At 37.7% G+C, this 102,112-nt stretch overlaps 5 protein-coding genes across 14 annotated transcripts; 1 reads left to right on the top strand and 4 right to left on the bottom strand.

The window, feature by feature from the left end:
- Positions 1-4,174: 4,174 nt before the first annotated feature.
- PBLD (phenazine biosynthesis like protein domain containing) lies at positions 4,175-25,974 on the bottom strand. 2 transcript variants are annotated; one of them, XM_032191198.1, is made up of 9 exons: positions 25,674-25,974; positions 23,661-23,760; positions 22,277-22,375; positions 21,622-21,731; positions 21,441-21,470; positions 20,860-20,948; positions 19,477-19,655; positions 17,636-17,698; positions 4,175-4,238 (listed from the first exon to the last, which is right to left on the bottom strand). In XM_032191198.1, the coding sequence occupies exons 1-9, from the start codon at positions 25,755-25,757 to the stop codon at positions 4,234-4,236; spliced, it is 759 nt and encodes a 252-aa protein (XP_032047089.1). In that variant the 5' UTR covers positions 25,758-25,974; the 3' UTR covers positions 4,175-4,233. The 2 variants fall into 2 exon arrangements, with proteins under 2 accessions (XP_032047089.1, XP_032047088.1); XM_032191197.1 differs by lacking the exon at positions 4,175-4,238 and adding an exon at positions 12,159-12,801.
- Positions 25,975-26,347: 373 nt separating this feature from the next.
- Positions 26,348-33,777, top strand: HNRNPH3 (heterogeneous nuclear ribonucleoprotein H3). Of its 5 annotated transcripts, none has more exons than XM_032191193.1 (10): positions 26,348-26,507; positions 27,602-27,737; positions 28,264-28,402; positions 28,960-29,102; positions 29,589-29,675; positions 29,991-30,109; positions 31,415-31,550; positions 31,831-31,911; positions 31,995-32,081; positions 32,422-33,777. In XM_032191193.1, exons 2-10 carry the CDS (start codon positions 27,620-27,622, stop codon positions 32,496-32,498), a joined length of 987 nt encoding a protein of 328 aa, XP_032047084.1. In that variant the 5' UTR covers positions 26,348-26,507; positions 27,602-27,619; the 3' UTR covers positions 32,499-33,777. The 5 variants fall into 5 exon arrangements, with proteins under 5 accessions (XP_032047084.1, XP_032047086.1, XP_032047082.1 ...); XM_032191195.1 differs by having other exon boundaries at positions 26,349-26,507; positions 28,960-29,147; positions 32,387-32,453; XM_032191191.1 differs by having other exon boundaries at positions 26,350-26,507; positions 28,960-29,147.
- A 768-nt stretch (positions 33,778-34,545) lies between these two features.
- Positions 34,546-60,156, bottom strand: RUFY2 (RUN and FYVE domain containing 2). 4 transcript variants are annotated; one of them, XM_032190984.1, is made up of 18 exons: positions 60,104-60,156; positions 57,588-57,761; positions 57,028-57,145; positions 55,386-55,487; positions 54,064-54,187; positions 51,799-51,860; positions 51,157-51,222; positions 50,558-50,624; positions 49,251-49,352; positions 48,464-48,580; positions 47,661-47,828; positions 46,099-46,196; positions 42,052-42,171; positions 40,132-40,261; positions 39,413-39,507; positions 37,912-37,960; positions 36,915-36,992; positions 34,546-36,161 (listed from the first exon to the last, which is right to left on the bottom strand). In XM_032190984.1, exons 1-18 carry the CDS (start codon positions 60,105-60,107, stop codon positions 36,018-36,020), a joined length of 1,818 nt encoding a protein of 605 aa, XP_032046875.1. In that variant the 5' UTR covers positions 60,108-60,156; the 3' UTR covers positions 34,546-36,017. The 4 variants fall into 4 exon arrangements, with proteins under 4 accessions (XP_032046875.1, XP_032046874.1, XP_032046876.1 ...); XM_032190983.1 differs by having other exon boundaries at positions 50,558-50,627; XM_032190985.1 differs by lacking the exon at positions 60,104-60,156 and adding an exon at positions 58,892-58,965 and having other exon boundaries at positions 50,558-50,627.
- Positions 60,157-61,139: 983 nt separating this feature from the next.
- DNA2 (DNA replication helicase/nuclease 2) lies at positions 61,140-80,157 on the bottom strand. The gene is made up of 21 exons (XM_032191115.1): positions 80,147-80,157; positions 79,449-79,628; positions 78,331-78,514; positions 77,007-77,152; positions 75,432-75,557; positions 74,365-74,584; positions 73,739-73,856; positions 73,265-73,430; positions 71,802-71,996; positions 70,739-70,969; positions 70,148-70,264; positions 69,942-70,051; positions 68,526-68,635; positions 67,299-67,523; positions 65,924-66,117; positions 65,732-65,821; positions 65,447-65,639; positions 63,954-64,043; positions 63,180-63,362; positions 62,893-63,039; positions 61,140-62,274 (listed from the first exon to the last, which is right to left on the bottom strand). Exons 1-21 carry the CDS (start codon positions 80,155-80,157, stop codon positions 62,218-62,220), a joined length of 3,093 nt encoding a protein of 1,030 aa, XP_032047006.1. The 3' UTR covers positions 61,140-62,217.
- A 2,145-nt stretch (positions 80,158-82,302) lies between these two features.
- SLC25A16 (solute carrier family 25 member 16) lies at positions 82,303-98,830 on the bottom strand. 2 transcript variants are annotated; one of them, XM_032190761.1, is made up of 9 exons: positions 98,718-98,830; positions 98,295-98,387; positions 95,855-95,988; positions 94,033-94,096; positions 88,165-88,286; positions 87,582-87,648; positions 86,651-86,813; positions 85,716-85,784; positions 82,303-83,916 (listed from the first exon to the last, which is right to left on the bottom strand). In XM_032190761.1, the coding sequence occupies exons 1-9, from the start codon at positions 98,815-98,817 to the stop codon at positions 83,760-83,762; spliced, it is 969 nt and encodes a 322-aa protein (XP_032046652.1). In that variant the 5' UTR covers positions 98,818-98,830; the 3' UTR covers positions 82,303-83,759. The 2 variants fall into 2 exon arrangements, with proteins under 2 accessions (XP_032046652.1, XP_032046653.1); XM_032190762.1 differs by lacking the exon at positions 98,718-98,830 and adding an exon at positions 98,498-98,594.
- Between the last annotated feature and the right edge of the window lie 3,282 nt (positions 98,831-102,112).

A 102,112-nucleotide genomic window follows, 5' to 3' on the forward strand; every position in this document is an offset into this window, starting at 1 on the left:
CATCGTCCCATTTTAGCAGAGGGTGTGATTTGATGTTACATCTTGCATGCTGAAACTTTAGGCTTTTACTAAAACAGGTACTCTTACTCCTTTCCTATCCCTAGTGTCTTGCTTACTCCCAAACACTGGCAGGGTAAGCTGTCGTGCAGCTGTAGGGTGAGTAAGTTCCCCAAGCCTACTCTGTGGAAAACATACTCTTTCTTACATTGCAGTACAGCTCTCTACCATGAACGTTTGCTGAATTAATTTAAATGAAAATCACACAATCATTTGATTCAGTGCAAAGGAAGTGGCAGTACCACATGGCTGCATGGAAGCAGAGACAGAGCAGAAACTGTAGACGCAGACTTTACAGAAGTATGCTACACTACAGCTTCACTACACTAGGTGCAACATATATCATGGTAAGAGATAAAATAATCGTGTATGCCCTTTTATTCCACTAATATAAACCAAGAGGTCAACTTACAATGTCAGTGAAAACTGCTACACTTCAGTCAACCTCTTCAACCAATTCAGCCTGAGGCAGATGTCCAAAGATGAAAATTTCTGACTGACTGGTTTAATGAAATTATGAAAAATCAACGGAATCTTCTAAACAGCAAGCAAGGATGATCAAGAGAAGAGTGCTCCAGGTGATCAAAGGTATGGAATGGATTTCATAGAAGGAACAACTCAATGAGAATGGACTCCTTAGACTGGAAAAGAGACTGCAAAGGGGAGATCTGATAGATGTTGACAAAACTAAGAGCTGTATTGACCGGGCGCTTAAGAATCAGCTCTCCACTCCTTCCTCTAACAGAGAGCTGAAGTGCATCAAATGATGTTAATTATAGTGAGGTTCAAAACAAAGGCAAGAAGATACCTTTCCACACAGTAAGTAGTAATTTGTCAATCTCTCTGCAACATAACTGCAGCTACTGCGAGTTTACATAAATTTAGTTAGAGACTGAAGAAATGAGAGCCATCTCAGTGAACCAGGCAGTGCGGAGTACAGTCAGGCTCAACAGCTGAGCTGATCTAACAGCTTGAGACTGTCGAACAGGAAGTTGTGGTTATACTCTCCTTCTGTACATTCTGATGCTTCCATGACTACACAGTAAGCCATTTCTCTCTCATACCCATCAGAAATATATCTGAAGGATTGATTTTCTACTGGGTTAGTAAGTTGAATCAGCTCACCATGTAGTCAGTCAAGTAGGTCTTGGTGTGTTTGTGGGACCACCTGACTGGGAACAGTAGAAGGGCAGGCAGGATCTTCCTTTTAGGACCACAGAAAAGCTATTAGATTTGTTCATCTGAATCATGTAATGGTACTCATATGCATAATGCAATAAGCTGCTATATTATCCTGGAATTCCTACATTACCTATTTCCTATGCCATAAAAAATACATTGATCTTATCGCAAATAATCACTGTTAAAAAGAAAGAAAAAAAAAGTTTTAGTTCTTTTTTTTTTTTTTCTAATTAGACAAAGAATACCAAGATCATTAACAAATTAGCCCTTAAAATGGATTTTTAATTTGAATTCAGAACAGGACAAAAGCTGTAAGAATTCCTAAACAAAAAAAATGAGCAGGTAACTAACTATGCTGACATACAGTTCAGAATTTCATTCTGGAATGAAATGACTTCCCCAGAAGTACCTATACCTTTTTTTCAGCATATTATATTTATCAACATTCGTCCTAAATAATATGTTTACACATGTACCTAAAATGCTAAATACTATAATTTCCAATTCCAATATGCCTATATCCAACTGACTTGCTATTCAATAACAATGCATTTTACTTGGACTTTGCTGAGAGCAGTGATTTCTAGCTTTCACAAGTCCATAGGCAACAACACTAACTATATGTTGCAGACAATGCAGTAGCAGGTTCTTACAGCTGTGTGGCATTAGGGCTTTCTCAAGCTAGCTACTGAAAATGATTAATTATCAATGCGTGAAAAGACAACTTGTTTTTTTCTCATATACCTTTTTCTCTTAACATGTTGGGATTATCTTCCTGCTATACAGGAGAAAACTTAAGCTGCTCAAACACTACTATAGACTCTGCATTGGCAATTAACTTATTTTATCACAGCCATGGAAGAGACAGCTGTTGCACTAGTGGAGTTTTCTGTTTACTGTTGAGGGAAGAAAGAGGAATAGAAAAAGGAAGTTATAAAAGGTGCTTCATGGTATTAAAACACAGCAATGTAAGAATGTGCTTCCATGCGAGTTTTCCAGATACATCAGCAGAAAAACTCCTATTTAAAAACAAATGAACTAACTGCATGCACATACTGATTTTGGTCAGGCAAATAGCTTGACATAATTCAAAGGCAGAACCAAAAAACCACTTCCAGCGTTTTAGATATTTTGTTAAATCTTTTCTATGTAATTTATAAGTGTAACAAAGTAGCAGTCTCTAAGAGTAGAAGCACCATTTCTCTCTCTGGACACCAACAGCTAGTCCACTTGACTTCTCATAAGTTCTTTTTTTCTCATACAGCAGCCCTCCATGGGACAGGACCAATAATGTTCTCTACATCCTGCTTATTATTCTGTCTGGCAAAGTGATGGAGCATTCATTTTGTCTGTATTTTTTCCCTGCAGTGAAAAGTCATTGTCTATAGTCTATTCTTTTCTGTATCAAGAAGCATCAGATCAGAAGTTGACATCTCCCCTGCACCTATAACCACGGAACACTAATGAGACCTGTAAGTGGGTGTTACAGCATCATCAAACTATTTATGAAATGCTATTAGTGCATCATTTCTATACCATAAAAGCTTTACAATCTGCAACTCGCTTCACTCAAAAAGAATTAATGTGCAGGAAAAGTATGAAAATAAGCATTTAATTTTTTGACAATATAAATACTACTTGACAAGGCATTTTAAAAACTAGAAAACATGGAGAATTGTCCCTGCTCTGAGAAGCAGAACAGTGCACCAGCACGAAGGTCTATGAGGGGTAAAATATGAAGTCTTGCGTCATGAACCTGTGAAGACTTGAGTATGTTTAAAGCTTTGAGTAATCCCACTGAATTCAATGGCAGTCAATTTATATTATTTAAGATAAACACCAGCATTTGGAATTTCAGGGAAAGAGAAAAAGCAGAGAGACAATGGAGAAAAATAAGAGCCATAAGGTGAGATAGAAGGAGAGATATAGGCAGGAACAGAATGTGAGAATAAAAGATGATGAAGATTAAGGGAAGGATTCAGGTGGGCTGAGCTGCATCAATTTACAGTGGCTGGGATCTACAGTTTATAGTGTAAGGAATGTTCTTATTTTTTCCTTTTCAAAACCTTTGACTTACCGTAATATGAAGAAGAGAATGTAATGCACTTTGGAAATGAATTGCAGTTATACATTGGGTACCTAGCCAAGTCGGAAGAAGACACTCAAAACTCTTCATCTTCAGAAACATAATTAATGCTGCGACTAATGTTGTCTGCCCAAAATATGTATAAATTGTACCATTCAGCCTACTGACTGGAATAAAAATATATAAAGCAACAGTGGAGACGGTGATGACAAAAGATTGTGCAAGCTTTTCATAATTTTTTATTATTTTTTTTTCAGTTCAGGAGGAGCTATTTTCTTGTGCAAACAGGCATAAAATTACTACCCACTGTCCTGCTTCTCATTGATTTCTACTTGGCACAGTTTGCCAGATGCTGTTTGGTCTAAGTGTTGCCTTGACCTCCACTGGTGATGCTGGCCCCTTTTGGCTTTGTTGCACTGTATTTTCCCAGCAGGGAGGTCCCACCCCTCTAATAGTTCAGTTGCAACTTTTGCTAAAGGCTTATAGGTTACCCATATGTTGTACCGGAGGGGCCAGTCTGACTGGAATTAACTCAGAAGTGGCGTCCAGCATTGTGGCTGGAGCTGGCCCAGGGGAGATTATAAATGCCCCAAAACTAATTAAATATCTTGTCTCCTGCTGGTAAACAAAAGAGAATGAGGGCAAAAATATGAAATGCCTGATTTAACTTGGATCTGTAAGTAGCTTGACAACACCAACCCTGAAGTCAGTGGTGCATGATTTAAAAGCCCCTAATGGGTCAAAGCTGTTAAATAAATTAGACTTTTGTCTATTACCCTTCATATACTTAAAAAACTGCTATGTAAATGTACTTACCATCAGCTTTCAGAGTATTTCACAACAGCATTTCTGGGGTAAGAGCCATATAGTCCATGTATTTATGTGGAATTATTCTTAACTTTCAACTTTTACCCTGAAAAAAGTTTAAAAAATAAATATTGCCATTCAAAGATATACATATAAATAAGAAGCTATAGTATTTTCAATAACATTTTCAAGGACCTAAATCGTCAAATGCTGCTTTATAAAAAGGAAATAGAAGAATTCACTCATCTAAGAGAATATTTGTAAAAATCATTAGCTAAGTGACATTTTCAATGAGTCAAAAGTATTTAAAAAATTAACTAAATTATTGGAACAATGGATCAAGTGCTTTTGATATATATAATTTCAGATGTAATGTATTCAGTTTTCTAAATTAAAAATCCTCTCTCATGGCATCGTTGCGTGTCTATAAGGCTATACTATATTTTAAAATACTCTACTGCAAATTGTGCTTTTCTTTTACTAATATGTAATAGTTATCATCTAAATACTCCACAATATGTTTTAGAACGTTAAATATTGTCCTTCAAAAAGCCTGTTAGTAAAGAAGATGAGAATTCTCATTAGATGTTCCATATACTAATTTTACATATATGCTTAACCTTACATGTTTATGTAATACTACTGTAGTTAACGGGACCAGATGAATGTGCCAAGTTAAAAATAGCTGTAAGTCTTGGTCATCTAGGACCTCAGTTCATAATGATTTTAGTGTGAACCAGACAGTGACTGATTTAATGAAAGAATAGCATTCATCTTTTTTGGGAGGACATGTGTTAAGTCTTTCTGTTTTCCATACGCATATTTTTACTTATTTTAAACAAATTTAAAAATATATTATAAAAAGATTATCTTTCCTTGCTGATATCTGAAACTTTCTGAGAGATGGCAAGGATCAAAAACAGAGGTAAAAGAAAAGGAAACATTAAAACAGATTGTTGCATACATATATATACACATACTTTTATATATTCACACAAGCATATATACACATATCTCCTTCATTTTTGATAGTACCTTACCATTACGTTTTGACTTTATAATTAAACTGTTATGCAAATTAAGTAATCCACACTCAATTTAAGTAAAATTTACACTATTAACTATAAGGCCTGATGTTGCACTTAATGCCTTCCAACTTAACTAGGAACTTTGGTAGCTATGTTGTTTTGCATCCTGCCCTAGACAGACGAGCACACAGCATACACACATATAACACATCTGCTCTTTTGTCCAAATGGACAGCAGGACGCCACAGAGGTTTTTCCATCAAAAGAAATGCAATCCTGAAAGATTAAGACGTTCTATTTAGGCACATGTGATGTTTCAGATTTTCAAATCTCCCAAGTGTCACATTTCCAAACTCTAATGAATTAGATGTGACAGATATATTCTAAAAGCTAGTACTAGAGCTGGTTGTGAATAAAGGAACACTTAATGTAGTGATTGGTCATATATAATGCTGGATTTAGAATGCACAAAGGACAACGTTTCCCATGAGGTACAAGAGAACAAAAATTGATAAAACCAAATAGAATAAAAGCAAAAAAATCACTTCATCCAATGTATATAGAAAAAGGATTGAGTATTCAGTATCAAAAAGCTTGTTATATGTTTTATTGTTCTCCCATGAAGCTAGTTGTTTCTCTTCGTTCCTTATTTAGAGATACCAAGAATCTCAAATGACAGCATTGTATCAGATTTTACTGGAATTTTCTCTTGAATGATCCAAATCTGAGGTTCAGAAAGTTTCCTCAGCCTTTGTTAATATTGTGGTAGACATTTCAATTAATTAATTAATTAATTGGCCACTCCTGTTAAACAGATGTGCTTTTAAATGTAGAAAATAAATTACAATCTTGTTTATTTAATTGCACGTGTTATCACCTACTCACAGACTTTAATTCCTAATGCAAAAAAATGTAGTAAGGCAGCTATGTTTTTCTATTGCAATTGGTCTTCTTCATATAGTTTTTGAGTCATATACAGAATCAAAAAGGTAAGTATTACATTGTTTTTCCTTATAGCTCACAAAAGATCTGAGCACGGTAACCAGACTGACTGAAAAATATGCATCGAATAGAAGTCCTACTAGTTAAAAAAATTAGTGAGGCTTTTAGAATCAAACACCAGGAGAATTTTCAGCCCAAGTTCTATAACATCAAAAAGTTGGGAATGTAAACTTTACAGCAATAACTACTTAATCTAACAGACAAACCAACATGATCCAATACCTGGAGCGCAAAGGTCAAGAACCATGAACTGGAAACATGAAACATATTTTCAAAAGAAAACATAAACATTTCCTAGACGTTTTACTAAGAAATAGAATAGATTCTTCATACCCTTACACTTTTATATTAAACGTGGATATCATTCTACTATACCTACCACACAAAACTTTAGTGCATTGATTGGTTTGTGGAATATTACTGTCTATGATATGAATTCAGGTCAACAGATTAGATAATGGTCTTAAACCTATGCATCTATGAAATGCATTTACCAAAATTACCTAATAAACCAAGACAGCAATCTGAAGAGTCTGAAACTACAAAGAATTCTGGCAAACCATATGCAGATTAAATTCCCTTACTCTCTGTATCTTTATCTATAGGGAAAACATATACTGAATGCTAATCAGTCATTCATAGAATAAAGAAGGTGTAAAATTCAAATTGATCAATGAAAAGCAACAAACCCAAATATTATACTGATATCACTGAAGCTCAAAACATATCACTGCAACCATCAGTTGGTGTCTTTCTGAGTTTTCCATTGGATGGGTGACAAAATAGAAACACAAGCAGGTATCTATTTTTATCAGAATGATTATTTTATTTTCCAGAAAGGATTTTAATGAATTTTTCTTTAAAGAAAAAGGATGAATTAATTAGATTAGACTCAATATACTGTACATGGCTTCTGCATAGGTGCATGCTGGATGACATGAGAAAGTTTGTCTCAGTTAAGGAAAGACTGGTATAATCAGTGTCAGGTCTCGATACAAGGAACAAGATGCCTGAAAACAGTTGAGAAAAGAAAACGAATATAGAGACTTCATGAACTCTCTTTTACTTTTTCTCAGCTGGCAGAAGATAAAGTCATTTTGAACCATTTTACAGGTCAAGATTTTGTCTTCTTTTTCTCTACCTCATAATCCTAGGGCATAGCACAATTTAACCCACACACCTAGTTATCAGGGAAATGTAGCAAATGTTACACCTCCTGAAGTACATTTGTAATTCTTTCTGGAACTGCCTGACTGTACTGCATTTCAGTCAGTGCTAGTGCTTGATAAGACAATTAAATCCTTTGTTAAGAACTTCTGAAATGAAACAAAAGCACCAACTAATTGGTATTCTGACTGGGACTAATTCAAAGGTGTCTTCTAGTACCTTGGGATATGGTGTGCTCTACTTTGGAGAGAATCAATCAGCCAGAGATTGATGAAGGGGTGTTGAGGTCAGGTTTGCAAACACAGAGCCATCTGCAGAGTCTCCTGGGTTGGTACCTGCAGCAGAGTAATTTACAGGAGCAGGTGTTTCCTTTTAATCTACGTTTTGTGTTTTTTTTTCTGCTGAAATTGTAACTTTATTGAGAAAATGCATGCAGTTGGTTATTAAGAGAGTACTTTGTCTATTGATGTTATTAACTGCTGAAAGGTCTCTGAAAGTTGTAGTTAGCATACTCCTTAAGAACACGGAAAGAATGGAAGCTGAGATATTGAATACCTGTATCAATCAATCATTTCTTCAGAAAGTTACTACACATAACCATAATGAAGCCCAAAAGGCTGGTTTTAAAACAGAATGGTTTTGTTCAGAAATTTGTCATTTCTTTCTGAATACGGCTGACTGAAAATATCATAAAGATTATAACATATTTCTATTTATAGCCATAAATATGGAGAAAGGAGCCCTTCTGAAACAAAATAAAAATTCAAGAATTCCAGATGGAATTTCCCATCTGAATTGAGCTTGGATGGATTGGCATTCAAAAACTTTGGTCTGGATCCAAAAAACAATTTGCAAAACATCAGCAAAGAACACATTTGGATTCAAATTCACGTTCTTGGCTTTCTCGTACCTCAGACACTGATCCAGCTCTGCTATAATCTACTTAACCCCTTCTCTAGCCTAGTATCTCTCAACCTACATTTCCAGAGCACCCAAACTGTTAGAGCATCACTAAGTTCACCTAGTGACAAAACTGAAGATATGCCCATTAAGTTTTAACTCTGCTCACACATTAGTCTCTATGTAGGCAATACGCATTTTTTGCCACCTCACAAACCCACTCACTCCGTACCCTACAAATTTCTTTTTCTTCACGATTTTTGAAGTGTTCTTGAGAATTTGCTTGGGTTTGCTTAATGTATTTTACCCACCCTTTAATTTTTAATAGGACCAAAATAACGTATGGGATAGTGGTTTCTTGGTTTAAAGGTGCCACAAAGAAGTCATAGAACAGAGGAAAGTGAATAAATTTTTTGCTTATATGGCATTATAACCAGGTACTGTCCTCTTTTGGCCATACGTACGGCAAAACCACAGCAGTCAAACTGAATCTCTCACTAAAGAAACCAACAAAGTTGGAAATGTTTATAATTCAATGTTTTAGTATTCTGCTTACTAAGTCTAAACTAAACATTTTATGTTAAAACTGACCTCTAGTCAAATTTTCTTACACATTTATATTATCTGTTATAATGACATTTTCTGTTGTATCATTTCTCCCATTATTTTGTAACTTTTTACTTATGGCTTGCAATAAGTTTTAGGAAAGAAAAGTTGGAGAGTGACTCAGGAACTGACAACATTCCTTGTTCTGTCTTTTTGTATAGGACTAGTAATAATTTTAAAGACAGATCTACTCTTCTGCAAGAATAAATAAAAATTCCAGACATCAGACTCAATCTGCTTCTTTTGGGGATTTCTCAGTTTTTAATTAAACTAATTTAATTTTTACTTGATCTGGCATCACCCTTAATTTTATTTTTCATTTTTTCTCCCAGGGAGTTTCCCTCCATTTCTGGCATGTTTCCCTGTCACTCTGATGAATATAGAGACAAAGAAATCTTTCACGTCCCAGAAATAACTGCCTCTTCTGTTGCTAATTTTCCTTCCTATCCCTTATGGAAAACATGGCTCCTGTCTGTGACCTCTTGCTGTGTATATATTTGTGAAATATTTATTTCAAATTTTTGAAAAATTTTCCAATTTTGGAAGCTTTTCGATATATGCAGTCTATTTTCATCTAGGTGACACCGAAGAAATGCAAAATATTCTCAGGAATCCTTTAAGCAAATCCATTAGATGGTTTACTATAAACAAAAATGCCTTTCCATTTCCCTTTCTTCCTTTTTACATATACATTCAGCTCTATAGCAACAGACTTAATTATTTCTTTTGCTCAATTTTTATTTTTGTAACTTATTTTGCTTCCTTCCTCTAGGGTATGTAGTTTTTTCTTGGCTCCTACATGAGCTTTGTCGCTGCAAAGGCAGGCACCAAAGAAGTGCAGAAGTGCACTAAAATTTTCATGTCTTGGCTGCTGGATACAGCCAGATGTTTACAAAAAACTCGCAGTGACTTGTAATAGTTTTCTGTCAGACACTCTCATGGTAAATAATACTTAAGCACATAGGAATTTCCAGAATTGTATCTTCCCTTTGAAGCATTTGTGCTTGCTTCAATGCATCCCTATGCTACAGTCTTACTTAAGAAAGCAGCAGTTCTGTAAATTTGGGTAGCAGAAACACTAAACAAAGAGACATTGCATTTTTCCAGCCTCCCATTTAGCACCTTCACTTAACTTTTGACTCAACATTTTAATTTAATCAAAATTACACTAAGCTTACACTGAAGCTAAATATTTTCCTGGAAAAACATTACATTCCTAAATTTTATAATGATAACAGCAATAATATTATAAAACTTGCATTAAAAAAGGGGAGTCCATGATGATGACATCTGCATGAAATTTTGTAGCCCTGAAACGTTGTTTTTAGAATTACAAATACATGAAACTTGTGCTGCTTAAGCTGAAGATCAATTTTCTTCACAGAAACCTACACTTATGTACTATTTCCTTTCTGCTTTTTCCATGCTTAATTTGGCCCTTGGTAATTAACTTAAACATCATTGTATTTCTCACTTTTTGATGTTAAATTCATGCAATTTTGAGTCACAGTTCTCATTTCAAGTGTAATGGACGTTTGATGTGGTGCCACAGTAACTTAGCAACTATCAAGTAGCATTCAGGACTTTGTTCAAAGTTAGTTATGTTTCATTAACTGTCTACAGCTAGCAGAACTACCAGGGAAAACCTTTGAATGAAAATGGGAGAGAAGGGCACACAACCCATTTTTCGCATTAGGAAAGACAGACAAAATTTGCTACTGATTTCCAACTGATTTCCTTTACTGTTCACTGAAAACATGCAATGTATTAAAATAAGTCTTAGTGAGTAATTAGGATCACCAGGTCAACTACACAATATTAACATACAGTTGCTACTCGGAAAATCAATGCTCTTTTTTCTTGCCACTCTCAGCAGCCTTGCTTATTTTGCATATGGTTGCATGTTTAATTAGTGATCCTTCTGTAAGTGTCTGCAATTAGCACAATGATGATTAATAAAATAAGTCCTTTAAAGCTCCATTTAGGCAGCAGAACTGCACAATCAGGTATAATTAATTCATCATTAATAAATCATGGCTGATTAACTAATCTGTTGATTACAAGCACATTACTGCACAGTATCCCACCTGAGCTCTGGTGATTTTTCTACTCTTACCACAAAGAAAGACTAAGTAGCAGCAAAGTATAAAAAGAAAAAAAAAAAAAAGCACCAAGCCACAAGTATATTGGTTTGGTCAGGAAATTTAGATAGCAGATATATCTAAAATTTACACGCCTTGGTTCTTTATTAGTCCCCCTGGGTAATAAATAAGTAAAATTAATATTTATTAAATGCGGACATGTGAACAGTAATTGCTTCTTTAGTTCATTTATATTCTTAAAGTGCTGGGGTGTTTTTAAAGCACCTCAGATTATGACATTCACTCTTTGCATAAGCCAGCAGGAAAACAAGTTTCCAGTATTGCTCCTCAAATGAATCCAAGTCACTAGCTGGAAAGTGATCATTTTTCTTTACAAGAAAGCAAGGTCAAGGTGACAGCAAAACATTGCTGTTGAACCGCCGTCATTCCTGTGTCTTGCACATGATGATTCCATGTTTGTAAATCAAATGTCACATCCCTGATCTTCAGGCAAGACTGAATACAGAAGAACATGCATTTCAACTTGGAAATCTGCTTGCCGTCTTGCTCTCAATCTTCGTGGTACATTTAAATCACATTTTCAATATGTAGCTGATTAGCTATAAGAAGTAGAAACTTTTATTTTAAATGAATCCTAGGATTCTCACACTGTTACTTGTCTTCAGCTGCTTGGGCTTAAGTAAAATGCAAATTATGAGTTGTGATAAAATTCAAGATAGCTGGAAAGATGGTAATTTGGCACAACTACGTTCCTTATGATTTATAAATGACTGGATATAATATCCAGCTGTTTCCACAGGTATGACAAGGCCTTTGAATTTAAAATATGTTATCCTGAAAGATCACAAAGAAGAACTAATTCAGTTTAGGATAAAAGTGATTTGGAATGGAAAACAGATTTTAGCTAGAGTAACTAAAACAGTTACTTATTATATCCCTAATAAATCCTGAGAAAAATGAGAACACAAATGGAAAAAGTGACATCTGAAGCAGTATGCTCTATGAAGAACATTACAGAAGAAACTTTTAATTTAGGAGCAAGTATTCAGTCTTTGAAAAGTAAATATTACATTAACCAATAAAGTTTTCTTTAAAATTTCAGCTACTTTTAAGTGTATCACTATGTCAATCTCTTAAATCTTTCTGTTAAAACTTTGAACTATTGGCTAAGCAGCAGTACTATTAGCCACTGCAACAGCATTTGTCTTTGGAAGATACTGTTCATAAAAGAGAACCATAAAGCATATTTTTAGACCTTTTATATTTGCTTCATATTTTAATTCAAGTAAATTAACAAGCATGAGGAACATCTCAAGATGTGGCAGAGAGGATTTTTTTCTTGGAAGGATGACAGTCAGATTTTAAGGAGAATAACTGAATACAGAAAAAAGTTTCATTGTTTTATCCATCAAGTAAGTTTACAAATCAATCCAGGAGACAGAAATGACTTTTAAAACATGGAATTCGGAAACGAATGAAACAATCATTTTAGAGCAGAAAAATGAGTGAGCTGACCTTGGACAGTTTCTGAGATTAGTGCACATATGAAGTCATCAGAAGAAAATGAAGAAAACAATACCAGGGATCTTGAAGATTAGAAGTGAACATTTTCAAGCACCTTTTAAAAGCGGACAGTAAGTAATCAAAGATTTTTGATGACCGTGGTGATTCAGTGTCTAGAACTAAGATATAATCAACACAATAGGAATAATATGAAGGTGTGAGAGATGAAACTGTTAGTATCAGTTTCTTCATAAAGTCAAGTTTCCTTTCAACACAATAGCAAATTGGCCCGCAATTTCAACTCTTCCATCATTACGCAGTGAAATCTTCAAATCTCCTCCACGGCGAGAACATTGAAAAGCTAAATGGAAACAAGAATTCAGAGTTAAAATTCTAGTATATAATATAAATTATTATTTTTTTAAATGCATGAAAATTCAGGCAATGATGCCTCTGTCTCCAGAAAGCAAGCAGCATCAAGTCAGTCACTGTCCCGGAGACAACCTGGATGAATTGTCTTTATGGATGAAGATTAGCTGAGGGTCTATCTCAGACAAGAACTTGACACATACAGAATGTGACAGAAGTACTACATAGTACTAAGCAAGGAAGGATGGTTTGCTGTGGTGTAGCCAACTAAGTTTCTTCTGCATGTTTAGGTATGTCTTGAATGCAGCCATTCATAGGATAGACAGTTTCCATAAGCAAGAAGGAAGAACACTTATCTGTGCAAGAATAGAGAACCACTTTTCTAGTACTGAACTACAATTAGATACAAGGTTCAAAACATGTTTTGGGTTAAAGGGTAAATAAAAATGAAGTAACTAGTGGGAAAAGTCTATGAAGAAACATAGATGCTGCTTCAGCTGTCACAAACTGAGAACAAATTGTTACATGGACAGGAACAGATACTGATTTATATAAGCCTGAAAATATCACTTAATACAGCCAGATAAAATTTACAGAGAATAGCTTTCCACCTGTGAATAATCACAAAGCTCCATTTTTGCTGAAGCTGTTTAAGCCATATTCAGGTGGGAAGATAACGCTTAGCTAGCATGTTGAGTCTGTAGTCTTGTTTCAGTAGTCCAATTTTAGCTGCATAATTACTTGATCAGCAAATGCTCTCGTTAAGAAGTCATCTTGCAAAGGTTAGAGTTTCATATCATTTTGTTTTTGTAAAAGGCTGTAAATGGATGAGACAAGCCACTGATGTTCACAGTCTCTCTACTCAATGAAATTCCAACTACAAAGGTTGCTCAAAGCAAACAACCTTTTCCTCACAATTCCCCAGTTTGTAATTGGGTAGAGACTGCATTCAGTTCCTGGCAGAGTGCAGGATCTCCAACAGACGACACATACACCGTATGCTTTAAGATGGTTTCTCAGCCACAGCTGACAAGAACGCTCTTACTTATAGCAGGATATCAGATTCCCAAGGCTCCAAAACCAGTAAGAACAGGAGCTCTATAATAATTGCGACTGATACTTTCTGGTCTTCTTTATTTATAGAACTACTGGCTATCATTTTTAACTTATCAGAGCAATACCTATTTATGGACTAATGACTTCAATTAGAATATTCCATACCATGATAAATTTGATAAACTGTTATTGCCAAGTGTGGATACACAGCTAAACCTTCCCCACCTCCTTGTGATAGCAGATTTAAAGAAAAGAGCTAAATTATTTCATATCTTCAGCGGTTGCCTGATTTTTGTTTTTCCTTCTTTAAATGTGGAACTAGTTCTGTCTGTTTCATGGCAAGATTACTGAGGCTATTTTAATACAGGTCCATTTTATTTTACTTTCAAAGAAACCTCCAAAATACAAGGAAAAAAAGACAAAGATTTTATGCAAGCCTGTATGTAAATGGTACTTGATCTTTTCTTTCTCTCACACAGAAACAATGATATTTCACACTGTGTCTGAAAGGAAACAGACCTGCATGGAATATTTCATTAACTAGATGATTTTATGTAATAGCATTGTCTTCAAAGAGATTCAAGCATCTCTGATGTACACACTCGCTTTCTGGAACATGCAGTTGTTGCACATCCCTCCCATATGTGGATTTACCAGGGATTTCTCATACCACACACACTATTCCTAGTATAAATACAAATATGTACATTCTGATCTGTAGAAATAATATATCACAGCCGAATTCAGTGCCTTAAATTCTTTTATGATTCACCTGAGAGAGGGGAAAATTTCACGAGTATGTACAAAGACTGAACTTCAGCATGCTGATCTGCACCACTGTCTTCAGAAGGAGGCCAGTGACTTTGTGCCAATATTAACCTATTGTTTTGAGGGACTTCTTAGAGTAGGTGCATCTAAATGACCAATGGTTACAAAATTTGAGGACTAATAGAGTTTCTTTATGATGTCCTGATAATGACATCGAATCAGCAACAAGTGCCATTCTTGAAAATATATTTGTTTTTAGAAATCACCAGTATTTTGGCCAAAATTCTGACCCTTACAAAAGGACTGTTGAAAAAGCATTTGTTCCTAGGCCTTTTCTAGGTATCACTTAAATGAAGTTAAGATCTCTAAGACTTTCTCTAAAAAAAGAAGGTAGACAAATCTACCGACTGATGGAGGAAAACACTTTGGCAGAAATGTTACGCTTCTGTATAAATCTAATGTAGCCCTAGGGAAAGAGAACACCTACTAAAACTAAAAGCAGTGAATTCTATCAGTCTGTATGCTGAGATTAACTGGGAAAGATGAAAGCTGTGATTTTAAGTGTGCAGAACTCTTCACTTCATGAGACTTAAAATCAGCAGAAAAATAAACACATATTTATTCTACCTTATGAGGCAACTTATTCAAAAATTGTGAGGAGACTAAAAAGCTAAAAGACAGGACCTTATGTTGAAAGAAATTCTGGCAAATATTTCTAAAGGATGATGTTACAACTGAAGTAAGGTCCTTTGCCTCCCACCCCATTCCCCCAGAAATCTCACAACTAAAACTTCTAAACCTGTTCTGTATTAGAAAGGAATCTCAGAAGTTAGAGGCAACAACAGGAACCACACAATAAAATAATTTAGTTAGTCAAATGTAGAGGTACAGAAAAGACTCCTCTAGCTTTACCAAACACAAAAAAACTGCCCTGGATCAGGCCCCTCATCTTTAAAATAATTTGGAAATTCCTGTAATTTGTTTGGATATATCATATTGCTCATGTAGGTTTATAAATATCATAAAGCTACATGAAAGACTGGATACAGTGACAGCTGCTAAATACTGTAAATATTGTATTCATTAGCAATTAAAATCTAACACCTGACATGATAGGTTATTTTTATTTAAAATAGATACATATTTCAGGGACTCTACAAATGAAAAAACGTAAGGACTGATAGTGAATTCTCATTTAACACAGCTTAAACACAAGAATATTTACATACCTCCAGGAAAAATCATTAAAGCATTTTACCTTGTAAAAAGAATTGAAAATTCTCTTTGTATTTGATAGGAGTTGTCAGTGTTTGACAGTTTGGTCTAATAAAAATAGAAGAGAACCTAGACACAGGATATTATGTCTGATACTTCAGCGGAGATGTAGCTGACCTCCTCCTAGAGGTCCCAGAACTCAGAGAGAGCTGACAATACATGTAATGTTCTTCGTTTTTATACCATTTCATATCTAATCTATTTTGGAACTAACAGATCTTTCATTTGGAAGAAAGCCAGAATTCTTGCAATAAAAGATATCAGGTATTACAAAAGCTGTTGTGAAAGTTTCTAAAGAGTCAAAATATGCTTTTATTTATAAATTTTTGGTGATAAGTTATCTTTTACAAATAATCAAATTACAAATGGAATTTGTACTTGCTTGCTATCAGTAACATTTTGAATATATATTTGTGTCTATCAGTAATCAACCACAAATACATTTGCTACTTTACTAGTGATGTTTTGAGTAACGTGTAAGGTTATTAAAGTGTATTTGCTGCAATATTATTTACTGCTGCTACTGATTACTGCCACTACTGATTTTATTTTTATTTTATATATATAACATACACACACGTACTTTCTTTTGTGGTAATAATTTGAAAAAGCTCAATATATACTTGCTTTATTATTCATAAAAAGACTTTCCAGTGGCAATTTATTTTCACCTGTACTAAAGTATTTTTCATATACGCATGAAATATGAAAAAATCTACCCTATGGGAAGATGGGACTTGTTTCTTCCCCAGTAAAAATACTAGGGGAGTAGATTATAGTATAAATTGCCTTTGCTGCTTGACATAGTTTCTCTAAAAGAGGAAACAGCATGGCATATATGAAACAAATGAAAACATAGAAGTAGATAGTACCATATAAAAATACAGACAGAATTTGTGTCTGATTGTTTAGAGAAACACTGCTGACAGGTGTGAAGGAAGACTTTCAGCACCTGACATTAAAGCCTGAAATCATCAAATCTTATGAGTAACAGCCAGTCCATAAAGATGCAATATCAAAGACAGTTGTTCTTCTTCAGAAAATATTTTTTCCTCAACTTTTGGTAACTATCACAAATCTGTATGATGTAAATGCAAACATGACCTTGGAACAGACTAATAAACGTTTCCTTCAATCCATGATGGAAAAGGTCTCAGTTACCATGGATTATCATGCCAAGCTATGGAGGGCTAACAGATCCTTTAAAGAGATTATCGTTCAAAAAAAGTCCACTCTGAGATTCATATGGCTAAATATAGGAAGGCTTATATTTAAGGTGGCTGTTTGGAAAAGCATTTACAAGCAAGGGTCCAAACTCTGATTAGACTAAGTTGTTGCCAAGTGCACAAAAAAACAGTATTTCTAAAAGTCATCACCACCCACTGAGAGAGACAGAGGACTACGAGGATATCATCTAAAGCTTACCAAGCTTCAGCCATGTTGAAAGGTCATGACAGCTAAAATACAAAAACTGAGATCAAAAACTAATGAGAGTTAGGATCCAGAACTGACACTTCAGATTCTATGCAAACATGATGTGTCACGCTGGTAGGCAGGAAACAACAATTTTTTAAAGATTATCTCACACAAAATTATTATACATTCTACTCATGATGGGAAAATGGATAGGGAGTTATTACTATATTTTGGGGTTATAATTTTATTTATTTTAAAGTTGGTAGCTTTTAAATAAATGGACAGCTTTCCAAGAAAACAGTCCCTCTTACCAAGCATTTCTGTCTTCCCCAGCTGCTCTGACCAGTAGCTGCTTAAAACAGCATGGGCAGATCCTGAAAAGAAATTAGAACACAAAGTACAGAATTACATTAGAATCACTATTTTATAGAGCAATCACATTCAAAATGTAAATACCATATAAAAATCAAGTGGCACCTGTGTGCACTTAAGAGTAAAAATGCCTAGGAGTGTGCAGAGCAGACAGAACCTAAAGCTTTGGCATTTCATTTATTTATGATCAAGCAGTATTACTTCCTCATCCTCTGACTTCAATGGAAATTTTGCCTAAGGGCTTCAAAATGAGGCTTGATTGGTAGGAACAACAGACACTACAGATTAAAATACTTGAGCCAAAATACTGACTTTCGGTAAACAAGTGAAGTTTCCTAACAATGGAATCCCAAAATATTAAGCTTAATAATACTATTCATCTAAACATAATGTTGTTCAATTAAACACCAACAGCTACCCATAAGGAAAAGAAAAAAAAATAAATAAAATCTTGGATTTTTTTATTTTTTAAGAATAGGTGGACAGAAGTCAATGTGCAAAAAAGAAAGAATTCCCTCTCTTAACAGTTTTCACAAGCAAACCTCTGGGTTTGTTTTTTTTTCAGTCTTGAACACTAAGTATCAGGATGTAACTCACGGTGGTCTTTTAAGATCTCACTACAGCCTCTGATAGACCAACTTATTGTTTCCTGAGTGGCAGATGGCTTAAAAATGTAGAATGACTTATTGGATTTTTAGCTGGACATGCTGCTTCAGTATACATTAGCAGCTAGGGGCAAAGACACTCTGCTGGAAACCCAGCTGTGAACTAGCTATAATTATCAGGGCTCTGGAACACCAGGACATGTAACAATTAAGAAATTCTCACAGAAGAAAGATAATACAAAGTCATAACACTTACAAGAACAATTCAGCAGTATAATGAAGAGATTTGTTGCTATAAAAGAAAGGGCGATTGCAGATGCAAGACAAGCAACTGTGAGCTACAAGCCTAGAAAATCTCGGAGATTCAGGGAACATGTAGCTTTTCCTACATATGAATAACAATCTTCTCACAAAACTAAAGAAACAAGTTCTGGGATCAGATACATCCACCACTCTGTCCCCTGGTTTAACAGGAAAGCAGGATTGCAAGTTTAATAACTGAAACATGGCCTGTATTTACTTGCAAACCTTTCTGCTAGAAAAGCAGAATGACTACCGTTATTCCAATAAAGACCTTCTTCTATTTAGCAAAACACTTAATGAGTATTTTTGACTAAGTTCTCATCAGACTAGCAATTAACCTGTGATTAAGGGGTACCTAAGCAAATAATATTACTTCGATCATTCTGCAGCAAATATTATCACATCTATGGAACAGAACATCAAAGGAAGACTTCAAACTAGTGTCTCTGCCTCTAAAAATATACCTAGCTAAGTTCTTATTACTTGCAGCACTGAAAACACCCACAATAAAATATTCTTAAACCAAGAAGCGATTTCAGGTGAAGCACAAAATAAATAAACAACACTGAAAGAAGTGGATATGAACTTCTGCAGTACTTGCTCGATACCAAAGCATTCTCTTGCTTTTCTGTAACTGTCATACTTCAGGGAAAAGATCTGGAAAAAAAAGAGGCAGGAACATCTGACCTGGCTTCCTGACAGCAGGAAGCTGATTTTTTCTGAATGAGTTTGGCATCAGTCAAAGTTTTCCTGCTGTCCATAGAAAGCAGTAATTTATAAGAAAGACTCTAAAGTACTAATTAATGAAGTTTAATAAGAACATTTTAACTGAATTGAAACAAGAGTAATTCATCTATCATGCAAATACATACCTGTAACAGGGTCTTCCAGAACTCCATACCAAGGTGCAAAATATCTGGAGTAAAAATCATGGCCTTTATCTTTTCCACTGGAGTTTCCCTTAAGAGTGAGTATGAGTCCTTTCACCTTTCCAGTCTTTTCAGCTGATAGAAATTGTTGTGCGTTCACTTGCAGTTTTTCTAACACAGACCTTGAATTTAATTATAGAGTATTTTAAAACTTCACTTCACATGAGTTCAAGTATTGAAAAACATCAGAAAGCTACAAAACTGTCTTCTCTACAATCTCTAAACAGCCACAACAAAGTGTTGGGGCAAAGGATTCCTAGCATTGTTCTCCCAATGTCTTTTGACATAAGACTACCCTGAATATACTACACTCCTAGTAAGCAGAGAAAAAAGGCCAAGCAATGTATTTCTTATTTCTGAAAACAGAAATAAAATGCCCAGAAAAAAAAGCTCTAGAAGTGTACATTTTCATTTCTGTTTTTCCATCACTGGACAAAATATTTCATCACTACAGAATGCAAAGTGTAAGCACTCCACCTGCTTCCAGAAAAAGGAAACACCTGATACTATTCAGATCTTCAGAGAATTGTAAAGCACTCTATAACAGTCTCAATTCTCTCAGTCTCTGTGAAGCTGCAGATACCTCCCTAAAAACTCAAGTATTGAAAGAGTAAAAATACTGAGTATTCAGCTGATTATTTTTTTTAATCTCCCCATTATCTCACTCCATAAACAGTAGTTTGGCCAAATTTCAAGTAACAGTTGCAATTTGACCTGATTAAAGAATTTAGGCTTGGACAATATATATGTACATGTATGTATACGTATGTATGTATATATATACACACACACAAAACATACTCAACAAGGAAATTCAGGTCTCTGAGATTAACAAATGCTTTGAAATCAATTGAATTGGAATTTCCTCTGTAAAGCTACTTATGATGCTGTAAAGAATGTGTAAGCAGATTACAGTCAATTGGGCATGTGAATCCACCGCATTCTGTCGATGTGTCTTGCCTCACCATGCAGACCTCTATAGCTCTACAATTAATAGTTCTTCAGCTGAGAAGCTAGACTCCCAATTTCTTGCTAGGTTCCTGGACCAATTTGACTCAGAGGGATGGGGAAAAAAACAATGTTATTAAAAGTGCTTCCTACATTTCCCTTTCTTGAAGATAGGTTTCAGATTGATCTTGTTTAGCTTTGCTGGTTCTGTAAGCTCACACGGGAAGATTATAGAATTATTTAACATGAGAGTTTAAATAAGAGTTTTTAATCTCCACCTGTTTCTAAAAAAATGTAAGTGAGCCTAGCCTATATGGAATAGTGGTTAAATGAAAGGAATCAGTTTCTGCATGCTTGATTCAAAAAAGTATCACAGACCTTTCATAAGTATCACTGAGGCGGACCAGGAGTTTCTTTGTGTCAGGAGAATAACGGAGATCTTGAACGATCATGTCACCAACAGCTGCCTGGTAAAAAAGAGTTAAAGGATCAAAGAAAAACAGAGTCATCTGAATATAAAATATCTCCTTAAAATATTCCTCAAACTAATTCTCTGCTAGAATAGGGCTCATACAAGGTCTTTGACGCAGTCCATGAGAACACACATGCAAGAAAATTAAATTCACTAAGTGCATGAATGGATATGGGCAGGTGCCAAGAGCTCCATGTTTGTCAACTTGGAAAGAAATCCAGAAGCTAAGAACAGGGCAAGGACACCAGAGTACCCTCACACACGTTCACTGAAATACATGCCAAGCACCGGCAGTGGAAGACAGAAAGGTTAACTGCAGCATTTTGGAGAATTCCATTTCTTGAACTGCAGAACTTAAGAGTTTTCAGGTTTTATGAATCTCTATGAAGTACCTCAAGCAACATGATGTTGTCACCATTCAGCCATTTTAATATATAAAAATAAGTATAACTAATTTCAATGTATTTCTAAGAGTATTTCTACTTACCTTTATTAACCCTCCTACTTCTTCAAGTGCCTAAAGGAAAAAAAAAAAAAAAAAACTGTAAAAGATAGAACATGTATGCTGTACAGCTATCCGACTACAGATAGGTAGATATATATACACCCATGCAAACACAAACACAGGCTTTCCTTGAAAGCCTTTTATAAATGAAGTTTTGACTCACCTGTGGGTAGGTTGAATAAAGCGGTAAGTCCAGGACAATATGATCTTTCTCTCGTCTCGTTTTTAGTTCCCCACTCAGAGTGACAAAAGTAAGAACTGAATTTGTGTTTTCTAGGGAGACATAATATTGCAACATTGTCAAGCATAAGAATTTAAATCTAAATTATTATAGCTTTTAGCCTAATACATTCAAAAACATTAGTTATACAGCTAAAAACCTAATACCTACAGTAAACCTGTATTCCAGGACAAAATTCCCAGCTAACTTAGTAAATAAGCTGCCAAGACTAATGAATATAGCAACTGCCAGTAAGTCTTTCCTGTATGTACCTAGAAAAAATGGGAATTTCCTTTTATCAGAAATGGAGATATTCCCTATTCATCGAACTCTACAGTACCTCTCTGAAATGGCATTTGCATATTTAGCACTAGTCTTTAACAGGAGTGATGGCAGGACATCAGAATCCTAAGTGCAGACATCAGACTACAACCTTACAATTACAGAGCAGTTTATAAAATACTGAAGGTACCTCCACATTTGTTCTCTAAATGTTCTGAAGATTTAACCACTTTCATTGTAGAAAATAATAGAGATTTTCTTAATTAGAAACAAATTTTAATGAAAAATTATAGTAACAAATAGCTTATAAACATACTTTGTATGTGAAACAAAACAGCAGCTGAGGCAAGTGTAGCATGACCACACAGAGGAACTTCATTGGCTGGAGTGAACCATCTGAGTCCAAAACAGGAACCTTAAAAGTAAAGTTTGTTATTTAGTGGAAGAGGATTTTTTCCTCTTCAATTTATTTCAAAAACTTTATATACAGTAAGGACATTTAAGTTATCATGCATGCTGTAATCAGTCTCGGTCTCAAACACCCTTTTAGGAATCTATTTTGTACTGATTTTTGGAATAGCCATCGCTTTTGAGCCAGGACTACAACTTGAGTCTACAGAGGAAAGCTACTTTGTTATAAGGACAAAGAATTTGCAGAGTAGAGAAGCTCCTTGCTTACAAGTGTAAAGCAAGATTTTTCCCCATGAGTAAAACACAATGCACCAGTAAAGAGTTTTGCTGGTATAATGGAATTTATACCTCAGCTAGAGCAGTTATGAATTATTTTGTTTAAACTACCAGTTAACAGTGGTAAAAAACTAATGTGTTCTAAACATTTATTTCACTTAAAATTTTATTTCAATTGGTTGATAAAAAAAATCAAAAAAATCAAAGATAACTAGATGCTAACTCAGTACCTTAATCTGAAATCTATCTTCAGGATAACACAGCTGCAAAGTGAGTAGAATCAGCAAACTGAGAACTAATCCACAAAGCAATTCTGATTGGGCTCCGTGCTTGATATTTTCTGCCTTTTTCAGCATCTACCCATTTCCTCACCCCACACATATACAAGCGCTACCAAATAAGAAGAGTGAATTCTGTCCACTCAAACTGATCAAATACGCAGCCTGAAGTGTTTGTTTGTGCAATTCCAGATTCCTTGTTTTTGCTGGAAACCTGTTTTTTTCCGGTACTGGCTCCACAGACAGTTTCTAAGACTTTGTGCAAACTCAAAGAACAGCTTACAGTTACCCTGGTGATGATTTCCTAAACAGCCAAGCCAGATTCTGCACACTCTGCAGTCCTGTGCATACAGAATAAGCCCTGTCTCTCTTCTCCTGGCTGTATAATAGAATTATCTCAAGAGATAATTAGTAGAAATAGAAGTATTAATTGAAGGATCTTTGCATAGCACTTTCAGGAGATTTTCTGGATACAACTTGCTTACTTAGTGAAAGATACTAATACAAATGTTCTAATTTATGAGCATTTGCATATTATAAAATTAATTTGATATATAAAACGAGTACTTTAAAGAATCCACATGCAAAAAGCTTATTACTATTACTGTAAGATGCAACTCAACTCCAAGATTTTGCTTTTGCTGTCCTACAAACTAGCTTATTCCTTATAAATGAACCCACAGTATCTTCTTATTCTTTTGAAAGCAGTATTGGTGCTCAAACAGAACCACTCACTTTTGGTAAAGTCATCTGCAGGGTGCAGTTTTCTGATGAAGGCAGTTTCAGAAAGATTCATTTCTGTTGCGATTTTTTGGTGCAAACCTTCATCCAAGTCCTAACAATGAAGTGACAAATCCATTTAAAAGCAGGCCACAAAAAACAAAATCAAACACTGTCAAATAAATGCAGTCACCCTATTTTTTATTGTAATAAAGCAGATTCATTTTTAGTTCAATTTTTTGCATTTCCAGTATGTATTCCATAAGTTCACAAATCCTTGAACTACATGAAGAACAAAGTTACAAAAATACTAAACTCAGCCATTTAATGAGTACATCTTTTTTCTTAATTATGATGAAAGTCACACTGAAGTAATTATGAACAATCAAAAACTAACTAAAACCTCTTTCTGTAACTCTGAAAAATCAATGTCAGCAAAGGGTATGTAGTAATGGCTAGGGCAATGGCCAAGGCAGCTTATCAGCACTTACTGCTGTACCCTCAATATTACTCTTTGAACATGCTAAGTCAGTAGAAGTTGAGAGGAGATAAACTGAAAAAACAAAAATGCTGGGCTCGCTACATTCCGCTCTAACTGCCTGCAGATTTCAACCAGTGAACATTGATACTGGGACACATGAGTTGTAGTGACAGTATGAAATTTCGCTTAACCCTTGTTCCATTGTTCCTTCCCCACAATTATGCAGACTGGCCAGGTAGAAGCATCTGGTCTTCAAAGTACAATGATGTACTAAATGGACCTGAACAAGTCCCAACTGTGGCAGGTTGAACTTTGCCCTGCTAACTTAACTCATTTCCCTCAATAATTTTAATCCTTTAAACCAATAATCCCACTTTATAGATATGAAACAACTACCAATGGGCAGAATAGACCTGTCCTTGCAGAATTAATTCTATACAATGAAACAACATCCTAACCTTTTACAGTATCAAGTGTCTCCTTTATTCCAGGAAAATAATTCTTGCTGTTAATTACTCCAAAGATACCAAACCAAAACACTGACCAAAACATTTTTATTAATATTAAAATTCTATTGAAATACTGCCATCCTGTGGCACTTCTGAAACACAGCAAGTTTGCTTTGCCATTCTTGCTTTACTGGCAACAGTTTTTGTAAAGCACCTGCTGAGCCTTTGAAGGGAACAGAAACACTGCTGTTACCTGCACCATATGTTTTTGGAGCTTAGAATAAGACTATTAATTAGCATGTCAGCTTTAATATGACAGGGAAGCCTCTAGCCCTGTGTACTGTAAAAAAAAAGTCAAAACTTCAACATGCCAAAGGCAACATGCAAATTGCCCACTTAATACATTGATGTAATAAAGTAAAATTAATATAAAAATGCAATTAGAAGCTTATAACTTTGAGTTAAGTTAGTTCTGAGAGGGAGCAGTTGGATTTCAGAGGGCTACAATGCTTCTGAAGTGAGATACTCCCTATCACAACTTTAGCTGAGCTGGTTAAGTATACTATATGGTACAAGATCTAGACAGGATTGCAAAGATTTAGGCAGGATTCATGTGGTGAATGACTATATTTTTATACTTAAATTTTGAACAAGTGATACCACGCAAAAATACAAGGTGTGTAAATTTCTACTCTTATTTAGTAACTAGGTTGTGGTAGAACTTGTCAACAGCACATCAACTTGAACCATTTGTTCAGAACATCTTTGTGAAGAGAACGACTGCTGTTGAATGCCGCAGAACTACCAGGCTGCTCTGAAGTGCTGCAAGCTGTTTGCTTAGACCTGCCAAAAGCTGAGCCCAGCACGTTCAGTGACCCAGATCCAGTCCTACACATTCCCCTCACACACACTTTTCTTCCACAGGAAAAGCAAAGAAACGAATAATAAAACTTCAATCAAAAAGAAAATTATTGAGTATTGATTCTGTTATTTGGTACTGAGCACTCAAGTTAGAAGTGGTAAAAACCACTGCAGCCCCTCATACACTTTTTTTTTTTTTTTAACTTACATTAACTTTTTTTTTTTTTTTTAACTTACATTTTCGAGCAGACAAACTGCCGCAGGGTTTCCACAAAACGGCCGGTTTGTAAAAGCGTCAACCGTAAAAATAGGAATCTGCATTGCTGCTTGCGCCTATTTAGCTTTACGCTGATTTCTTCAGGGTGCTTTCTAACCCGTTCTACCCCCTAAAGGGAGCCCAACTCTGAAGTTAATGTTTCCCTACCGACAGGAGGAGCCAACAGGGTGCTGCTCGTCTCTTCCGAGCACATAGAGGGCGCCCAACGGCGGCTTAGATTCATGACGGCAGATTTTAACCTCTGTGTGGCGTCCTGCCTCCCTAACCCACGGCGGGAGGGACACACGCCCGAGAACCCGACCGGCCACGGCCGCCTGAGAGAGGCGATACCCGCGCTGAGGCGACGGCAGCGCTGAGGCGATGCCCGCGCAACCGTTAGCGGCGACCGTTAGGGGGCGACCGTTAGGGGCGCACGCGCCCCTCTCAGAGCGACTTCTTGGCGCCAAGCCGCCGCCGAGCCCGCCCGGCGCAGCGCGCATGCGCCCCGGCTCCCCTCAGCCACCCTCGGGAGAGGAGCGAGCGGGCGCTCCCCTCCCCTCCCTGCCGCGCCGCGCATGCGCAGTTGCCGCTGCTCGCCGCCGGCCGCGCATGCCCGCGTGCCGCCCGGGCGGGGCTGAGGGGAGCGCGGCGCCGCTGTCGCGATAGTTGCGCGCTCGGGGGCCGCCATCGCGCCTCGGCTGCTCGCGTCGCTGCGGAGCCCGGCGGCCGGTCGGGAGCGCGGAGGAGCTTCCTGCGCGGCGGGACGGAGCTGCCGCTGCCGGGGGCGCGCGTGAGGGCTGTGCGAGCGGCTGCCGGTGAGCGGCGGGGCGGCGGGAGGGCGGCGGGAGGGCAGCGCTCGCCTCAGCGGAGCCCGCCGGGGCCGCACGGGGAGGAGGCGGCGGCGGCGGCGCCCCCGGGGTCGGCCGGGCCCCCCCCGGCCCTCGCCGCGGCCGGGAAGGGGCTGAGGGAGGCGGGGGGGGAGGGGGCGGCGCCTCGCTCCCGGCGCGGCCGCCATTTTGCGGAGCTGAGGCGGAGGGCGGCAGCGGGCCTGCGGAGGGCGGGCGGCGGCTCCCCGGGGCTCGGCGGCGGCTGAGGGGAGCCTGAGGCGGCTCCGCCGGGGCTGAGAGAGAGGTGCCGGGGGGACGGCGAGGGGAAAGGGGGAGGCGAGGGGGGAAGGGGCGGCCGTGAGGGGGCCCCGGGGAGGCGCGTTAAATGGCGCCGGGCGGGGAGCGGGCGCTGCGGGGGGAGGCCGGCGGCGGGACGGGGCCGTGAGGAGCCCGCGGGAGGCGGCGCGGGGGGCTCCGGGCCCCTCTTTCCTTAAGCAAGGGGCGGCCCGCAGGCACCTGCTGCCGGGGGGGGGGCTCGGCCGCCTCCCCCTGCCCCTCAAGGTGATCCCGCGGCGCCGCCCCGGGCTGCTTGAATTGGGAATAAAGCCCTGCCCGTGTGGACGGGGAGGGGAGGGGGGGTGAAGCGCACACAAAAAGCGGCCGGGAGCGTGGCCCGTGGCGCTCGGTTCGCAGACAAAGGGGAGGGAAGGGGAGCGTTGTGGTGTGGTTCCACGCCGCAGCCGTTGCGTGGTTCCTGCCCCGCCGAGTGTCACGCGTTAAAAAACAAAAGCCGCCAGGATGAGCGCGGAGAGCGCGCTGAGGAAAGAACGAGCGCTGCCGCGCACCGCACTACCTACGTGCGGTTTTCCCTCTCGGACTCAGGGATGGTTTTAGATGCGTATGTGTCTAAGATGGGACAAAGTAAAATTTAAATGCGTAACGGGAATAAAGCGTATTATCCATAGTAATACTTAATAGTAGTTCACAGGAGGAAAACTACTTGATTTCCTTTCATGCTTGGGGGGCAGACTCAGGTACATATGGAATCTAAAGAAACTTCTTCGTTTTTTTTCTCTTGGTAGCGTTTAACTTAAATAAAAATGGACTGGAGTGGAAAACACAACGGGCCAAATGATACAACTAACGATGGAACAGTGGTACGACTTCGAGGCCTGCCGTTTGGATGCAGCAAAGAAGAAATTGTTCAGTTTTTCCAAGGTATCTCTAGTATAGTCAAAGTATAGAGAGTGACTTTTCTTGTATTTTATACACAACGTTTTGCACACTTTAATTTGTAATGCCCATTAATGGGGTGGAGGGGGGGTGTTGTGCCAGATTAGATTACTTTCAGTAAGATTTATGTCCTGTAATTACAGTACAACTAACTGTAGATGTAGTACCCCTGAGTATGTATCTATTTTTGTCGAGGCGGTAAATGTATTATGCATATTGAGATAACCTATACGTTAGCATTTGGAGCAGTTAAATCGCTTGATTGGTAGCTATGTTCTCTTCATGTAACCTAGGTGGTTGTATTTTTGCGTAACTAAAACAGAAAACAAGTATGGCTAATTCCATAAATGTTTAATGAAAGATCGTTGGCTTGTATTGTTGGGTGATGGGGGAAACTTTTTTTTTTTTCGTTGTTGTTGTTTAGATATGCTTAAAGTATTTGCTGCAGATGGGAATGTTTCAGCCTTTAACACTGTTCCCCTTGATGGGGTTATTTGTCCTTGGGTTAAAGGGTTGGAAATCGTGCCAAATGGGATAACATTGACGCTGGACTACCAGGGGAGAAGCACAGGGGAGGCCTTCGTGCAGTTTGCTTCAAAGGAGATAGCAGAAAATGCTCTGGGGAAACACAAGGAAAGAATAGGGCACAGGTGGGGATGGAGAGTTTGGGATGGTGTTTAAATTTTTATTTTTTGGGGGTTGTGGGTCAGTAATGCTTTTGGGGGGGTTGGGGATCATAATATGGAACTGGGTATTTTAAAGATTTTTTTGTAACTGATCCTAAGTTAACTGGGGAAATACGGTAGATTTGGGGGGCGGGGGAGACAGTATTACTCTGTGTATGTAGCTTGCTAAACTCAGAAAATTGTTTCAGTCATTTGTGTCATGTGTAGGGTAATTTGTGCTAAGTGCTACTATAGCCAGACATTGTTTTTCACCAGTATCCTTCTCATACTGGAAAGACATGTTCTATGCTTAATTTGTACAGCTAGAATTTTCACATAGTAATTTTTGCTATTGTTAAGTTTTTCTTTGATACACTAAAGATTCTTATGGTTGTGAGGAGAAAATTAAGTTGTATGGTATCTTTAGTCATTTTTATTGGATTGTACATCTAGTTGTAGAAAACGTAGTATGGCCTTTTATAATATTCTGAGAGCTTACGCATGTATTCTTACTTGTACCTTGAAAATCCTCTCTTATTCAGATATATTGAAATCTTCAAAAGTAGTAAGAGTGAAATCAGAGGATTCTGTGACCTGCCAAGAAGAATGATGGGACAACAGCGACCTGGACCATATGATAGACCGATAGGAGGAAGAGGGGGTTATTATGGAGCTGGGCGTGGAAGTATGTATGACAGAATGCGTCGAGGAGGTGGTGGATATGACGGTGGTATGTTTATCTAATGATAGGGGTTCTGTTGTCAGTTTCATGTTTCTGACATCTTTGTCAAGAAATAACGAAATGGCAGTAGCTTCCCATTAGGTTTGATGCACTTCTCTAAAAAGAAATTTTACTTGTAATATATCAAAAAATGCAGCTTCCTATTTAAGAGTAATGGAAAATATTTGAAAACTTTGTTTTTATTTATATATTTTTTATTATTATTTATATTTTTTTATTTTATTGGATATTTTGTTTGCATGTTTTGGTCTTTTTGTGGTATAAAAGGGATTCTGCACTTGAACGCTGTTCAAAAACCCAGTTTTAACAGTCTGTAGAGGCAAACATAGACATCTTGGTGCCCAAAGACTGAAAAAATGATTCTTTTGCATCACTTTGAGTTTTCTGTTACAATGTAATCATTCTTTTTTTTTTCTCTCACTTGTACAGGGTATGGTGGCTTTGATGATTATGGTGGCTATAATAACTATGGCTACGGAAATGATGGCTATGATGACAGAATGAGAGATGGGAGAGGTAAAAAATACTGTTAAAAAGATTTTTTTATCTTTGAATTGTAAGACTTAGTATTTTCAAGACAGAAGTAGTGGATTTCTTTATTAAATTGTTTCGTAAAGAAAGAAGGTTACTTAGGAAAGGGGAGTTGAGGAATCTCTGTGAAATAATACACAGATAAGTGTTTAGGTTGATACACTAGGATTGTAAACCTCTTCAGTAGCCTAATTCAATAGCCTAAAGTCAGCACTTTCAGGAAAAAAAAATAGTAACTGCTTTTCTTGCTTTTCATGATGTACTTACCAGGTGTGTGTTTTCTTGGCTGTGTTTTTCTAGGAATGGGAGGACATGGCTATGGTGGAGCTGGAGATGCAGGTTCAGGTTTCCACGGTGGTGGTCATTTTGTTCACATGAGAGGACTGCCTTTTCGAGCAACAGAAAATGACATTGCTAATGTAAGTACAGTAGTAAAAAACCTGACCTTTTAACACCAAGAATTTACATGTTCTTGTCTTTCCCTATTCCAAACTAATTTACGGTTCTCCAGTGAGTGATTGATAGCTTTAACACATCTGCTACCTGAAGTCATGGTTACTTATGCAAGTTCTGCACAACTTCACAACAAACGAGCTTTTATAAAGGTAATGTCTGTGGTAAGGTTACTAAAGAAGTCAGATTATTTTTAAAATTAATTCCTGTACTTTTCTGCTTTTTAATTTTCTTAAAAGATGGATATGGTTGTTACAATCAGTATCTACATTCTAAGACTTTCAGAAGCTTAAGTTTAACTGAAGATAGAGAGATTTTGTAAAAGAGTGATAGTAGGTGTGAAACTTTGATGATGGTTTGTATGTTGACATGAAACTTGTTTTAGGATGGACAAAGTGGGAAAACAGCAGGGAGCTGTGTTTGCAGGGAAAGTATCACGTTTACCCATAAGACATCAGGGTGGCAGATAAAGGGACACGTGCAGGATTTGGGGAGTCTTGAGTCAGTGTGGATGTCTGTTGTGATTACAGGGAGAGAAGTTTTCATGGGACAGTGGACCTGGTTTAATCATAGGCTCTGTACAGGGGGGTACCTTCTTTATTAGTTGTATCTGCATGGTGTATATGTGGAACTCCATCAGGTTGTGCTCATTTTCTTCATTTTCTGTATTTTGAAATCGAGTTGTAACATCAGTTTGGTTGTTTCCTTCAATCTAAAGACTTTGAAAACAAGGGTCAGACCTCAGTCTTTGATTCAGAGCACTTTACTGCAAGTGGAAAGCGTGATGAGTAGTAGTACCACAATAGTTACCCTAAAAATTCATTTGCACATACTGTCTATTAAAAGGGCAGTTGGTCAGATACACCATTGCATCTTTTGATGAGAAATCTGGTTAACAGCTTCTTTGTTGTAATTCCATAAACATGTCCCTACTTCAGGATCTTTATTTGGCTCTGCTTCTATGAAAATTAAGTCATGACTCCTTTTCCAGAGAGGCATCTTATTAGAATGTATTGCTTAAAGAGATGTTTGCAGGCAGGTATTTTGGTTTGTATCTGTTTTTAAAGAGAGCTACTGAAGATCAGTGGCTGGAGTTCTTCAAGTTGTATAATAGGGATTGTAAGTAATGCTCTGGAAATGAGTAATTAAATTTCTCATCCTACCACACTAAATCATTAGTTAGTGCTTAGTGCTGTAATCCCTGGGACAGCAAAAAATGTACCTGGCTTAAATTCTAAATTTATATGACTTTTTTTTGTTCTTATTCTTAGTTTTTCTCGCCGTTGAATCCTATAAGAGTTCACATTGATATTGGGGCAGATGGACGAGCAACAGGAGAGGCAGATGTGGAATTTGTAACACATGAGGATGCAGTAGCTGCTATGTCAAAGGATAAGAATCACATGCGTGAGTGTTGTGTTCAGATGAGGTTTTTGTTGACCAGGTTTTGGTGTGGTATATTTAGGTAAACTGAATGTAAGGGTTTAAACTCAGTATAACTAAAGATACACTGCATTAAATACACACATAGTGGTATTTTTTGCTGTTTATCAGAATAATGACTAATTGGTTGTTTATAAAAAAACAAAACTGTGGACTTCCAACTAATTCTGCAGGATGGATTGTTTTCTTCGAATCTTTCTGTTTTCTGAATCAAAATACAACCTCGTTTATTGATTTCCTACAGAACATCGATATATTGAACTATTCCTGAATTCAACTGCTGGAGGTGGATCTGGAATGGGAGGCTATGGCAGAGATGGCATGGGTATGCATCAGTTCCAGATTGAGCTCATTTTGCCAAACATAGTGGGGTTCCCAGCTTGTAACGGGGCATATTCTGCTTTTCAGATCAAGGTTACGGCTCTGTTGGCAGAATGGGCATGGGTAGCAATTACAGCGGCGGGTACGGAACTCCTGATGGCTTGGGTGGATACAGTAAGTAGATGTTCTGTTTTAAATTTATTTTCTGACTGTGTTGCTACATCTGTCTTCTGACAGATTATCTGGAAGGGTGGGTTCTGGGTGCTGTAGAATGTGCTGGGAGAAAGGGAAAGGAGGACATTGGTTTAACTTCCAATTATAAATTACATGTTTTGTTTGTTGTTTTTTTTTTAATACCTTGGGCTACTGCAGCAAATGCTTTTTTAGAAAAATAGTGCTGAAGTATTGTTGTTCTAGTGTAACTTAAGTTGGTGCTGAACAGTTTTGTATTACCCATCACGTTCTTTTCTTTTTTTAAGGTATGTATACGTGACCTTGTGTCAATTGTTTGCAGGTCGTGGCAGTGGAAATAGTGGAGGATACTATGGGCAAGGCAGTATGGGTGGAGGAGGATGGCGTGGAATGTATTGAAGGATAGCCTTGCTTCTGCGTAATATCCTGGAAGAAACAGTCTCTGGTCTACTAGACTTTCTTACAAAATTTAATTTCTTTTGTATTTTAAGAACTTTATAATGACTGAAGGAATGTGTTTTCACAATATTATTTGGTAAGCAACAGATTGTGATGGGAAAATCTGTTTTCTGTAGGTTTTATTTGTTGCATACTCTGACTTTAAATAAATTTTTATATTCAAACCACTGATGTTGATACTTTTTATACTAGTTACTCCTAAGGATGTATTACATATTCAGGAAACAGTCGGTTTAAGATGTTGTACTATGGTTCAATAAAGGTGGTTGTACTGTAACTCCTATGAACACTGAGTTCTATGTAATCTTGGTGTAGTGAACGAGTTTGAAAAATTCACTTGTTTAAGGGGAAAAAGGTAGATTAATAGACTAGTTTATTTGGTAACAATCTTTCCTAAATCCTTTTGATAAGTTGTACGTAATAATTTCTCAACATGGCATTAAGCTAAAGCTGTGGAGGCTAAAAGTCATCGTTCCAGCTTCCTTCCTTGTACTATCACAACCTACTGTGCTTTTCAAATGCACGGTTGCATAAACGCTTAGTTTCCAAGTTGTGTGCATCCACAACACCAAGCTACAGTAGTTCTCTGCTTTGCTGTAGAACTCCAGGTGCTGCATTTCACACATTTAACTTGCAAATGAGTTGCTAAGTGTACTAAAACACTAGCACAGCTTTCAGCTACCATGAAATAGGTCAAATACTACTTAATTTCAAGTTAGCTTAACTTTTTTTCTTCACAAACTGTTTTTGGGTGTTTTTAGGAAGACGGGGGGATTTTGAAGCAAGACGTAAGTTTCTTTCATCAAACTTGTATTTCAACACCATTGAGCTTTTTCCTTTAGTACATATAGCTGATTTGTCTGTATTTGTTCAAAACTTGGCAACCCATTTTATGGATGAGCTTGTTATAAGCCACGTTTCTAAAATGAGAACTGTAAGCCCGATACTTGTTAAGTGACACAACCCCAAACACATTGAAAAAAGTTTTTTGTGCATTTGTGACATGTAAGATGTGTAAGAAACAATTGTTTGAAGACACTTAACATACCTGATGTGTAACGAGGTATTTATTCTGAGCCAGTGTGATCTCCCAAACTAACTGCTTTGTCCTCAATGCCTCCCTTAAGATGTCAAATGTGATCTTGGGTATTGAAAGTTTGTCACCTGTTCTGCCAGTACTGTGTTATATATGTAATAAATGTCTTACTGCGGGAGAGAGTAGAATGGAGTTTATTTCACTAGAGAGTGTGTGCTTGTGTCCAAGTGACTGGAAGTAAGAGCTGAAAGGGGCATCAGCCATAGGAAGTGAAATACTTTGGGATAAGAAGGGGAGGAGAGATGGCTTGAAATCATTATACCAGGGATGGTGCAGGGCTCTGTTTTTAACTTGGCGCTCACAGTCTAAGTAGCGGTTCTTTGGTCAGTTGCTGAGGTTTGCCTTCTAAAAGTAAGGTAACAAAGGTCAGGACAATGTATCTTAGAGTCAGGTGAAGTACATCTACTTAAAGATTTTTCTAAAAGCATAGGGTCTGAATACTGTCTGATAGTGTCAGCTCTAACCTTTCCTCAATCAAGTATGCTCTGCATTCTATTTTCTGAGAAAAAACACGCAAACACTGGTTTAAGACTTACCTTTGGGAGAGCAGGGGGATTTACTTGGTTACTCACAGTAGCTTGAAGTGTAAGTTACCAAAGGTACATTGAATGTGAGTCTTGAATGAAATTCTGCTGTATGGGACAGTGCAAACATCCTCAAATCACAGTACTTTCAGGAGACAAGTGAGCAGCGCTTTGTTAAGTAAGGAGTAGGGTAGCTCCCCTCTGTCAAACATGTGCAAAGACATTCTAAACAACGTGATCACATCAATAAAATGCCAAGAATACTCTGAATTGCAAATTTTAATATGACATTGCTCCCATCATTAAGTTGCAGATCAATTAAATTTATTTTTTCCAAAAGCTATTTACAGATTTACAAATATTTGTTTTACATTTTACAAAAAGTTATGCTGGGTAATTTTAAAAACACTTTCCTTTACAAAAGCTACATAAGCAACTACATTGATGTGTCAAAATTAACAGGATAGCTCTTGGAATATTGGCTAAATGCCTATCCTTAAAAGACACAGCTAAGCTAAACAACGTTTAGGAATGACTAAAAGACCTGATTCTAAGCCTCCATGCTCCTGTCAGTAGGAATATAACAGGCCCATGGATGAAAGAACCAGGGAGTTGATAATTCTGCTGACTGCTCCTCAGTACTGACCAGAGATTTCACAGCTGGATCCAGCCACACGAAGGGCTGAAGGAAAGACAGTTTGATGCTAGTGCAGTGACATCAAACTGAGGCTGATACTAAATACAACCCAAAAGGCTGTATTCTTATTTGGCTACTAGAAGAATAAAGACTTCCATTCCAGCAGAAATTACCATTGGATAACAATGAGAGGAGTGAGAGATGTGTCAGACCTAGCAACACTCAAAAGCTGTCTTGAAGAAAAGAAAGACCGATTTAGAAACAAACTGGAAATTTGAGAAAGGTAGTGACAAAATCAGGAATAACCTTCCTGTCAACAAAGGACACGGTCTGCAGTGCTTAATCCTAGTGTCTCTTGGCAGCACATTCACGCTGCTTCTAGAGCTGTCTGACTTGAAAACAATGCAGATCCTTGTTTGAAGCTACAGACAACGTAAGGCAAAACAACTGGAATGAACATCTCTCCATGAAAACACAGATATGCCAAATTAATAGTTCATTTTACAAAATAATTTAGCAAAATGCAACTCCTTTCTTCCAGTGCCTAAAGACACTGTTTCTCACCTGTCCGATAAAATCTTCTGCACCTGTGACTACAAAGAACAGAGCTGTCAGTGCAATATTCTTTGATGCATCAAATCGTGAGAATTGAGGGGAAGCAAACAAATATGGTATTTGGCAATAACTTACAGGACCACCTGCATTAATTTCATTACTAATTTTAAAATACAATTTAAAACTACCTACTGCAGAGTTTTACTTCACAGCAGCATACTGCAGGCAAATTGTGCAGCAGAATTAGGTTGGACTTGTTGCAGACTAGCCTGTAGAAGCAGGTAAATATATCACGTTTTTCAAGATCAAAACGACTAAGATACTTACCAAATACATATTAACACTGAGTCTTCTCCTGTATAAACTGCCCTCCTTCCTCCAGAAAAGCTTACAAGTAATCTGTTAGACTAACACTGCGATCTGTATTTTTAACATGTTCAGTTTTAACACGTTTTCCATCTTTGGATCCCATTTTCTCTACTTCTATGAACAGGAAGCAGCCAATAAACTCCTCTACAGTGCTTTGAAAATGCAACCTCAGACTGCTTACCTGAAATTCCAGAAACAGTGCTGTACATTCTGTAGCTGGTACACTTTTACAGAATTAGCTAAATACCAAAAGGTGATAAATTACTTGTAAAAGAATCTTAGGGCACATTAGAAGAGCACCTCTGTATAAGTATTGCATGGCAGGAATCACAGACGCGAACAGGCTTTGGCGAAGAAGGCAGAGGCAGTTCATTGTCCGAACAGGCATTACAGAAGATCTCACCACAGTTTCTACAGTGATGCTAAATAATGGGGAGAAGGGAGAAGGGTTTGTCAAGAAAAAAAAATCAAAAATTGCAGTGGAAATATACTTGGTAATTGGATACCAATAAGCCACACATACAGAGCAATCTCAGCTGTGATTCTTTCCAATTCTTTGGTCCAAGCATGAAATCAGTTTTCAAAAGATCTAAAAATCTAAATCTAAATCCCAATCTATGATGCAATCCTACACGGACCAAATTTCTACACTTTTCAGATTTTTTTCAATCCCAATAATAAGATGAACTAATATATTTTGTCAAATAAAAATATAAGCATGAGTGGACAACTCTGTCAAGCAGCTCATGAGATGTAACATTAAAAATAGGTACAATAAAAATTTCTGCATACATTAATAAAGCTTGAAAATTAACACCACTTTCAAATCACAATAAATTCACAACCTTTTAAGTTTATTATATAAAAAATGCACTAAGATGACTTGCACGTGTCAAATTTTAACAGTGCCACAGCTGACAAGCACTTGAGATGGTGATTCCAGAAAGTAGGTTGAATAATTTTAAGTATGGTCCTCTGTCACACTTTACCCAAAGGCAGTGTTTCTTTTGATAGCAGGGCCTGACTGTGTTACACATATCAAAGAATTAGAAAACCATCTCAGAAAATATCTACACGTTCATCTGAAGGTTGACATTTCATACTGCATCTCTAAGATGCTGACACATTTCTCATAATACATGTAAAAAAGTTGGAAGAAATTGTTTTAGTTTTACCTTCCTTTTGGAAAGGGAAAATTCCTTTTCGCATAACTTGCAATGTGTAGCCTCTTTGTCCTTCAACCAAACCTGGCCCTGGAGAAAAAAAAAGATCATAAATATGTGTATCCAATAAAAGTAAACTTTTGGGTTCCAAAGGACAAAACAAATCAATAGGAGTAGCATTTACTGCCTGAATTGCTTAATGCCCTGAGACTACTCTAATGTCACAGAGAGACTAATGCAGAGTAAGTCTGCTCCAAAACACTGCTAAGAGAAAGAGAACAGGTGCAAAGAGAACATGCTTGAGGTAGTAAAGATGGTCAATGGCTGAGATGGGAAAAGCAGAAAGCTATCCAAGTCTCAAAGCTGAAGCCTATTTCCTTGTCCATCACAGAGGAACAGTCCTCAAGATGCTGGGGAGCAAAAAAAAACAAAAGACAGTGTCAAGAGCTGTTCATTTCCTTCTGTCTACACCAATTAAGAAAAACGGTAGTGTGTTTGGCAAAACCACTTCGCACACCTTTACCTGGACTGAAAGAAGGTGGCATGGTCACATGCCACGTGATCCAGCGTGTGCAGACACAACCGCTGCTCTGAAGTGCTCCCTGAGCAAGTCTTAAGAAACTTCCCAATCTTTCAACGTTACAAAGCGTATTTTTAGTGGCTTTTGGATGATCAAGTATTTAGTGATTGCCGACAAGTAGCACGTAATTTAAGCTCAGTTGGCTACATAGATTTTCCCAGATACACTTTGTAAAATAAAAAGGGTGTACTGTTGCAAGAAGTGTCAAAATACATACTTTTATGTCAAACAATAAAAATCAGAAACAACTGAATATTTTCTTTCCCTAAGGCTACAGAGAATCCGTGCTTCTTTCCCACTTGGAGGATATCATACAATGAGTGTCTCCTGTAGAGCTGTTGCTGGAGAGGAGCCTTTTCTTGCTTACAAAACAGTTCAATGTGGACAGTGGGAAAAAAAAAGTATCTCTTTCCTCCAAATCCTACCAACCTGCAATGCTTTGTTGGCTTCCTTTATATCTTCTATTTTCAGCTTTGATCTAAAAAATAAAGATAATGCTATTTCAAACTTTTGTTAGTTACTGCACAACAACTTTAAAAGGTGTAGGTATTTAACAACTTTTAAGCAGAGTACTCTGAACTTCTACTTAGTATTTCATATTATAGCAGCATCTAGGAGATGCTGTCCTAAGTACTACACAAAGAGAACAAGCTCTCTTCAAAGAGCTCGGAATCCTTTGAATGGCTGCAGATATGTTTGGGATTATATGGATAAAAGAAATTTGTACCAGCGTAGCTCTCTGCAAATACCTAAAGCTAGCACATGGCATTGGTATGAACCAGGAATTGAAATTTCTGGACTGCCATGCTGGGAAAACCAACCTTCCCCCAGCAATCCAGTGCCAACCCACTCAGAATTGCCTAAACTACAATATACACAGTAAGTTTTTATACAGGGCATGAAAGCCCACACTAGTTATGGCAAAACAATTCAGAATATACATCATTAAATGAAACTTTAACAACACTGGAGGAGGATAACAACTGTGCTCAGAGCTTATTGCTCATTATAGTCTGAAGGGGCATAGCCCGGGCAAGGACTGGCTTAGCCTTCTGCCCAACACCGTGGAGCCCATGGAGCTGGATCCACCAGATGTGGAGGAACAGATGGAAGTGGATCCACCTCTGCCAGGACAGGCCTGGGACTACTGCAGCATGTCTTTGTGCTCTGCCACCCGAGAGCACCAACAGCAGTGCAGGAGTGCCCAGCGAGCCCCCTGCTCGTTGCTCAGGCTCCATCGCAAGCATTAGCTTGGAGCCACCAAACACCACGGACATCCCGCAGGCTTGCCTGCAAGATGTCCCGGCAATAAACAGCTCTTGCCGATTCTCAAGGGTTGTGTGAGTGCTTCTTTTGGGGGGGAATGGGCTAAAGTGGCCCCAGGGGAGGTTTAGGTTGGATATTAGGAAGAACTTCTTTACCGAAAGGGTTGTCAGGCATTGGGATGGGCTGCCCAGGGAAGTGGTGGAGTCACCATCCCTGGAGGTCTTGAAAAGACGTTGAGATGTAGAGCTCAGGGATATGGTTTAGTGGGGGACTTGGTAGTGTTAGGTCAGAGGTTGGACTCGGCAATCTTGGAGGTCTCTTCCAACCTGGGTGATTCTGTGATTCTGCTTGGGTTCCTTCTTTAGGAAAGCTAAGATATGCAAACTTGTCAGCCACTTTCAATGAAAAACTCCTCCTACTGCCCCCCATACCCTTTTTACCTAGGATTTTCCTTATCAGAGCACTGTGCACAATTGCATATGAGGTTACAGTTAGCCCACAAGTCAAAAATAAAAATAAACAGACTTCAACTAACTGGACATTATTTCTTCCTGATAACTGGTTAGGTAATCTTGTCTTATACATTGAACTTCACATGACCACCATCCTGTTATTTCTCTTAATCCAAGTTAACATGACAAATGAAATCATCGTGAATAATTACTCGCTCAGCTTGGATGCCAGTTCTTGGAGAGCAGCTTCTTGGTCTTGACATATCCTTTTCAGTTGCCTGTTTTTTTCTTGAAGTTTAAGGAACTCCTTAAAAAAAAGAAAAAAAAATATTCACACACTATATATGTATATGCCTAAAGCCTAGCAAATACAGATGTATGTGCCTAACGGCTAGAAAACTGCTCCTAACCCAAGCTGATCTTACTGACAAAAGTAAATGAATTGATGATTCATATCAGTTGATGTTATGAATCTCTATAAAGATTTCTAAATCCAATTCAAACAGCAACAACTCAAGATTAAATTCTTATCCCTAAGAGTTGAAGCATTTTTGCTTCTTCAGTCCTCTCCAGGAAATAAATACAATTTATTGCAGAGATCAACATCACTATATAGCCATGTACCAAGTCAGACAGAACCTAAAGCACTTTCTGGCTTATCATAAGGAGACACTGTTCAGTAAAACTGAGAAAGGAAAATGAGAATTTCATTTTTCCTTATTCAAAGGAGGGGATTCTGATAAGAAGAATAAATGGGGAGTAAAAAGAAAACCAATGTTTCCATTTTTTTTTCTTAATCGATCTGTGAGAATACATTAGTCTAATCTCTCTTATCTACTTGCAGAAATCCTTAGAAATACCATGCCTAAATTCATAATTAACTTTAAAGTCAGTTTCTAAATTACTACTGAAGTTATATTGTAGAATTTACTTTTTTAAGGTTAATTATTTCTTGAGTTTCTATTCGTAGATGAGATACAGTTTCTTTCTCCTTTTGAAGATCATCCTCTAGCGTTTGCCGCCACTCCTTTTCTATCTTCAAATCAGTTTCCAGTTGAAGCCTAGAATATGCAAACCGAACAAACAAACAAACGAAAACAATCACTGAGCACAACAGTACCATTTATAAAACAAAAATGAGTTTATTTCTGGGTGCAATATCCTATTACCATAATAAACAGCTGATGTGTTTTTTAAAACAGAAATAGCGCGGCACTATCAAAACATTTTAGACCTCATTGTAATAAACAAAAAACTGTCACTTAGGAAGTGCTTTTAAAAAGAAATGCATTTAAAAGGATCAAGACTATGGCATCGTTTTGAAGAGCTGTCCAATAAATGAACAAGAGAAGATTAACCACAACCTTCTAAAGCATTTTTAAAGACATGCATAAGGGAATGCCCTCCCTTAACTTTACGTACCTTGTTTCTAAAATAAACAAACAAACCACACTGCCATTGGTGATACACAGAATGTTTACATACATCTCTGGTGCTCACAGAAGTTATTTAATATTGTATCTTCAGGTGTTAATCTTCTTGTTTAGAATAAGGCTTATGGAGATTTGAATTGAATTAAGACTAAAGAAGGAAGGACTTTAAAGTGCTATTTTAACTGAGCTCCCTACATGGCTGAGGTTCAACATAAAGAGGGATCTAAATCCTATTAGTTTAATAGGAGGCCAGTTATTGGCACTGGGGTTAATCTGATGGAAGATCCACTCTAGCTGGAGTTTTGTTATCAGTTTTGTGGAAGAGTTGGTGATTAGAATGTCACGGAAAACAAAGGACAGAAGCACACTGCCCAACCTTCTACATCTAAATCTTGCCGACACACCAGAAGAGGAAAAAAAGCCTGAGAATAGTCATGCAAGGTTTTTTGATGGAAAACCTGTATCCACATTAATTTCCCTGTTTTAAAACCAACATCATTTTTAAAGGAAAGACTTACATTTGGGACACTACCTCAGCATCTGGTTGGAAAAGATCAGAAGTGAGCATGACCTTGAGGTTTCAGAATTGCAGAATTCTAAGGTTGGGGTCTGAAATGTTCTTTTGCCCAAAATCTGCAAAGATGACTGTGGTAGTAAAGTGAACATTTGTCATGACAGTTAAACAAGTTTATTAACATTCAGAGTTGTACGAGAGGCAGGGTGGGCTGGTAATCGGATTGGAATTCACTAATATTTAAGCTCCAATCCTTGGGTCACAGATCTGCAACTATCTTAAATAGTTTACTTGTTATTTTGATCACAGAGAAAACACCTGCCCCTACAGGGAGCTTTTTATATTAGATATTTATTTAGATAAGCACTGAAAAATTTAACAGGAGAAAGGGTAGAGGGTTGGCCTTTATGTTGCATTTTAGTATTTTTGATTCCTGTGGGTTTCTTCTCATGCAGAGTGGTAAATTAAACCATTTTTAAGGCTTTTACCTTATTCATAAGCCTGATCAATTGTACTATTCTTATGCCATTTCTGTTTAAGTTTATAGTATTACATACTTATGGGGTTTGTTAAAAGTGTGGATTCCTACTACTACACTACGTATTTTCCCCTGCTTATGATGATTTCCTAATGAATTACGCCGGCACCTTTAGCCAAAAAATACTTCTGTTCTTTCTCTTCCTTTTGAGCTGCACGCCATTTCAGAGGTGCCCAAAGGTAGCCTGACTTCCCTGGAATGCACTTATTTTCTGTCACCTTGCCAGTGCCTAACATTACCATCTTTAGTATTTACATTCTGTTCAAAACCATTTATCAACCACCAGCCTGCATTAACACAGGAGACATGCTGCACTGCCGAAGGTTTATGGCTATATATTTTTTCAAACAGGACAGGTATACTTACAGCTGTTTCTCCTTCTGGGAGAATTCTTTCTGCAGACTTTCAGATTTATTCACATATTCCTGTTTAAGTTTCTCATCCTCATTCTCTGCTTCCACTTGAGCCTTCTCTGCTTGCTGCAATCTGGTGTAATTCAAATCAACTTTGGGTAAAACTGAAGCTAGAACTAGGGTGTAGAGGGTGAAGAAGACAAATAAAAGAAAAATGGGGAAATAGAAACATTTCTAAATAAAAACAAAGTTTGGGGGAAACTCACAAACTCAAACGAGAAATCCATACAATGCCTAGAGAACTAGCTCCTGTTTTTCATACAGTAAGAGAGTAATCACTGTAAGTAATCAGTTTTTTTATTTTATGCTCATCAATAACAGATGCCAAAGCATGATGATACATTTTAGAATTGAAGCATATACCTTAATTTATTTTTTTTTACTCTAGTATATGTTCCTGTGTTATTTTTAGAAGCTTTTTTTTTTTCCCTTTTTTTTCTCATCTTTTTTAAAATAAACCCTGTAAAAGTACTTGGCTTGGCTAGTACTTGACTAATCACCCATTAAGAGAGGGCAGAACATGTGTTGTGCAAAAGCAGCTTAAAACAATTCAAGCATAAGGCTGAACACAGAGCACGGCAATCAGACAGCAAAACACTTAACTAGCCTAACACGAGACACACCCTGACAGGTCCCACTACATTTAGAGAACTATCTCAACTACATCACATTAGTAATTAACTTAAATAATCTGTATTAAAAATAATACATTCTTACAGTGGTTTAAATAGCTCCATACTACAGACAAGATAAATAAAACTGATTAATCATGAAGGGAGGGGCTGTTGTTCTTTTGAATTTAATCTTTCCTTTCTGAACTCTAGGGGTTTGTTTCTGCTTCAGCTAGAGCTCCCCTTGGAATCCATTAGCTCCTTGTGGTTTCTCTCTGCTTGACCACCTCTGCAAGTCCAAAAAAAGGATGGATGTAACGTAACAAAAGTGAAGGTGTTGAGACAGAACTTGTGCTATTGTGGCTACACCTGTCTTGATGAGGCAGGAGAGTAAAAAGGCCTTTAAGATACCACTGAATGCCCCCACCTGGTGTGTCTGGTTTAATAAACGTGTATCTAGTGCCAGCTCAGGTAAGAGGTGGGAGAAATCTGTGATAACTCTCTTGCTGTGCTTGATTTGACAGTTCCCTAGCTGAATGAAGAGTAACTCTCAACTCCCAGCTAAAAAGAAATTAAGTCAGCAATACGTCACATTTGTGCTTCCACTGATGAAGATGCACCAGTGGGAATTTCCAAAAGCTACCAGTAAACAAGTGATTAAAGACTGGAACTAAAACACTTTCTGAAGTATGTACTATCTCACTCAGCTATACCAGTTGTTGTGTGTTCCCTGTCACATTTGCAGAGGTAGTGCACAAAGGGGCCAAAGCAGACGCATGGAAAGGAGAACACTTGGAAAAAGCAGGGTCAATTTACTGGCCAAGAGACTGAATCAAGTTACACAAGACAGGAAAAGACATGGCAAATTAAAACCCTCTCTAAATTACAAATTAAAGTGCCATGCAGTTTCCACAGCCAAGGTAGAAAGGCAGCTTGTAACCCAAGAAACATGCTAGCCAACCCAAGCTACAGCACCATCCTCTAGACTAGCACCAAGGCCAACAGCACAGCTGCAATTCAGACAAATGCTGAGTTCGATCGAGTTCACAGCAGGATTTGAGATTCGGATGATACTGAGACAGATACTTGTTCACATTAATTGACTATGAGATCGTTAGTGCTCCCATTTCTGCTATATCTACCTTGTTTCTTCGTTGTTTCTGTTTTGGGTTTTCTTCAAGGATGGAAGGGTTTATTTATTTATTTATTTATTTAATTTTTTAGTAGCCAGCTCGCTTTAAAGGCTCTTGCTGGTTCCAAACCAAGGAATAAGACATATAATCACAAGGTAAGAAACCCTTCTTGAATTATGGTGTCTTGCCCCCACTTTCGCAAGCACACTCCCTCCTGCTGATTCTTTTCCCAGTCAACTCCCCTTCCACACTTCAGGGAAAACAGTAAGAAGAGCACGAAGAGCAGTCAGCAGCTAAAACTCCCTTATTTCAGCAGTGGAGGCAAGCAGCAACTCAAAGCAGAGAGATGATTTGTAAAGACTGCCTAGTGACGGGTGGAGGGAGGGAAAAGGGGCTGGGCAAAGCCACAGGTTAGGATTACAATGACCTGCAAGAAACTCAGCTTAATAACAAGTTAGACAAGTTCAGGATCTGTGCCTGAAATGTAAATCCGATCTATTGCTACAGCTTCTATCCTCATGTGCTTGAGCAGGCTGCCCTCCCTTTCTGGAGCCCTGCCCAAGTCCAGGCTCCAAACATGATGTACCTCTGGGAAAATGTTTTATCCTCCGTCACATCAGCAGAATGGAATTGTGCTTTTGCTGTTTTATCCCCAAACCCTCGAATTCTTCAACTGTATGTACTCAGCATATATTTTTACACATCCCTCCTTTTTTAAACATACTATTCTGAAACAGCACTCAGCCCCCCTTCCCCAAATCTCCTGTTCGTGCTGTTCAAGAAAACAGTGCTAGTTACAACCAAAATAAAACACATCTGAGAGCATGCTTTTGGGGTAAACACAGCCTAAAAGTGAAAGAAATAAGCAGGGGAGAAGGGAAATATTAGCCAGAAGGGCTACTTTTTAAATCTTTTAGTACTGCAAACAACAGGAAAAATGGCTAGATTAGCAACAAATGTCATAAATATGTACAGTCAAAATGAAGATAGCTAACCTTTTAAAATAAATTTTCACAATTAAGAAGTGATTAAATAGCATTAGAAAACTAGCTTACATTTGCTTAATAATAGTGCAATAATTTACTTTCTCTCTCTCTTATTTTTTCAAAGAGGGGCAAAGTGAGATCAGAGATGATGTTCTTTCAGAAAACAATATAGAACCCAGCTATGATCAGTTATAGTGCAGGATTTCTAATACCATTTTATATGTAAAATTGTTACAATGCTTAAGTTGTATTTTATCAGTAATTATTGAAACACATCAGATCAGGAGGAGCTTTCAGAATGATATATCTTTGACAAGTTTATACTGGTGCTGAGCTTCATGGCTGGCACATTTGACGAATGACATTGCAATAGTCCTAGTTTGAGTTAACAGATCTTTGTCACTTCATGAATGCAGTGGACAAAAATCAAAGACAGATGAAGGCAGCAAAACAGTAAAAACAAAAATTGGGATAAAGGATAAAAAGAAAAAGAAAAAAGAGGAAAAAGGATGTCAATAAAAGAATATTCATGTCACTAATTTTTAAAATACATAACCATGTTTTTTATAATCAGATTTAAATGAAAAAAAGACATGTCAAACACCAACATGACAATGTTTATGGATGTGTTATATTCTACAATTAAGAAGACCGATGTTGCATATAGGCCACTAAATTAAACATATGCATCACATTTTAATGTTATGTTACACATGCAATCTAACCATAACGGAAGTTTATACACTGGAATTTTAGTCTTTCACTTTTCAAGGTTTCAGTGAAAAAACTCATTACATGGCTAGAACAATGGTAGTTCTAAAGCAACTGACAATAATTTTAAGAGCTTCAGCAAATTCAGCAATGATCCATGAAGGCATTAAATGTTTATATTAAGCCCACGCTTAAGTATAAGCAATATTAATGCTTTGCTTTCTATTGCATTTCATTCATTTGGGGGGGGGGAAAAAAAGGGTAATATGAATCCAAATTTTGAAACAGCTGAAAGAACAGCTTTTGGTGTCAGCACAAAAACATAGGACCAGAAGAAAGATAGTGGACGAAGAAAAATGAAAGATTAAGTTTGTATTTTGAATAAGTGTATTTGTTAAAAAGAAAAACAAACAAACAAACAGTGAAGCAGTAGTTAGAGTTTCAGAAGCTGTCTTCAATTTTCTAGTTGGAAGTTACATTTCAGTGGCAACTGCGTGGGAATGAAGTAAATGTAAGGGGATGGAGAAATGAATGTAGAAAAACAAAGATAGACCTGTACCTTTGTTCTAGTTGTTTCATAGTTGCATTAATTTGATTGGTCTTATCCTCTAAGCGACCAATTATTTCATTCTTTTCTTTCATAGCATCTTCAGAGACCTGTGTTATAAAAAAGGGTAAAACTGAAGCAGGTATGTATTGCACTGTTACCTCATGGAGTTTTTCTCTTCAACATCTTTGTTGAAGATGAATTCTTTCTAAACATTCCCATCTAAAAAGCATACTTGACAAAGTACTTAGACAAAATTTCATGCCTAAAAACATGTAGTTTTGTACTTTACAAGTGTAGATGCTATTTAGTAAGTAGGTATTTTCTATTTGTTTTCCTTTCTTAGTTCATCATTTTGCAAGTCAACTTAAATTCACTGGCCGTATTTTTCAGTAACTCACTAGATCCTAACCAGTCAAGAACTAAGATGCTTCGGCCTGGAAATCACTGAGGTTCTCACACTATCAGACTTTACCATATGTGCCTAAAAATACCTGGCGTATTTTACTAGCACATTTTACAATTTTGATTGCTTGCACAGCTATCACAATCTCAGCTTGAAGATCTAAATGTAAGGGAGAACATTATCCTTGCTATACAGATCAACACTATAAACTGGTCCCTGAACAGGAAATTCAGCATGATTAAACTGCTTGACTCATTTCATTGTCCAGAAAGTGGGTCTGAACGTCATTAAGTGAAATTTGTGTTACAGTCCCCAGAAGTATATCTTTAAAAGAAAAACAAAAACCTACAAATCCTAACATAATGAATAACATTCCCTTCTTATTTTTCTTCCTAGCTCTGTTTATATTTCTCATCTTCTGGTCCAGTCTCCTTGACAGTTGCAAGCAGAAGAGTAGAATCCTTTGTCCTTCAACTCACTTAAATCTCAGCAGCGCACTATTTTTTCCCCCTCATTCTGTCAGAGATTTGACTGTTTTCTTGTGCTGTTTTTGATAATTCCTTCCATAAATAAAACTTACTCGGTGCATAAATAATTTAATACTAAATTTTCCTGGTGTTTTGTTAAATGTATTTTGGGCCTCTGAGATCCGTATTCTCACAAAGGATTTTTTTTTTAGCATTGCACTGTTACAGATTTTCTTTATTTGTTAACAGATTTTTAAAAGCTGTAATTAGCTTTCTCCAATGAATCTTGTTTTCAAGTGCCATGCCCTACTTTGAATGCTCACATCTCATTTTCTCTTTAATTCCTCACCATGTGCCTCTACCTTTTATAGTTCTCTCTCTCTGTTTTTTATACAGCACAGGCCAAGAAGCGTGAATACCTCTAGATATAACTATTTCACATAAAATGTTACAAGACCATGCTCTTATTCTCATGCTCCTATTCTTATGCTCTGTTATTCTATAACCCCAATAAAATTAAGTGACTTCCCTAAACTTTGCTTTGTGTGAAATCATGTTTGCATCAGTAACATTCCAGAAAAGCACACTGACCTAAAAAGTGGAAAGAAACTAAAAATTAAGGAAATAGCAATATCTAAAGAAAACAGTAATATATCTTTCTTACTTCTGTCAAAATCATATCATCAGAGAGCAGACTTTACCTGCAGCTTTTGGTACATTTCCATGTTAATCGCTTTAACTTCATCAAGCTGCTGTCGAAGGCCTATGAGTGTATCCTGCTTCTCATGGATGTCCTTCTCCAGTAACTTCATGGCAAGTTCTATCTCATGTTTCATGCTAACTTGAACTACTAGTTCATTCTCCATATCCTACAAATCACACAAAAATCACACCAACACAATGCAACACAGAACCTTTCAACAATTACACAACGTTTTATCTACGTTTTGAAAAAGTACGAAGCTAACTCTAACAGAGCTGCAGTACCACCTATTTCACCACATCAGAGATTCTGCCCCTCTGTAACTTTGCTGAGTAATTACCCACTATCTAAACATTACACTCACATGCTTAGTGACTTAGGCTTTAAAAAGCTTATAGAAGACAACTCACATTTCAATACTGGAAGATACGTTCCATTTCAATACTATAATACTGATTTCTTATAGAGTTGACTAAGTGTTAATTACAAAAATAGAACTACAGGATTTCTAGTTTTGCAAGAAATACCTAGCATTCGTACAAAGCACTACTAACAATTCATCTACATTTTTTTTCAAATAACTTTTATTTTCTTTACTATGCTTTAGCAACATTGTTACAGAAATGCTAATGTACAAACTGCTTTTCTAGAAAACCTTTTTATTACATGCAGTTAGAGAAACAACAATGGATTAAAGGCAGTGCTTAACCTGAGCAAAAGCAAAACTAGAAATAATTTCAGACTCTTCTCAAGTATAATCTCTTCTAGAAATGCTGTGTACTCCTAGAAAAATGTACTCACTTGTCGAAGCTGTGATTCTTCTCGAAGCTGTCTACGTGCTTCATTGTACATTTCATCTAACCCCTGCCTGGAGTGTTTGTACGTCTGAAGTTCTGCTTCAACATCCACTTTAGTTACCTACAAAGATATGCAGAATCTTTTTTCATTACAAGTTTAGCAATTAACAGCATAATCCCCAAGCACAGTAGAAACAGGAAAGCAGCTTGTTTCTGCTACATGGTCATCACTTTTATGAAAAGTGAGTAAACGAGCAAACTAAGCTGTATTCTAGTACAGTACTCCTTCAGTACATCATTTCAAAACACTATTTCAATACTGAACAATCCAAATATCTGTCTAACCTGTGCTTTTACTTTTTTTCCTGTAAAAGAAGCTTACCTATTATCCTGTGTAGGAAGTTATGTAAGGAGTTACAAATTGCAGCTTAAAAAGCATTTAGCAATTGTATACACAAGTATTCCAAATGATGTAACATTCTTATAATGAGACAGGTCAGAATAGACTGCTCACCAACTAAAACATATACTACCTTGACAAGATTTTCAGATAACTGTACTAAATGCCCTTACGATGTAGCTTAAAGAAAAAAGAAAAAAAAAATAAAAGAAAAAAACATTGATAAAACAACCTAGTGACCTATAATTTCAACATATTTATGCCATAATAAAGCTTCCGAGATCTAACGGATTCTTTCCCTAAAGATCTGTTTTAAGTTTGGCCAGGTACTGCTTACTTCAAGTTGCAACGTAAACACAGTCGAATGACAACAAACCACGCTATGACGTACCTCTAGGTGATGCTGTGTTTTCATTAAAATCAGAGTATTTTCACTCCTTAATTGATGGTTTTCTTCCTGAAGTTTAATTATATTGTTTTTGGCTATTGCTAACTGAAAAAAAAAAAAAGGAAAAAAGACACTGACCATGTTTGTGAGTAAAAAAACAACAAATAAAATGTTCTGATGAATGCAAGACCTAGACATTATCTGCCCTACTCTTGCAGTCTCTGAAATAAAGGATTCCTAAAGAAAACATAAAGGTCCCTTATTTAGTAATGAGTCACCTTTATTACACAACACCATACGTATCCAAGATACTTCATTATTTCATGTCTGGTAAAGAAGAACATGCTTTCTTTCCATTGCTTCGTTATGACACAGAGACCCTTAAATCCCCTTTTCTCATCCTGCATTTTTCTTTCTATTTGCATTCAAATATATCCAATTTGATTCTTTTTGGTCATCTTCATATATCATATGGAGCAATTTACATAAGAAAAGTTCTCCCACATGGTGAGAACACACACACAAAAGAGGAAAACATTACAACTGGGCCCTATACTATATACCTCAATGACAGAAATATAAACCAGCTGATCAAAACAAATGGACACCTCTGAAGTGAAGGTTTGCAAAGGAACCAGAAAACTGAGAATTAACACTCAGAAAAAGTGTTTTCCTCTCTGTGGATACATTAATACCCACAGCAAGCTAGCTATCTCTTCAGTCACTGAATTTGGACATTTAAATTTTATACTTCATTAACTATTTTTCAATCAGCTTGGGTTAAAAAATAATTGTGCTCTCATTTAAAAAGCAACATATATTGGAATCTAGCAAAGCAACAGAAATAACTGAAAATATAAGATATAAATACAAAACCAGAGCTAGGCAGATCAAAAACCTGTATATAAGCATGGTGAATAAACGAGAAAGAAACATTTGGCTAAAGCTGAGAACAGAAACAGAAATTGCTCGCTGAACTACTTTTTGTCTCCATGTAGCAACTGGTGTCATCTATTATGGACTAGTCACCAGCACAAAATTGCCCTGACAGCTGGCATTAAGAAAGGCTTCTTTTCTGTTTTTGTCCCAAATGGGAAATTGTGATGTTTCCTAGAACTCCTCTACTGATGCTGCATGCTACTGAAGCAAGCTGACTGTAAACCCCTGCAGCTACTGCACCTTTTCTACAAGTCAAATTAAAAGCATCTGAACATATTATAAAGAACTGACGTAGACTAAAAGAAGTTAAACATATTTATAAATATAGTGAGTGCAAATAATATGTATCATATATTACTAAAAAATAATACCTCTTCAATCAGTTTAGTATTTGATTTCTCTAATGAATCAACTCTTGCATGTAGACTGCTAACTGTGCTACTGAGAGAGAAAAAGAAAGAAAGCATTATTCAAAATTACATACAAACTCATTCAACCAAGCTCAAAAGCTTTAAAGCAAGGTAGAGTGATTAACCATTAGCAAGTGCTACAAGGTCTTCTCCCATTATTTGAGGTTTTCCTAAATATAAGAAAATTAGTCTCCTTTGTTGAATGTTTATAAACTGCTTCCCAACTCCCAGCGTCATCCTTGTCACAAACTCATTTTTGGATGTGATTCTACATTCCTCCCTTTCCTTTATCCTTACAGCTTATATCGTATCCAAATGTTTAATGAGTTCCCTTAAAAGGCAATTTGCAATCATCATCTTGCTTTCCCCCAGCCCCATATAATGAAAACCATTCTCTAAATTCTCTTCCTCCCAAATTCATCCCCAGTCTAAGCATGAAGAATTTTCACCCATTTCCCTGAGGTTCTCTCTCCCAAAGCTGTGGTGGAAAATAGAAATGGAAATAGAGGTGTTTTACCTTTAAGCCTGAACTGACAGACATACTTCAAAATAATACTTACTTCAGTTGTCTGTTTAGTTCTTCAACATAATTCTTTTGGTCCAAAATTGCAGCAATCTGAACATTTCTAAAGCAAGAACATAATAAAGTGAGCTGTATCAAAATGCTGTAATGAATTATCATATGCAAATGTCCAGCGTGTGCTTAAAGAAAAATAAGATGAAACAGCTTTGTCTCACAGTCATGAAGTCAGTAACTTATATGTTGTGGCAACAGTGGAAGACTAAAGACCCAATGCTTTAACTGGAAACAATCTCTACACATGGAATGTAAAAATATATACAGTCTCAAAAGAAAAAGGATGTTTATTTACTCTGCCATATCTCTGGTTCTTTGATATACTGACTACATCACAAACTGAGGGCTAAAAGCTTAGCAGGTTCTTTCACACTGCCACCTTGCAATCTTTCAATACCGTTCATCAGGTAAATGCAGCAGGTGATGTTGCTCAGGATTGCTACAGGGTGCAAATAATCTGACAGCTGACTAGTAACACAGACCAAAGTGGCGTGCCATCTATCTCAAGACAGTGAGATCAGAAAATTTCATCTTCAGGGAACCCTGTTTCTACAAAGAACAGGGCACCAATCAAGAAAACATTTGTTGATATGCAAAAACTGAGGCATTTGGTGTGAGGACATACCTTTCCTTTCCCCCAATGTCTTCATCACTCTTTAAATACATGGAGAAATCGATCACCCCAACCTAAGGGAAAGCAAACGTACACAGTTTCATATCATGGAAGTAACTGCTGTTGTCATACATGGTCTTGTCTCTATTTATTAAAACCTCAGCTACATCAGCTTCCAAAGACTGGTCCAGTTTCAGTGTGTTTAAGTGAAGCTCAAAAAATTGAACACTAATATTTCAAATAGAACAAAACAAAAGCCCAGTCTCATGTGTTTGTTAAAAACGATGTTACTTTTGAAACAAACAACACACCGTGAAACAAACATCCTTCAGTCAAGTTCAGAAAAGATGATTTCTTACATCTGATGGAGCTTTGCCAAGAGTTCATAGGAAGATTTTTTTCTGGGAGACTATCAGATGCTACTGAACCCTATCACTGATTGAGGAGACTTGAGATTAATTTTTCTATAGCATTTCACGCCATTTCTCTTTGCAGCACAACTCCCAAAACTGACGTTTCTCCCATGTTTAGCTTTTCAAAATTCCTTGCCAAACAGCACTACCTCTCCACGCTTGCTGACTCCCAGGTGTGCACACTCAACTGTCCATTCATATTTTTATAGCTTGCTAAACCTGAATCCAATTCATATACTTTCTGTTCAATTGTAATTCAATCATATACACCATGAACAACATTACCTTGAGTTCTGCTTTCCACTCTATTCATGAACCCCTACAAGCATACCTAAACCATTTATCTTACCAAAACCAATTATTTCTGGTCTCTAGCAGCCTCTTTATAAAACTATTTCCATTTCTCTGATCCACTGCTTCCTTCTTGAGCTCCCTTTAGATTTTGAATACAGGTAATTTGCTAAGTCTAACGTTTCCTTGGTTTGTACACTGCTTTCATGCACACTTCCTATCACCATCTTCTATTTGGTCTTTCCTCATCTTTTCTGAAAGGTCCCTCTTCCAAAAGCTTTCATTTAAATGTATTTTGCTTATTAAAGTAAAATATTCTCCCTTTACAAAAAGGCAAAATGCCATCTCTATAAAATGTACATTGTTTTAATCCTCTGTATGCGCATACACACATTTCTCCGTTGAAGAGGATTCTTCTGAAATACCAAAACCATCCTCCTGGATGTGACTCTCATAACCCTTCAGAAGTCCCTTTCTGCTCAATACAACTTGCTGCTTTTGGCTGCTCTGAGGACGATGCCTTATTCACACTGCTCTTCATAAACAGAATTACTGTAGAACCTCCCCAGGGCAGCCACTATCACCTTCTCAAATCAAGTTTTCTCTCCCCTCATAGAACAAAGCCAGCAAGTGACCTAGAAACAAAGGTGCAGCTAGCAATAGCTGTTTTGTAATTTATAATACACACGTGTAATTCTCAGTACTGGAGAAAGCACACTGATAAAGTTTCTAGAATTACATGCTTTTCGATATTGTGTCTTCTGTTAGTCAATATCAGTGTCTAAACCATTAGATATTAACTAGCAGGAATGCTGAAGACAAGTGAACTATGATTTAAGAGCACACAAAAACACTTAGCTACGTCTTTTCTTTAATATAAAAATTGCTTTTCATCAAACATATGCTGAAATACAGTACTAATCAGACATAATTAAACAATTATGATTTTTTGTGATTTTTTTCCACAAAATATCTGGATACAATCAGGGCTGAACACATCTTATATTTACTTAAAAATACTTGTGCCTATGCCTTTAAAAAAGATTTCATCAAGATTTTCTTGGAAAAGCTCAGAGTTCAAAGTCAACACAGTTTGCAAAGCATGCAGTGCTGCTCTACTGATACTAGTCTTGGTTCAGATTGAAAGCAGTCACACTCTTATACAGACTTTTATTACACTGTGTGAAGCATTTTATCTTTTTTTCAGGTCACATTGCTCCTATTGTGTTCCAGAACAACAATAAATGAATCGAATGGGATAACGTGAACTATACTCAAAGAAAGAAGCTGAGTTATGCAATTAAAATGGGAAGAACTCTGCCATTGCTACTGCTGCATCCATTTGACACCAACCCATAAAACTTCACCTTTGCTCTCCGACCATTATCACCATGTAAAGGTCTGATCCAACCAACATTGAGGTTAATGCAACAGCCCCACAGATCCAGGACCTGGATCACACCATAAACTATCTAGAAAGATTTCTAACAAGTCACAGCTCTATAATAATGAAATTCATTGTACACAAAATCTTCCAGAGTGGATGTTTGTTACGTTACCTGTATTGACTTACTTGTGAATCTAGGTCTTCACCCTTTACACACAGGTTAGCGTCTATTACATTCAAGCCAACTAATAATCCAACAATAACGGCTCCTTCTTCTTCCATCATTAGCGCATGATACTCATAAAATTCACTGTTAAATAAAAAGATTGTCTAAGTTGATACATTCAGTATATGTAGGTGCAATAAATTAACTGCAAGTGATATCTAAATTTGAATTGTTTCTTATTCTAACCTTACTCCAACATTCTTAAAGACAAAAAAGTCTGCCCATATTTTGACTTCATGAATATTTAAAAGCAGGAAATGCAGTTTGTCTCAGAGGCTACTGAAAACATAGCTACTACCCTTGGCTCCAGAAATCTAAACTGCAAGCTTAGGGTACACAAGATGGGGATACGGCTTATCTTACCTTAAAAAAGACTTTTTTCCTGTACACTTGCTTTGAGCTACTTCTGATAGAAATTTTATCTGGTGAAAAAAAAGCTCTGGACTTTAACAAAAACACTCTTACTTGGCTTCTTTAATTTCAAGTGAGTAAATGGGTAAAAGAAATATGGAAAGGGCTGAAATTATGAAAGGGTTTTTTTAAAGAAAAATACTGCACTAAGCCACAGAGTATCAACATTTACTTCCTCCTCCTTGTATTTTTTTTTAAATAAAGTTTTAGACTTTATGAAAGAAACTGTTCTTTCAGTGGAAAAGTCCACACCCATTGACCAACAGTGTCATCCTGAGACACCAGCATCATCTACAAGAAATAACAGTTCTTCAAAATATTTTTAGGTTACAGGTTTGAAAATAAAGTGGCAAGTCCTTTTTCCCTTTGTGCTTCATCTACCCCACCACAAAGCAGACCTTATGACAGAAGGGAGCAATGCCAGTTTTAGAATTGTGAAAGGACTAGCAAATTCAAGGCAATAGCCCCCCAAGCAATGGCTGCTTGGTAGAAAACCATGCACGTGGTAAGGGTGAGTTAACCTCCTGTACAGAATTTTCTAGTCCATATTCTGTATGGCTGAGGAACGCAGTAGGACCCCTTCCCCACCACCCTCACCAGTGAAATAACAGCAGGCACACTGCAGAAGGCCCCTCTACCATGATGGGGAGAAATATCATCTCTTTATTCATCAGCTGTCCCTCAGTCTTGATGAGAGGACAGCATTTGTCTCCTCTGCCCCGAGGACTGGAAGAAATCAGCCCACAGGCCAGAAACTATGCCGTACAACGTTAAAGGTATATTAAGAAGTAGTAAATACAAGACAGTATTTTTTTTCAGGAGATTAAATCCATAAAAATAAGTTGTAAATGGAATTTGCTTAATTGTTTACCTGAGAAGATCTCTCTGAATGATTAAACAGCGAAGATAGTCTGCCATTTTCTTCTGCATTAGTGCCAACCGTAACCAGGCCCGGGCACGGCCCAGTGGTGTTCTGGACAAAGGGGATAGAGAAGACAAGCAGTTCAAAAATCAACAATATAGCAATTAGTTTATTTTCTTAACTATCTTATCAGTATACTGGTAGAGCAACTGAGATTTCTGAAAGGTTATTTTAAATGATTGAGCAACACAGTCTGTGCAGACATGATTTCTAGGCTTTGACTCCAAGCTTTGGGATAATACAAGAAATTTTTTCATTGACTCAGCCAGGTTTGCAAGTAGACCCAGGAAAGAACAGTAGAAAAAGCAAAGGAGCCTGCCAGTAAAATTAGCTGTTTAGCTCAAGAGGGTAAAAGCATGCAACTTTCTACACACCGCTGTACTTTGTTTTCACACAATGCATGGCTAGCGAAGTGGAAAGAATTTTTAAGAGCAGTGCTTTTTCCTGTAAAGACCTGCTTCTTAACCTGACACCGATGATTGTGAACAATGACCTTGAAAGTCCAGTTTCTAGCTGAAGTAAAATGTCTGCAACAATTCAGATTCCTTTCTCCAGCTCACTTATAAAGACTTTAGAGAAATTGTGAGAAAAGTTACTGAATGTCCACTACAACTTGCCATGCAAGTCTGCCTTCTCAATCCTGTTCTCAGAACACAGTGAATTCTAACTTGAGCTCATACATTTTACAAATTCTGTGGTATCTTGAAGAGACAATACAAAGAAAATGAAGATGTATGTAAATAGCAAACATTAATATCTAAGAAATTAAACCTGAAACTTTACATCCTCCTCTTCTAGTGCTTGCATGCTAAGTGATAAGCACGTATGTGGAAGAAAAAATAAAAACAAAAAAAGGAAACCAAGCCAAAACAGAATAAAAAAAACACTACCCCCAAAAAAAGAAAAAATACCACACACACATCTATATGCTATATCAAGATAGAAAGTGCAACACACTTTGCGAAGAGTATTATTTCATCAAGCCTGATACAAGAGTAAATAATAATTTATATACCTATCTGCTTTAGTTGAGGTCTAAGGCTACCAATTATAACTTATGCTGCCATACAACCAACGACAATGTAAGCAAACCCTTTCAGAATTTAATATATGGTCAATTATAACGCTTAACACAAAAGTGGAGTGCAGAGAGATGGAAGAAGATTGTAGTCTACAGCATAAATTCACATTAGAGAAGGATGCTGTACTGAAGAATAATCCTACAAAAATCCAAAGAACTTCCCAATTCATTCCTCTTCAGTATGGTACCTTTTGTTTTTATACAGCTTTTGCTGACTAGAAGCATGTGTTCTTCGCAGTTCTAGACTGCAGACTGCAATGCACAACCCATTCCTTTTTTTACTGTTTTTGTCTACCACTTAGGAGACTTTTCTCACAGTGATATCAGAAAAGAACACAAAGATCCCACTTTTTACAGTAAAAATTTTTAAGCAGCTACCAAGAACCACCTGTACTCTCCCCCAGTATTGTGTGCTATTGTTCAAAGGCTTGATTAGTGCCAAATGAAATCATGAGACATCTGTAGATCAGATTTTGTATCTTCTTGTTATATTTTAGCAATACAACTTACTTGAGGCCGGGCAAATCTCTGACACTTGCTGCTATTTCCTCAGCTTCTGGATATAATTTCTCCACAAGTTCCAGAGGACCCCAGATGGTTTTATTGTAGCTTAGAAAGGATTTTCTTACTAGGGGAAGAAAAATGTATGAATTCATTTAAACACTAGACTGGCTTCCTTCAAAACAACTAGTAGGTTCACCAGTATCCAAAGCCCTCTCACAAATTACTTTACCACAAACATAGAATTATTGCTGATGCTAGAACTAAATAGTAACAAAAAGTGTGATTAGCTAGAAATACAAGCTACATACACATATACAGTTGTGGAATCCTTGGATTACTTACAACAGCAGTTTACAAAACAAAAAGTTGGCAGATGTAGAAATATATGTTGTAAAGTATTAATAAGAGTATTGATTATAACAGTTGACAATTCATACTTGATTCTCTTCTTAAAGCAAAAACAAAACAAAACAAAACAAAAAACACTTTGTTTTCATCTCATTCAAGAAAGGATGAAAAACTGCATGTTTGGGAAGAGAAAGATGCACCTAGTATAATTACCACACCTTTAAGGCCATGCTTCAGGCAGTGCTCCATGACAACAAAGAACTGCTGCAAAGGAGGGTAGTCAGAATCCAGAGTGCGGCCAAAGCTCAAAGCTGATTCAATGAGTCCTTTGATACTTAATTTAGCCATGTTCAGTAAATTAGCTCTTTCTACAGCTGTCGGGTCTTTTACAGCTAGGACAAGAAAGAGAACAAAAAGTTATGGTTCAAGTTTTAGAAAAGATGCAAAATATTAAAATGATTCTTGGCTGCCTTGTTCAAAGGAATGCTTATCTTAAACTAGATAAATTCCAAGAAATAATTTAGTAAGAGTTATAAGACACTACTTTATGGAAGAGCATACAGTCCAGAACATATGCCCATACAGATTGTTTTAGTAGGTGAATTAAAAAATGAGGCCAGAAATGTCAGTTCTCCATTACTTGCTTGTCTCAGTACCTCCCAGTATCAGTAACTGCAAATTAACACCGGTATCACTGCTGTCCTGAAACACTCAGCTGCACAACAGCAATCAGTGCCCTCACCATGATATCAAAGCAGCATTTCTACTGATGCCAACATCTACTTGGTGTATTATAGTATAATACGCTAATGACAAAGAGACATGATATTTCTCTTCTATATATAGCCATTTTCCACTGCAGCCCTAATTTCCAATGACAGAAGCATTTGTTTTCCTTTTTAGTCTGCACATAGTCTCAGTGAGTAAATCTGGAGTGATTTCACGAAGACATTACATATGCGCATTTGTGTGTTGTTTTTGTTCCTGGAAAATTAATATTTAAGTTTCTCATATAACTACAGATTAATTTCTACATGTGAACATTTAAGAAATAAAGGTTCCGCCTTAAGTTCCACTTTAAAATGTTCTTGATACACTTTACAAAATGCACACCACAAAATTTACATTTGGAGATTAAACCTTGGCAGTAAAATTCCCACAGCTTTTAAAAATCGTTCTGATCTGACAGAATGGACAAGGTTCCTCTTTGTAGAGCTCCAGCTACTGAAACCAGAGTGTTCAGAAGATTCTCAGTTAATTTCATTCGTAATTAAGCATTTCATGCATTCTGGCCACCTTTTATTTTGCCAAAATGAAACAAGAGACAAAGCAACCCTCTGTTTATTCACCGTGATCAAAGGAACTTGCAAAGAGGCAAAGAAAGATGTTGATGATTTACTGGTTTCTGCTATTTGCAATTAAATCTAACCAAAAAAAGCAAACAAATGAAGAACACCTATTTAAACATTGCGACACAGATGTCAAAATATGCTTATATATTTGTGTCTGAGGGAGCACGAACCTCTTTCCCTCTTCCACTGCAAATGTTGTTGTTAATATCCTTGTCTCTCTGGATTTCAGAAAGCACGAAGCAGTGTTCAAAAGAAAATATCTTTCTAAGACACACTTCCTTGGTGGATTCCTCAAACAGCAATGTAATCATTTGGCCGATTTCTTACATAGCATAGCTCTAGGCATTTAGGTATTAGATATAAACTTAGAAAGCTGCATTCTAATTTTCTGTATTCATGACTGCCCATCAAATGCCAAAGTACCATTTTACCATACAGCCTGACCTATGGCAATGTTCCGGGAAAAAATTAATTGATGGAGGCGATATACCCAAGATAACCTTAAAAACCACTTTTACATTCTCTCAATTTACCAGCACTTCAACAGAAAGCATTACAATCAGGTGGCAGACACAGCAGCCAACTAGTGACAGCGCTGTGACAAGGATTCCCCCAGTCAGCAGTCCCTGCTCGCTTGTTTGTCTCCTGCCTGCCAGCCCGAGGAAGAGCAGCATCTGTACCCCTTCTGCAAGGGGCGCAGGCCTGCAACAACCCGAGCGTTTCTGCTAGTATGGGTCACGTCAGATTTCCTGCTTTTTTTATTAGGTTTGGTACTGACAGTGCTAAATTCAAACTCTGTCTTAGCCAAAGCCTTGCTCGCTTCAGGTGGACAGCTCCCCCTTGCCACGCATTCGGTCCATCTGCCCAAAGGCATCTCACAAATTCCTTTTGCAAGCGACCTGATTTTGACTTTGGACCTGATCCTGCCCGCAGGCAGACGGAGTTCCACACCCACCGCCCTTTTAATCAGCAGCCCTCCTGCCCGGTCCTTCTAATGCAGAAACAACACATTTTAGGTCTGTTTTAAAATACGGTCTGCCTGCATCGAGCTATTTTCCTTCACGACTCGGGATTCTACACGGCGTGCTTTCTGACAGCTGCCCCTCCGTAGGACGTGGCGAAAAGGGCTTTTCTCACCCCAAAACAGCAGCGGCTGAAGGGCCTGTTCGCAGGCAGCGCCCGTTTCCCCAGCCTCCCCGCCACGGCTCGCTCTGCTTCAGAGCCACCAGCGCCCGCCGCCAGCCGCCCCTCAGCGCCCCCCGCCCGCGGCGGCCATTTTGTGCTCGCTGAGGCGCGGCCCCCGCTGCCCCCCGCCGCCCCCCGGCCGAGCACCTCAGCGCCCCCCGGGCAGCCCGGCCCGGCCCGGCCCCGCCGCCGCTCACCCATGGCCGGAGAGGAGGAGCCGCCGCCACCGCCCCGGCCGCCCCCTGCGGGCCCCGCCGCTCCGCCCGCCCCGCCGCTGCGTGAGCCCGGCCCGGCCCCGCCGCCACACGGCGTCCCCGGCGGCGGGAGGACCCGCCCCCGGCCTCCCATCGCGATAGGCGCGACAGAGCTGCCGCGGTGGCGCCGCTCGTGGTCGCTGTCTGAATAAAAAGGGCCCGGGTAGCAGGCTTCTGGCGACTGAGGGGGAGAGGTAGCAGGAAGGCTGCAGTGCCAGGGCTCCTTAGCGTTCAACGCTACGGAGGAAAAAAAAAGGAAGCGATAGGTGTAAACCTTGACCAGCCCTGGTGCTCAGGCTCTGATCCGACTCGTTTGTTTTGCAACAGCTGTCTCTGTTTATTCATAGAAGTAGGCCAGGAAAATAAACAGCACTAAGGCAGCGTTGAAACTGGTACCCATGCCTGAGAAAGCCCTGTGCTAAAGGCAGTGTATGTGGAAAAGGAAGAACAATCACTTTCTAAGAGATGCTTTTGATACTCCTTAAAATGTAAGAGTGTGGAAGAACCAGACCAAAACATTGTCTCACTTGCAATCTGATTTTACCCTGCATCAAGAGAAGCTGCATCTTAGAAGCAGATAAGGGGAAGAGAGGTTTTTTCTCATGCTTCTTTCCCATGCAGAGTGGTGGAGGGATGATTAGTTTAGTATAAGAAAAAAACAAAGCATCTTAAGCCTTTTGTATACATATCCTAATCAAAAAAAGAAAAACTGTTCTAACAAGAATACAGTATCCTGAATTAACAATACTTCTAAGCAAAAAGTAAGTGGGGTGGCAGTTAAACTGTATCTTTTGAAAGACCCAAACATGCAGAGTTGCTGAAGAACCATGTAACCTGAAGACAGGAGATCCTGTCATGTATTCCAACTATTTCTGCACTGTTCACAATGCAGAAATTTACATAATACACAAACAACTGGAAAGAAACCAACATCAAAATTTATTATTCCAAACATTACAAAAGTTAGGGAGTAGCTTAAAGAAGTACAAGGATATCCACATTTAACATCTGGAAGTGTCTGCAACTATATACATACAACTACCTGACATTGATACAAGAGAAAATAAATACTCAAGATTTTTAAGAATAAGAAAAATTGACATTTCCACCACTGATCTCTGAAAGAAGCCTTTCAGAAATATTCTAGCATATGAGGTAGCAGAGGAAAATGAACTAGCCTTAATCAAGTAGAAGATGGTTTGTATTGAACATGATATCATCATTAAAAGCACATGTTAACACCTTAGCCAGCAAGCTGCAACTCCAGCTATGTTTCTTGGGAATTCTATTCATTTTGTATGAAGAATACAGACTGAAACCAGCAGGAATTTTACGACAATCTTCAGCTGGGCAGCATTTGACTTCAGCAGATTCACCTGCTAAATACATTAGTTCATAAAAAGGAGTTCAGTGAATCAGTATCACATTCCTCCCAGATGTACGTAAAATCAAGGGATTAGACAAGCCACCAAGGGATCCTCATATGAGAGATTAATTACATTAAGTATATAAATATAAAAGAGATCAGTATTTAAAGAAAGGGAAAGAACACAAGGCTTTGAAAGAACACATCCCCCCAAACTGCACAACACAGCTTATTAGGAATGCTAACAATGGGATTAAAAGTACGTCAACTACATGTTAGAGTGCTTAAAAGCAAACTGAGCCCAGAAAACTGACTGGATGCAGCGCTGGTTTACTCCCCTCTTTTCAAGTTTTTCTCCATTCACTTATACAGAAAAATGTTCATCAAGATAGAAGTGAATATAGAAATAGCCAACCAGTAGCCGAAGGAACAGAAGACTTCATGTTCCTCACTTGTTGCGAATACACTGGTACTAAAATGGCCAGCTTAAGGATCAGCTTACTGAAGAAAGAAATGTGCTTTGTTACTTTTACTGAAAGGAACCATTTAAAATAATTGAATGTCATTTCAGTTTTGGCTTCATTCACATTGAACAGTGCACATCAGCAGTCACACCCTACTAAGCAGTGATTCACATTCAGCAGCACCAGAAGAAAATAGATGAGAAATGTCTTTAAAACAGTCTTCACAATCACAAAATGTTACATTTGTGGATACTTTCATAAGCCCCAGCTGGAAGATTGAAGATGTAGCAAGTTAAGGAAGTAGTTCTCAAACATTTCCATAAAGGTATTGCTATCACACACACAAAAACAAGATGAGTATGTAGTGATGCTTAAAAAAGCATCTACTAAGAGCTTTTCAACCTTCCCATTTAAATAGGAAATATAAGGAGCCATAACTAGAACAAATCTGGCACAATGCTGGAGAGAACAAAAAAAACATTGAAGTTATACTACTTTCCCATCTAGCAACCTTATTCCTGAACCATTCTCTCAACCTGTACTTAAATGTGTGGTTCTTCCAGAGGAAAACAAATCACATTGACATTAAGATGCCAAGGAACTAATATGATCAACAAAAAACTGCCAAAATATTAATAATTTAGTTAGGCCAAAGTTGAATTGCCAATCACCATGGACTTATTTGTACTTTGGAAGACAGAGCAAAGGTTTTAGGTCCACCTATTAGCTTGACCTCAAAGTGTACTTTTGGCACATATAATTGACACATTCTGTACTGTGCTGTCAACCAATGTTATAACTAGGGCCTACACGATCAGAGTTCTTCCCATCCTTACCTCCTATCCCAGCAAGTCCCATCTTACCTTCCCCTTCCCACAAAACAGTTTGGGGAAAAAGGATATCATTGCCTCAGACTGCAAGTGGCAGAGTAGCTTCTCCAGAGGAGGGTAGCGGCGCAGAGATGGAATGCAGCCCACCATGACTAGTTTGTGCTTGGCTCTTGTGATAGCAACGTTAAGGCGTCTCCAGTCCTTCAGGAGGGTGCCAAGCTGTTAAACAAAATTCACTATTAGTTTTCCTACCTAAGATGTAGAATTGAATATAGGTAATTGTCAAAATGCATCAAAAACTTCAAGGTTGTGGGTGAATTTTACCCAGACTGAAAGTCAAGTTAGTACATCCAACTCACATTTTCATCATTACTGTTCCTAACAAAAGATACAATTATGATACTTTTGTCTCTTCCTTGGTACTTGTCTATAGTGTTGACTTCCACTCTGTTCTCCTTCAGTCTTGCCATCAAATCAGTGATTATTTTTAATTGATGTCTGTATGGTGATATCACACCTATGTCTGAAGGCTTACAACCAGCCTAAATAAAGAAAACAAAGAAAAAGACTGTCACTGCGGTTAGCCTGGGATATTCTTTACGGTCAGAAGAGCCTCAATGAGGCTAATCTATATATTTAAATAGTGCTGCAAGCTATCATCTCTACACTAAGAAGTCAGTGGAACTCTAGGTATAATTGGCATTAACTGAAGAAAATTATTGCAAGACCCCAAGCTTTGTCTTAAACCTAGCACAAAGATAGATACCAAAATCCTCATCTTCCTTTCTTCCTCAGACTGCGAGGTGAATGTTCAGAACTCTTAATTAGTCTGTATTACTCCTGAAGTTGACTAGCTGAAATAAGGAGCAAGGGCAAATCCTTTCCCCTCCCTTACAAGAAAAAGTCCTAATCCGAAAGAAATTGTCATCCAGCTTTTATGCAGCCCAGCTGCAACCTGGCAAGGAACAGGGAACTGAATGCAGACCTCAGATCCCTCACTACAGTGACATGTAGCTAACATCGAATTTATCCTTAAGGTCATCCCTCCTGTACATGTGGTTGGTTGGTGCTTCTACAGCAATGTAAGATTCACTATAAAGCTGTCCCTCTTAAGCAATGTAATTAAAAGATACCTTAATAAATAAGGATGTGAGGAAGAACACAAGTTTGGCTTCTGTCACATTATATACACCACCTTTTTCTGCGTGTTCTGGTGCTGGGACCTTTAGAAATATAAGCAGAAAATAATGAGTGTCTACAATCACACACTGTATTCTGATCCTTAACTCACCATATCATACCATTTTTATATTAAGTTTTAATAAAAAAAGGGTAAAAGCTAAATTTAACTTAATACAGCAACCTATACCATAAAGTAACCTCAGAACACAGCATCTGCAAAGTGGTGGAAACACTCTGCAAAGATGAGTTTCTAGTAAAAGCACTTTCAAATAACAGTGAATATTTAGTAATAGCAAGGAAACTGTCTGGGCTCAATCATCTGACTTTACGGTTCACCTAATATACTGTATAAAAACAGACTTTTTGTGGGTGGTTCTTTTGGTTTTGATTACTACAGTAAATGGAATTTTTACATCAAGTTGAAAAAGATGTGATGTCACAGCCTAATGCCTCAACCAAACCAAAAATATTTTGGAAAGAGACTTTTCTGCTGGTTCTACAAACACAACAGCTATATATACTTGAGATGGGCTTTCTAGCAAAGCAAAAAATTAAAGTGGACCAGCAGATCCAGTTTTCACATGACTAATTTTGGTCTGATTAATGGAAAAACAGCATACCAGCTAGTTTCCTACTGTGACAAGAATCTTCCCTATGAAAAACTGTTAACTTTTCTATGAAAGGGTCAGAAAACGTGCTTGAGAGCACACAAGGACTGTCTGGGGAGTTCTTTCCAGGGTCAGCAGTTATTGGCAAAAGGTGGTGTCAAGAGGAATCAACATCAAAGCTGTTAGACTCAAATCATTATAATCCAGTTACCAACTACAGTGACTCCAAATATGGGACTGAGTATATATTAGTGTAAAATATATTTGGAAAAAGATTGATCAACTCTTCTTCATTTTACCTGTTTATTTGCCTAATTCTTATCTATTATGGAGTTTACTTTTTCCTGCAATAATTTGAGTCACTGTTAAAGTGCACACCTGAAGCAACTTACTCCTCCCAATTCAAAATGTCTACAAAATGTAATGAAGTTGCAATCATTCCTCCCACTGGTACACAGCTTAGACCCCAGTGATCCTCAGCCACTGGATACGACAGCGTTCTGTGATTGCAAGGACATCAGTAGGGCTGCACACTTATAGCTGCATTCTCTACGTAAGAACAAAATCTATAGCACATACAGCATTACCTGCAGCACTGCCTGAATTAAACTTTTCAACTGCTCTTAGATGCAATATTTCCAGCAGCAGCTCTAGCACTCCAACTGATCAACTCTATTAACAACATCTTTACACATTGCAGTTTACATATAAGCAAGAAACCATTTTTAAAGCTAAGTACTTTACCCTGCCTAAGCTGTATGAATTCTTATGTGCTGGCTGTATTGAGAACTTGCATCAAAAATGCAATTTTGAAAGGAGAACATGATGAACTTTACCTTCTCAGTGTTCAGAAAACACACAGGTTTGTCTGGCTCAAGTACTTCTTCCAACCATGTTTTTGAAGTATCTGCAAGTTCCAGTTTCAACTTCTTTAGGTTTGGCAAGTTAACAGTGGCATTTGACACCTTCTCTGATCCACATTCCAGTTTGCCTTCATATACTAACATGTTACTCAGTGACATAATTTTACTAAAGATTGAGAAGAGAAAAAATTAATTTAAATCCTGCACTTTCAATCCCACATTGAAAACCCTACTGTAACAAGTAGAAGTTACAGATACCTATTCATTCTGTATTGCACAGTTAACTGGACAACAGCATTCTGGTTTTGCTCCAGCCTTTTAAATAAGCTTTCACTCATTCCAAGATCTCTGTTACAAAAGAAGAATCACAAAAATGTGTCAGGCCACACATTGCAAGAGACTTTCCAGAATTCATATCACTAATATCTGTCCAGCATGAGTTTATCTTACCTTGCTTCTGAATTCTGTACAAGCGGAGGCAGCTGCTGATGATCCCCTACCAGCACAAACCTTTTGGAGCAGAACAGTGGGCCCAAACAGATGGGCTGGCTTATTTGGGAAGCTTCATCAACTATACAGAAATCAAACTGCTTCTGAGCAAAGATGGGGTGATTTACTCCCATGCAAGCTGTTGCTACCACTGGCTGAAAATTGAGACAGTAAAAATAAGAGACATCTTACACACTTTTACACTATGTTTTTAGGTTAGAAGAACACTATTTTTTACTATTTAAAAAATAAAGAGAAGTCTTTAATCCTTGAAATCAGAGCAGTTCACACTTCATATACATATTGGCCTCATATATTCCTAAAATTTTGCGTCAACAACAAATGACAAACAAAAATCAACTTTAGAATAGGACTTAGTAAATAACTAATTCCTGACGTGCTCAGGATAATACCAAGTTCTGTGCATACACAATTCCTGGAGTGTTAAAATGACTACCTTAGAAAAGAGCATTTTTTTCTCCTATTCTCCCCCCTTCTTTAAGCTTTCAAATAGACAATAAAACAACAGCTGCAAGTTCAGGTTTGCATTTATTTGCTCATTTATAGGACTTTTATATTCTTTTGAAGCACAGCAAGAATACGTAATGCATTGTGACTCGTTAAAAGGTTGGACTAGGTCATCTTAGAGGTCTTTTCCAACCTAAATGATTGTATGTTAAGTTCTTCTCATCTCTGTGCTTCCAATGCAATCTGGAGTAACTAAGCATGACATGTTACAACACTTCTGTTATGACTTCAATAATTTTCCTGCAATGCCTATCAACAGCAAAGTAAGCGATGGGTTTTGCAGTACACCATTTCTTTCAATTACCATGACATTTCATTCTTTCAATCCATTTAATTTAAAGCTGTCACCCACTCCGTTTCCCCAGTTCCTGGTGTGGTCCTTTGCATTAACACACAGAGCAGCACTGATCTTTCAGTCAAAAATTAGTGTTTGGTCAGATCAGCTCCACAACGTAATTTCTCTTCTTCCCCATCCCATGATTCTACAAACACCACAACTAGCACATGTGAGAGGGACTGGAGCCTGTGGGAGTTATTATACATATGTATTACACATGTAATTACATATTATATGTAGCTATTTTTTAAGTAGAAAAAATGGCTTTTTGGCTTTTAGATTACTGTTGTTAATCATTATTGGCTATAATGAAATTGCAAGGAGGCAGCAATTGAATATCTTCTTCACCTCAGGCTTCTCATAGCAGTAACACACACTTGGGATAGGTTCCTTCTCTGTAGTATCTGTACAAACAGAATACTAACAATTATCCTCAACATTTCACAGGGCTAACAAAAACAATTTTCTTACCTGACTGTTATAGAGTTTTTCCAAATCTGTTACAGAGTTAATTGACTTGGACCTGCAAATTTCTTCTTCTGTAAATTTCCGTATATCTGGATGAACCTTCTGAGCTCGTCCCAAACGCAAGAAGCCTACTTTGAATTTGGCTAGCTTCAGCAGAATATTGTCCACTGCTGTGTGTGTAAAACTAGTCAGAAGAACACTGAAGCCACAAGCAGAGAGAATTCTCACCTAATAAGTGGCAAAGGGAAAGAAAAGACAAAGTTGTTAGCTTACATAGAAGAACCAGCAATCCCAAGTTTGCCTAGGGGGAACAGTAATTTTCAGAGGAAACCAAGAGCAAGTACGTAAATGAAGTCATCATTCTTCACGGCCAGATCTGCTACCTAGCTGTTATCAAAGGGACACAGGCAATAGATGTGATGTTTCTCCTAAACAGCATGCATATAACATATGCTGCAAAACAGAGAGAGAGCCTCCATTCAGACTTGCCAACTGTACTAAAAAGGCAGCACACCAAAGAATATCCTTCCTGTAAGAACAAGCCATGCAGCCCATTCCCAGAAATACTTCTCTCCACAATTCAACTACATCGGATTCAGTAGAATGAGCTGATCTGATAGCAGCACTGCTTGCTCTCCATCCTCCTCTCTCCCCATCAGAGATCACACAGCAGGGAAGGAACAAGAGCAGAACACCCAATTAGGAAAGATGAAGTAATAGTGACATCTCAATTCCAGCTGTCAAGAACTCACTCAACCTGCAGCCTGAATCCAGTACTCCCCCACAGTCCATCCCCGGAGAGAGAACCACTAGCCAAAGGAGCTGGCTAGCAGGCTACACATGCTTTAGCACCACACATTTATATAATTTAAACACAGGCAAGTTACAGACTTCTCCAAGGAGTCCTTTTTTGAGCTGTGAGTCAGGATTGGAGGACTTGCTGACATTTGGGGCCAAAGAATTTAACATTAAAATGTCACAAAGACTAAATATTACTATTGAATTTCTTCCTTTCCACATACTTCCACAAAAGCAGAAGTGAAGAAAAAACATTTCAGTTGTACCAAATAAAGGTTCTTCAATACAAGAGATGTATTTTCTTATTTGGAATTATGCAAATAGCAGTGCACTAAATCATGACAATTAATTTAGAAAAGTATGCTTTATAAAGTGTTTAATACTCTCCTCCCAGTGCCATAAAAAATTCAAAACCTAGACACAAGATCTTACCAGAGCACATATTGTAGTAGTTTTTCCAGTTCCTGGCATACCCACAATAAGTGTGTAGTCCTTCGAAAGCAACACTTGTTTCATTGCCTGTTTCTGAGGCTTATTGAGACCTTTAAAGAATTAAAACAATGAGTTGTCTGTCCTTCATAATCATTATACTTGCTAACATCAATAAAGCAAAACTACAGTTTCTGCCTCCCCTTAAACTCTCAAAGAAAATATTGGGGCAAGTCTGTATGTTCTGATGAAGTTCAACATTATAAAGTACATTATAATATTCAACCATTATAATATACATAGACAAATAGTACAGGGTCTGCACTACAGTCCTAAAAATGGAAGACATTTGTCTTTGTAGGCCTTTTATGCCTTTTTTCCTAATATACTAAATGACCACTTCCATATAATATCTTGTATGGACATTTCTATTTCACCATACCCACTTTCAGGTTCAAACACAGTACTAAAAGCAAAGGGAAGTGAATTACAGAGATTGCATAATCTTTTCTAGAAGCAGCAGCAAGAAACCAGAGCTATTTTTCCCTGTCTGATGCAGATGAGCAGTATGTTTCAGTGCCTTGAACTAGGCAAGTCTCAAGGAAAAAAATAAGAAGCATCTAGAATGATCAGTGCCTTACTGTAAAGAACACATATGGCTTGCAAGTACAGGAAGGAACTGTTATTCTTTGTCTTGCAGTACTTGTTAATCTGTCATTCTTAAGTTTCAGAATATATGCCTTCCCCTCATTTCCTATTCTTTCAACAGTTGGCAAGGAGGCTGGGCAAATTCTTATTTGAAGCAGACCTCCAAGCAACAAGACATCTTTCAGTCTTCAGAAAGTTTGTACTCAGAGTTAAGACAAATCAATTAAATTTCTGCTTTCACAGACAACTCTGTCAAAGGCAAAGAAACATTTTCACCAAATACATGACACTACCACATAAAAAGTTTGTTTGAAAAACAAACAAACGAAAAAAACAACCAAGAGTGCCCCAAAGCTTCACATATTACTGAGCAGCCAACAAGTCAGGAAGAGCTCTTATGCAAGTGCTTACATTAAAGCCCATCTCCTTCCACTCTGAGAGTCCAATTCCCCTATCCCAAGAGTCTTTTCTGTTCCTGATTTTGTAAAAATAAGAGAGCAAACAGCAAGCTGCAGGAAGCAACAAAAGTAAAGTGAAATTCTAAGCAAACATCTGGTCGTGTCTTCCAAGTAGTTTCTAACTATTTTAATCACAGAAAGACGTGCAATGTTAGAACTTGTCTTATTTTTAAGCAGAAAACTACCACCAGGCCCTGATCTTGGAACAAAATGAACTTGTATTTAGTGCGATAAATGCTCTGTCAGTAGACTTACACTACTAGACAAAAGATTGGGGGGGGGGTAAGAGGAAGGATTTAGAAAAATTTTGTACCCTTTAAAATATTTGCAACAGTTTCCTTTGCTTCTGCAGGAAGAACTGAGCTCAAATGCTGAATAAAACGTGGTTTGTCAAAGTCAATAATCAAGTTGCGGAGCTTTTCACTGTGGATGAAAAAGAAAAAAAGAAGAATTAAGAGTTGCCTACTTAGAAACTACCCCAAAACCTTCAAAGTGGGAAATGAATTTGATTCTTCATACCTGACTGGGGAATCTTGCATCAATTTGGAAAGGTTTTCAAAGGGGACCCCTGTACCAAAATCTCCTTCTTCGTGATCCAGCCTAAAGGTGGTATCCTTGGGGAGCTTTGATAAACTTCTGGAGGATGACAGTAACATGGACAAATTAGTTCTATTTACAAGCAGCATGTTGATGATGAAAGACTTATTACTAAGCTTTAAGCTCCCAGAGGTCACAGAGTAAAGCAATAGCTAGAAGAAACACTACTGACTGATGCAAACAAAATACAATCCAAGCCAAATTTAAAGGCAGTTTAATCTGAATAATGCAGGTTACCTTTAACAGCAACAATCACAGTATCCATATATTCTCATGTTGGCGAAATAAGTAAATTGAGTTCGCAAACATGTTTTTAATCAGTCAACCTAGTTAAATATATAAGCATAGAGACCAATCAAGGTCAGACATTTTCAATCAAGAAAGACTTTCAAGGGTGTACTTCCGCAGGCCCGAGTCAGACTACGTCAGAGCTGCCTTGAGGCCTGGAAGTGCCCCTCCTGAAGCCCCTATCAAAATGCCTTCAAGTAGCTGTTTTTCCTTTTGTTCTATTACCTGCCCAACAAACAGGAGACTTTTGTTGCACTGATTTCTCTAACATAGCCAGTAGCCAAACCAAGTAACCCATTTTCCTCTCCACTCACAACCACTCTATCACCAGCCAAGAGGTTTGCTCCAGGTATTGTGCCATTTTTACGCTGGAAAGAATGCAGATACTGTCCCTCGGCAATTTCCTGCACTTGATCAATTCTGATCATATTTCCAACACAATCTCCAGCCTTCTCTCTGTGAAGATATTACAAAAAATATTTTATGTTAAAATCCCCTTGGTAAGGGAGGTTATTTAAAAAGAAAACAAACAAATACTCTTTACAATAGCCACTCTGACAAGAAAAGGGTTGTAAAAATATGTAAAACCCCTTGAACTTGTTTCAAGAAAAGACTGTGATATCTAAAGGTACCTGTAACTTCCTATTCAAAAAAGAACAGATGCACTTCACTGAAGTGTTTAATATTTGTTTTAGTTTCTTGCTTCACCTTTCACAACACCATGACGCTTCCCTTTTACAGACACACTGTAATGGGCCCCAGAACTGCCAGTTTTTCCACAGCTGCTAGATTAGGCAGTGTAAGATAGCATGCCACTTCAGCCAGCAAAAGACCTTAGACAGGTTTTGTCCATGTTCTTAGGCGTGTCTGTGAGTCTGTTCCCAAACAGATCATTCTTTATCAAATAAACCCTCAGGGAACTGGTGCGATGAGCTGGACTCACGGTCAACACTCAGGGTCAACCCTCAGACTGAAACACAAAACTCTACAACTCCTGCTTCTGAAGGTTGAGGCTACAATTAATTTACTTTTCCTGTATAGGACTTAAAAATCTCCTATTGAAAATAGGAAACTTATGAATGTAGTAAGCTAATGCCTTCATTAGATCACATTCACAAAAAAACTACCTTGCAAAAAGCATATTTGACTATTTCTACAAGCAATGGAGAACATCTAGTTTCCTTGTAGGGAAAACTACAAGTTGACAGTGCCTCACTTCCAGTTACTGAAGTGGGGGGGGATCATTTATACTAGATTAGAAATTTATCTTACCTTTCCATTATCTTACCTTTCCAAAGAAGGAATCGTCCATATATTTTTATACCCCTTTCTACCCTCCCCAGTTTGCATCTCCAATGTTAACATTAGATACCACAGACTAAAATATTCCAAGTGGGAGGGCTTCAGGTGCTGGGTCTCTTTTTCAATAATAGATACCATGGCAGGAGGAAAAGAGACACTAGCAATCTTTTCTTCTACAGCCCTAGGAATAGAACCAAACACAGGAAAGAATCAACTTTTATCTACGAGTCTGTGTGTATGTAATGCCAATCTAAATTTAATCACTGAAAAACACACCACTTAAGTTAATCTATCATGACTGAAATAAGGTTGAATACATCCTTGTTCATATGAATAATCTCATAGTAATAACTTTACATCACCTCTCTGATTTTTAATTAAGGACAGTAAGTTAAAGAACAGTTAAAAGATATTTCAAAATGTAGTTCTATACACATTTAAATATTTGATCTTTCACACCTTTCTTAGCAAGCTATGAATATTATACTGAGATTTATTTAAGCAAATGAGATTTAACAGTTAATACGAAAACATACGTAGTTCTGAGATGAATCCACTTGAAGTATCTATAGACATTATACTTAAATCATGTATACAGAAATGCAATCAAAGAGAAAAAGGTTAATTCACAAGTTAAGATTATTACTCACTTAGGAATAATGTAATGCTTTAACAGCCAAATATTACAAGTAACATTTCATTAAAATTACTGTACAAAAACTTAGCATATACCTACAAAGCTAGTCCCCTCAACACTTTTATCCCTACAGCTTTAAAAGATCTTCCCCGTAGTTCTCCTATTCTTTTAAAACCCACTTGATCTCTTCAGTATAAAATTGTGGTTTGTTTTTTTTTTTTCAGTGTCAAAAAAACACACAAAACAACCATTTAGCTTTATAATACTTATATTATTGATATATATATATATCACACACCAACTCAATGACTTCATGCAAAAATTTATCAAGTATTTGCTCATGATGTCTTTTAATGGGAGATGTGTTACAGTAGCATTGATGTATCATTCCTTGTGTGATACCTTTACAGGGAAACTATTGCCTAGAGTCAACCAGAAAGTTGTCCAGTCACAACTCAGCCCTACTGCCTCATAAGACTGCCCACTTCAAAAAGTTGTAAGGATATTAGTTTCTTAACCATAATTATTATGAATTTAAATATAGCAAACATCTGTTGTCTTCATCAAGTGATTTGTTGAGACTTCTCTCAGATTTTGTCCTGCTGAACATGCACCTGAGCAAAGATGTTTAAGTCTCTGCTAGATCAGACAGACTATATGCATTGTGCAGGATTCAACCGAATGTTATTTCGGGGTGCAAGAATTATCATAATCACAAATTTTCTGTGAATCACAAAAATCAAATTACAGCATCATTTAAAAGCATTTAAAGCTTATTTAAAAACCAGAGTCAAGTTTCATTTTTTTTTTACCTGCTATATAGGAAACAATTGTGCATTTGGGAGCAATATTTACAGGCTTGACTGTCATCAATTACAGGAGGCAAAGCAGCGAGCTGTGACCGCTGTCTTCCCACAGCAGATTTATATGTGCTGTGCATTAAGTAGAAGGCCACCTGGTTTCTTAGCTTCATTAATTCTGCCAAAAAAAGAACAAACTAGGTAGACAGTTTAAGTTTTATTTTTAATCATTCTTAACTGAAAAGTAACTAGGCATCACAATTAGCTAAGACATAGGTACTCATATAGCAAAGTCCTAATATATTAACAAAACATTTAAGTTTTTAATGTAAGCTTATTGGAATAGGTAAAAATATAATAAGCAGTACATCTGTAAGTACAGATACATCCATAAGAGTAAGTCTTGATGTGTTTAACTATTACTAGAATGCTTAGTTTTAATTATGATAGTTAAGTATAGCTTGCAAGGCAAGGGAACAGCTTTACCTCTTTTATCCATGCGAGTCCCAGAAACAGGGTACATCGTACCAGTTTTAAGATAAAGAAGAAATCCAGCCTCAGGATCTAGTCTCCTTTCTAAATTCAACAATGTATACAGAATAACCTGCAAACATATATATATAACTTTTATAATGTGTTACAAAAAAAGGCTGAATTTATTATTTCCAAAAGTTAAGCAGCCATTGCTATCACAATGGATCTAGAAAGTGTAAGTAGTAAGCACCTAATGAAATATTTCAATTAAAAGGCATCTTTCCTAACAAAAGCTTGTACATGGCTACTACCTCTAGATCACTGACCAGCTATCTGCCAGGATGTACAATGCTAATTCTTAAAGCAATCTGCCTCAAGCTAATACATGAATGTATTGAGATTTTTTTTCCCCTTCAGGAATAAAGACAAAGGTGTCTGAAAGTGGTAAATGTTCTCACTCAAAATTTCACTTTATACCTGCAACTTTTTGCATTCCAGGATCAGCCATCCACAAATCCTGGTTATACCACGCACAAAATACTTTGCATTCATTAAGACAAATGAAGTCATTCTAATAAAACAAGAAATTACTTATGGCCACTGAGAATCAAATTACTTATTTAGTTGTTTTTTTGTACCTGACTCCTGTGCTCTATAGAGTTAGATTCCTTGCCAGACTTGAGCTCTAATGGCATTATCTTAGATTGTACTCCAGACTGACGATGGATTTTCACCTTGGCTGTAACATCAATCTTTCCCTTCAGTCCAAACCTGGGAGACCAGATATTCTCTTCAATGTCTAAGATCTCTACAATTTCTATCTTAGAAGAGAAATCTCCAGTTTTATCACCACTTGACCTAAGAAGAAAATAAAAGAAGTCAGAAGTTAAATTCCCTTAGTTCTTAATACTTGCATATTAGAATGTGTTATAATATACATTATCTCTAAAGTGGGTGCCTACTAAGTCTCACAGAAGCTATTTTCCCATTAGCAGGGAAAATATATCAGAAAGTTAATTTAAATTGCAGGTTTGCACGTAGTTTTGGTACTCACCTAAACTTCAAAGATAAAATAGAATTGTTTTTAACAGCGTTTGGTCTTTTCTGAACCAATATGCTCTAAAAACATTTCATTTCTACAAAAGAATTAGTGATATATGCACCAAAAGGTAGCATACACATTTTTACTTTATGCTACCTTCCTGACCCGCTATTTCTCTGAAACCTGAACAGCCTATGTCTGTTACCATTGACAACAAGAAGGCAGACAAGAAGAGCTCAGCAACAGCAGAGTCAACACATTGCTTCACTGATAACCTTATCTTACTGAAGTTTCATTTCAGTAAGTTCTAATGTTCTGGTTTTCAGTCTTACACATTTATAGCTTCAGGCTTAGTCAGTTGATCAAGTATGCTTGCTCTACTAATTACTAAAACATCTGTTTTGTACCACATTGTTTACAAAAATGTTAAGACCTCTGTGATTATATGTAACTTCTCCCTCAGTCCTATAAAAGGTCCTTCTTTATATCTTTCCCAATATTCATAATTGGTATTAAATGTGCAGCTCAAGATTAGCTATTGAAGCACTGAGGTGATGAATTAACTCCTTATCACTGAACAGACTTGCATAAGAAGTTTTCTTCTAAAATTAAAGCAAACCAAACAAGATACACAATTTTAAATGGTTTTAAATTTCTTCTTACAGTTTTAGTTGCATTTTATTTTGGTTAGCTGGATTGTGCATAAAGTCTTCTGTCCATTTAAAAAATGATGGCAAGTATTCTTCTATTTCCTGCATTACGTCTGCTTGTTTCAGATTTAAATGATACCTAAAAAATAAAGCCATTTACATTAATGAGACAAATATTAGCTTTGCCTCTGACATTGAGTTACAAACATTACTGGAAATAATTGTCAAGTTTAAAGAACCATCTATAAAACAGACATTCATTAATGTTCACCTCAACTGATTAATCCATAAAACTACAGCTGAGCACCAGTTACAAAAGATGGAACACACTTTCTGATCTAACTCCCTTAAAACAACAGATGTAATACAAAGGAAGCATCAGCAAGGTGAAAGTGATGACATAAAACCAACAGTAGAAGTGAAAGAATAGGCATTTATAACTGCCTATGCTTTATGCAAAACTGAGAATATGTACGAAAGTGACTATTTCCTTGTATTTGTTTTTTGTCTCAATACACTGATCTGCTAATTGTTCTTGGTATACATTTTGATAGGCTTCAGGCCATTTCAAATGGGGGAGGAATCACTATCTTCAGTTGCTACAGTTACAAACACGCAAGAAAGCAGAAGCCTCATTAAACAGAGCCCGATCATGTGGCATTAGACAATTCAGTGCTGGCACCCACTGGAAATAATGTCATTATTTTACAGCACCAGAGAAATACAAGCAAATTTTACAAAACAAGTGCAAAGGGCTGCAAATATCAGGCTTTTATGTAACTTACTTTCCAGCACCAACAAATAGTAGCTTACATATGCAAAGACCAATTGAAACAGTTTCAAACATGGAAGCCCAGCAGGAAACACATGCCTTGAGGAAATCACAATCCAAAACAGTCATCTTCATATCAGAACCAGAGTAATAAATCTTGTTCTAATTTTATTTCTCATCTCTTCCAAGGCTGACAGACACTTTCCTCAGTATGTGATTTGTAATGTTCTAGAGATAACTGGGTTTATGTGACTTGAATTCAATTTTAGTCAAGTCTGCAGTGGATCCCTTAAAACTGACAGCCACTTGTCTCATTTCTGACAGAAATATGAAGACTACTATTCATCCAGCTAGCAGTTCCATCAGACTTGCTGAGAAAATAAATTAAAGATCCTCTAACATCAGAGACATTAAATAACCCGATGAAGAATGTATCAAACATCTCAGAAACTTGGTGACCAAACACCATTTCATTTCCCAACTATCAACACTAATTATGCTCATCAAGTTTTCATCAGCTTTCAGAAATGCCGAGAAATACGGTGTTACAGGCAAAAACACCCACACAAGCACACTGTTGGAGTTCCTTCGGAAGCATAATTTACATCTATGGAAGCAATTCAGCAGGGCAGGCATATTAAACTACATTATGGAACAGTGAAATATTAAAAGACTCCTAAGTTTTATTAAGCAAGGTCATTTGGTAGAACATTCTCCTGATAATAGTAACACATGTTTTCAAGTAGAAATTTATCTGCTAGTTCAAGCATTCCTATCCAGTCTTCCAAACAAAAACATATCTGCAATGCTACTTACATCTCTCTGAGATACTTTTGTCCATATACAATTTTATTTGCTAGTTCTTTTACTTTTTCAGGTGACAGGTTATTTGTTACTGATTGCTGGAAAATTTCATGAAGAATTGTACCAACAAGCATTTGGCGTGATCCGGAGTCAGAGCCCTAAAACAGAAATGATACAACAAACATCAGGATTTATGCTAACTTCATGTAGCTTCCCTACAAAATTTCTGGATTTGCTGCACATGATAGATATCACTTATTTAATAACTGACAAACCATTTGATCTTTCATCTCACTAATTAATATCAGTTCAAACCTGACTCTGAATACAGCCAAAATGAAATGGGTCTCTCCTACTGCTTTCTCTCTCATTTTTATTCCAAACCTGGTGTTAAGATACAATCGCTACATAATTGACAAGTGAGGAACAAAGGCACAGATTAACATGAATTGTGAGCAAGTTTTGCTTGTGAACAGTATTAACAGCAGCATTTCCTAGTGCAACTCTTTACAATCTCACAAATAATTTTTATTATGCACACATTAAGCAATTTCACATTGTTTTACCAACTCACATGGAATTAGTCCAAGCAATACCAGAATGGCTCAGAAACCCATCTAAGCCATTCAGGAATGGGTTCTGTAGACTTCTAGCAATAAATTATGATCTCTAAAAAGCCACAAAGAAACAACTGGAAAGTTAATCATTATGTTTTGTACTTATTGATTGCTTTCACAGACCTGGCAGTTGTGGGTTCCACTCCCAATTGGAAGGTGGTGTTATCCTGCAATCAGCACCCTTTGCATTGTCCCTTCCAAACAAATCGTTCCAAGTTCCAGTACTTGGATTCAGATTCCACAATTAGCCCACATCAGCCCTGATTCCAGTATAGGTATATTCCAGCTAGATCATGAGCTAAAGAATTGTTCTCACAGGGTAAACTGCCTAACCTTGCTGATTTTTCTGAGGTTTTTAACTTGGCCAAATGAGATTACATTATGTTCTCATATAGCCAACTAGAGGCACATCCCTCAGAAGGGACTCCTATGCACAAGATACACCTAAAAACCAAAAGATCAAAGAAGTTGCCAGAATCTGAAGGTGGGGGGTAGAACATTTTTGTCCCCACTACCTGTATTAAGAACACAAGATTACTTCAACTAAAAGCCTCTGAAAAAATAAAAAAACACAAACCACAAGTAGTCCAAACATCGTGAAGGTCAATACAATTTTACAGAACAGCATCTCAAAGTTTTAATTAATATTGAGTTAAACTAACAGTTTCCATGAAACATTAGCCTAATAAAATATTGGATGCTCCACAATTAACACTTACCCTGAACTTTTCACTCAGCACTGCTCTTCTTACGCATCGAATGCTGCTTGATATTGTAGTGCCAGACAGCAGCAGATCTGGGTAAAGAATGAGGTATCCTGACTGTTCATCTACTATCCACATACCAGAACTACAGTCCCCTTCTAAATGAATGATGTCTCCCGGAACAACTGGAACAGACTCCCTATAAAGCAGTACATTAAAAAAAACATTTGCAAGCAAAGGTCACCGCACCTAAGAAATTATACACTAGCATAACAGATTCACCATACTTTAAGTCACTCCAGATCTATGCTTTGAGTCATTTCGGTATTGTTGTATTTTATATTAGCGTGCTACACTTTTTAATTACATGACCGCAACCTTTCTATTAAAGTTGTTTCAAAAGCCCAGCAAAATCTCAGAATATTTTACTATTAATAATAATTTTAAAATATTTTCATAGATTAACAAGTTTCAGGATTCAAGATCTTTTATATTTTGTCTTCTAAAGTCTTCCTAGACTTTGCTTTTCCTTTCCTATCTTCCACACTTTCAATGCAAAATTAAAAGCAGTGCTTTTCATTTTCAAAAGCACACTGCATATGCATTTCCTTGTGTTTCAAAAGACTAAACAAGTCCTTTCCTCTACAACATACCATCAATACACAAACACCTAAACTAGAATCTTCATCGATTCCCACATTAAATACTTTTAGTGTAGAGCTCAATTTAAGATTTCAACAGATAGTTCAGAAAAAAAAGTTTTACATAGTACTTTCATATGAACAGGGAGGGTTCATCACTCAGAATAACACTTCTACCTGAAACTAAGTAGCCTGATTAAAGTTTATAATCTTTCTACTTCTTCATATGAAGGCAAGACCAAACAAACTAAAACTTTACGCTAGCAATATCCACTCGATACAAGTTAAATGGCATCAGTTTTCTCAAGACAAACACCCATTATACTAAAATGATGATGACACAACATTAGATAAAGGTTGTTTCAACATTTCTAGTCATTTTCAAGATAAAACTCTCATTTTCAGTAAAACTCTCCTCTAAGGCGACACAAAGAAAATTGAGTTAATAATACAGTATTTCATGCTCCTTTCAGATGTTTCTGCATGCCTTACCAGCCACCCCTAAGGATGCACAGCTCTGTATCTTGCAGTGATTGCGATGAGGTAACCGTCAGGTGCTTCTCAGAATCACTTCCATTAGTCTGCTTTACGCTGACCTCCAACACACGGTATCTGTTGTTCAACCCATTCTTAAGTATTGCACTAGAGGAGTCAGTCACTTTCTTCTGGAAACTGAAATAACAATTCGCGAATACAAAGATATTAGCCTATTTGAGAAGAAAAGGGCTAACCCACACACAAGAAGAGCACAAGCTTCAAGCATTAATTCCACTTTGACCTCCTTCAAATTTCTAAATGTTTGTGTATATAAACAGGCAATTACAGTGTGCTTTTTAAGTTTTATACCGATAGAGTGTAGGAAATCTCTAATAACAGTTCCACATTGTTTCTTTGAAAGAGGTGAAAAAACACTATTTGGACATACGAACCATAAGGAAGAAGACAAACACTACAAAAGCTTTAACGAAGAAGACATGCGTAGCACATAAGCTACTCCTTATTGCAGTTAGTGCTTCCATTTGATGCCTAAACACTCGCTCATCCCAAAACTAACTCCAACTGCGCCTCAAACCCTGAGCCCGTGAGCGAGCCCCCGGCGGCGGGTCGTTATTCCTGTCAGCCGCCCGCACGCCGCGCTTCCAATTTCAAACCTCCCGCCCCAGGGGCGCTGCGCCCCGGCCAGTCGCTACCTGTCGGCCATGAGGGGAGCCCCCGCGGCTCGGCTCTGCCCGCCTGAGCCCCGCGGCGCTGTGAGGGGAGCTGCTGAGGGACGAGGCGAGGGGTCCGCTCCGTACCCCGCACCTCACAAAATGCCGCCTCTCCCCGGCCCGCCCCGCCCGCCTCCCGAGAAGCCCCGCCCCCAGGCCGGCCATTGGTGGGATGGAGGCCGCGCAGCCAATGGGAGGCGCCGCCGCCCGGCGGAGGGCTGAAGGCGCGAAGCGGCGCGCGGCGAACCCCGGCCGTTAGGGGTGGGGCCGCGCTGTGAGGGAGCCCAACGGTCAGCGCCGTTCCCTCAGCGTCAGCGCCGCTGCTGCCCGCTCCTCCGGTAGCCGGGCGGCGGCTCAAAGGGAATTTCGAGGTGCTTTTCTCTCCCCCAGTGCCTGTGGGCGAACCTCAACCCGGGCGTTGAGCTTTTTCTGTGAGAACAACCTCCCAGTACCGGTCGCTGCTGGGCGGGCAGCCACACCGAAGGTCTCTGAGGTGGCACCGGAGTCACTGACATACAGACTTTTTTTTTTTTGGTCAGAAGACCGCTAGAACTGAAGGACACAGGTATTAGATCTACTCTTGACATATCAATATGAGCATTCTGTCATTAAAATGTCATAAAAGCGATGTAATTGCAATTTGGTCTTCCCTCTCTTCAATGTAGCCGAACACTGGGAAACAGTATTGCCCTCCAGTCCTTCAAAGACAGATTTGGCAAGTGGTAAGGCATCCTAGCAGGAGAATCCAAGCTTGAATTTTGCAAGGTAAGACTGTACTCAAGTGAGTGCCTGTTCTTTGGGATAGCCCTGACATACATGGAAAAGACTACATTATATAGCTTTCAAGTGCACAGCCACTAATAGAAGCTATCTGAATAGTTAATATGGCCATACTATTAAATGCACAGGCACACTTGGTATTAAAACATTACTTTCACAGCAATTTTTACTTTGTACGTTTGATAGCCTTGGGTTCTGGAGATTCTTTTATGTTGCTTCTCCCTTTCACATACACTAGAGAATAAACAATGCAAAGAGATATTGAAAATTATCAGTGTAAAAAGAAGATTCAAATACATGCAAACTTTCCTGTCTAACGACTGCAAATGTTACCATCATTCCTGTAAAAATGCCTTAGTTACAGCAGGCAGAAATTTCCAATATAAGAAAACAGAGTTGAAGTATAGGGTTTATTTTAAAGATAGTGTTTGATCACTGAAAACACTCTGACTGCGATTTTCGGGAACTACTATGGATAAACCTGCATGTGATGTTGACCTGAAGGAGTCCTAAACTGTTGAGGCTTCTTTTCCTACTTTTATGTCAAAGAATATCTGAAATAGCTTAGTTAACAGAGTTTTAAAAGTATTATCCAAGATTACATAACCAATTCTTCATAGAAGGTAAGTACTTCAGTGGGTAGCACTAGCAGTTATGAGACTATTATGATTAGAATTTTAAGGAAACGTGGTTAAAAAAAGATACTGAGGCCTCTTCATTCAATAAAGTTGTCATTTGGAATAACTATCTATACCACCAAATAAACAGAAAAACTAAATCTTGGCACTGTCAAAAATATTTTCTAACACATCTCCACATTCAGAAAGCCTTTAAAAATGATTTGGAAGCAATTAAATCAAGAATGAATCAACACACTCACTCACACACCAATTTATAATAACTTTTGCATAGCTGCTCAATTCTTCATGACAAATGCAAATCTATTCAAGTTCCTCAGCTCCCTTCTTTTAACTAGAGTTAAGATGTAAAACTCTTTAAACACTGCACTATTAACCTGGAAAAGGGCTGTCACCTGAGTCTGAGCACTGACAGACAAACAAAACAGCTATTTTGCTCACACAGTAAAACAATACAGGAAAAAAAAAGGCACATTTTTCATAATACACACACACAATGGATTTAACTCTCCTGTAAGGTCTTTTAGAAAAAAAAATTCACTGCAATATTGTTTTCCTGCAAGTCAAACTAAAAATCAGACCAAAAATCTTAATTGTTGTCTCTTTTAATTAAGAATGACAATTTTAAGCAGGTTTAACTACAAGGAGAAACATTCAGGTAATTTCATAAACTTTTTTTTTTTTTTTTTTTTTTGCTACAACACACAAATCACACAGATATTACTTCAAAAATTTTAATAAAATAAATTCAAAGACATCTTCTTCTCTGTCCATAACTATATTGTTAAATATCAAAGAAATACATACTTTTAAGAAACTGGAAAAAAAAAAAGAGCCATAAAAGTTGGTTTGGGATATATAACTCAAAATCCAGCTTGTCAAATTTGTCAAAATTAAGCAAATTCATGGTATCATCAACCAGTTCATTTAACAAAACCAATACCAATTCTTAAAGGACACTGCTAAAATATTTACAATAAATAAATAATTTACATCACTTAAAGCAAATGTTTTACAGTTTCCTGAATCAAGTGAATAAAATCAAAAGTACCAATGCAGATTGTGTATTAACAAATGTGGAAAACAATTCCGTCTACAAAAGGAATTGTAGTAGGAGAAAAATGTAAGTCTATTGCATATCATACTTTAGAAACAATACATACACACATCTACAGATTCCCAATACAACCTTCATTTACTCCTCCTCACATCCTCCCCAAGAGGTTGAATATGGTCCAGATGCCCAAATAAGTAAATGCAGCAGCATGCACTCTTGTTTGTCACCATGTTTTAAGGTAGGGACAAACCTGTTTACAAAAGCCAGTACTGTCAAGTAGATAATATACTTACAGCCTTCAATAAACTAAATTGAGAACATTAAGCTCCACAGAAAAGGTTCATTATGCGTTGCGAGATTAGGCCCATACTAACTGCCCTAAGGAGATCTTTTCTAGCGCTTGTCACTGTACAAGTTCCACCTGCTTTTCTTTATGTAGATAGAGCATTTTCTTTTCAGAATAGAATGCATGAAACTAAACTGCTTTCCGAATTGCAAGATTACAAATAATGTTCAATACTTTGTGTCATAATTTATTGAAATGTCTGAAAGGACTTCCATATGTACCCTTCTGAAGATATGTGCATTGTTCTTATTATACAGAAAATTTGTACAAAAGGAAAAAAAAAGAAAAGATTGTAAAGTTGTGGTCTACTGAGTTTAGCTTCCGCAGAGCTGGCAAATAGTTGAATATAAAAAACACATTACATTTTATTCAAATTAGTTTAATCAAATTAAATTTTAAAGAAGAACAGATGTCTAACTATTAGCTTAAAAAGCAATACAATCATGTATATAACTCCTGGAATGGTGATAAAGCTAGATAGCTAACAGCTTGAAACCCGTATAAAATGTGGGTGTAATTTTAAAACTGTGTAATTCTTAACATTAATCTAATAAAGGCTACAAGATCAAGTGCAAAAAATGTTTATAGCTAACTAATACTTGTTATGATCTGTCTCCTGGTTTTAATCCAGAAAATTAACTACATTTTGGCAAATAAAATTAAGTTGTCGTACAACAGCAGCTCCACAGTATCACATATTTAACTTCAAGTAATTTATTCACCAATATCACTTGAGGACTGATAGTGTAATTTTATCTTAAAGCTTCAAAAAATTTAGTTGAGGTGCAAGAATTGTTTCATAAGTTCATACGTGGTAAAAGCCACTGCCTGGGAAGGAATGCAACGAATATAATTCAGCGATAGACCACGGTATAATCCTCTTCGTATTCCATGTTGTTGATAGACATATTTCAGTGTCTGCACCATTGTACTGGAAAAATAAGAACTTGAATCATTATTGAATAAATGCATTTAACAGTCAAATCATTTTCTTAAACACAAAACGCTTCTTTTACTTGATTCCTAAGAGATCTATGTTTAAAAATAAAAATAAAAGAATGACTCCATAAAGCAGAATATGACAGTCCTTTCAGGACTCAGAAGACAGTCTGAGCTGGAGCAAGACATTTGCACACAAAGGCTGGAAATCAGAAAGAGAACAGTGTAATCCCATCTCAAGACACTTCAGTCTGAAAATGATCTGCCCTAACAGACGTAGTAAGAAATTTTACACCAGAATGGCCACACACTTTCTATCTGGCAGGAGGCAGTTAAGAAGCACCATTTCTGTCTTATCAATGTAAATACAGAGTAACAAAAACAATATACTTTGCCCAATGCACACCTCTGGTATGAAAGATCAGTATTTAGGTTTTGCATTCCATTCCCTTTTTTTTTGAGCACAGGATCATAGCTGTCTTCCTAAAGTTCCGCACATAAAGCTTGGTTAGCCATGATTTCTACATCTTGCATGTGTGTAGCCTCCTCACCCCAAGCAAAGGCCTCTTTTCTCTCATCAGAGAGATATTAATGCACGTTAATTATACCGTTTGACCTTATTAGAAGCAGAATTTGCAGAAGGTATGCAAGGCAAAAGATTTTCCTCACATAGCTATATTGAAACGGAGCAAAGACATTACAATGCAAAGCCCTTGAGTAAAAACCTGTAAGGTGCTCAGCCCTCCAAGATATTAAAGACATTACTCTTTGAGAATATCTTCAGTGTGCCTCAGAATTTCAGTAAGTTTCTTGTTTTATCCTCTTGTAAGCTAAAAACATTTGTCTACTATACATCAAGGTACAGCTCTCCCCAAACACAGTCAAAACGGAATTGTTAAAACTGGGAAGCCCAATTGTAAAAGCATTAATTCTCACAAACACAGGAAGCAAAAGCCTAAGGACAAGTAACACATTTTTATTTTAAAAGTATCTGGAGTGAAAATAATCAAGGAAAACAAAACAAAACAAAACTTGCGCTGTTAATGAAAAACAGAACAGCAACTTCCACAGTGAGCAACATCTAAGGTATTTATGAAAGCTCACTGAGACTACTGCTTGTAAGATCAAACTCACCATGCAGGTGGCTCGCACTGGACTCAGATACACACAGTTCCACAAAATGTGAAGTAGCCAAGATAAAACTTTCCTGAAGTTTAAATTGTTTACAGGAATTTGAAACTCAGAATGTTTTTCAAGATGACAACTGACTTAATACTGCGATTTGAAGGATATTATGGTACTTCCACCCCTACTGGACTGAAGCATATGACTAAAAAACCTGCAGGAAGCCCAACTACAATCAGTGCATGTGACATTACTGTAAGTGAAGTCAATAAAGCAGGTCAAATAGAATAATATTATTTAACATCAACTTTTGGAACAGATTCTGCACCGTTAAAGAAATGCCTTGAGACATCTCATTTCAGGAGAAGCAGGCAGTCTCTCAGGGATCCTACGGATACTAAGGATGAGTTAGTTGAGTTAAAATATGAAATATATACCTATTCATACAAACACAGTATTAGTAAAAACATAAAGTGCATGTGATTTTTATTTTTTTAACTCAGCTTTTGCCCAACTGTGTGGAAACAACATATTTGATTAAAAGCATAATGAAATCAACACTCCAATAACTCATTAAAAAAAAAAACAAAAACTTTTAAACTAAGAATTTAACATTGCTCAGACATCTCGGAACTCAGTTCCCGAAGGTGAAAAGGAAATACTTACAGGCACTTGTCAGAATCTGGAAGAACCGCTCCTAACTGCATTCGCCTACGAGTTACATCAAGAGGATATCTATAGAGGAGATATTTGAACAGCAGTTCAACCAGATGTGTGATGACTACATGAGAATATTGTGTTGTTTGTTTTTTTAAACAAAAAAAAAGAATACAGAAGTCCACGTGCAACTTCCAAGCTCCCTTTTCAGTGAGTCAGGAATCCGGCTTAGATTCTCAACACAGCTGAAAGTTCTCCAAAAAGGGAGACTTCCCTATACAATCAAAACCAGCAAATCAGATCCCTTAAGGTATTCCATTTGGCATGAGTAAGGAAGACACATGAAGATCAGATGAGAATATAAAACAGTCTGTAAAACGCTGGAGGGAGAAGACACCTGAATCAAAAATAAAATTAACAGTTTAAAGATTAATAGAAAATGTATTTGTGACATTTCTAATGCAGTGGTTTAGTGAAAAATCGATGCCACACAAGTCTTTCAAATTCACTTGGTTTATGGCCAAAAGAAAATATAACAAGGACAGCATGAGAATGGAAGAAAAGAGGCAAAGTAATAATAAGGTAATGCCAAACAACAAAAGAAAAGTCTAAGTTATTGTAGATTCTATAGATTTGCAGGTTACATCATTTTAGAAGTAAATTGGAATAATAAAATTCTGCAAATGATGTTTCCACTCCAGATTTTAGTTTACTGCACAAGATTCCAGCTGATTTTAGTTTTATCTGAATTTAATTGACTCAGTGCATTTATCTTTAACCCCCCTGAGAATTAAATAGATGTTTACTAAGTGAAGCAATATAATTGCAGCGTGTCTGATTAAAAACCCTTACTAACAACTAGACTCGTGAAAAAGTCATTCTCATACAAAACACTTTTTCTATTACAAACAGCTATATAGCAAAAAAACAATACCCAAACTTACGATATCGTCTGAGCTATTGCTCCAGCTATGCCACCACACAGCAGATTTACATGTGTTTTCAAAACTAAGACATCGGGATTATCTAAGGAAGGCCGTCCAAGCAAGTTAGGTGCTTGAGCAAGTCCAATGCTCTTTAAGGTACCAAAGGTAAAAAATGAAAAACCTAAAAGGAAATTTAATTTTATGTACTTTCACAAAAGAGCAAAGTATTTGATGTATGTATCATCATCTTAAACAAAAGGCTGCAATTACAAAATTAAACTATTTTCCAATCCTACCAGAAGTTTTCTTAAGCAGAAAGAAATAGAATTGACAAATAATACTTTAAGTTTGTCCAAATTAACGTTTATAATTAATGTTAAAAGAATGCTTTAAATAAGCTAGACCGCAGATTTTAAATTACTGAATTGCTGCTAAGAGTAACCCCCTAAGATGTATTTAACTGGAAAACACTTCTCATCTAGAGGTGAGTGTAGTTTAGGTAGATAGTTCTGCTGTTCCTCCATCTCATGCCACCTACTTAGCTTGGCCAAGCATTTTTACAGAAGTCACCAGGAGATGGAGCCAACAGAGAGCCTCTAAGCCTCCACCTCTGCCCTCTCGTGGATTTACCTGTCTGAGAGAGAACCTACACGCTTTCTTATGACAAGACTGGGAAGCAGAAGAGAAAGAGAACAACTACTTTGCCTCTTTCCCTCTCAACTTCAAGTCTCCAGAAAGCCAGGCTTTGCCTGCTGAGGATGCTTTAACACACATTGATCAATTTAGGTAAAGAACGACAAATGCTTCCAGTGGCCTCCCCTCTCCATTCAGTAAAACACAAAATCCTTGATTTTAACAGAAGCTGATTAAGTAGCTGTGTGAGCATATCAAGCAAATTTAGCAGCACGCAAAAATGCTGAAGGATTGCTGTGTTCTGTTTTTAACTTACCAGCGTACGGAGCCATTCCTACAACAGTTGGCATCAGCCCTCTGTAGAACCCACTAAAACCACCTTCCTTTGAAAGAAAAATACACGGACGTTTGTGGCAAGAAATACAATAAATGTCTTAAGCTACACATCTGTTCATACAGATTTGCACAACAGCAATCTGACTAGCAACAAGGAGCTAACAGCAGGGGCTGTTTCTTGTGCCTGAAGAATTGAGGGGACAACTGCTGGCTCCATAAATAAAGAAGGCAAAATGAATAAGTATCTATATCCAACATCATAACCTAGGAGACATTTCTGCATTATACATATCCCTCCCCAGATTTTTGGAATCGTTACTATATGTTCTTGAAAACCATCTTCTCTCCCTGTTTGTTTTTACCTCCCACTTACACAAGCCTTAGCTACATCTTAGCAGCCAAAGTAGAAGGAAGCATCCAGATAATTTTTTTACATTAAGAAGTTCAAGATGCACACAATGAACTCATGTTATTTTCCACCAGTTCACTACTTCAATGCAGTGCAACATTATTTAAGGAGCATATTTTGCTTTGACAGGACTGAAGATTAAAAGAAAAAATACCTTTGTGTAAATCATCTTGAATGCATGGATAATTCCCATGTACTTGTGTTCCCCTTTTACTTGGAATGCCAGACGAACTCTAACCATATCAAGAGGGTAAGTACAAATCACTGCTGTAATACCTTTATTAAAAACAAAAACAAAACAAGCAAACAAAACTCACCTACACCTTATCTGGATCTAGGATTATTTTGAAAATTATAATTTGTTTGTAGCAGTGAATATAATAGCATATACAAATTATTTTGTTAAAGAAGCACTTAAAAATCACTTCTAATCAGCAAATAGCAACCTCAGCAGCACAAAAGGAATTTATGTTTATACTCAATGTTCACTGAAGCTGCACACATCCACCTTGATTCTCCAAAGATTTACAGGCCTAACTGTATTCACATAAGCGATCTTCACCGTGGCTCATAAGCATCAACTTAATCAAGTGCCTTGGCCTTTACTGGACTGCAACCACAAAATCCAATCCTATGTTACGTAATAAATAGCACCATTTACATGTTTTATTACCGAAAAGTTGCCAGAATTCAAGTGTGATTACTGCATGTAGATACATGCATTTACCTACTGCATCTGAAAATACTGAACATATTCTAATGACATTTAAAATGAAGTCAGGAGCCTACTAATGAAGAGCACTGAACTGCGTTGCATTACTGCATTTTTATAGTTCCTGTTATACCAGCACTTCGGTTTTAAAACTTTGACCAAAAAAGCTATTCCTATACTTAACAAGATGTTACAAAGAAAAAAATCTTAGCTCCTAACTGGATGAATCCTACCTCAAAACTGTGTAGATAACTGACCAACTTGTCATTTTGGAAACAGACCTTCTGTACAAATAATAACTTCAATAACAGTTACCTGAATAACAAATTCCTTTCTACCATGAGTCTTTGAGGTAAACCACTCAGTTTCTGACAAATTATTTGGAGCAGGTGGTTAAAACTGCTTGCTAAAACCTGCTTACTCACCAGATTATTTTCTGGGGTTGTACCACTGGCTCTTGAGAAAAAATACATGCTGGGAAAAGAAGAAAGCAAAAGCCTATTCTGCTTCCTAGCAACCGCTTTTCTTTATCTAAAGATCAGCCTTAAAATTGATCCTACAGAAAACGGGCACACTTTGGAACACTGGCTGGAAATCGCCAGTTCCTCCTAAGTTTTAGTACTCTGTTACTGATATCTCTTTTGTAGGTGCATCATTTTCTCCCTCTTCCATAAGAGGAAGAGAAAGCCACAAGAGGGAAGAGACAAAAGTGAAACAAGCAAATCCAAACAGTTCCAGCAAAGATCTCCATAACTTATGTCTGCAGAGACAAAAATCAACTTCAGTTAACTGAATTATTTGACATAAAATATCCATGTTAGATGGGAATGGACAAAAAAAAAAATAACAGCATGAGAAGGCTACCCAAAAAGCTGACACTGGTCAGCTGTCAACTGAGAGCAAAGTTTGTGTCTTTCCTGGAGCTTTTGTTTTAGAAGAGAAAAACACCTCTTGCAGACATTCTGGACTATTCCTCTGAACAAAAAGCAGACATCTGTCGTTGATTTTTGATGCAGTCTCACCCCTAGGGTTCAAAAGTTGGAAGCTCTATAACACCAAAGCAATTTTAGAACTGTTTCCACTGACCTACATTATTAAATGCAATTCCTCAGACTGCAGCCTTTTCCCAATGGATTGCCCAAGATGTCCAGAAACATTGTAAAATGGATGAATTCAAGCAGTTTCAAAAAAGGGGGGGGAAAAAGAGCAAAACTTTTACGGAGCTTTAGAGTTCACAGGAAAGTTATCATAATACAGAACATGGACAAACTTATCCCCATTCTCATTCCACTCATGTACTAAGTACCCAGGACTATCCTCTGTACCAAGACTAGCAAACAGACCAACCCAAAGTTTGATGAATGAAGTAAGTAGTCGACAAGTCCAAAACCAGCACAATTCAAGAAAAAAAAAAATCAGAGGGGACTGAAAGAAACTATGTAATATGGTTTTAAATAGGACCCATTTTTGACTTTATCTTAAAATCCTCTAGCCATGAATTCTGGAAACAGAAAAAAAAAAAGAAAAAAAAAATGTCCAACATTAATGGATGATAAAACCACAAAAACCACAAAATGTGCTTTCCTGAAGGAACTTGGAGACGCTTGTTACTGCTTACTGTTCATATGAGCAAAATGTATATTGGAGAAGGATCAAGATTTTCTCTGTCAGAAGAGACACTATCTTTTCTGGGAGGAATGGTGGCCAGCTTTGGGACACTGAAAGCCATTTGGGGGAAATCAACACGAATATTAATCTCATCTCTACTCTCTAAATGCTGTGAGTTATTAGAAGATGGACCACAACACCTTAAGGCTGATTCCCCTACTTGAGGAAGTTAAGTTAGTTGAAAAAGACGAGACAGAAATCTCCGCTATGGTTGGTTTAACAGGACAGAACTGGAAGTCTCTCCCCAGTTCAGAGATACCTATGGCAAATCCCAGCATCTTATCTGAAATAATTGTAATAAGACAGATGTAGTTCCTCCCTCCTGTAAGGTACCACTTCTTCAAATACAGCAACTTTTTCAATGCAAATGCTGACTCAGAAGTACCTACCCCACTGAAGTCAAGGAATTGTCAGGGAAAGATCATTTCTCACTTATTAATTTTTCTTCAAGCACCTCTGACTGCTCTTGGGGACAAGATACTGGGTTACACAGACTTTTACTGGGACTCAGCGTAAACAAAGCACAAGAATTAGGCCACCCAAGCTTTCAAAGTTGACAATGAGTTTAGCTGAATAGGTATTGAACTATCTCCCGATTTCCCTACTATTCCTCCATTCTTAGTCATTTTCTTTCTCTGAAAATCAAAACTAAACTTATCTAAAGCAAGAAAAAAGTGAAATACGTTTACAAAGAACAGGTACTGCAAACATACCTGATGTACGTATTTTATCTGATTTCTACATCATGCAATTTGTACTACATCAAAAACTACGTAGACTAAATTAGTGCTGCCAGGTTATTCAGAGATACATTCTGGAAAACAATACACACAAGTCACTGCCTGCAAGGAAATATACTCCTTCACTAGCATAAAGTAGATTAATTTATCAAGGAGGTGTCTTCTGAAAAAAAAACAAAAAAAAAAACCAAAAAAACAAAAACAAGCTTTGGGAACTATACAAATAGAGACACGGCTGATGACAAAGAACAGGCATCAGACTGGTTAAAGAACTGGATAATTTACAAGTCTTAGTATGTCTAGGCCCTTAATACATAATTGTATTTCTTTCTAAATGGCACCTGAAGAAGTAAACAGCATTTATTCTTTTTAAATGTTGACTCAATTAGATAACTGTTAGTTAGATGCTATTTAAAATTGAGATAGCAGTAGCCTCCTACCCCACACTGTTTTCCAACCACTTTTAGTAAAAACAAACAAATCACCACCATGCTTTCTTTCTCTGTTAGTTTCACAGAACTTAAGTTTATTCTGTTAACATCCAGTCTATTTCAGCACCTTTTTTTTTTTTTTTTTTTGAGTTAATCAAGGGCACGGGAAGAAATATGCATTTCTGTTTCAAGTCAGATTTGTCAGTAAGAAAAATGAAAAATATTTAGATTTGCAAAGTCTTTCTGTAATACAGGTGTTATTTTGTTTCCTAAACCCCACTAACATCTATGATTTCTCAATCCTCTCCCCAGTTCTGTCTTTTCTAAAAAAAAAAAAAGTTATAAGCCATTTATCTGTTAATGAGGTGTTACAGCTGAAATTTGAATCACACAAGGCCCAGGAAATTCAGAGTTGAAGTTTCCACAGTAACTTTAACTCAACCTCCTTAAATACATGCATTACAATAGGTTTTTCTTTTCTCTCACTCCACTGCCCCCATCCTCATTGCCTTGCTTTTCCCTGTGGATATGCCTTTGATCCCGTTTATCAGTTACAAAAGCTACTCAAAAGTTTCCCACCGTTTTGAAGCTGATTTCAGGTCTGTTGACTGTTAGTAATGTTGGAAACACGGACATAAGCAAGATTTAAGTATCTGTACCACACACTAAAGTGAATGCAGACAGCTGTGTGGTCTGATGGCACAGAAGGGGCAAAAAGGAATAGGAACCAAGGGCTAGCCATTTTCAACTGCATAACACTATGTTCTAGGAAACTGTGAAGACCCCTCTCCATCAACATTGAGGTGTGTGCAGCTCACTGTCTCTTTCAGTCATTTAAACGTCGAAAAAAAGAGGATTATACCCCTTTGCTGGTGCCAGGAAGAGACTAAGCCATGGGAGTTAAAGCCAGAAATGTTGCCAGTTGCTTTTAAGAGTCTTCTCTCTTTTTGTTTGCAATTCTAGAGAACTTCTAACGCTCCAGACTTTGTGCCTCCTTCCTCCACGTATCTTCTTGGCACGCTCAATACAAACCCTCCCCTCTTATCTAATATTAATGCAACCTAATAAACAAATATTAGAACTCCCCAAATGTCACACTACTACCGTACCTGTGTGTTATATTCATTTCACTGCACACCTAAGTCCAGCTCATCTGCTCAGTTTTGGGGTTCTCAATACCAGACTATTGAGGATATTGTACTTAAATGCACCACGCCAAGCATTTCATTTGATCAGGGCTTCCAGATATATCCTCTGTATACATGTATTCATCATATTTCTGTTACTCTAACTACACAAAACATTTAACCCCAAGGGTGCTTAAAACTATGTCAGATGCTATTAATTTATCTACACAAGGAATTTCAGCATGTCCAACACTGACAGTTAACCGATTATTCAAAGTTTTTTACAGTGTCTCAAAAATCAGGTCCCTGGTCTCTCACAAGACTCCTGAAAAAATAACAATAAAGAACTTGGGGGAAAAATATTTTTAATGCAGTTAAAGCCAGAAAATATATATATATATATATCTATATATATGTATGTATTTTTTCCACTTCTTTTACACAAAAAGCCAGACAAGTTCTGGAACGTATCTTTCCCTTTTCTCAGATGGCATGCAAAACCAAAATACTTTCATATAGTCTTCCTAGTTTAACTGGAGTTAGCATAACTCATCCTTTTTTCAAAAAAAAAAAAAAAAAAAAAACAGAAACTACATAACTACATATGAATACATTGCAACTAGTTAAGGACTGTCAATAGACTGTATTAAGCCTCTTTTACAATGTAAAAACACACATGAAAAAACACCTCGATTAAAAATCTATTACTTACCTTCCCCTGTTTTTTTCTTAGCTACCTTTGGCTGAATGACCAGCAAAAGAAAAAAGGACTAGTATAACCATATAATGTACTGGCAATTATAAGTGGTTATTTTTCCTACTGTCATTGCACTAATTGATAGCTAATTATTTTTAATGTTCACATATATGCTGTAAGGGTATTATGACAATCCTACACTGCATGTTGAACATATAAACATTTCTGGGAAATCCAAAGAATCCACCCATTTAAGCAGCTGCATTTCCCTCTATTTCTCCAGGCTTATTTTCAACCTAGTAGCAATGGCAGATAGGCTGATGAGCCAATTCTACAAAAACCTGCATCTTTACTCTTCATCCTGATGAGATTGCATTTTTCATTATTCAGAAGCTGTAAGGAAAACCATAAAACCTGTGCTTTACAGCCTAGCACAGAATTCAGTGTTGGAACAAACATATTTTAAAGAATACTCTTAGTCAAACAGTTTTCAACTAGGCAACTATTTGTTACCATAACCATTTACATGTATTTTTGCTTAATACAAATTTGCAGCAGTTTGACCTGAGAACACACTAAATCATCCTCTAATCAAATACTAGCTTTTCAGCAAAAAGGATGGCTGAAACCCAAGTACAAAACCATACCTGCCATGGATCCAGCCATTAACCGATGCACATGCCCTGAAATCCCAAGGTGCTTCTTTATTACCTACAAAATAAGGAACATTTACAATAGTTGTATATAGAAAATACAAGGAAATACATCACACCATTTACTGGCACATTAATGCAAACCCTGTAGCTGTTTATAAGAAGTTTACAACCTTACAAATTCAAACCAGACCACTAATTACTGTTAAAGGAGTTTTTTGAAATTTTATGTTGGTACCAATTTCTTATTAAAAACACCCAAGTATTAAAATACTTCTCACAAGGCAGAATGATTAGTTGAACTTATTTGTACTATTTACTCTGGACACTAGATTGTTTATTTAGTTATCTTTAATCCAGTTCAAACAAGGCAAACTGAATACTACCTCTTTCGCATGACAGAGTACAAAGGACAGTGAGCAAAATTGGAAAGTTACACATTTGAACGAGAACTTCCTAAATTACATTAAGTCCTTCAAGGAAGTTAGAAAACAATTTTCAGACTTATGTCACAGAACTGAGCAGTTTTAAGAAGCAGTTTTTCCTACGAAGAATCATTCATGGGATTGTTTCATATATTCACAGAATCACAGAGTTGTCTAGGTTGGAAGAGACCTGAAGATCATCGAGTCCAACCTCTGACCTAACACTAACAAGTCCTCCACTAAACCATATCACTAAGTTCAACATCTAACTGTCTTTTAAAGACCTCTATTATTCCTGTGGAGGTCCTTCTATGGAATTTTTTCCCCCTCCTTTTACACACTGCTCCAAACTATCTTGAATGTTTGTCGTCAAATAATAGATAAAAGAAACTGCTATGACGTTAAATGGCTTCTTGAAATGTGTGGATTCACAAATCATTTCATTATAAAGCATGGCATGTGCTCTTTTGTTCAACACAATATAAAACAAGCATAGTGTTTTGATCAACAGCATTTACAATTACACCACAAAAAAAGAACATATGAAGCTCATTACAGTTAGTTCTTTGTGAGAGCCTTCTGAAACTTCCTCTTCTGGGAGGGAAGTCACAATCTGAATCTTGCTGTATTCAGTGAAAATCCTGCAATTTACTTCACTGGGTACTAAATCTGACCTTTCAACTATGAAATTCCTCATTGCTAACAGTAAAATTGTATTTTTCACTATGTATAAGCTTAAAAACATAGTCCTGCTAACATCTGATTTCTAAAACATGCTGTGGAGATTTATTATGAAAGACTAAATGCATGAGAGTCGAAAGGAATACACAAATCACAAAGGCCCCCTGAAATATGCACCTTCTCTTCCAGGTCATTTTTATCTACAGCCTGACTCTGACAGTCATTTCTCAGGTCAAACATAAGAGTAATATAGCCAGACAGATTTTCAAGTTAAAGTTATTCCATCCATCGGGTACTAAGAACTCCAATGCAGTATAATAAAGAATAAAAAGGTTATATTTTGTATTTTGTTCCTACTTTCTTCACAAAGGTCTATTTTTAGCAAAATAACTAGCAGAAGACTTTAATGACCTTTATATATATATGTGTGTGTGTGTGTGTGCGCATAAAAACACACACAATCAATAATACAAAGCAACAAGAATTGTTTGGAATTTTTCCTTAAGCAGCACTGCAAACAGTTTCACTGTTGCTCAGAAATTTTTAATGGGTAGATTTGGATAAAATTAAGCAACCTTATGAAAGATGTGCAGATTAACCAGTGAGAAACAAAAGTTTCAGTGTTAGTTTTGATCACTTAAAAATCTGTATTCATTGCAGCCAGATAAAAAGAAAAAAAAATAAAAGAAGAGAAAAATAAATTCAACTACCTTTTTATATTGGTCAAATGCCATAAATTGAATTGCTCCGTATGGAAAGATTCTAATCATCATTGCCCCATTTCCTTTATACAACCCGAGGTAACCTTCCTTTTTGGGGACAGCACACAATGTAGAAAACACTCCTGCCACAATGCAAAAAGAGATATTCAACAATTACACTCGGGAAAAAAAAAAAAAAAAAAAAAAAAAAAAAAAAAAAAAAAAAAACTTTCAAGCAAGTACAGTAGGACAGCATGCATAGAAGTAAAGTCCAACCATGTTGCTCCTTTAACTATGGAGAGTGGAAAACCCACTTTTAATGCCACAATATTGCCAGAAGGAAGAGGTTTAAGGTTAAGTTTTTACCAACTTTCTCACCTCCTATATTCAGTGAATCTCCTTCTTCATTCACATATTTCAAGCCTCATGCTTGCCTGGACTGCCACCAGTCCTACTGCAAATGACAATAGCTACCCACAAAAGCTAAGAGTAGCAACTGAAGGAAATAAACCTGTTGAGTTGCATTTCAGTCAATTCAAAAGTCAATTAACAATAACAACAAAAAACCTTACAACAAATCTAAAATAATGGGCAAACAACCTATTGTTGTCACATGCTAAATTAGAGATTAAATGCCATTACTGAGGAAATGAAGTAAACAAGTTTAAGACTCCCATTACTTCAACATTTTACACTTCCTGTCTCAAAGAAGAAGCAATCCTACTCCCTTTTGATGGGTGGTAAATAATGCAAGATCACATAAAGTTAGGGCAAAACCAACAGCTTTAGGAGAAGTATATTATTAGTTATAAACAACTACTATCAAGTTGATTTTTTTTTTATTTTAAATAAAGGAATAAACCATAACAGTTGAACAATTTCCACATGCAACTACTTAAGAAGAGGTGAACCTGAGAAAAGCTTCCACCTCTACCTTACTTGAAGGCAGAAAAAAAAATGATAAATTTCCATTTAAAATTTAAACGAATGTTAATTAGCTTCTGGGGTTCTAAGAATACAATAGTGTATCTGTTTTTAAGAGGTTGCACCTACTACGTGCTTCTGAGAAAATATTTACACCACGACTAGAATTTCTCTCTACCCTGCAATGCTGAGTTACTGTTTTTTATTTCTTTCAATACACGCTCTGAGATCCAGCTGTCATGAACTCCACAGAGCAGGGACAGTAAAAACATTTAGTGAGGACTGCGATGAACCCACCCACTGGATATACAGGTATTCAATCCATATAATTATCTTTTTTGCCTACACGTAACAAGGACACGCATTCAAGTCAGACACGTTTCTAACAATCAGAATCATATTTAACTCTAAGTGGGGAAGAATACAAAACTTAACTATGTCTAGTCTTAATTCTGCCTTATCTAGTGCCAACTATGGCACAGTACAAAGTAATAATTTAAAATATTAGTCAAACCAATTATTTCAGCCTTTCGTTGTTAAAGTGAAGATTTGAATGCGTACTTATGTGATTGCATTACCAAGCTGCCACATGCCTTGTGTTTCCCTTTTTCATACATCAAAGTTAATATCTATCTGTTGAATTTTGTTGCGAGATTTATTTTTCAAGCCTTGAAAACATGATCATTATTCTTTAAGTTACAAGTTTTGAAGTTTCATTTCATGTAATGTTAACTAACTCGATTATTTTTTTCTGGACACACACCCGAATTTCTGGACATAAGTTAGGACTTGCATTTCAAGACCAAATGACAAAATATGTCTAACATTATGCACAAGAGGGCACTGTTACAGCCCCACAGCGAACGGTTCTGAACATGCTGACAATTCTGAGAGGACTCTCTCACCATGATGTAACACAGATGCCGAATGCAGATCGCCAGCACCTTTTGCAAAGCACCAGCCCGCTTTTATTTTCAATTTGCATCAATCACACTGCTGTCAGGGAGAATAAGTGCACGAGCCTGGCTGGACTCAGCGATCACTGTGATGGTATCACCAGCCCCTCTGCGAGGACCACCAAGCTCTGAAAAGTGCCCACTCCCACAAGCCCTGCAGGCAGGTACTGGCAGTAAACACAGTAACAGTTACCAGCAGTGACAGGTCTTACATAAATGATCCCAAGCTTTGAACCTGTGATTACCAATCTCCTGCTGACTTCAGTAAGAAGAGGATCAAGCCCCAGCTCTTCCGCCTTATGGAGGATTATTCTGACATCTCAATCTCTAACTTGTCAACCAGTGCTGCAACTTAATTGTACAGGCTCAACATCTCTTGTTTAAGGGCGGTTTGGTTGGTTGGTTTCGTTTTTAAATGCTTGCAATATACAGCACAGCGACTGCCAAACGGAAATGACCTTCTGTCTGATTAGCACCTTTATCACCATTTCATCACTGAATAACTCAACAAACCTAAATGACAGACGTTGCATTTCACAACAGAATTAGACACGCAGCAGCCATCTTACCGAGATGTTTGTAATGGTGGTTATGAGCTTGCAGCAAGATCTTTACTCGATCCAGTGGTGCAGTGGTTGTTTTGGCACAACATCCTGCGACACCTTTCCAAGAGGAGAAAAAAAGCCATGGGATGCCAAAGTTCTTCAAGTCAGCAGTTAAATAAGGGATTTCCTAGTGCATTTTCAAACGGAGTGGGAGAGAGGAAGCTTACATAGGAAGTCGAGAAGGCCCCAGTTAGGGGACATCCTCTAGAAGCAAGCCACAAAACCCCAGCAGCCTCACAGCCTAAGCTCACTGCGTGCTGCAGGCAAGGGCCGTCACCCGCTGAAGCCGCAGCGCTGGGCGAAGCCTTCACCCTCGAAGGAGGGCTCCTCTCCCCTCCCCTCCCCTCCCCTCCCCTCGCACCCCTCGGACGGAGCCACGGGACCCACCTCCGGCGATGAAGGAGCGCAGCCAGTAGAAGTCACGCCGCGCCGCACCCGCACCGGCCGGCAGCGCAGCGCCGGGCCCCGCCGCCGCCGGGGAGGCCATGGAGCAGCGCGGGCACGGCCGGCGGCGGCTTGGCTGGGCTCGGAGCGGAGCGGAGCAGCCGCCGCTGCGGTGCAGGGGAGGAGCCGGGGCCGCCCGCACCCTCCCCGCGGCCGCCGCCGCGCCGGGCTCCGGCCGCCGGGCCGCGCTGCGGCGCCTGCCGATGGCGTCAGAGCCGGCAGCGTCCCGCCCGGGGAGAGCGCCGCACAGCACAGCACAGCACAGCACAGCACAGCACAGCACAGCACAGCACAGCACAGCACAGCACAGCACAGCACAGCAGAAGCGCGGCCGGCCCCGCGAGGTGCAACTCGTGCCCCGTGCTCCGCTGGGCCAGCGCTTCGAACCGGCCGCACTACGAATATTTGAACAGCGTCAGTCTGCGAGTGTGGCTTCGTGTTGTTGAGTGCGTCCACGCTCAAGTTTCGAAATGCATCAGAAAGGGAGGCAGACGCTGCAAGGAAAAAGTTATCTTTCTTGCAATCAGAGAGAGCAAAACCAGTACCGTATGTGTAGCCATCAGGAGCGTTGCGCAACTTGTTAGGCTGTCCACAGCGTCTCTGATAAATACACTGCACAGGGCTTACCAGAAACCATTTGGAGGACAGGAATTCAACATGCGATGAATGCCAATGCACATCACAGGCATTGAGTGTACCTGAAGCCAGACATTAGCGAGCAACTTAATACTGTCAGCTTTTCAATACATTTTCTGCAGTTACTCACATTTCTTATACTTTATGCCCCATATGCATTGAGCTGAGGTGCAAGTGTGCAGAACATTCTGCTTTCAGCTTGTGTCAAACTGCATTCAACAGACATTACTTGTGTTTTTTTTTCTCCTTTAACAGACTACCTTGCTTAAAAAATAAGTTTGTTTCAGTACTGGGTTGGTTACATGCTTGATCATTACTTATTTGGGGAGTGGTTATTGTAATACACATTTTTTTCCAATAATAAAATACATAGCAAGGATGTGCAGAGACTTCTCTTGCTGGGAGAATACGAAACACCCTTTACAGCAGCCAACTCAAGCCTTTTAACTTTTAATAAACCAGCAATTCATAGTTTTTGTTCAGGTCACCCTGTTGAAGCTTCCAATGCAAAATCAACCAGCCTATTAAGAGTTATTTGAATACCCATGTTTATATTAAGTGTTCATACAGTTTTCCACAGTCAGTTTGTGTTCTTTTGGGATTCTGCTCAGGAACTTCAGATCAATCACACTGCTTGGACAGCCCCAATGGTAAACAATTTCTTCTATCTACTGTTTTCACCCAAGTGTTGCAACGATACTGACAGCTGAAAGTCATAGAGTTTCACAAACAGCTCGAAAAATCTGGTAACCACATAAATGTCCTGTTGCTTATTTTCGACAGCGGTGAGGTATTTCAGGAAGAAACTTCATCAGACCTTGTAATTTAGGGAAGTGTGCACCATGACTGGGTACTTTTTAGGAAAGCAGGAAGAAACTGGTATTGCAAAATTAAACAGAACATCTCCTCAGAGAAACACTACCACAATGAAACTCAGCAGTGAAATTTGTGTTTAGCCTAAACCTTTTTAAACTCTATTTACACCTTCAAGTCTTAGCATTCTTACTACTATCACTTCATCTTCTTACCTTGAAATGTTTATGCCCTTCGCAGAATTTTTCTGGTGACTCTTATGACCCATTCTTAAAAGTCATCAGCATTTTTAATGTCATTCAAGTTATACTCCTGCCTGACACCATCAGCCTTCCCTGGCAGATTGACCATACAGCAGGGGAAGACATGGAAGTCAAGACACTCAAAAGAATAGCTGCAAAGTGGAAGAAAAACTCAAACAGGTAGCAGGTAATTTTGTAGATAGATGTCATTGCTTTCTATTTTTTGACCATTGTTGCACTGTTAAAGATACTTGTTTTTATTAAGATGTTTCAAGCAGTTATCAATTTAAACAAGCTATCAAGACTACAATTAAGTAAGCTGTTCTCACAGCACTTGTTTCTGAAAAGATTGTTTTCATTACTCTTAAAATGCTCAGGCATGCCAGCTCTGTTTTGAGACAATCATTCAAGTTTTTATCAAGTGTCACATCTGTAGGCTTTAGGGTATTTTTTTTTTCTTCTTTGTATTTATTTCTGGTCTTTATAGGTTATAGACCTGAAGTGACACCTATTCTGTCACTTCAGGTCTAGTGACACCTGTGCTGTTCATTTGCCCTAACCTATACCCAAAGCCACTATAAGTCCCAAGCTTCCACACACGACTCAGGAATTTGAAGTTTTATTTTTTCTTTCTCCTGTGAAGACATGGCTTGCAAACTGAAAACATCTAGACAAGTCTTTGTCTATTTTGCCTACCTTGCTACTATTGCATCTAGATCTCTGGTACCACATAAAGGTACCAATGCTGCTTCCCAAGGTGAACAGAACCAGGAACCGAGGTTGATCCACAGCACAGGCTGCATCCTCACCAACAGGGTGCAGTCCTGTAGCAGGAGAAGCAGAGCTAGGTGCTAGAAACGGGCTCTAATGCTCACATCAGGAGACAAAGCAGGTCTAGGGTCCATTCACAGAAGCACATCAGGAACAACAGGAGTTAAAACCTAAAACAGGACTAGAGACAAGTCTAAAATTTATCTAGTAACAAGGCCAGAGCCAGGACTGGCAGCAGCTACACCTATAACGTAGCTCAAATAAGGACTAGGTGTCCAGGCTTGAGTTTAAATAGAGCTGCTGGGACTGTGGACAGGGGAGGGCCCAGGGGAGGCTGGTCAGGGCCATTAAATCCTGTTGGTACAATCAGGAGCCTTATAGTCCCTACCTGTATCTTGTCAGTGAGGTCTTTAAGGAACAGAAATATTTGATTATCCAAAGTCATGAAGCTTGCAAACACAGTGGTGCTAAGTTTCTTTACACTGGCCTCTACTTTTCTTTCAAGTGTAGGGAAGAGGTGCAGACTTCATGAGCTCTAGTGTTACTTAATAAGGCTACTGCACAAGTGCAGCAGACTTGAAGCACCCATAAATGCCAGGCTGGTGCATGAAAAGTTAGCTAGAGTCTTCCCAGGCATAGTGTTTACTGTTGGACTACGTTTATTGGCCAGGCACAGCACAGTTATTCTGCCCTCGTGCATTATACTGCTCATGCATAGTCAGGTAGTGAAATACAGGCCAAGATTTCCCCTCAAAAATGGGAAATAGGGGCAAACTACTGCCCCATGTGGCTTACAGTCTGCTCTCAAATTGCCATATTGAAAGGAGGGTGGCAAGCTGGGGATATGGTTGGAAGATTTGTTCCGTACACTGTGTG

The sequence above is a fragment of the Aythya fuligula genome, chromosome 7 (assembly GCF_009819795.1).
Source record: "Aythya fuligula isolate bAytFul2 chromosome 7, bAytFul2.pri, whole genome shotgun sequence".
In the NCBI taxonomy this organism is placed as follows: Eukaryota; Metazoa; Chordata; class Aves; order Anseriformes; family Anatidae; genus Aythya; species Aythya fuligula.

Excerpts from the sequence above, each read along its gene's own strand:
- PBLD (XM_032191197.1), bottom strand. The coding sequence starts at position 25,757 with ATGCAGATTCCTATTTTTACGGTTGACGCTTTTACAAACCGGCCGTTT. Across the intron at positions 21,732-22,276 it reads TGTTTTGTTTCACATACAAA|AAAACACAAATTCAGTTCTT; the intron begins GTATGTTTATAA and ends ATGTCTCCCTAG. Across the intron at positions 17,699-19,476 it reads TCTGGAAGACCCTGTTACAG|GATCTGCCCATGCTGTTTTA; the intron begins GTATGTATTTGC and ends ATTTCTTTTCAG.
- HNRNPH3 (XM_032191191.1), top strand. The coding sequence starts at position 27,620 with ATGGACTGGAGTGGAAAACACAACGGGCCAAATGATACAACTAACGAT. Across the intron at positions 29,148-29,588 it reads AGGTGGTGGATATGACGGTG|GGTATGGTGGCTTTGATGAT; the intron begins GTATGTTTATCT and ends TCACTTGTACAG. Across the intron at positions 32,082-32,421 it reads TGATGGCTTGGGTGGATACA|GTCGTGGCAGTGGAAATAGT; the intron begins GTAAGTAGATGT and ends AATTGTTTGCAG.
- RUFY2 (XM_032190983.1), bottom strand. Across the intron at positions 54,188-55,385 it reads ATTCAGAGAGATCTTCTCAG|TGAATTTTATGAGTATCATG; the intron begins GTAAACAATTAA and ends TTTATTTAACAG. Across the intron at positions 39,508-40,131 it reads AAATAATTAACCTTAAAAAA|GAGTTCCTTAAACTTCAAGA; the intron begins GTAAATTCTACA and ends CTTTTTTTTAAG.
- DNA2 (XM_032191115.1), bottom strand. Across the intron at positions 77,153-78,330 it reads TGCTGAGTGAAAAGTTCAGG|GGCTCTGACTCCGGATCACG; the intron begins GTAAGTGTTAAT and ends TTTCTGTTTTAG. Across the intron at positions 70,052-70,147 it reads ATGCAAGATTCCCCAGTCAG|TGAAAAGCTCCGCAACTTGA; the intron begins GTATGAAGAATC and ends TTTCATCCACAG.
- SLC25A16 (XM_032190761.1), bottom strand. The coding sequence starts at position 98,817 with ATGGCCTCCCCGGCGGCGGCGGGGCCCGGCGCTGCGCTGCCGGCCGGT. Across the intron at positions 95,989-98,294 it reads CCACCATTACAAACATCTCG|GAGTGTTTTCTACATTGTGT; the intron begins GTAAGATGGCTG and ends GCATTGTGGCAG. Across the intron at positions 88,287-94,032 it reads AATGGCTGGATCCATGGCAG|GTATTACAGCAGTGATTTGT; the intron begins GTATGGTTTTGT and ends TTTTTAATAAAG.